The sequence below is a fragment of the Lactuca sativa genome, chromosome 3 (genome assembly GCF_002870075.4).
Source record: "Lactuca sativa cultivar Salinas chromosome 3, Lsat_Salinas_v11, whole genome shotgun sequence".
Classification (NCBI taxonomy): Eukaryota; Viridiplantae; Streptophyta; class Magnoliopsida; order Asterales; family Asteraceae; genus Lactuca; species Lactuca sativa.
Genome location: NC_056625.2, coordinates 68,927,196 through 69,047,311, shown reverse-complemented (window position 1 = coordinate 69,047,311; position 120,116 = coordinate 68,927,196). Strand labels below are relative to the sequence as shown.

Genomic DNA, 120,116 nt, shown 5'->3' with positions numbered 1-120,116 from the left:
TGCAAGGAGTTTGGCAACTAATAAGTTGATATACTTGAATAGGATTTCACATGCTACACTATAGTGTAAGGTTCATTTCATTCTAAATGGGTTTCATTAGCTACACATAATTGGTCAGTTAATATAAAGTATTAAGTATTAGGTTATGGTTAAAAATACATTAGATTGTTGTTGTAAAATTGCTATGAAAATGTATCGTTTTGTGAACAAATTGATATAAAAATGACAAAATCTGATAAAATTGCTCTTAACAAAATGTATCAAGTTTTTGCTGATATTTTTCTTGGCATAAGTTATCCTTATTAAACTGAAAAAAAATTACATATAGTTCTTTAATTAGCCCATAATTGTATGTTTGTCTAAGATGAAATACATAAACAAACCTTCAAACTCTTCCCAAATTCGTGGTATATAGTTGTTATGGGTGATATATGCTGCATAGTCCCAATTAAAATCCATATTTTTCTATAAACAGGATCTGAGAATTTTAAATGACCGACTGCTGGTAAATATGATAAGCGTAAGAAAGGCAAAAGTCTATGCTAAACAGGTAATTTTAAATGACTTTTTCTACAACTTCACCATTTGTGTAACATCCAGGTTCCCAGGTATTATATTTTGTTCTTTTATTTTTGGATATTGTGGGGGTACTCAGCGAGTTGGCGTCTAAACTCGCCGAGTATGGTCGCGGATTCGTATGCGAGTTTACAGCTAGACTCGGTGAGTTCTCGAGTGGACTCGGCGAGTCCACGCTGTTTAATGAAACCCTAATTTCCAGGGTTTGAGACCTATTTAAAGGGCCTTATGGCCTTCATTTGTGGCCACCAACCCCCAGAGAGAAACCCTAAAGAGATCTAGAGCGTTTGTGAGGAAGGAGAGGCCAATCTTGAACTTTTGTGGGTGTTTTTGCAAGAAGGAAGTGTTCAAGCAAAGAGGAGGCTGAAGGAGGTGCGATTTTGGTGCTTTTTGAGATCATAGAGATTGTATTGAGGTATTATTCTCGTACCTTCTTCAGTTTTGATGTTGATCCTTTGTGTTAAGGTTTTCTAACCCTTTTAGAGGTGGATTAAGTAGAGCATTTGGTCCCTTCTCGAGTTTGTGTTCTGGATCTGGACCCAAAGAGGTCCAGAGGCCTTAACCCTTGGAGCTTTATGAGTCCTTTTGGGAGCCATGGACTAGGAATGTCATTTTTAGGGCTAAATCACCATTTTGGACCATTTAGATGTTATATGAGTGCCAAGGTCCGAACTTTACGTGATTATCATGCTTGGGGAGGCCAGATTTATGATTGTATGGAACAGATCTGACCTCAGAAGTTGTTTTGAGTTTGTGCATGGCATGAACTCGCCGAGTCCGAAGAACAGACTCGACGAGTAGTATGAAGGTTGACCGTTAATCACTCAGTGAGTGGACTTGCCGAGTTGGGGGAATGACTCGGTGAGTCAGGGATCTGAGTTCAAGTTGGAACTCGCCGAGTTGTTCTTGAGACTCAGTGAGTTGAGTCGTGGTGGCCCCGCGATTCATGCCAGGTGGAACTCGTCGAGTCCAGGGAAGTACTCGACATGCCAAGAGAGGGTCTAAGAGAGTCAGTAGACACGTGTAGACTCGCCGAGTCGCCCTCGTGCACTCGCCGAGTCGGGTCAAAGTTTGACCGTTGACCTTGTTGACTTTTAGGGTTGAGTACAGTCGTATTTATGGGAGTATTTACTTTATGTGATTAGGCGGAGGCTAGATCACATTTCTTCCGAGTCAGATACTTACCGAGACATCGAGGTGAGTCTTGTCACTATACGTTACCTAGAGTTGTACTATGCGATGACCAGAGGGTCTTATGTGTTATGTATGTGATTATGTGCTATGTGATATTTGTATGTTGTATGATGATATAGACCGGACCGGAAGGTCCAACGAGCTATGACCGGACCAAAGGGTCCAACGAGCTACGTGACTGGAGGGTCCCGCTAAGACACATCGACCGGAGGGTCGTATTATAGCCTCGAGTGGCGTATGTGTTGTGTGTGGTATTTTGGGGAACTCACTAAGCATTTATGCTTACAGTGTTGGATTAGTGTCTAAGCCCGTAACCATATTTGGTAAGTACTTGACCCGGTTGTGCATGGTCCTTTTGGGTTGCCTTCACCAAAGCAACTTGACTGGAGAAATTAAATAGAGAGAGAGGTTATTGTGATTTATTAATATGTTATAAGAATAATATATTAAAGGAAAAATCATATTTGTTTAATTAATATTGGTCAATAATTAATTAGGAATTAATTTTGTGATCAAGTGTAATTAATTAAACTACAGGGCTGAATTGTAATTATAAGATCGTTGCAAGATAGGGCAATATTTATCCTTGTTAAAGGATGGACAAATTCAAGGATAAAGATATCCTTAAAATCGTCCAAGGATAAGAGGATAAGGGTTTTTCAAGGCTTATCTTGTGGTTGCTTGGTGGGCAAGCAACTGGATAAGGATAAGGACTGAAACCCTAATCTAAACCCTATATAAAGACCCCTAGGCCTTTAGAATTCGTGCACATGCTCCTAAGAGGTCCAAAGGATGAATTTCATCTCCTCCCTCCTCTATCTTAATCCTCTCCAATTGCTTGTGGTGTTTGTGAGCCATTAGAGGCACTACACTTGTGGTGCTTGCTTTCAAGACTTAGGATTTGAAGATTTAAGTTGTTATTGCAATATAATAACAAGAGGTATGTAATCCAACCTTATATGTTAATTTCGAAAATAGCAATGCACATTAGGGTTTTATTCTTGTGTTCATAATGTTGTGTATTTAATAGTGAAAACATAGATCCAAACTAGGGTCGCATGCACACTTAGGATTGTTTGTATAAAACCCATCAGTGGTATCAGAGCCTTTGGTTAACTTGTTTTCAATTAGTTTTATTCAATTGTATGAACTTGACAAATTAGGGTTTATAGCCAATAAACCCTAGGAGGCCATAGATTTCGAGATTAGGGTTTCCTAACCCTAATTTGCGAAAATCTTGAAAGGGTTTTTGAATCCTTTCCTTTCAATCCAAGATTTCGAAATCTAGGGTTTGCAAACCCTTAGATTTCGAGATTTGCCTCCTTCCCCAAGATAAGATCCTAAATTTTAGGGATTTGGATAATCTCATATCTTGTAATTATCCTTTGATAGTTAAATATGGTAATTAAAGATCATGAACTATCCCATCCCTATTTTCGAAATTTATAGAGGGATTTAAGGGATTAGGATAACTTAAATGTTTAAATGGCAATTATCTTTTAGATTTAGATAATCCCTTATGATTTGATAATTTAAATTAATACTTTAATTTAAGATAATTATTAAATCAAGAGTTTTAATAATTAAAATTTTAATTTAAGTGACATTAAATTTCGAAAATTTTAATTGAAGATTAAAACCATAGTATTTTTGAAATGTTTAAAATACACCCCTATACTATTATATTATTACAAGCTTAATAAATATATATATATATATATATATATATATATATATATATATATATATATATATGTATAATTAAAATGCTAGTCTTACCGTTAGTAGGTCTCATTCATGAAGTCGGTCTATAAGGTGGGTATAAGGTTGCGGCCTATAAAATGGCGCTTAATGGGTGTACACTCACACCCACCGCTTGCTTGATCGGTGGAGGGTCGTTAGCCGAACGGGTAGGATAGGGCAACCTCATTCTCTCATTAAAAGTATAATAAGAAATACAAAGTAACTACATGTTTTCTAAAAATTTCCCAATCTTAGTTACTTTAGGAAAAGTGAATTTGATGCAATCCCATGAAATTACACTTTGCACCTTGCTAAGAAGTTAGTGGAGCGTGCGTGGTTTACCGGCACACTAATTGGTTCTAAGCGAAAGTGGCAAAGGGTGATTCATTGTTTATCATAGTTCGATGGAGCGTGTGTGGTTTACCGGCACATCGAATAGGTGATCGTTACAACGAAGGCACCATGTGAATTTGCATGGTAATTCACACCCGCTTTGTGATCCTCGGTATCCCAGTCACAAACGAGAGGGGCATATCGAGATTTAAACATGCCATTGAAAAGTTTCAATGAATCTCATCCGAACCTAGGAATTCTCAATACATTTAGAACTTAGAGTTAGGTTTTTCATGATGGAGAATTAGTGAATCGTTATTCACTTACCTTCAAATTATTTGCATTTAGATTACGGCATCCCTTTTCTAAGATGTAATATTGTTGTTGGATCCTAGCCCTAATTTTTCTTATTGGGTGATAATTAGGGATTCATATTCTAATCTATCTTTCTCCTTTTCCTTTGTAGATGTCGAAATCAAACAACGCTGCCGATAGTTCCTTCTCATTGATGAGCCTTTGCCAAAAGGTTACTTTCGATGGAACGAACTTTAGCGAATGGATAAGATACATTCGCACAATTGCTCACTACGAGGACAAGGAGTATGTCCTTGATGAAAAGCTCGAGAAGATCAATCCATAAATCGCTACTCCGGCTGAAATGAGTGCTTTTGAGACTCATGAGCGTGATGCAATGAAGGTTCACTACATCATGATAGCCACAATGAACTCTGAATTCCAAAAGTCCTATGAGGACATGTATCCATACGAGATGCACCAAGACTTATTGGAGAGATACCACCAAAATGCGAGACAAGAGCGTTATGAGATTTTCACTAACATGATTTCCGCTAAGATGGGTCATGGAGAGTCTCTTACCGTGCACCTGCAAAAGATGCAAAGGTATGTCGATCGTCTTCGCAAGTTGAATGTTGACTTTGGGGAAGACTTGGTGATCGACATGGTGCTTCACTCTTTGCCTCCGATGTACAATCAATTTAGGATGACCTACCAGAAGAGGTCACCCTAAGCAAACTCCAAGGTCTCTTGAGGGTCGCTGAGAGAAACTTCAAGGACAAGTCTGTTGCACCAACTCCCAATCCACCCGCTGCTCCTGTCTTGGCTATTGGTCAAGGAAAGGGAAAGAAGAGGAAGGCTTCGTCTAAAAACTATCGCAAGGTTAAAGCCCGAGATGGTGCCTCTTCTAGTGGGACCAAAGTTGATCCCGCTAAGCCCTGCCCTAACCCTAAGGAGGCAGAGTGCCACCACTTCCACAAGATAGGACATTGGAAGAGAAGCTGCCCAGAGTACCTGCAAGCCATCAAAGAAGGAAAGATCAAGCCATCTTTCGCAGGTATATACACAATTAAATCTAACGATTCTAGTCATGCTATTTCTTGGGTTCTTGATACCGGTTGTGGTTACCACATTTGTTCTAATGTGCAGGGACTAAGAAGAAGAAGGGATGTGGAGCAAGGAAGAATCAATCTAATCATGGGGAATAGAAGATCGTCACCTGTGACCAAGATTGGAGTGTATTCTTTAGTGCTTAGGAATAATTTATGTTTAGATTTGAACAATTGTTGCTATTCACCAGAAATGGCTAGAAACATCATTTCATTTCATTGTTTATATAGACAAGGTTTTAGATTTTCTTTTAATAATGAGAAAGGTTCTATTTTAGCTTATCTAAATGGTGTCTTTTACTTTGAAGCTATACCATGTAATGGAATTTATGAAACTGTTATGATTGTTGATAACTTAGGAAATGATGTTTTTGAAGGGTTTTGAGCATTCTAACACTTCCTAAGTGTACATGCAACCCTAATAACCTTGGATCTATGTTTGTCTAATTATCATGCAAAGTTGAATTCCAAGGTTATATTCCTATCTAGCATACATGGGGAACAATTTTAACTTGAATCATAGATAGAATAACTTACCTTGTTGTTGCTTGTGTTCCTTGAAACCTTGTGAGCCTAGCACCCCAAGTGTGATGCCTCAAATGCTTCACACAACACCAAATGCTCTTGGAAAGACTCTTGAGATAACACACACTTCTCAAAATCGGCCAAGCCCTCTAGTTCCTTAGTAGTGCCGATTTTTGGTGGAGAATATGCTTCTTATATAGTGTTGACACATCTAGGGTTACACCATGTAAACCCTAATGTGTCATGACTCTTCATTTCCATGACCCATGGGTTTGTAACTCCCATGGAGCATCCATGGAGTATCCTATGGGTAGAGCCCAACTTGATAATCCATGGAGCCTCTTAGCCCACTATACAAGATATGGATGATTTACATAATCAACCCATATATTTAATTAGTTATCCTTTGATCACTTAATTAATTCCAAATTAATTCTTTGATCAACTAATCAAATAATATTATTAATATATTAGAACTTATAATATATTAATAATCTCCAAGTGTTATTTCTCTCATTTAGTCTATCCAATTGCATGGTGCCATGCAACCCAAATGGACCATGCCGGGTCGGGTCAAGTACAAGCCCGAAATAGTTATGGACTTAGACACCTTATCCAACAGTCTCCCACTTGGATAAGTCTAATAACTATATCTCTAGTACTTCAGGAACCGACCGGCAATCGTAGCTCTTTCAAGGTTTCTCGGAACTGAGAAGATGATAGTACGCCATTTAAGATAAGTGATCATATAATCCTCCGTTCTAGATATCAGCCGGACAAATACATGGAACATTGTCTTGCTTATTGTCCAGCATTTGTTTCCCGATTTCCGATTTGTTTGACATAGAACTTAATTGAACACATCAACTTAGTTCTGACCGGGCCCGGTACATGGGTCAAAACAAAATCATCGAGGGGCCCAGATATCAGCTTCTAATCTAAGAAGGAACAGATAAACTTCGACTCATATGTTTGTTCTACCACTTATTGAATTACACACAAAAGTACGTTTTATAACATCGAGTTACCAATGCGGTTTCGTACAGTCAATGCATAACCAACTCGTAAGTAACAAATCATATCTCTAGGTTTGAAGACTTATATGATATTACCGTCTCACGATCACTCGAGATAGAATTCCATGAAGTGATTCCAGTGAGCGTGGGTTGAGTCCAATGCTCAGAACTTATGAGCACTCATGATTGTTGTAGCCTTGTCCAAGACCTCTACAACCAAACATGACAGTCTTGATTCATATCTACTTCCAACATATGACCGACTGTGGAGGTTTGAATAATATGTTATACCAAACAAAATTATTCTGGAAGTCAAAACATGCAAAAGAAATATAGTAAACGATCGACAAGAGATAGCAACACTTTACTCATAAATAAAACTCCTTTTATTCATCATCTAATGTCAATTACACTTTACAAATTTCTGGGTTATCTAACTACTAAATCTAATATCATCCTTCAGCCCTATGCTCCGAGCATGCTGAAGATGCTTAACCCGAGCCAGTCCCTTCGTGAGGGGATCTGCTGGGTTCTCATCCGATGATACCCTCTTTGCCACAGGAGTCCTTCTTCGATCCGATGTCTGATGAAATGGTATTTTCTGTCGATGTGTCTGGATCTCCCGTGATCCCTTGGTTCCTTAGCTAAGGCAACAGCACTTTCACTATCACAGAAAATTTCCATTGGCTCTTTAATAGCTGGTACAACTCCAAGGTCTCCAATGAAGTTCTTCAGCCATATCGCTTCCTTTGCTGCTTCGCTAGCTGCAATATACTCTGATTCACAAGTAGAATCTGCCACTGTCTCTTGCTTGGAACTCTTCCAAGAAATTGCTCCTCCGTTTAGGGTAAAGACCCAGCCCGACTGAGAGCGGAAATTATCCCTATCAGTCTGGAAGCTAGCATCACTATACCCTACAACTCTCAAGTTATCACTCCCACCGAGGGTAAGAACCCAATCCTTAGTCCTCCGTAGGTACTTGAGAATATTCTTTACCGCAGTCCAGTGTGCCTTGCCAGGGTTCGCCTGATACCTGCTAACCATGCTCAAGGCAAAAGCTACATCGGGTCGAGTACACGTCATAGCATACATGATCGATCCTACAGCCGAAGCGTAAGGTGTTCGACTCATTTCTGCTATCTCAGCCTCAGTGCTAGGGCTTTGTGTCTTACTCAATCTGGTGTTACTCTGGATGGGTAACTCTCCTTTCTTGGAATCCTGCATGCTGAATCGCTTCAGCACTTTATCCAAGTAGGTACTCTGACTAAGTCCAATTAGTCTTTTACTCCGATCTCTCAAGATTCTTATCCCTAGAATATAGGCAGCTTCACCAAGGTCCTTCATAGCGAAACACTTCCCAAGCCAGGACTTTACTTCCTGCAGAGTTGGAATGTCGTTTCCTATGAGTAGTATGTCATCCACATACAAAACCAAAAAGCTAACTATACTCCCACTAGCCTTGACATACACACAAGATTCATCTTCACTCCTAGAAAAGCCAAATTCCTTGACCTTTTCATCAAAGCAAAGATTCCATCTGCGAGGTGCTTGCTTCAATCCATAAATGGATTTCTCAAGCTTACACACTCTATTAGGGTACTCGTTGCTGACAAAACCCTCTGGCTGACTCATGTAGACATCTTCAGCCAAATTTCCATTAAGGAAAGCGGTTTTGACATCCATCTGCCATATTTCATAGTCATGAAATGCAGCTATGGCTAACAGAACCCGAATAGACTTAATCTTGGCTACCGGAGAAAAGGTCTCATCATAATCCACTCCAGGAATTTGAGAGAAGCCCTTTGCAACCAGTCTAGCCTTATAAGTGTGTACTTTACCATCCATGTCAGTCTTCTTCTTGAAGACCCATTTGCACCCTACTGTCTTACGACCTGGTACGTTTTCAACCAAGTTCCAAACTTGATTGTCATACATGGATTGTATCTCGCTATCCATAGCATCTTTCCATTTAGCAGACTCGGGGCCTGCCATGGCTTCCTCGTAGCTGTTAGGGTCATCTTGACTTACTAGTGTCTCATCACTAATAAGTGTCTCACCTTCTGCAGTAATATGGAATCCATAGTAATGCTCAGGTGCACTCCTAACTCTCGTGGAACGTCTCAGAGGTACAGATTTGTCAATTTGCTCAACAGGAGTTTCCTCCTCAAGTTGAGGGCTAGAGTTTGAAGTTCCTTCACCGCTTGATTCTTGAATTTCTTCAAGATCAATTTGCCTCCCACTGTCTCCTTGGCTTATAAACTCTCTTTCTCGAAAGACTCCTCTTCTTGCTACAAAGACCACATTGTCACTAGGTCTGTAGAAGAGGTAACCAAAGGATCGCTGTGGGTAACCGATGAAAATACACCTCTCGCTTCGAGCTTATCATGAGTCTCGCGTCTCACGAAAGCCTCACAACCCCAAATCTTGATGTGGTCTAGTTTAGGTACTTTACCAGTCCACATCTCGTGAGGAGTTTTGGCAACTTTCTTTGTAGGGACTAGATTAAGAATATGGGCGGCAGTCTCTAAGGCATACCCCCAGAATGAGATTGGTAGCGAAGCTCGACTCATCATGGAACGAACCATATCCAACAAGGTTCGATTACGCCTCTCAGCCACACCATTCAACTGTGGTGTCCTGGGAGGTGTCAATTGTGAGACTATCCCACATTCCCTTAGATAGTCGAGGAACTCTGAACTAAGATACTCACCACCACGATCGGATCGAAGCATCTTAATATTCCTGCCCAATTGATTCTCGACTTCCTGTTTAAATTCCTTAAACCTCTCGAAAGTCTCTGACTTATGCTTGATCAAGTAGACATATCCATATCTACTATAATCATCAGTAAAAGTCAAATAATAACGATTAGCATCCCTTGTGGCATGTTTGAATGGTCCACACACATCCGTGTGTATAAGGTCCAACAAACCTTCACCCCTCTCACACGAACCTATGAAGGGTGACTTTGTCATTTTTCCAAGTAAGCATGATTCGCAACTATCATCTGACTTTAGGTCAAACGACTCCAAGACTCCATCCTTTTGGAGTTGGCCTATGCGTTTCTTGCTTATATGTCCAAGACGACAATGCCATAAAGATGCTTTATCCAAGTTATTATTAGTAGAATCAATACACAAAACATTATTTCCCAAGTTATCTACAACAGATACAGCTTCATACACACCATCACAAGGTAATGCTTTAAAATAAAAGACATTATTATAGAAAACATCTATAGAACCAACTTCATTATTAAATGAAAAGGTAAACCCTTGTTTGTACAAAGCATGAAAGGAAATAATATTTCTTGCCATTCCTGGCGAATAACAACACTTATTCAAATCTAAACTAAACCCACTACTTAGCGATAAAGTATAAACTCCAATCTTGGTAACAGGTATAGCTTTCCTATTCCCCATGATCAAGTTTATCCTTCCTTGCTCCACATCCTCACTTCTTCTTAGTCCCTGCAAGTCACAACAAATATGAATACCACAACCGGTGTCAAGGACCCAAGATTTAGAATGGGGTGAGTTATTAGAAATGATAGTGTAAATACCTGCATGGTTGGGTTTAACTTTCCCATCCTTCACATCTTGCTGGTATTTTGGGCAGTTCCGCTTCCAATGAGCTTTTTCATGGCAATAGAAGCATTCAGCCTCTTTTGGGTCAGAAGAAGGAGTAATGAAACCTTTCTTGGTTCCACTTGAAGAAGAGCCATCAAGGGTCCGAACCTTGGTACCCTTAGAAGAGCTCTTTCTCTTCCTCCCTCGACTTTTCCCGATTGCCAAAACCGGAGTAGAGTTTTGAGTAGGAGTGATAGCAACCGACTTCCCCTTAAGACCTGTTTCTGCGGTCTTGAGAAGTCCCTGAAGTTTGCTGAGGGTGACTTCTTCCTTGTTCATGTGATATGTCATGCGGAATTGATCATAGCACGATGGTAAGGAATGCAAAATAATATCTATTGCAAGATCCTCCGGGAAGTTCACATTAAGCTTCAGCAAACGATCCACATACCTTTGCATTTTCTGCATGTGGCTCGTGACGGATTCCCCGTCCTTCATCATGGTTGTTATCATGGAGCAGATGATTTCATACCTCTCTTGTCTTGCACTTTGATGGTATATTTCCATCAAATCTTGGTGCATTTCATAAGGGTAGAAATCCTCGTAAGACTTTTGGAGTTCCGCTGTCATCGTGGCCATCATGATGCAAGCCACTTTCGTAGCATCCCTTTCATGTGCCCGAAATTCAGCGATCTCCTGAGGAGTTGCAGTGGACTCATCAATCTCCTTAAGCTCCTTGTCAAGGACATATTCTTTGTCCTCGTAGCGGGTAATCATCCTGATGTTTCTGATCCACTCATTGAAGTTGGATCCATCAAAGGTGACTTTCCCACACAAGTTCATAAGGGTGAAGGAGCCATTAGGATTAGAGCCAGAAGCATTGTTGGAAGACATCTGAAGAGAAGAGAACAAGATTAGTTTAGATATAAGAGAGTCCTTAATAAAACACCCAAATGTAATATTAAGGCTAGGATCCAATCACAATATAATATAACTTAGAAGAGGTATGCCGTAATCTAAGCTATATCATATTTGAAAGGTAGGTGAATGACGATTCACCAATTTCCACCACGAAAACCGCAATATTTTAGTATTAGGTTTTTTTTTTGAATGGTTCTTAGAAATTCCTAGATTCTTTGAGATTCAATGAACTTTTCAAAGGCATGTTTCAATCTCGAGTGTGCCCTCCAAGTTTTGTGACTGGGATACCGAGGATCACAAAACGAAGTGTGAAGTAACCATGCAAATCACTTGGTACCCTTAAAGTTTATCACTCAATCGATGTGCCGGTTAACCACACACGCTCCATCGATACTATAATAAACCCTAAGTCACCCTTTACCTACCTTGTTAAGTCCAAGTTAGTGTGCCGGTTAACCACACACGCTCCACCAACGACTTAATCAAAGTGTAAAGTGTAATTTCATGGAATAGCACCTTATTCACATTTTTCTAAAGTAACTAAGATTGAGAATTTAATAAAACATTTAGTTACTTTATAATATTCATCATACTTTGAATGAGAATTAATAAGTCCTTGTCTTACCCGTTCGGCTAACGACCCTCCACCGATCAAGCAAGCGGTGGGTGAGAGTGGACACCCATTAAGTCACCATTTTATAGGCAACAACCTTATACCCACCTTATAGACCGGCTTCGTGAATGAGGCGTACTAGCGGTAAGACGACTTTGTTCTTATACATATATATATAATTATTAAATCATAATAATATAAGTATAAGGGTTGAATTTTAACTTTTAAAATTCTAGGGGTTGGAACTAAAGTTTTAACTTAACTTTACTTGTTCCAAAACTTGAGGACAAGTTTTGTAAACTTTCAAAACTTTTCATTTCTTGTAACTTATGAGTTTAATAGAGTAATAAAATGAAGACTCTTCATTTTTCTAACTCTTATGTTCTTTTAATGGTTTTTAATCCAAGAGACTTTTGGTTTTCCATAACTTGAGGACAAGTTATGGACTCCATTAAAACACATTATGATCAAGAATTAAATTACCACATAGGTTACAAATAATTCCTATGATCATCTAAACATCATAAGAACAAGAATATGAATATGAACACTTTCAAGAATCAAAATCACATAAAACTTTGTAATTTTGATAACTAGTTGTTGTAAATGAATTAGCAAAAACATTACTCCATCTAAAACAAGTTTTCAAGTACCAAAACAGTTTAGAATAATGTTTCCAATCCATTTTCCAGCAACGAAAGTCGAAATTCCGTTTTTTTATAATTATTTTCGACTTTCTTCAACTTTTAAGCACAAATAACAAACAAACAAGCCTAGGCTCTGATACCACTGAAGGGTTTTGAGCATTCTAACACTTCCTAAGTGTACATGCAACCCTAATAACCTTGGATCTATGTTTGTCTAATTATCATGCAAAGTTGAATTCCAAGGTTATATTCCTATCTAGCATACATGGGGAACAATTTTAACTTGAATCATAGATAGAATAACTTACCTTGTTGTTGCTTGTGTTCCTTGAAACCTTGTGAGCCTAGCACCCCAAGTGTGATGCCTCAAATGCTTCACACAACACCAAATGCTCTTGGAAAGACTCTTGAGATAACACACACTTCTCAAAATCGGCCAAGCCCTCTAGTTCCTTAGTAGTGCCGATTTTTGGTGGAGAATATGCTTCTTATATAGTGTTGACACATCTAGGGTTACACCATGTAAACCCTAATGTGTCATGACTCTTCATTTCCATGACCCATGGGTTTGTAACTCCCATGGAGCATCCATGGAGTATCCTATGGGTAGAGCCCAACTTGATAATCCATGGAGCCTCTTAGCCCACTATACAAGATATGGATGATTTACATAATCAACCCATATATTTAATTAGTTATCCTTTGATCACTTAATTAATTCCAAATTAATTCTTTGATCAACTAATCAAATAATATTATTAATATATTAGAACTTATAATATATTAATAATCTCCAAGTGTTATTTCTCTCATTTAGTCTATCCAATTGCATGGTGCCATGCAACCCAAATGGACCATGCCGGGTCGGGTCAAGTACAAGCCCGAAATAGTTATGGACTTAGACACCTTATCCAACAGTTTTGAATATAGATTCTTCCAATAGTTTGGATAAAGCATCCTTGTGGCATTGTCGTCTTGGACATGTTAACAAGAAACGCATAGCCCAACTCCAAAAGGATGGAGTGTTGGATTCATTCGACCTTAGGGAGGATGACACGTGCGAGTCTTGTTTGCTTGGAAAGATGACTAAGTCACCCTTCGCTGGTACGTGCGAAAGGGGTGAAGGTTTATTGGACCTAATACATACCGATGTATGTGGACCGTTTAGATCAACCACGAAGGATGGGAACCGCTTCTACGTGACTTTTACCGTTGACTATAGTAGATATGGGTATATCTATTTAATCAAGCAAAAGTCAGAAACTTTTGAAAAGTTCAAAGAGTTTAGAGTAAATTACACGAATGGTCCCTATGGTTTAGGGTAATTTGCGTGTTTGGTCCCTAACTTATTTTTTTAACTCGGAAGGTCCCTACTGTTTGTTTTTGTTACGCGTTTGGTCCCTATCTTAGCTAAAAAGACTATTTTGCCCTTGATTTTCTAATTTATTTAGATAAACACACTCCCAACCTCACCCCCTTCACCTTACCTTACCTACCCCACCATTTTTTCCTATTTAAATAATAGTATTTTTAGGTAAGATAGGGACCAAGCGTGTAACAAAAACAAACAACAGGGACCAAACACATAATAAAGCAAACAATAGGGACCTTCCGAGTTAAAAAAATAAGTTAGGGACCAAACATGCAAATTACCCCAAACTATAGGGACCATTCGTGTAATTTACTCAAGAGTTTAAGAATGAAGTGGAGAATCAATTGGGCAGGAAGATCAAGATGCTTCGATCCGATCGAGGAGGAGAGTACCTAATTCTTGAATTCCATGATTATCTCAAGGAGTGTGGAATATTTTCGCAATTGACGCCACCTAGGACACCACAATTGAATGGTGTGGCAGAAAGGCGTAATCGAAACTTATTGGATATGGTTCGCTCTATGATGAGTCGTGCTTCACTATCAATCTCTTTTTGGGGGTATGCCTTAGAGACTGCCGCCTATATTCTTAACCGAGTCCCTACTAAGAAGGTTGCCAAAACACCTCACAAGATGTGGACGGGGAAAGCTCCTTCGTTGGCACATATCAAGGTTTGGGGTTGCGAGGCTTTTGTAAGACGAGACACTCATGACAAACTTGAACCTCGAAGTGAGCGATGTATTTTCATCGGCTACCCGCAGAAATCCTTTGGATATCTCTTCTATAGAACGAAAGACAATGTTGTCTTTGTTGCGAGGAAAGGAGTTTTCCGAGAGCGAGAACTCATAGGCCAAGAGGACAGTGGGAGGCAAATCGAGCTTGAAGAGATTCAAGAGTCGATAGATGAAGGAACCTCTACCGCTGGCACTCAACCCGAGGAGGAAACTCCGGTTGAACCAATTGACGAGTCCTTGCCTCTTAGACGTTCCGATAGAGTTAGAGTTCAACCCTAGTTTTATGGTTTTCATATTACTACCGAAGGGGACACGTATATTAGTGATGGTACACTAATAAATCTTGATGAACCTAATAGCTATAAGGAAGCCATGGCAGGCCCAGAGTCTGTAAAATGGAAAGAGGCAATAGATAGCGAGATCCAATCCATGTATGATATCCAAGTTTGGAATTTGGTTGATCATGTGCCCGGACGTAAGACCGTTGGGTGTAAGTGAATCTTCGAGAAGAAGACCAACATGGATGGAAAGGTACACACATATAAAGCGCGATTGGTTGCGAAGGGCTTTACTCAAACTCCCGGAGTTGACTATGAAGAGACCTTCTCACCAGTTGCGAAGATAAAATCTATTAGAGTGATGCTACCAATTGCCGCATTTCATGATTATGAGATTTGGCAAATGGATGTCAAGACCGCTTTCCTTAATGGAAAGTTGGTTGAGGATGTTTACATGGCTCAGCCAGAAGGGTTTGTGGATCCGAAGCATCCGAATAGAGTGTGTAAGCTTGAGAAGTCGATTTATGGACTTAAGCAAGTATCTTGCAGATGGAATCTCTGCTTCGATGAGAAAGTCAAAGAGTTTGGATTTGTACGAAGCGAAGATGAGTCGTGTGTATATGTCAAAGCCAGTGGAAGTATAGTAAGCTTTCTAGTTTTATATGTCGATGACATATTACTCATAGGAAACGACATCCCGACTTTGTAGGAGGTTAAGTCCTGGCTCGGGAAGTGCTTCGCTATGAAGGACCTCGGAGAAGCTTCTTACATTTTGGGAATAAGGATAGTAAGAGAAAGAAGTAAGAGACTAATTGGACTTAGTCAGAACACTTACTTAGAGAAAGTACTAAAACGTTTTAGTATGGAAAACTCGAAGAAGGGAGAATTACCGATACAAAGCAATGCCAAATTGAGTAAGACTCAAAGTCCAAGTACCGAAGATGAGATAGCTGAAATGAGCCGAGTTCCATACGCTTTCGCAGTTGGCTCAATCATGTACGCTATGACTTGTACTCGCCCTGATGTAGCCTTTGCTTTGAGCATGGTTAGTAGATATCAAGGGAACCCTGGCAGAGCACATTGGATTGCTGTGAAGAATATCCTTAAGTACCTTTGGAGGACGAAGGATTGGTTTTTAGTCCTCGGAGGGAGTGATGACTTGAAGGTGCGAGGGTACATTGACGCCAACTTCCAAACCGATAGGGACAACTATCGTTCGCAATCGGGCTGGGTCTTTACCCTAAATGGAGGAGCAGTGACTTGGAAGAATTCCAAACAGGAAACAGTAGCTGATTCAACGTGCGAATCAGAGTACATAGCAGCAAGCGAAGCGTCGAAGGAGGCAATATGGCTGAAGAACTTCATTGGTGACCTTGGAGTTGTACCCGCCATAAAGGAGCCCATGGAGATTTTCTGTGATAATGAAGGAGCGGTTGCCTTGACCAAGGAACCGAGGGATCATGGTAGATCTTGACATATCAACAGAAAATATCACTTCATCAGACATCGTGTAGAAGAAGGACAACTCGTAGTGAAGTGGATATCATCAGAAGATAACCCAGCAGATCCGCTTACGAAGGGATTGAGTAGGGTTAAGCACTTGCAGCATGCTAGGAGTATTGGGCTGAAGGATGGTATTAGCATAGATTAGATAGTTTTAGAAACGTGTAATAGATAAATGTAATTGACATTTGATGATTAAATAAAGGAGTTTTATTTATAAGTAAAGCTACTGTCATATGTTAATTGTTTAACTATTGTTTCAATTTTTGCATGTTTTGATTTCCAGAATAATTGAGTTTATTAGGAATAATCGAATTATTCAAATTGTCCACAATCGTTCATGTGTTGGAAGTAGATATGAATGAAGATTGTCATGAATTGGTGCGTAGATTGTCTAAATGGTATTAGACATAGCAAAGGGTTGCTGCGACGTTCATGAGTGCTTATGAACTGGTTTTGAGCATTGGAATAAACCCGCGCTTGCTGGAATCACCGTATGGAATATGATATATAAGAGGTGATCGCAAGACGATAATATCATATAGTCTTAAAACCTAGATATATGGTTTATTATTTGCTAATCGATTGTACATTGATAATGCGAAAACGCATTGGTAACTCAATGTTATAAAACGCATTGTTGTGTATAGTTGATTATTGAATAAGTAAATGCATATAAGTCGAAGTTTATCTGTAAATTTTATCCTAAAAGGGTAGAAGAGATATCTCGGCCGCTCGATGATTTGATTTGACTTATGTGTCGGGCCCGGTCAGAATTAAATTGATGTGTTGGATTAAGTTCTATGTCAAATAAATCGGAGATCGAGAAACCTAAATGCTTGACTATTCATTCCATAGAATTGTCAGCATGATATCTAACAGAGGATTGTACGATCCCTTATCTAGAGGACAGGTTACTGATAAGATCAGAGTTTGACAGCGTCTTTGAGAGCTACGATTGCTAATCGGGTTGCACGTTACATTTGTGGTTACTAGACTTATCCAAGTGGGAGACTGTTGGATTAGTGTCTAAGCCCGTAACCATATTTAGTAAGTACTTGACCCGGTTGTGCATGGTCCTTTTGGGTTGCCTTCACCAAAGCAACTTGACTGGAGAAATTAAATAGAGAGAGAGGTTATTGTGATTTATTAATATGTTATAAGAATAACATATTAAAGGAAAAATCATATTTGTTTAATTAATATTGGTCAATAATTAATTAGGAATTAATTTTGTGATCAAGTGTAATTAATTAAACTACAGGGGCTGAATTGTAATTATAAGATCGTTGCAAGATAGGGCAATATTTATCCTTGTTAAAGGATGGACGAATTCAAGGATAAGGATATCCTTAAAATCGTCCAAGGATAAGAGGATAAGGGTTTTTCAAGGCTTATCTTGTGGTTGCTTGGTGGGCAAGCAACTGGATAAGGATAAGGACTGAAACCCTAATCTAAACCCTATATAAAGACCCCTAGGCCTTTAGAATTCGTGTACATGCTCCTAAGAGGTCCCAAGGACGAATTTCATCTCCTCCCTCCTCTATCTTAAGCCTCTCCAATTTCTTGTGGTGTTTGTGAGCCATTAGAGGCACTACACTTGTGGTGCTTGCTTTCAAGACTTAGGATTTGAAGATTTAAGTTGTTATTGCAATATAATAACAAGAGGTATGTAATCCAACCTTATATGTTAATTTCAAAAATAGAAATGCACATTAGGGTTTTATTCTTGTGTTCATAATGTTGTGTATCTAATAGTGAAAACATAGATCCAAACTAGGGTTGCATGCACACTTAGGATTGTTTGTATAAAACCCATCATACAGTTGTTGTGTTATGTGTTTTAGGTACTTGTGATGAGCGTGGAAAGGCGCCGGTATGATTTGTACACACACGCTTTGGAGTTTTTGTAGAGATTCTGGGAAGATGTTTTGTGACAATAACATTTGATACAATATGTTTGATATTATTTTATGAATGAATGAATGTTTTAAAAATGAAAAATTATTTTGAAAATTTACGTCGTTACAAGTTGGTACCAGAGCCTTGGTTTGAGGGATTCTGATGCATCTTCGGGCATATCTGAACTCAAACTGAGGATTTGAGAAAAAATTTGCTAATGAAGTAAAATTTTTGAAAAGAGTAAAAAGAGTTTTGAGACAAACAGAGCAGAGCCGTGTGTACGATCAGCCAACGCTCGAACGGTGAATCCCCAAAAGTACCCTTACATTATGTGTTATGAGATATGTTATGTTATGCATGCTAGGGTAGGCTAGGTATACATATTAGGACTAGAGTGGCCTGATTTGTGATTCCTTAGCCTAGGAGATTTCTGTTGCTGAGATGCTTTGAGAGCGAGTAGATAACAGTTAGGAGCTCATGAGAGTAGAGTACTTGTAATCCAAGGTCCAACGAGGAAGACTTGGAGTGAATACTGATGCGGTGTGGTCAGTAGTATTGGGCCCATACTACTGAAGACATCGGATCAGTGGGCAATCCAAGTAAGAATCTTTTAGACAACGGAGGACAAGTAGGGTTGTGTCATCGAGTATGTGTATGCTTGATCGAGTCTCTGATAATTTTTGTTGTATTTCAGAGGCATCATGGTTGGGAATCGACACACACCTGAGAGCAGCGGTGTCAACGACGAGGAGATCCGTCGATTGATTCATGAGGAGGTTGCTGCTACCATCCGGGCTGAGATTCCCGAGATGTTTGGGGACATCAAGACCACGTTGATTGAGACCTTTGATGAGCGGTACGCCGCGCTGACTGAGGCTGCTGCAGCTGCAGCTACTACTGCTGTTGCTGCTGCCAGACCTCAGGGAGGTGACTCGTTGTTGTTCCGGGAGTTCAGCAACACGAAGCCATTAGAGTTCGACGGTACGCAGGACCCGATTGCCGCTATGAGGTGGATCTATGACATTGAGGAATGCTTCTATACGTGTTCTTGTCCAGGGCACTTGAGGGTTCGGTTCGCCTTGAACCAGCTCCGCCTGGGAGCGAAGGATTGGTGGAAGTTCGTGACGGAGAACTTCACTTTGGCTGAGATCTCCGAGGTGACCTGGGAGGGGTTCAGAGAGGAGTATGTTCCCTCGATGGAGAGGGAACGGTTGATTCAGGAGTTATTGACCCTCAAGCAGGGTACTGATTCCGTGGCAGTGATCACCAGGAAGTTTCATGAGAAGGCGATGTTTTGCCCTGAGCAGGTGTCATCTGAGCAGGCTCGTATGGGTCGTTATCTGAGCATGTTGAGGAGAGATATTCGGGAGTTCGTGGCGAACTCGACTTACCGGACATTTTCCAAGCTCCAGGCAAATGCCCGGAAGAGGGGGATTGAGTTGGAGACTCAGGCCAGGGAGGAGGCCGAGTCACAGAGGGTGGATCGGCGGCCGGATCAGTCTCAGCCGGTAGCCAAGCGGGCTAGACCCGCTGATTCGAGATCTGGAGGCGCGAAGGGCCGCACTTGTGGGAAGTGCGGTAAGAGTCACGAAGGGTCGTGCAGGGCAAGGGTATGCTACAAGTGTGGGAAGGAGGGGCATACCGCGAGAGATTTCCCCAAGGGATTCTCGGTTTGCTTTCATTGCAACCTGACCGGCCATCGGAAGGCCGAGTGCCCTCAGCTTCTTCAGGGACCAATACAGGGATCTGCGCCTACTGCTAGGACTACCGAGGTTCGGCCGGTGAAGGTCGAGGTCCCGAAGGCTCGTGGGAGAGCATTTCAGTTGACCGCGGAGGAGGTCTGCGCGACGCCCGATGTTGTGGCTGGTATGTACTCTCTTTTCATCTTTTATTTGAGTTGAGTTTTTATGCTTATATGATGTTATGCGTAGGTACTTTTCTTGTGAGTTCTGTGCCTGCGTTGGTATTATTTGACTCGGGTGCGAGTCGGTCGTTTGTTTCCGTAGCATTTAGTTAGCATATTAGTATCCGTCGAGAGGTGTTGGATCGGCCTCTGCGAGTTTCCATAGCTGATGAGCGAGCAGTGTATGCTTCTGATGTGATTCAAGGATGTGTCCTTGAGATCTTCGGTGTGGAGTTTCCGATAGATCTAGTTTCGGTCGCGATGGGGGACGTGTGTGTTATAGTGGGTATGGATTGGTTGAGCCGATATAGAGCTGTGATAGACTGTGAGCATCAGTTGGTGACGATTCGAGACCCTATTCGGGGAGTTCTTATAGTGCACGGCGAGGGTACACGTGCGAGGTCAGCATTTTGTTCGGCCGCTAGAGCGAGACAGAGTTTACAACAGGGCTGTAGAGGATTTGTGGCATATGTGATGGATGCGAGGGTTGTTTCAGAGAGACCAAAGTCAGTTGAGGAAGTTCTGATAGTGCGCGAATTCCCGGATGTGTTTCCAGAGGAATTGCCGAGTGTGCCTCCGGAGAGGCAGGTAGAGTTCGGTATTGAGTTGGTTCCGGGAGTTGCGCCTATCGCTAAGGCGCCTTATCGCCTTGCGCCTCCGGAGATGCAAGAGTTATCCTCGCAGCTCCAGGAGCTGCTGGGGAAGGGGTTTATTAGGCCGAGCAGTTCGCCATGGGGAGCGCCTATTCTTTTTGTCAAGAAGAAGGATGGTTCGCTACGGATGTGCATTGATTATCGTGAGCTGAATAAGCTAATGGTCAAGAACCGTTACCCATTGCTGAGGATCAATGATTTGTTTGATTAGTTGCAGGGAGCATCTTGGTTCTCCAAGACCGATTTGAGGTCTGGGTATCATCAGGCGAGGGTGCAGGAGGAGGACGTCCAGAAGACAACATTCCGGACTCGTTATGGGCATTACGAGTTCGTGGTGATGCCTTTCGGACTCACCAACGCACCGACGGTATTCATGGATCTCATGAACAGGGTGTGCGGACCGATGTTGGATCGCTAAGTGATCGTGTTCATCGACGACATATTGGTGTATTCGAGATCCAGAGAGCAGTATGAGGAGCATTTGAGGGAGATCCTCGGAGTTCTGAGATCGGAGAGGCTTTATGCCAAGTTCTCCAAATGTGAGTTCTGGCTACGAGAGGTTCAGTTTCTGGGACACCTCGTTAACCAGAATGGGATATTGGTCGATCCGGCCAAGATTGAGGCGGTCATGAGGTAAGAGGTGCCGAGGTCACCCACCGAGATCAGGAGTTTTCTGGGTTTGGCCGACTATTATCGGAGATTTATTAAGGATTTCTCCAAGATCGTCGTGCCACTCACCAAGTTGACCCGGAAGGGTGTTGCGTTTTGTTGGGGTCCGGAGCAGCAGACCTTGTTCAAGACACTTCGCCAGAAATTATGCGAAGCACCAATGTTAGCTCTTCCGGAAGGGATGGAAGATTTTGTGGTTTATTGTGATGCATCGATATCCGGATTGGGAGCGGTGCTTATGCAGAGGGGGCATGTGATTGCATATGCATCGAGGCAGCTTAAGCCTCATGAATCGAGATATCCCACTCATGATTTGGAGCTGGGAGCGGTAGTGTTCGCTCTCAAGATCTGGCGACATTATCTGTATGGGGTTCAGTGTATGATATACACGGACCACAAGAGCTTGAAGTATTTGATGGATCAGCCCAACCTAACCTGAATATGCGCCAGAGGAGGTGGTTGGACGTGGTTAAGGATTATGATTATGAGATCCTGTACCACCCGGGCAAGGCTAATGTGGTAGCCGATGTATTGAGCCGCAGGGCCAAGGGCGCCCCAATACGAGATGTCTATTTGAGATTGACAGTGATGACCCCGGTGTTGGATGCTATTCGTGGGGCCCAGGCTGCGGCTGTGAAGCTAGAAAGCCAGATGAGAGAGCGAGTTGTCGGACTGGTATCGGAATTAGTTACCGATAGCCGGGCGCTTATGACATTTCAGGGTCGGATTTGGGTAACGTCCGTGGGCGGCACGCGTACCATTTTGATGGAGGAGGCCCATCCATCGAAATTCACGATCCATCCCGGAGCCACTAAGATGTATTTAGACTTGAAAAAGGATTATTGGTGGCCCTGTATGAAGAGGGATGTCACATGGTTTGTAGAGAGATGCTTGACCTGTCGCAGGGTGAAGGCCGAGCACCAGCGTCCACATGGTAAGCTGCAGCCATTAGAGATTCCCGAATGGAAATGGGAACAGATTACCATGGATTTCATCACCAAATTGCCAAGGACCGCGAGGGGTGTCGATGCAATTTGGGTGATTGTGGACAAGTTGACGAAGAGTGCTCACTTCCTGGCCATCAGTGAGAGCTCTTCCGTGGAGAAGTTGGCGGAGATGTACGTGAGAGAGGTAGTATCGCGGCATGGAGTGCCGATCTCGATTGTCTCGGATCGAGATGTACGTTTCACTTCCAGATTCTGGAAGAAGTTTTCATGAGGAATTGGGTACAAAACTGCATTTTAGTACCGCATACCACCCACAGACTGACGGGCAGAGTGAGCGGACGATTCAGACGCTCGAGGACATGCTCCGGGCACGTATGTTGGATTTCGGCGGGAGTTCGGACACGTATTTGCCCTTGGCGGAGTTTTCTTATAATAACAACCATCATTCGAGCATTGGCATGCCGCCCTTTGAGCTGTTGTATGGGAGGAGGTGTCGAACCCCTATTTGCTGGGGAGAAGTAGGGCAGCGTGTGATGGGCAGCACCGAGATTGTGCTTCAGACGACAGAGCAGATCCAGCAGGTCAGACAGAGGTTGTTGACCGCTCAGAGTCGTCAAAAGAGATATGCGGACAGACGCCGGTCCGAGCTCGAGTTTCAGGTCGACGACTTCGTGCTCCTGAAGGTCTCTCCTTGGAAAGGAGTGATCCGATTCAAGAAGAGGGCCAAGTTGGGGCCCCGATATATTGGTCCTTTCAGGGTGATCGCGAGGGTAGGCAAGGTAGCCTATCGTTTGGAGTTGCCAGCAGAGTTGGGTCAGATTCATGACACTTTCCACGTGTCGCAGTTGCGAAAGTGTAAAGCTGACGAGTCGGCAGTGGTACCATTAGAAGATATTCAAGTGGATGCGAGCCTGAATTATGCTGAGAGACCGGTGGTGATCAGGGATCAGAAGATCAAGGTTTTGAGGAACAAGGAAGTGCCTCTGGTGCAGGTCCAGTGGCAGCATCGGAAAGGGTCAGACTTAACTTGGGAACCGGAGCATAAAATGCGGGAGCAGCATCTAGAGTTGTGTTCATAGTGAGACTTAGAGGGCGAAGTCTGATTCTAGTGGGGGAGAATTGTAACATTCGGGTTCCCAATTATTATATTTTGTTCTTTTATTTTTGGATATTGTGGGGGGACTCGGCGAGTTGGCGTCTAAAGTCGCCGAGTATGGTCGCGGATTCGTATGCGAGTTCACAGCTGGACTCGACGAGTTCTCGAGTGGACTCGGCGAGTCCACGCTGTTTAATGAAACCCTAATTTCCAGGGTTTTAGACCTATTTAAAGGGCCTTATGGCCGTCATTTGCGGCCACCAACCCCCAGAGAGAAACCCTAAAGAGATCTAGAGCGTTTGTGAGGAAGGAGAGGCCAATCTTGAACTTTTGTGGGTGTTTTTGCAAGAAGGAGGTGTTCAAGGAAAGAGGAGGCTGAAGGAGGTGCGATTTTGGTGGTTTTTGAGCTCATAGAGATTGTATTGAGGTATTATTCTCATACCTTCTTCAGTTTTGATGTTGATCCTTTGTGTTAAGGTTTTCTAACCCTTTTAGAGGTGGATTAAGTAAAGCATTTGGTCCCTTCTCAAGTTTGTGTTCTGGATCTGGACTCAAAGAGGTCCAAAGGCCTTAACCCTTGGAGCTTTATGAGTCCTTTTGGGAGCCATGGACTAGGAATGTCATTTTTGGGGCTAAATCACCATTTTGGACCATTTAGATGTTATATGAGTGCCAAGGTCCGAACTTTACGTGATTATCATGCTTGGGGAGGCCAGATTTATGATTGTATGGAACAGATCTGACCTTAGAAGTTGTTTTGAGTTTGTGCATGGCATGAACTCGCCGAGTCCGAAGAACAGACTCGGCGAGTAGTATGAAGGTTGACCGTTAATCACTCAGTGAGTGGACTTGCCGAGTTGGGGGAATGACTCGGTGAGTCAGGGAGAGTCAGGGGTCTGAGTTCAAGTTGGAACTCGCCGAGTTGTTCTTGAGACTCGGCGAGTTGAGTCGGGATGGCCCCGCGATTCATGCCAGGTGGAACTCGTCGAGTCCAGGGAAGTACTCAACGTGCCAAAAGAGGGTCTAAGAGAGTTAGTGGACACGTGTAGACTCACCGAGTCGCCCTAGTGCACTCGCCGAGTCGGGTCAAAGTTTGACCGTTGACCTTGTTGACTTTTAGGGTTGAGTACAGTCGTATTTATGGGAGTATTTACTTTATGTGATTAGTCGGAGGGTAGATCACATTTCTTCCGAGTCAGATACTTACCGAGACATCGAGGTGAGTCTTCTCACTATACGTTACCTAGAGTGGTAGTATGCGATGACCAGAGGGTCTTATGTGTTATGTATATGATTATGTGCTATGTGATATTTGTATGTTGTATGATGATATAGACCGGACCGAAGGGTCCAACGAGCTATGACCGGACCAAAGGGTCCAACGAGCTACAGGACTGGAGGGTCCCGCTGAGACACATCGACCGGAGGGTCGTATTATAGCCTCGAGTGGCGTATGTGCTGTATGTGGTATTTTGGGGAACTCACTAAGCATTTATGCTTACAGTTGTTGTGTTATGTGTTTCAGGTACTAGTGATGAGCACGGGAGGGCGCCGGTATGATTCGTACACACACGCATTGGAGTTTTTGTAGAGATTCTGGGAAGATGTTTTGTGGCAATAACATTTGATACAATATGTTTGATATTATTTTATGAATGAAGAATGTTTTAAAAATGAAAAATTATTTTGAAAATTAACGTTGTTACAATTTGGTGACTTATTGCACATTTCTATTACATAAAAGCATATCTTACTGTGTGTGCAAATGGTTTTGGTCTCTAATATCTAGGTATAATATACATTTTTTTATATTATGCAATTTTAAATCTTTATATCATGAAGATCTTTTCAGTTTTGATATTTGGACTGGTTTGTTATTATATAGAAGGATGGGGCTGATAAGATTAAGGAAGCAACGCAAATCAAATTGAAAAACAACAACAGTGAGTGTTTGTAGGCTGAGTTAAAGATTTTTTTTCTTTGTTTCTAATTTTATTAGGATAATTTGTTTGCATTTGGCTTCTAATTTCTCTATTTTAATTCTTATGAGATTTTTTTGTCATCTTTTAAATTTAGTTTCGCTTGCTACATGTTTAAGTATTTTCGTTCTACCAAACCTTTTTGGCATAGTTTAAAAATCTACGACAAATACATTTCCCACATTATAAGCCAAACTAAAGTACATTGCTATTTATGTAATGATTTTTAAGAAAAATGTGTAACTTGGGAGATTTTCTATGGTGTTTATCATTAGTAATCCACACAAATTTACAATTACAATTGTTGTAGAAGTTTTCAAGAAAATTATACGCAAACTGGTTCGGTAAGAGTTGGGAGTTCATAATAATTAACAAACCCAACAACGACCCTCCACTCCATACCAAGCATGTAAACCTTTCTAGTTTACCATTAAATTGAGATTTGTTATTATTCAAGAAACATTATTTTATGTTTGTTTTTTGGCAGCCTAACATCTATCATTCGGTCATCTTTTCCAGCTAAGACATACAAGAGAAACCTACATAACTTTGACCAATAGGAGTCAAACACAAACACAAAAAAGGTCGACAACATGAAAATGCAGACACATACAATTTTTGGGTTTAATTTCGAATTCTCCATCTCAAGTACATGAACACACATAATTTGCAAATTTGGGTTTCCCTCTCCATCACACTATCAAATCTATAAAACGTTTAGTATCTCAAAAATTGTTTTGATTTCTTTTTTGTTTCTTCTTATTATTATTTTTTCAGATTTAGGTTTCCTTCTCTTTCTAAAATTGTCTTTTTTTCAACTCAAAAACATAGAATAATTAGGTCAAAAACATCAAAAACATCGAATAATTAGGTATGAAATAAATAGATAGAAAGATGAGAAAATAGATAGATAATGGTGTGATAGTATATGATGCATCTAGAGGGACGTAAGGATAGAAACTAAAGCCTATATATATATATATATATATATATATATATATATATATATATATATATATATATATATATATATATATATATATATATATATATATATATATATATATATATATATATATATATATATATATATATATATATATATATATATAGGAGGAAGTGGGGAATAAATTAAATTTATGAGAAATTAAATATCCTCCTATCTTTTGATCCTACCAATCCTCTTACCAATTTAAGTGAAAGTGATGACATGTATCATATTAGTATCCTAAAATATCATTAAATCTCATTAAATGAGCATTAAATGTTACAAATGTCACCATTTCATTGGATATGAAGATATGTAGGAACAAAAAGTAGGAGAATATTTAATTTCTCTTAATTTATACTAAACCACAATCTCAATGGAATGGAATTTTCAAATCTTGGGTGAAGAGAGATTTTGTAAAATTACACAAATAAAGGAAAATTTAATAATATGAGATTTTAGAATATTTTTTAACAAGAAACGGGTTGAAACGAAATTTAATACCAAATACATTTAAATACATTAAAATTCTTCAAACCAAATAATCCCTAAAAAAGTAGATAACCCAAGTAAAAAACGCAGTCGTAGATAACAAGGAAATCGACGACACATACATCAACTCCTTTTTAGAGAGTGTCGTCAGAGAAACCAACACTTACAAGGTTGGATATTCGGTGCATGTTAACAACTTAATTATTATACAATATTGCCTCATCCGTCTTATATATAAACATTTATTTGATTCATTATTCCATCCCATACATATTAATTAACTATCCATTTGGCATCTCTTCATGAAGCACAACTTGGTTCCCAACTTGTCGTCTGATACTTTAATCAAATAAGTGCACATATGTAAGACAAACTTGTTTATCAAGCTACCGGTTAACACGAGACATTCAAATTGATCTTTTACCAATAATGATTGTACAATCATTTACAAATTAATTTCCATGGTATTAATTTGGTAACTTATACAATATTTTCTTTAATTTTGCGACTTATTTTCATACGAATTACATTTTTACTATTTCTTAAATTGACAAATACCTTTTGATAGTTTTTACTTTTTTTACAATACAAACTTTCTTATGCTTCACCAAGATAAACGGAGTGGTAGGTCTGCATATATGAGGTAGCTGTTGTCATTTACTTAAACATTAAAGGGCATTCATGGTTATTGTTTTGTATAAATATAGTAGCTTCTTCTACATGTATGCATCAATCTAATTCAATGGAGGAAAGTAATCAAATAATGCTTCTTGGCACAGCTGCAAGCCCATATGTCAACAGGGTTCAGTTCGTCCTCAACCTTAAATCTATCAAATACGAGTTCATTGAGGAAAATCTTGCACGCAAAAGTGATCTCCTCTTGGCATCAAACCCAGTTCTAAAAAAGGTCCCTGTTCTTTTACAAGCAAACAAACCACCACTTTGTGAATCTCTTATCATAATCGATTACTTAGAGGACATCTACCCCAATGTCCACAAACTCCTCCCATCCGATCCTTTAGATCGAGCTATTATCCGATTTTGGGCCAATTACATGGATAACGAGGTATGTTGTAGATTGGGTGATTTCATTTTCCAAAACATTCCTTAAATTATAACAAAAAAACATTGTACTTAAAAAATGTCTACAATTCTAGAAGTTTTTATAGTTATATTAACGAGTCCTTGAATATAATAAAAAAGATTTGTCCGATAAATGATAGATTTGTAGATCTAAAATAATGTGACTAAATTCTATACTTTGAACATGTTCTTGAATATACTAAAAAAGATATGTAGGATAAATGACAGTTTTGTAGATCTAAAATAATGGGATTATTCTTAGATCAACCCACATATGTTTATACCAACCTCATAAGAACATCATGTCTTACTAAAATACCATGGGCAAAACTAGTTTGTAGCGGGTAACAGTTAACGGTTAGCGGGTAGCGTTTGATTTTGGAGAGTTTTGTCGAAAGCTACTCCATGTAGCTTTTGATTTTTGAGCGTTTTGTTTAGATTAAAAGTTAAATGCTCCTGTCGCTGAATGAATTTTTTTTTACTAGTGTTTTCTTAAAAGCTAGAAGACAGAATCTCTCAAACGTTGCATGCCAAACATGCCATATTTTCACAATGCCCCACCTACACAACTAATTTTAGCAATGGATCTCAAATTTTTAACCATTTATCATCAATACAACCAAATATATAATATTATTCTTTTCCATTTAATTTAATTATCTAGATTTTTATATAAAATTTGATATCTAAAAAATAATAAAATATATACTTTATATGTATATTTTAAGAAAGTAATGTTTATTTTTTCTATTTTATCGTTATAAGTGAAATAAAATGTGAATTCTATTAAAGGAAACAAATGGAAGTATAAAATGATGCAAAAATAGAAAAATTACACATATAAAAGATTCAAATTACATAACTAATTGTCATCATCAACTTTTTGGTGTCTGACAATCTTCAAACATAATTCTACAAATATGGTATAAGGTTTACTCGTTCTGTCCCAAAATTATTATCTACAGACAAATAACATATAAATTACGGAAGCATCAATTATTATTAACTTTATACAATAAAATAACAGTTTTATTCTTATTTTACATTTAATGTTCCATTAAATGTTTAGTTGGTTAAGTAATAATAAATGGTATTTTGGTAAAAAAAATGTTATTTATTTTTTTGGAAATGGACTATTATTTTGGGACAATCCAAAAAAAAAAGATATACTATAATTTTGGGACAGAGAGAGTATTAATTAGGTTTACTAATTGGCTGAGTTTTAGAGAAAACCAAGGTTGTAAAAAACGCTCGACGTTAGCTAGATGGTGGACTAGGGTCAAGGGATTAATCGGCTAGGCGGAGATTTATCGGGGACCATTAATTGCTAATTTATTGAATTTTAAAAAATTAAATATGACTAATATCATATCAAAGTTCGTAAAAACCACTAATATGATAACAAAATAGGTTAATATGATTAATACAATACTAATCATGCCTCAAATAGTTTCCATTGAAATAAAATTTCTTCAAAATGTTAAAATTTCATCATTTTATAATGTTTAACTCATTATGTATGTAGGGTTTAATCGTAGGCGTTCTCTAATCGGTCAAGTAGCGCCTAGAGATTAATCGGAGATTAATCGGGACCTAGTCGAGATTTTTACAACAGTGGAGAAAACTAAGAGTTTTCTTGAAAGAAGATTTTGAAAAATCGTTTGGAACTCGATATATTTATAAATCATCTTTAAAAAGTAGATGGGAGCTATAAATATGTCGAAAATTGTGGGTTGCTTTTATATTAAACATTGAATTGAAGTTTGCTTATAATACGGTATCGTAAAAATATATTATATGTATAATCTGCTTGACTTACATATATATGCCCAAAACGTCTTTGAAGGTTTTACCTTTATATGAAAAGCTGAGGTGTACACCTCACAAAGAAGGAAAAGAAGCAATAATAAAGCAGATTATTGAAGAATCAAGTTTGATAGAAAAAACACATATCAAGTTTAGTAATGGGAAGTCTTATTTCGGTGGAGAAGATGTGGGCTATTTGGATGTTGTTTTTGGAAGTTTCATAGGTTGGACAAGATTTGTTGAGAACCATTACAATTTCAAGATATTCGATCGAATTAGGACACCAAATCTTGTAGAATGGGCAGAACGTATGACATCACATGAAGACATTAAAGACGTGATCCCAAGGGAGGAAACACTCATGAATTTCTATATGATGATTCAAGAACACAAAAAACCAAGAGTTGTTTGAAGCTATATTAGGGACACACTCGTGAACTTATATCTGATGCTTCAAATTCATAGATCAATAAGTGTTTGTTTGTAACTGGATTTTATGTTTATTTCTTATTTAAGTATTATACTACTATATATAAGGTCATTGTATTTCCTTTTAGTTTCACCTATGCATCACGTTATGGTACAAATGTCAACAATCTTACTTTGGTATTGTAAGTTTTGGATTATGACTATCGTAAATGTTTGAATTTCGTGTTTAAATAATTATAATTCTCTAAATTCATCGGTTTTGCTTTACATAAAATATAATTAAAATGTGATAAAGTGGTGTAATTGGTAGCCACATAATTGTTTCAAATTCTTAGAAAAATCAAAATTTGAATTATCTTATTAATACATTATACTTTTGAAAATCTAACATAGATAGACATATAATTTTTTTTTCTATTTAGATTTAATTTGAAAATCTAAACAACTACAACACTACTTTAAAAAACGAACCTATCAAGATATTTTTTTTTTATTTTTTTTATTAACACATTAAATTTTGAAAATATAAAAATATTTGATTGTAGCTACCATTTGTTAATTATATATTTAATTTTCTTTCCTCTATGCAAAATCTAATTAATGTATTAATAAGATAATAATCAAAAGTTAATCAAAATTTTAATTTTGATTATTATTCTATTAACACATTGTATTTTCAAATTTTAACTTATTAGAACTTTGTATTTTGAAAACATAATAATTTGATATTGGTTGTCATTTATAGTTTTTTTCTTTCGTTCTTTTTTTTTCAAAATTACGAGTGTTTAAACATTGTACTGTTAACTCTTTTTCTTGTTAAGAACACTTTGATTATACCTTTTATTTTATTTTAAATATTAAGGCTTTACATTTTGAAAATGTATCATGTTTAGACGTTCGTTTTTTTTTTCAATTCCTACTTAGTGCCTTTCCAAAGTTTCATCATTGTTCCACTTTGATCCTTTTCTTATTGCCTCCAAAGTTTCATCTTTAACAAATTCTAGTATAGGTGTACTTAGAACATGCACCACTTTCAGAGGAGTAAGAAGAAAGTGCATATTTTTCTGCCATCCACTAAAATGTTGCCCTTCAAACTTGTTCAGTTTATCAAACTTGCGTGGTCATGTCCTTCACAGAATCGCCACTTACCATGATCACAAATTAATTCAATCTTAATTACAAATTTAGGGGTAAAAGCACTTGGAAATTCTAAGAATTCAGTAATCACTTTCAAATTAAAGTATTTGGGTGGTACTCTCAATCTTCAAACAGATAATGCTTAGAATCAAAGAACAAGAACAGAGAGCTAGATGTTATAAAATTTGTGAGTACTAGAAAATGAATAACATAAAACAAATTATAAACATCTTTGTCTAAAAATTGTCACAAGACAGTTTTCTTTGTCATAAAACTACCCAAACTATCATAAAACAGTTTTCCAACAGTAAAAAAGTGTCATAAAAGTGGGTTTTAATTAGAGTGCAGATGAAGTCCAAAAACTAGGTCAAATTTCAAGAATTTGAATTTTTGATGCATTTTTATATAGCATTTTTGATGCATTTTCGACCCCAGTCAGGGGCTCTGCCCCTTGGACCCCGTTCCTAGGGGCGCTGCCCCCGGACCCCCGTTTATTTAGGGGTTTCGCCCCTAAATGGCAGTCTATTTTGAATATTGAATAAACTTAAACAATTCATTAGTTGTTTAATATTCATCAATAATGATTTTGTTCAACAACTTATCCCATTACACGTAAATACAATTAGAAAAACAATTCACCAACATTTTTAAATTTAACAAGTTAAGTAATTTTTTGTTATTTTTTTCTCTCTTAAAATATCATACTTTATAACACTACTAGAAAAATAGCCTTTTACGACGCGCGAACCATGACACGCAGTTATTTATGATACGCAAAGGTGAGTGTCTAAAAAATAATGTCATCTCTTCCAAAATTTAAAGGATTTCAGACGCGCATTTTTGCGTGCCCTAAAATTAGTGTCTAAACAAAAAAAAATAAAAACACGGAGGGCACCTGCGTGTCGTCTACGACCGTCGCTTTATAAATTTTAATAGAACGCGCGCGTTCCATCCGGGGAAAATGAAATCCCAAAAACTTAAAATCCCGCCTTCCTTTTTTTTCTCCCTCCACTTTAATTTCCCTAGTAGCTAGGGCTTTTTTATCAAGAACTTGCCCCGATTATGCCCTCGTGTACTGCTCATTCTCTCTTCAACTTCCCTTTCTCTCCTTCTCACTTCGACAAACCCTTTCTCTTCTTCTCGGTTCTCAACGTCGACAACTTCTCTCACCTCCGACGTTTCTCTTGGTGTTGGCGCCTCCCACCTCTGACCTCCATCTAGCCCCGCCCCACCGTCCAACGCTTTCCAGCGTCACCCAGCCGATGGAGCCCCTCATCTTCGGCAATCTCACCTCGCCTGCCCTTGCCAGCAACATTAGGTCTAGTGACCTAGACTGAGAAAACTCAGAGCCTTCGGAGGAGTGGTGGCACTACTCAAATCCCACTGACGGAAGGAAACTCTCTATCACAGCAACAGAAAGTCGGAGACTGGAATGGGAGAAAGAGAAATAGAAATCGAGAAATCGACTTATACAGTAAATGGGGAAGAATCGATGATGCACGCAACATGTTTGATAAAATGCCTCATCCGCCATGGTCTTAATCTACAAGTATCTCTCTCTCTCTCACTCTCTCTCTCTCTCTCTCTCTCTCTCTCTCTCTCTACCCCATACTGCTCGACAACTACCCAGGCACCCACCACCCATTCGTCTTCTCTCTGGTTCACCACACTTCTCCATCCTATGTTTGTTAGATTCGTCATCTGATTGGCGAGTGTTCTGTAAAAAATGATTTTTCTGTTTCATATTTTATGGATACCTCAATCTTCTGTGATAATTATGAATGTAGTCATAGAGTACTCGCTCCACTATCATTTTCAATCATTTTAGGGCATGGAAAGGTAATTTTTCTAGTCAGGGAGGGTTTCAATTATATATCTACTATATCTATTTCTAACTTTTTTACAGAGGATGGTTATGATTTAGTACATTGTTAACCTATTACATTTCTCCATTTCCAGGTATTAGAATGTGAATATGCTGTTCGTGGTGAGATTGTCTCTATAGCTCAGGTAATAAAACAAATCATGTTTTCTAGAGAATCAAATTTATGCATTAAAGCACATATCCACAGCTATCATTAATGGAGATATTGAGACTCGATTTTGAATTCTATCACAGAAATTACAGCAAGACTTGCAAACAAATCCAGGTTCCAAACCTTTTAATGAGGTATCACTTTCTCACACGCCATCTCTTATGATGTTTATAATCACAATGAAAAATTAATACACATTCTATTGCAAGTGATTGTTTCAAATCTGGCAGATTCTTTACTGTAATATTGGAAATCCACAAGCTCTTGGTCAAAAACCTATAACTTTCTTTCGAGAGGTTCTTGCATTATGTGACAATCCTTCCTTATTAGACAAGAGGGAAACAAATGGTTTGTTTAGGTATGGATTAATGATAGCTTTTCTTAAGAAGTAGCTTAACAAATATCTTTACTTAATTACCTTTGACTTATTCCAGTTCGGATTCCATAGCAAGAGCAATAATGGTCTTGGATCAAATGCCTGGAAGAGCTACTGGTGCATATAGTCACAGTCAGGTAACTTAATTTCTGCACATAAATAATAAATTATAACCTGAAAGTGGAGAAATTTTTTTAATTTTTTGTAATGGAATCAGGGTATTAAGGGATTGCGTGACACCATTGCTGCTGGAATTAAAGCTCGTGATGGTTACCCTGCTGATCCAAATGATATCTTCTTGACAGATGGTGCAAGTCCAGGGGTAAAATCGACTTTTTCATGCTCTTAAACTAACCATTTTCATGTCAAACGAATCGGCTTTATTAAATCTTTCATTTCAGGTCCATATGATGATGCAGTTACTTATAAGATCAGAAAAGGATGGAATCTTATGTCCCATTCCTCAGTATCCTCTTTACTCTGCTTCTATTGCCCTTCATGGTGGCACTCTAGTATGTATTTCTTTTTTTTTTTATTTCAAAATAAGACATTTTTTAATATCTAAAAGAAATATAGTAAAATAAATATTATTGATTTTTTCAGGTTCGTTATTATCTTGATGAAGCAACAGGGTGGGGACTTGAGGTGTCTGAACTCAAGAAACAGTTAGAAGCTGCCCGACAAAAGGGTATTACTGTTCGGGCATTGGTTGCAATTAATCCGGGCAACCCAACCGGGCAGGTAAAAAAATAAAAATGCATTCTATTTAAACCATTTTTAGTAAAAATGGTAAAATTACTTTTCACTCTTGTTGATACTTCATAGGTTCTTGCTGAAGAAAACCAACGACAAATTGTGGAATTTTGCAAGAAAGAAGGTTTGGTTCTTTTAGCAGACGAGGTAAAAAAAATAAAAATCTCTTCCATATGTTATTACGCAAGTTGAAAAGGGTAAATTGGACATTTTCGTAAACCAACTTTTGCAGGTATACCAAGAGAATATATATGCAGCTGACAAGAAATTTAACTCATTCAAGAAAATCTGTCGTTCAATGGGATATGGTGATATCCCCTTGGTTTCTTTTCAATCGGTATCTAAAGGTATATATAAATAAATGAAATAACATAAAATTCAAATTGTTGAGTTTATATAAGAGTTTTTTTTTAAAAAAAAGGGTATCATGGTGAATGTGGGAAAAGAGGTGGTTACATGGAGGTAACTGGTTTTAGTACTGAAGTTAGACAACAATTTTACAAGTTGGCATCTGTGAATCTTTGCTCCAATATTTCTGGTCAAATTCTTGCAAGTCTTGTCATGAGTCCCCCAAAAGTTGGAGATGAATCTTATGATTCCTATTTTAGTGAGAGAGATGGAATCTTGAAATCATTGGCTAGACGCGCTAAGGTTAGTCTATTTTTTTTTTCATGATCGCAACATACTTACATTTAAACTGGTTTTGAATAATTATTTTTTTTATAGAAATTGGAAGATGCATTCAACAGCTTAGAGGGTGTGACATGTAATAAACATTCTTTGTCTACTCTATATCAGTTATTCCAAAGAAACATCACTTATCCATTCAAAACAATACTTTAAGAAAAAGAAAGAAACATGCCCTTACATAATATAGCCATGCAGAATAGTTTCTGAATTTTGTTTCTATTTCTGTTTTCTTGTTTGTTGCATCTTTTTTTATTACAGAGTTGTAGGTATCATATATATATATATATATATATATATATATATATATATATATATATATATATATATATATATATATATATATATATATATTATAATATCATGTATAGTATAAATGTAGAACAGTTTGTATTTGCATTGGATTTGATATTCACTCCGGCCGGTCCGGTACCTTTGAATTTCCTAATTCTCCCGATTAAGAACCGAACATTGTTTTCAGGATTTGCTGCATCCTCTTCCACCACCTGAGAAAAGCAAGGATGATATACTTATTTTCTTCAAGCTTTATGATCCCGTGAAGGAAGAACTCAGGTACTTTCAACAAGTTAGTTATATCTTTCAGTAGCCTAATGGGATGGGGTTATTGTGTAATCATATCATATGTTATATTATTTTTGGAGATATGTTGGTAGGTTTTTTGTCAAGAGTTCTGGTAAACCAACTGAAATTACATAAAAATTAAATGAGAGGGCTGGATTTAGTTTGGATGAAGAAATCGAACTCTATGAGGTATGTTTTCTAGTGTTCTTGCATTGCATTGCATGTTTGTTTGTTTGTGAAATCATATTTATGTGTTCATGATTTATCAGGAGATAAAATTTGAGCCATGCATGTGTGATGTGTGAACGTCTTGACAAGAGAAGCCCATTTAGATCTAGCCAGGTATTACTAGTCTCAACCCTCTTCTTCTTCTATAATGAAAAAGTTGCTTGCCTATATATATATATATATATATATATATATATATATATATATATATATATATATATATATATATATATATATATACAGTACAAAGGACTTATCAGGGGGTGCATCAGAAAACAGTACCTTTATTTATGGGGAATGGTTGGAATTTACAGTTATACCCTTTACCCTTTATTCAAATGTCTTTCTGCTTATTGCTTATATAGTTGAAAGTTGAAACACGTAATTCCGTTGTTGTAGGTGCAGCAGTTGATTTGTGGTCCGTTGGGGTATTTGTGGGCAAAACAAAGGGAAGATGAGATACAAGGATTGGAATTGAGATTAAGGTTTCATGAGGCTGCAGTAAAGAGGCTTGAGGGTGTGGACAAAGTGAGAGAAGTTGAAGGAAACCCTGATTTTTCCAACAAGGATGTCGGGTGAACTCAACAACCAACAATGGTTGCAGAAGTGAGTTGAAGAGCTGACATGGATATTAGACTTTGAAAAACATTTGAGGGTATATTTTTTTATATTTCTTGTATCTAGTTAGTTTGTAAATTTTTGTTACAACTTTTATTGATTTGTTTTATCATTCCATGGAACGATTATTTGTATGACATTAAATTTATGCAATGGATTCTATTTTTTGTATATGATATTTTATTTTCTATTATGAAACATTAAATACAAATTTAATTTGAAAATAAGTAAATTTATAAATAATATTTTTTTTAAACATTTAAAATTATGATACGCAAAAATGTGTGTCATCTTCATTTATGACATGGCCTTTCTTGATACGCATTGCGTGTCATTAACACGCGCGTCATAAGGTTACGACACGCGAATGCGTGTCGTCTTCCTTTATGACAGGGCCTTCCTTGATACGCATTGCGTGTCGTAAACGCGCGTCGTAATTGTGCGTCGTAAATGAGCGTCGTAAATGCGCGTCGTCTATAGACGACGCGCAAAAGCGCGTCGTCTCTCTTTATGACAGGGCCTTCCTTGACGCGCATTTGCGCGTCGTCTGAGCCTTTTACGACGCGCAATGAGCGTCGTAAAAGGCTTTTTTTCTAGCAGTGTAAATCCAATCATGGTTATTTTGGTTATCACTTGTAACATTATACTTTCAAATTTTCTTTCATTTTACTTTTGTTAGAATGTATATATTTTATGGTTTTAGTCAAAAAATTGATAAACTAATTTTGTAACCAAATTAGTAAGTATGGTGAATGCTTAAGATCTTAAAATATGCTAATAATATTACTCAAAGTGAATGATCTTAGGAATAAAACAATAGTATTCAGAAAACGATTTGGGAATCTTATTTTGGGGAGTTTCTAGGGTTTTCTCCCAAATCATCTTGTTCCTTTGAGTTATTTGAACATGGTTGAGGTTAGAACCTCAGATATGGACTAGAGAAGGTCTTGAGAGTCCTAAGATTCGAGATTTATTGAGTTGGAGGCAAGCTCATGTGCATTTAACGTTTCTTGGGGCTTGTAATGGCGTTATGGAGCATATATGCCATGCATGAAAGTGAAGATCGAAGCTTTACGTGACATTCAAGCCTAGAGAGTCTAGATCTAGTGTTTGGAGTGATAAATCTACCCAAAAACGTCTGAATGGGAGTATGGACTGGATGGACTTGCCGAGTCCATGTGCAGACTCGACGATTCGATTAGGGTTTTCTCGATAAAGTCTGAATACGCTGTAACTCGACGAGCAGACGGGTCAACTTAGCGAGTAGAGTTTGTTTTCATAAGGCCTCTAAGGGAACGAGGGGACTTGACAAATGCTCCCGGTGCACTCGACGAGTTGAGCCAACATGGACTGTTGACTCAAGTTGACTTCCGTTGACTTTTGGAGTTTAGACCAACTATGAGTAATGGAGACCATGGAGGGGTAGAATAGTCTTTTACCCTTACCAAGAGTTAGAGAGGGGTTAGTAGGAGCTTATTAGAATAACTGGTCTAAATAGAGATAATCACCATATGTATTAGGCGGAGGCTGTTTCGGTGATTCGTGTACGAGGTGTACTAGCTTGCTTACTTCGAGGTGAGTCTTCTCACTATACTTTACCTAGAGTGATAACTATGTGTGACCAGAGGGTCTTATGTGCTTGTTGGAGTTATTCATGCTTGTGTGATATGTATTGTATGCTATATTATTTGTTGCTTAGACCGGACCGGAGGGTCCAACGAACTATGAGGCCGGAGGGTTCTCAATCAGACCGGACCAGAGGGTCCAATGAGCTGTGGGACTGGAGGGTCCCACTGAGACACATCGACCAGAGGGTCTTCCAGAGCTATAGCCTCGAGTGGCTAATTATTTGTACGTGGTATTTTGGGGAACTTACTAAGCTTTATGCTTACCGTGTTATGTGTTATGTGTTTCAAGTACATCTGGGGATCGCGGGAGCGCACCGGCTTGATTGTACACACACCCACCGAGTCGGAGTTATATGTTTTATGGATCCTGGATTGTGATAAATACTTTTGAAAACTATATTGTCGATGGATAATTGGTGTTTTGAGACATGTGATATTTGTTTTTATTATAATTAAAAAGGAAAATTTTGTTTGAAAATTTACGTTGTTACAGTGTTAGTTTTTGAATGATTCTTCTATCAACATTCTTCCGAAAGGATCTCTGTGATATTTCAGCTTCACCATCATAAAAATACAACTGTAAATACCTCAATTTTCCATCCCTTGAAATTAACTGATCGATATTATGATAGAGTATTCCGTGCGCACAAAAAGTGCAAACTCCAGAAGTCATATTGTCCAATTCTTCATCCACCTTTATACCCATTGATGCGAAAGAAAAGTTTGAGTTATACGCCCTTATATTGTACCTGAAGCTTTCTTCTAGCTTCTCTTGCCTTATGAAGAGTTGGTGCAATTCTGTGGGAATAGGGAGGTATGCCAGTTTTGTCTTCCCACTCATGCAACAAAAGGTAGGGAATTCATATTGTAGTCGCTTTGCTCCACAATAAACACAACGGTTTTGAGACTTTAATATACGATGTAAGTTTTGGATTATGACTATCATAAATGTTTGAATTTCGTGTTCAAATAATTATAATTCTCTAAATTCATCGGTTTTGCTTTACATAAAATATAATTAAAATGTGATAAAGTGGTGTAATCGGTAGCCACATAATTGTTTCAAATTCTTAGAAAAATCAAAATTTGGATTATCTTATTAATACATTATATTTTTGAAAATCTAACATAGATAGACATATAATTTTTTTTTTCTATTTAGGTTTAATTTGAAAATCTAAACAACTACAACACTACTTTAAAAAACGAACCTATCAAGATATTTTTTTCTTATTTTTTTTTATTAAGACATTAAATTTTGAAAATATAAAAATATTTGATTGTAGCTACCATTTATTAATTATATATTTAATTTTCTTTCCTCTATGCAAAATCTAATTAATGTATTAATAAGATAATAATCAAAAGTTAATCAAAATTTTAATTTTGATTATTATTCTATTAACACATTGTATTTTCAAATTTTAACTTATTAGAACTTTGTATTTTGAAAACATAATAATTTGACAACAGTGGAATACGATTTGGAAACCGAAAAATATTTATACCCTAAAATTATCAACATCTTTGTCAAATGATCACACATTTGTAATGAGAGTAGATGTTGACAAATGATCAAACCAATATGTCATAAATGTAATACAAAGACAACAAAATGGTTCTTACTAATATGATTGGATCCAATCTTTTATTGAGAAGAAATTGAACAACAACACTGATGATATCATCCTATGTAGTATGAGTGGGAGGAAGACTACTAAGAGCATCCCATCCCTTGTTCACATCAGTTTCCTTTTTCATGAAGTTTAAAATCTGTTGTGCATCAGGACTCAACACTGGAAATATTCCATCCACAAACCCTGATCCATATTTCCATCCCTGTCCCCTTAAAGAACCACCTATACAAAAGCAATACAATATGCATTTCATAAGATCATTAAAGCAATACTTTACATTCTGAGTTAATGAAAAAAGAACTTTTGTACATACCACTTTTCCTTGAAACTTTTTTATGATTGAAGTTTCTTAATTTCCACTGCTTGTCTATGTAAAGACTATCACGTTTGAATTTGTCTCTAGGCTAAGCATCAGAACTTCTGGCTGTCCATCCTTGGTTGCACTTGCAACTTCTTGGGTAGATAAGGAAATAATTTACAGAAAATTTGATAGTCAGCCTACAAACAACAAGTTCAACAGTAAGAAAAAGATAAGGAATTACTTCAGGTTAAGTAAAAAAAAGCCGTCATCAGCCATGTATATGTCCATATTAAATGTTTAATCATTAAGCTCATTAAGTAAATAAGAAACATGTAATATGTACTTTCTGGGTTGTTCCGGCGCTTCCAACCACATAGCATCCATGTAACTTATCGAGTTGACCAACAAGCTGTCCAACAACTGCAAATACACATACACAGAGTTGGAGAGAGAGAGAGAGAGTACAAAAATATATGCCTTGATCGTACCCTTTCCCTTTGAATCGAATCAAAATTTTCTTCATTTCCTACAAGATTTGTATAAACCAAACATGAAAATGATTTTTAGCAGTGAGTGGAAGTAAAATCAAATTAGGGGTGTGTATTTGTTCTCTGGTTTTGGCCTCAGAAGCAGAGCAAACGCCTGAAAAATTGTTAACATCAGTTTCAATTGTTACACAAGATCGACAAGAAATTATGAAAAATGTGATCGATTTTTGCATATCTGAATCGTTCCTACGGCAAAAAGTGCGATTCCGATGTTGCGGTGAGTGTTGTATTCGGTTCTGACGGAGTCGCTGTCGAGTTTCAGTCCGGTGGCCCATCCAGCTACTCCGACGACATAAGCTGAATCTTGGAAGGTGACTTGGATCAGGTATTTGAGCAAAGGAGGTAGTGGTGGGCGCTCGCCACCATATGCTCGGTCAATTGTTGTCTATTTTGGCAAAGGATCTTCTCAATGGCCAACGGGTCACCGTCGTGTGCACTGAAGAGATTTGCTTCTCCGGTGGTCTTGTACCTTAGAAAATGAAATACCTTCGTTATCTCGGTAAACGTATGAACACCAATCCGTCTCATGGTCCCATTCACTTCCATGCTCCTTCAAAGATCTTGTGGTGTACCATTCGAGGTTATGTCACACCCCCAAACCAGAACGGCGGAATCGTTCGGGGGCGGAGGACGTCATATTCAGTATCATAACAGTTCATAGAAAGGAAAGTACACACCACCATAATATAAATATGTTTGAAAAGTTTACATGATTGTAGATGTTACATATTTGCAAAAGAAATCAAATATAAAATGGTGATCCAAAATATGTTACTAACGCCAGTGCGTTAGTCTTCAGAAGTAGTTGCTACCTGGCTAGCGGTTTCCTGTGAATACAAGTTATTTCAAAGAAAAAGTGTCAACATTTAAGTTGGTGAATTCATAAGTGGTGTTTTGAGAAGATGTATGCCATTCGAAAGTGTTTGCATGTTTTCCAGAAAAACCCTTATTTTCCTATAAAAGTATGAAATGCATATGAATGTTCGTGATGTAAATTGCAACTAATTGTACCGAGAAAATCCCTTATTTTCCTATTAGTTGTTTGGTTTGTATACAGGAAAAACCCTTATTTTCCTGACATAACTGGCAGTCTTTAAGACCGAAAATCGCAAGCAAGCGACGTGCTTGTAAGTCGTGTCATAGTTTTACATAGTAAAGCTATACGAAAATCGCACTTATTAGATGAAGAATAGTTTTAATGACTACTTGTTCATAAAAGCATAATACCATAATAATTGTATATCCGATGAGTTTTATAACCATACTAAACATAATATGCCTGTAGCGACGTTCTTCAGGCGTCGTAGCGTTATGACAACTGTCACCCCAAAAGACGGACTGTAGCTAACAGTCAGGGCGCGGGATCATGACTTCCCGTATAGATCTATACACATTTGACACGTTCTCCGAACGGGAGACTCTGGTTATAGACAGGACTTGTAGCATTATTTTCTAATAAAGAAAGTAACGTTTAAAGATATACACGACTCATGGATTCTCAACTAAGTCTGTAATAAGGTAGTAGTTTGTATGCAAAGTTTAACCTCTTTCACAATGTTTGACAAAGCATAAATCATAAGTTCTTTGAATGCATGAAATGACTTAGTAAAGAATGTTACCCTTGATATGATGTGTTTGTATGTAAACGTATAAATAAAACATATTTCTATTTATAAACATATTATATCCCAAAGAGGGTAAAGCTGTGTTGTGAGGGGTTTTGTATCATAATAACTTCACAAGATAGTTAAAACAACAGTATGAAAAGTATATCAAAAGGTTAATGTTTCACACGATTTTAGTCATGTGTTTACTTGTATTCCTCCCCAAAAAGAGTATAAAACATTTAAAATGTATTTAAAGAGTGTTCAAAGGGGATATGAACTCACTTGATAGTTTGAAGATTGCGAGGTGGAAAACCGGGCAGAGTTTCGTCTAGGGAAACTGATTTTTCTCGGGATTCTCGGGAATCTCGGGAGTAGAATCGACCCTCAGGATTTGAGCAAAAAGACCAGAGCTTCGGGTTTGAGCGGACACGTAAAACGAGGCAAGGCTGAGAGAGAGAGAGAGAAGAAATGAGCCCTTTTCTTGGAAACCCTCGCATCCTATTTATAGTAATGCTGGTCTGCCTCGGTACGCGGGGCGTACGCTCGTACGCGCTGCGTACGCGTACGTCATGCATGACCGAAGCCTCGACTGCCTCGGTTCGGATGGGACGGGTTGTTGGGTTCTCGGGTCGGATGGGACGGGTTGCTGGGGAGGTGGGTCGGATGGGACGCCGGGTCGGATGGGACGTCGGATCGGACGGGTCGGACGGGTCGGATGGGTCGGATTCCTCGGATATGGCGACGTGGACGATCCGAGGCCAATCCTCTCGGTTACGCGGGGCGTACAGGAGTACGCAGCGCGTACTTCGGAGAAGGATGCTGACTCCCCTTCGGATAATATCCGAATTTTGAATTAAATAAATAATTAATTTATTTAATAAACTTCAAAAATCCATATCTTCTTCATACGAACTCCGTTTTCGATGGTCTTTATATCCACGCGTAGGTGAGACTACGATCTACAACTTTCGTTTAGACTCCGTTGGCAAATTCCAAAATTATTTTTATTATTTATTTTATAACTAATCGTTTTTAAGGAATTTCTTTGAAAAATCATAACTTCCTCATGCGAAGTCAGATTTGGACGTTCTTTTTGTGTACCCTCACAGTTTAATGTTATCTATGACTTTCATTTAGATACCTAAGGCTAAATGTTATCGTATTGAAACTTTGCATTTTCCGTTTGATCGGTGTTGTCGGTTTTGACAGAAATCTTAGAATGGTCATAGCTTCTTCGCCATAACTCAGATTTTAGTGTTCTTTATATATTTGGAACCTTTAAGACGATATCTACTACATAGCGTACTCCAAATCAGAGCTTTTGAATAATTCATTTATCGATGATATTCCCATTACATTCAAAAGGGGTTACAAGACTCGGTTTATAATGCCCGGAAATAACGGGTTGTTACATCATCCCCCCGTTAGAGGGAATTTCGTCCCAAAATTTAATACAAGGCAAGAGTTTTAGGGGCTGAGGAAGAGATGCGGATACTTCTGTAGCATTTGGTCTTCCCGTTCCCATGTGAATTCGGGTCCTCTCTTAGCATTCCATCGAACTTTTACTATTGGAATGCGACTCTGCTTGGTCCTTTTAACTTCCCTATCCATGATCTCGACGGGTTCTTCCACAAAGTTAAGATTTTCGTTTAACGCGATTTCATCGAGTGGAATTACAAGTGTTTCGTCGGACAAACACTTTTTCAGGTTCGACACGTGGAATACTGGATGCACTTTGTTAAGCTCGATTGGAAGTTGGAGTTTGTAAGCCGCTGGGCCAACTCTCGAAATGATTTCGAAGGGTCCAATGTACCTGGGATTTAGCTTTCCACGCTTCCCAAAGCGTATCACGCCCTTCCAGGGTGAGACCTTCAGTAGCACACGGTCGCCAATCTGGAATTCCAAGGGTTTACGTCTCCTGTCGGCATAGCTCTTTTGCCTATCCCTTGAGGACTTCAGTCGTTCTCGTATTTGCACGATCTTTTCGGTAGTTTCTCTGATGATCTCTGGACCAGTAAGGGTGCTTTTAGTGACTAGACCTTTTGCCAATTGGGTGTCGCCCACTTCCGTCCAGCACAGGGGTGATCTGCACTTACGGCCGTAAAGGGCTTCGAATGGAGCGGTCTTGATACTAGTATGATAACTATTGTTATAAGAGAACTCGACCAAAGGCAAGTGAATATCCCATGCCTTGCCAAAGTCGATTACACATGCTCGCAACATGTCTTCCAAGGTTTGGATCGTCCTCTCACTCTGTCCGTCAGTTTGAGGGTGGTATGCTGTACTCATGTCCAACCTTGTTCCCATGGATTTTTGCAGTGATTGCCAAAATCTGGAAGTGAACCTGCTGTCTCTATCTGAGATGATGGACATTGGTACTCCATGAAGTCGTACGATCTCCCGGATGTAGGTTCTTGATAGTTTTTCCATCCTATCGGTTTCCTTGATAGGTAAGAAATGGGCTGACTTGGTTAATCTGTCGACGATTACCCAAATAGTATCTTGGCCACTCTGAGTTTTGGGCAGTTTGGTTATGAAGTCCATGGAAATCTGCTCCCATTTCCACTCAGGTATTTCAGGTTGTTGGAGTAGGCCTGAGGGTTTTTGGTGTTCTATTTTTATTTTGGCGCAAGTTAAACACTTGCCCACATACGTAGCGATCTCCGCTTTCATGTTTGGCCACCAGTAGAGTTGCTTGAGATCTAGATACATCTTGTCTGACCCTGGGTGTACGGAGTATGGGGTCCTGTGTGCCTCGCTCATAACTACCTCTCTGAATCCCCCAAACTTTGGTGTCCAGATCCGGTTCATGAGGTAGCGTGCTCCGTCACTCTTGATTTCCAAGTTCTTGTCCATTCCCCTAAGGGCCTCACCTGCCACGTTTTCGGGTTTCAAGGCCTCTAATTGAGCTTCCTTGACTTGCGTTGATAGGTGCGAATGGATCGACATAGCTAATGACTTGACTTTGCGACCAGAATATTCCTTCCGACTTAGGGCGTCTGCTACTACGTTGGCTTTACCCGGATGATAACGAATATCGCATTCGTAATCACTGAGTAGCTCGACCCATCGCCGTTGTCACATGTTGAGCTCCTTCTGATCGAAAATGTGTTGTAAGCTCTTGTGGTCGGTAAAGATAGTGCTCTTCGTTCCATACAAGTAATGTCTCCAGATCTTCAGAGCAAACACTACTGCTCCTAGCTCAAGATCGTGGGTCGTGTAGTTAACCTCATGTGTTTTCAACTGTCTCGAGGCGTAGGCGATGACCTTACCTCGCTGCATCAGAACACATCCGAGTCCTTGGTTTGATGCATCGCAATAAACTACGAAGTCTTCTATTCCTTCGGGAAGGGATAGTATTGGTGCGGTGCACAAGGCTCGTTTGAGCGTTTGGAACGCTCTTTCTTGTTTCTCTTCCCAGTCAAAGGCCACACCTTTCTGGGTTAGGGTTGTAAGAGGTTTCGCTATTCGTGAGAAGTTCTGAATGAACCTGCGGTAGTAGCCAGCGAGACCTAGAAATTGACGAATTTCTGTAGGAGTCTTCGGTGCTGACCAGTTCTCAATGGCCTTAATTTTGGCTGGGTCCACGTGGATTCCCTCTTCGCTTACCACGTGTCCTAAGAATTCGACTCTTCGGATCCAAAATTCACATTTCGAGAACTTCGCATAAAGTTTCTCTTTTCGTAATATCCCTAGAACTTGTCGCAGATGATCGCCATGCTCTTTCTTACTTCGGGAGTAGATCAGGATGTCGTCAATGAAAACGATGACGAACTGATCCAAGTAAGGTCGGCATACTCTATTCATCAGATCCATGAAGACTGCGGGCGCATTGGTCAATCCGAATGGCATCACCACGAATTCGTAATGTCCGTAACGAGTTCGGAAGGCGGTCTTCGGCACATCCTCCTCTAGCACTCGTAACTGGTGATACCCGGATCTCAGATCAATCTTAGAAAAATAGTTCGCCCCTTGCAGTTGGTCGAATAGATCATCTATGCGCGGTAGAGGATAACGATTCTTGACCGTCAGTTTGTTGAGTTCTCTGTAGTCGATGCACATTCTGAACGATCCATCTTTCTTTTTCACAAACAACACGGGTGCTCCCCAAGGTGAGAAGCTCGGTCTGATGAATCCTTTTCCCAGTAGTTCATTCAGTTGACTGGATAGCTCCTGCATCTCTGCCGGGGCTAATCGATAGGGTGCTTTGGCTACTGGGGTAGCTCCGGGAATCAGATCGATTCTGAATTCGACTTGTCTTACGGGTGGTATCCCTGGAAGGTCCTCGGGAAACACATCGGGAAAATCGCAAACGTCGGGCACATCCTTGATGTCCCGGACTTCGCGTTTCACGTCTACAACATGTGCAAGAAATGCGTGACACTCCTTTCGTAAGTGCTTCTGAGCTTGGATACTTGAGATGATTCTAAGAGTGGTACTAGGTTTGTCGCCCAAGACAAGGAAGGTTTCGCCGGTTGGCAGATTAAGGCGAACGGCCTTCTCGTAACATAGAATGTCCGCACGATGTGAACTCAGCCAATCCATGCCAATGATGACATCGAAACTCTTAATCGAGACTGGCATGAGGTTGATTTGAAAGAGATTATCGTTTAGAGTTAGGGTGCAGTTTAAGTATATCTCATTAGTGCCTTCGGTTTTCCCGTTGGCCATTTCTACTATGAACGGTTCACTTAATGATTGTGGTATTGGCTTTAGCATGCTTTTAAAGTCGTGACTCACAAAACTCCTTTCCGCTCCACTATCAAACAAAATGCATGCATACGAGTTATTGAGAAGAAACGTACCCGTAACAACAGTAGGGTCCGCAATGGCTTCATCTTGTCCCATTGCGAAAACTCGGCCTCTTCCGCCGGTATTCCTGTTGTTTGCCTTCGGGCAGTCTTTGCGGTAGTGCCCTGTGCTCCCGCACTCAAAGCAAGCACGGCTTACTCCGGTATTAGCAGTGGGGGCGGATTGTTGGGTTGGCTCCTTGCAATAGCGGGCTGTATGACCCTTCTTATTGCACCTGGTGCATTGAAGGTCATGACAGAGACCGCGGTGGTGGAAGTTGCACTGGTTACATTTCGGTAGCTTTCCATTGTATGAACTTGTGGGGGCAGAGTTGGTAGGTACAGTAATAGCGTGGGTCGCTATCACTTGTTGTTTCTTGGGGTTCTCCTGGAGGGTTTGTCCCCTCCTCTTGTTCCAAGGCCTACTCTGTCCCTGAGCCTCCCTAGGTGGATTTGCGGCTGTTGTGATGGTACTCTGTTTCGCTCCGTGATCGATGAGTCGTTGCGCCAGGCGTTTAGCGCTGTTGTAGGTGATAGGGTTGGAGGCTAGGACATGCCCTTGAATCTGGGGTGACAACCCCCAAATGTACCTTTCGACCTTCTTTGATTCTGGGTTGACCATGGTAGGGCACAAAGCAGCGAGATCGTTGAACCTAGCTGTGTAAGCGACTAGGTCAGACCCGACCATTTTCAAATTCCAGAGCTCCTGCTCAAGCTTTTGCACTTCACCCCTTGGGCAGTATTCTTCCAGTAGTAGTACCTTCAGTTCTTCCCAACTCATGGCGTTAGCGACAGTGAGCGTCACTGAGTTCACATGGCTTTTCCACCAAGTGAGGGCTCGATCTATGAAGGTGCAAGCAGCGAACTTAACCTTGCTTGTTTCTTGGCACGAGCAGATCTCGAAGACCGTTTCGGTCTTTTCGAACCATTGCATTAGTGCAATGACTCCGCCACTGCCATTAAAAGTCTTTGGCTTCGAGTTGGAGAACTCCTTGTAAGTACACTCTCTAACATGGCCCTGGCCGGTGCCACGATTGGGATGATTCGTGCTGCTTCCTGTACCTCCATTGGCATTGGAGTTTATCTGAGAGAGGGCTGCTGCTACTGCTGCTGTGATAGCAGCCTGGACCATTGCCGGATCATAAGTTAGTGGTGGAGGTGGTGGTGGGGTTGCGTTGGTACGTGCTGATCTACGAGGAGGCATTGCTCTGTCAAAAGAAAAAAAATGAGATATTATGAGTTTTGGTGGTTGTGAGTTGAATGATATTGAGTTAACTGCCTTAAATAGATTAAGAATTTGGTTTGATCAACAATGGGTTTTGAGCTTGATTTATTAATAACGTTTGAATGGATGCACTTATGAGTTGAACGGAATACACATATTTAAAATCAGAAAAGGGGGGGGGGGGGTATGCCCTATATATATAAAACATATAGTTGTGTTACATCCGAGTTTAGACAAAACTTTTTGACCTTTCTAAAGGTCTCCGATTACAGAAAGTTTTAACGAAAAGAACATTCTTATCCGAAGTCCTAATTTATAACAAAATTTGAAATCCTGGCAGGCACTATTTGCGACGTAGGTTGCGCTTGGAGCTTGACTCCGCATCTGATTGCTTCGATTCCATTAGGCGCCGATCAAAAGCGGCTTGTTGCTCCCTTAACTCGGCTAGGGCTGCAATTATCTGTGCCTGAAATGCCTCAGACTGGAGTTGAACATTATCTTGTATCTTGTCCAGCCTACGGATATCAGAAGTGTGAACCTGCACTTCCACGTTGATATCCCGGAGTCGGCTTGCTTGTACTCCGGACTGATAGGACTGATTGGCTAACTTACCCACCATTACCGGGAGTGCTCGATCAGCCGAACTTCCACCGCGGACATCATAGAAGTCCCGACACATGCCGTAGGGAGGGCGTATGCCTTGTTGTTGGCTCCAATGATGTAGGTGACTTCCCCAGACAGGAGTGGGTCCTTGGAAGTTCCTCACATGGACAGGAGGTTGAATGGGTGGTGGATCGATCACTTCAGGCTCTGATTCAGTACCGAAGTCATCACCCAATTCTATGGGTTCCTCATCCTCTTCGGGATCATCTTCGATCCATCCTCCGTTGCCTTGGTTGGGAAAGTAGGGGTCATTGGGGTGGTGAAATCCAGCCATTTGACTGTACGAGAAATAGGGTCATAAGAATTGAATAAAGTCGGAACATGCAAAACATGTAAATTAGTTTAGATAGCAAATACTCCTATAGTATTTAAATTATTGTGTTTGATTCTAATAACGGTTTGGTAAGTTTTTAAAATTGGTTGTCCACTGCAGACACCCCTCGGCACACGTTAGTCGGCTCTCGGACAAATATAGTTGATCAGGCTATATCCTTCCCAGTTCCGATTACGTGTCCCAAGGCGTACCTGTACTGCACAACTTATTAATAATACCTCTAATATGGTACGATGTGGAACTGTTATTATTACTAAATGAATGCATGCTTACTTTACAAAAAACTAAATAGATTTAATTTCAAAAGTATGACTCTTCTCAGAGTGTTTTTGCCCAGTTGAGTTTATAGTTGTATACAAAAAAAAATGGTTTTGATATACTTAATTCACTATAAACGATGCTCTGATACCAATCTGTCACACCCCCAAACCAGAACGGCGGAATCGTTCGGGGGCGGAGGACGTCATATTCAGTATCATAACAGTTCATAGAATGGAAAGTACACACCACCATAATATAAATATGTTTGAAAAGTTTACATGATTGTAGATGTTACATATTTGCAAAAGAAATCAAATATAAAATGGTGATCCAAAATATGTTACTAACGCCAGTGCGTTAGTCTTCAGAAGTAGTTGCTACCTGGCTAGCGGTTTCCTGTGAATACAAGTTATTTCAAAGAAAAAGTGTCAACATTTAAGTTGGTGAATTGATAAGTGGTGTTTTGAGAAGATGTATGCCATTCGAAAGTGTTTGCATGTTTTCCAGAAAAACCCTTATTTTCCTATAAAAGTATGAAATGCATATGAATGTTCGTGATGTAAATTGCAACTAATTGTACCGAGAAAATCCCTTATTTTCCTATTAGTTGTTTGGTTTGTATACAGGAAAAACCCTTATTTTCCTGACATAACTGGCAGTCTTTAAGACCGAAAATCGCAAGCAAGCGACGTGCTTGTAAGTCGTGTCATAGTTTTACATAGTAAAGCTATACGAAAATCGCACTTATTAGATGAAGAATAGTTTTAATGACTACTTGTTCATAAAAGCATAATACCATAATAATTGTATATCCGATGAGTTTTATAACCATACTAAACATAATATGCCTGTAGCGACGTTCTTCAGGCGTCGTAGCGTTATGACAACTGTCACCCCAAAAGACGGACTGTAGCTAACAGTCAGGGCGCGGGATCATGACTTCCCGTATAGATCTATACACATTTGACACGTTCTCCGAACGGGAGACTCTGGTTATAGACAGGACTTGTAGCATTATTTTCTAATAAAGAAAGTAACGTTTGAAGATATACACGACTCATGGATTCTCAACTATGTCTGTAATAAGGTAGTAGTTTGTATGCAAAGTTTAACCTCTTTCACAATGTTTGACAAAGCATAAATCATAAGTTCTTTGAATGCATGAAATGACTTAGTAAAGAATGTTACCCTTGATATGATGTGTTTGTATGTAAACGTATAAATAAAACATATTTCTATTTATAAACATATTATATCCCAAAGAGGGTAAAGCTGTGTTGTGAGGGGTTTTGTATCATAATAACTTCACAAGATAGTTAAAACAACAGTATGAAAAGTATATCAAAAGGTTAATGTTTCACACGATTTTAGTCATGTGTTTACTTGTATTCCTCCCCAAAAAGAGTATAAAACATTTAAAATGTATTTAAAGAGTGTTCAAAGGGGATATGAACTCACTTGATAGTTTGAAGATTGCGAGGTGGAAAACCGGGCAGAGTTTCGTCTAGGGAAACTGATTTTTCTCGGGATTCTCGGGAATCTCGGGAGTAGAATCGACCCTCAGGATTTGAGCAAAAAGACCAGAGCTTCGGGTTTGAGCGGACACGTAAAACGAGGCAAGGCTGAGAGAGAGAGAGAGAAGAAATGAGCCCTTTTCTTGGAAACCCTCGCATCCTATTTATAGTAAGGCTGGTCTGCCTCGGTACGCGGGGCGTACGCTCGTACGCGCTGCGTACGCGTACGTCATGCATGACCGAAGCCTCGACTGCCTCGGTTCGGATGGGACGGGTTGTTGGGTTCTCGGGTCGGATGGGACGGGTTGCTGGGGAGGTGGGTCGGATAGGACGCCGGGTCGGATGGGACGTCGGATCGGACGGGTCGGACGGGTCGGATGGGTCGGATTCCTCGGATATGGCGACGTGGACGATCCGAGGCCAATCCTCTCGGTTACGCGGGGCGTACAGGAGTACGCAGCGCGTACTTCGGAGAAGGATGCTGACTCCCCTTCGGATAATATCCGAATTTTGAATTAAATAAATAATTAATTTATTTAATAAACTTCAAAAATCCATATCTTCTTCATACGAACTCCGTTTTCGATGGTCTTTATATCCACGCGTAGGTGAGACTACGATCTACAACTTTCGTTTAGACTCCGTTGGCAAATTCCAAAATTATTTTTATTATTTATTTTATAACTAATCGTTTTTAAGGAATTTCTTTGAAAAATCATAACTTCCTCATGCGAAGTCAGATTTGGACGTTCTTTTTGTGTACGCTCACGGTTTAATGTTATCTATGACTTTCATTTAGATACCTAAGGCTAAATGTTATCGTATTGAAACTTTGCATTTTCCGTTTGATCGGTGTTGTCGGTTTTGACAGAAATCTTAGAATGGTCATAGCTTCTTCGCCATAACTCAGATTTTAGTGTTCTTTATATATTTGGAACCTTTAAGACGATATCTACTACATAGCGTACTCCAAATCAGAGCTTTTGAATAATTCATTTATCGATGATATTCCCATTACATTCAAAAGGGGTTACAAGACTCGGTTTATAATGCCCGGAAATAACGGGTTGTTACAGGTTAGGTGGCGACAGTAGAGGCACTAAGACATTCAGCAACGACGCCAAGAGAGAGACGGTAGAGATTTGGTTTGATTAGGTGAGTATCGATCGATTCTGAAGCGATTAGGAAGGATATGGAAAGAAGAGGGCTTCGATTTCCTTCTGATGGCGGTTGTTGTGTGTAGAGAAGATTAGGGTAACATCTTCGATAAGTTAATACCACGTATACCTATACATGTGATTATAAGTTTAATATTATTATACATGAGGTAATAGGTATTGTACCTCTTAATTTTCAAGAAACATGCAATGTGTTTAATAATATAGTAAAGATAACATATATATATATATATATATATATATATATATATATATATATATATATATATACACACACACACACATAGAGGTAGGTTCAAATGTTTCTCACATCTATTATGTGTTAAAATACACCAATGAGAATTAAGTAAAAATTTTATATATATTAAATTATATCCATTCTTAATTTTTTTTATGGAAACTAATTAAATTCATCATTAATGTCAATAATAATATTCTTTTAGAATGAATTCGTATCTAGAAGGATGAGAGTGTATTCTAGTAGAATCTACTCTCATTCTTCATATTCCATGCAACTTTATTGTATTTTAAGTGAGTGAGTCCTAAAATAAAAAACGAATTCATACATTAAAACCTATATGCGAATTCATTTTGAAAGAATGTTGTTGTTGACATTAATGACGAACTTAATTAGTTTCAATAAAAAAAGAATTATGATTATGAATGTCATTTGATACACATATAATTAAATCATTTAATATATATATATATATATATATATATATATATATATATATATATATATATATATATATTTAATTAAATAATTATTTGATTTACTAAATTGTTGTTGGTGTATTCTAGCATACAATAAATCTAAGAAACACATTAAAACAATATAAAATTCTAAACATTTGAAAAGTATGAATTTATAAGAAAAGTGAGAAAATATTGAATTATAAAAATTAAAATGTTTTTTTTCTCTTTTAAATTTAAACAAATAATTTAGATAAATAAATAAAGAAAATTATGAATCTTTAATTTGGTAATTTTGAAATTAGAAGAAAAGTTCATTAATGAAATTGATATGTATTTATTATTGAATAGAAATACTATCTACAATTTAATAAAATGAAAAAACCATAATATGACATGTGAAATAAAAATTAATTTAAAATAACCACAAAATTGCATGTGGCAAAATAAATGAGAATGTGACATGCATTTATTAGGGAGGATATATATATATATATATATATATATATATATATATATATATATATATATATATATATATATATATATATATATATATATATACCAACTAATATATGTCCCCTTGTATATGTAGGAATGACTAAAAGAAAAGAAGTTTCTTCCAACCAATTGCAGAGAATCAAGTTTGTCTTTAGGATCTACTTTCGTATACAAGGTAGTTATTTTATGATTAGTGTCAGTATTTATGCATTCTAATTATAAACTAGAACATTTATAGTCTCACCATCTATGTCTGATTTTATACTTTCTGATTTTGCCTTTGTCCATAAAGAACTAGAATCGGAACAATTTTTGGGTTTTGCTTTGTTGATCTTGAGTTTCCAACAATAAAAGAAAATGATTTTTGTTTGTTACTTCAGTCTAACACATTAGTAGTAATGTTGAATTTGACTAATTTGTTAACTTAGTAATGGGTGCGTGAAGCACACAAATGTGGAACATGGAATATCTGCAATTTGTAAGGTCTGAGAAGAAAGCGTCGAACACTTTTTAGTGTCTGAAGTTTTCAAAATGTGATGTTTAGATAATCTTAATGGGTAATTGCATTCTATATTTCGTTTTGTTGGATTTTTGTGGTGTTTCCAAAATATCGACTCGGATTTTTGTTAAAAAAAAAGGAAGAGCGGAGTTATTGTACACTTTCTCATTTTTTAAACCTGTTTGAATATATCTTTTGGAGAGTTTGCTAACAAATGAACAATCTACATATTTAACATTTTTAGTTTGACTTGCAGGTAACACCCAAAGCAAAAGAGGGAAGAAATTGAACAATACCTCTACACTCCAATATAGAAAGACCTCTTTTATTTGGTGACTTTATTAGATTGATTCATATAGAACCCCCTTGATTTTTCGTTTTTATTTATTCATATTGGTAATGGTTGCTTACAAGTTCAAGGATTTTAAGCTTTATACTTCAGTAGTGGTATATCTTTGTATTTGTTAGGTACAACTTTCTTAATTGAAAAACAAGCATGCCTATTGTAGATATGATGCTTGTAATTTTAGGAAGCAGGAAACTAGGGGGTCAACTGATGAGTAGCTAGACGATTCATCATCTTCCAAATCTTATTCATCATTTCAACTGGACAAAGATCCAGACTTGGTAAGCATAAAGACTTTTGTATTCTTTCAAATTTTTTGTGTATTTCCTTTTCACCATTTGTTGTTTGTTATTATTCTTATAGTTGTCTTTACGTTTGTAAGAAATAATTGGTCACAGAATGCAAAAGCAGAGGCATCCATTCAAAAACTTGAGTTTTGCAAATGAAATTTAATTTTTTTTAATAAATGATTCTTTTTCATTTGGGTAGTATGAAAAATGTGTTTTATTATGTTATCTAGAAAGCTTATTAGAGAATAATGGGCTTCAAGAAGGTAGTGAAAAAGGTGAGAAGCAGCCACAATCAAGTGAGTGCAGGCACAGAGAGTTTGTGTGTGGTGAAGAAGCTATGAGAATATCTCCTATTGAACCTTATTGCTTAAGGCGTCCTATACGTAGAGGAAATTTAATATTTCTCAACATTATTCCATGCAATAGGTATGAGAAGGGTATTGATAAGAATGATGATAACACTAGTCCATGCCCAGCCCGTGACATGCTCAATGCATATCCTCCTAACACGCCCCCGATTTGGAGAGTTTACAAGAGGAGGAATCACAATAAAGGCACTTGATTGGCTACAAGTTGTAGTGGTGTTATGGACTGAAGAAAAAGAATGTTGTTTGTTACTAATTAGTGGAGGGCATCTCCTTTTATCTCGTTTATTTCCATATTAAACCTTTAAATTATGGATGTAGTTATGTTTGGTTGAGTGATGTATGTTTAATGTGCACGTTCCGTATACGAATAAAGTTATACTTTAGTGCTACTAGCCTCCGTAATAAAAGCTATATAGACTATTCATGGTGAGCCAAAAAGCTAAACTTTTATGTATGGTTCAACATCATTGGAGTTTCACTCTATTTACATGATCTTGAATGAAAAAACATCATAGTTCCTGTGGTTTTTCTTAATCTCCATGGTTTAGAAACATCATAGATGGTTCTTGTGGTTTCAAACTTTTGACGATTGATCTTTATTGCTAACTCCATTAAGTTTTGTCTGTTAACTAAAAGGTATGTTCATCATTTCACTACCACAGTGATCATTTATTATGTTTTCTCTTATTTTAAAGAAAACATCATAATTAGTCCCTGTGGGAGTGAAATGACGAAAATATCCTTCAGTTAACGGACAAAACCTAACAAAGTTAGCAATAAAGACTAATTGTCGAAAGTTTTGAAAACACAGGGACCATCTATGATATTTCTAAACCACAGAGACTAAACTTCAGATCTGAAAAAACCACAGGGACCATTTATGATATTTTTCATCTTGATTTTTTTCTAGATTCAAGTTACTTAATTTTTTTTTTTTCGTTTTTTTCGTTTCTCTAGCTAGGCTAACAATGAGCAAGTCTTAGTTACAAGAAATTGAGTTTTAATTTTGCACGTATATTCACATCTACTATGTGATTTATAAGTTTTTATAAGATATTTAGTTTTAATATGACATATTTTATAAAATAAATTAATCAAATTAATCTGTGAATTGAAACTAAATATTGTATGTCGAAAAAAGAAATTAATTGTCAAAACAAACTATTCACCCTCCCCCATTTTGCATGGGTAGACCGCTAGTATGTGTTTGTTTGTGTGTGTGTGTGTGTGTATATATATATATATATATATATATATATATATATATATATATATAGGGAGAGAGAGTTAGGATCTTTTTCGAACTCATATTTTCCCGCGAACTCCGACAATTTTTTTGTGTCAAACTATAAAAAAAAACACTAGTTAAGTCATTAAGTCGGTCATATAGTAGAGTATTTGCAAAGCAATCTTGAAAAAAATGTGCACACAAGAAAAGTGCATATATGCACAAACGTCTAAAGTGCATATGTTCGTCAAAAATAACTTTCATGTGTACATTTTTGAAGTCACTTTTTTATAAACAAAAAAAACATATGAAAAAGTTCGCAGGAACATACGAAAAAGTTTGCAGGGGCGTTTCGGTCCTTTATGAGTCTTAGAGCGGTTATTTGAGAAGGTTTCTGGCCGGGGTGTGTTGCTAGAAGCGTGGGGCTTCTCGCCACCTTTCTGTGGATATAAAGTTCATCGGAAACGGATCTAGAATGAAGGAGTTATGACACTCTGAAGATATTGGCAATAATGGCCCTTATGGAGAAAAGTTCGCATGGAAAGCCATGCATGCAATTTGGAACGCGTGTGGGTACACCTAACGTAAGATGGGTTACGCCCAACATAATGGAGCAAGTGATCGTGGGTGTGGGGAGGCGTACGCCCAGCGTACGGTCAGAGTCTTAGAACCCTATTTTTAGGGTGTGCCACTATATAAAGAACATAATGGCTCCAACCCTAGCCCCCTTATCAGCCTCCCCAACCTCAGAGAAACCCTAGAACGCTCCAACCTTTCATTTTGAGAGATCTTGACCTTGGAAAGCTCATCTTGGTGGTTTTAAGCTTGGAAGAGAAAAGAAGAGATTGGCAAGGAGGAACCTTGGAAGCTGGAGCTCATAGATCTGAGATAGCATCTATAGGAACCCATTTTTCTAACGAACGGTGAATGCGGAAGAAAGATATCTTGATATTAGTCGTGTTTTTGGAAGTATGAACACGAAGAACATATTATGCGTTCATAAGAAAATATTAAGAACAAGAGAGAATAATAATATATTTCATGAAGAACATGGTGGGAGAGAAACTCTCCCTAGGTGGGGAGAACCCACCACTTTCTCTCTCAAGAATTACATTTGAGAAGTGTAACTCTAACTTAGAAAAAGAAATGAGCTAGGTAACTTTTTGAAATAAATGACCAACTCTCCTTTTATATAGGAGGGAGAGTATTTACACCACAAAATACAATAAAGGGAAAATACAACATAATAAACACTCATTATTTGTGGAACATTTACATGCATCAACATTCTGTCCCTAAATGCTTACAAATGATGAGAGATACAATAAGTGATACAAGGCTATAATACAAAAATCCGACTAGCAAGTGTGGTAATAAAATGAAATCAAGTGCTGAAATATCTCTGAAACTCTGAAGTGTTTGTGAAGTCTGAAACTGGCCATGAATCTCTGAAATGAAGGTCTTCGGCTTCAACATAACCAATGAAGCAAAAAAAATAAGATCCAAATCTTCAAACCAGTCATAATCACCCGAAGAAGGAGGTCACCATGAGCAAGTAGAAGATCCAATAAAAGAAACACTTCGGCTTCAAAAGTCTGAAAAACATCTCGAGTTCTCGAATCATAATACACCGAAATTCTTCAAAGAATAACCTGCTAAAAATGTGAAGCATCCAAAAAATGAAGTCTGGATAAACATAATGTGAGTCCAAAAACATGGTCCAGCGATGCCAAAAATTTGATCCAAGGATCAAAAATAAGTGTCACGTCACATCGTTAAAATAATCTTCCTCTTCAACATATCACAAATCCAAACTCGTGAAACCATAAGATCTGAACTAGATGCGAACACAAAATCATCCTGTGGTAGAGTCCGAATAATAAATAATCTGAATCGGAAAACATCGAGTAATGCCAAAAATTTGATCTGTGAAGACCAAAAATAAGTGCCACATCGCATCACTAAATAAATAATCGTCTTCAAAAGTCTTCAAAAATCCAAACTCAAACAATAATGACCAAATCCGGATGATACTCTCTCCCTATTTTTGATAACCAAGGACCGAATATCAAAAATCAACAAATCATCGGATGGAGAGTGTCAGATACCAAGAGCTAAGAGAAGCTCTCCCTAGATGTATGAAGGGTCTCGATAAGAAACGCGAAAGAGTAAAATAAATACTCTTGCGGTCATGAGGAGACGTGTGACATAGTTGCTGAAGCTGTGCTGAGAAAATCTGTTGTGCCAAAAATAATATCCAAATATCCAAACTACGGTGCCGGAACACTTGAAGTGGTCTTCAATAGAGAATAAAGTCCACATGCTCAAGATACATGATTCGTCAACCAAAAATCAAGAGCGCCAAGTCATAATATCTCATAAAGTGAAGAATGCGAAACAACTTTGTTGATCAATCGTCGTTGCAGTGCAAGCATCACAAAAAGATAATATGAAGTCCAACTGAGGTAGGAGTATTCTTCCAACAATAATAACCAGCATTAAGTAAATAACCAATGTGACAATCCATTGGTAGGTGGTGGCAAAAATTTGTATTAAAAAATAATTGGTTTTAATAAAAAAAATTGGTTATAATAAAAAATGGCTAAATAAAAAATTAATGTTAAAAAAAATTGGTTGAAAAAAAAGATAAAGAAAATGAATGTTAAATAAAATAATGGGTTTTAAATAAAAAGCTGAATTTGGTATTAATAAAAATAAAGGAGTGTTAAAAAAACAGGTATTAAAAAAATTAGGGTAAAAGAAATTGGTGTTAATTAAAAAATAAAATAGGTTGCGGTGGGAAAGGGGACCGCAGTTAAAAAGGGCTCACTGTAAAGGGGACCAAAGTTTAGGGGTCAAAAATGAAACTTTGGTATAGGAAGGGAATGTAAAAAAAAAATTAAAAATAAACTGCGGTGGAGAGGGGTTTCCCTGCAGTAGGGTCCAAAGAGCAGGGGTTAAAAGGTGACTACGATATAAGGAGAGCTCTGCAGTATGGACCGAAGTATGGGGGCTAAAGTGAAACTTTGGTATTAAAAAAAATGTAATTGCGATATGAATATGGAAGTAACTGTGGTTGAAAACAGGGGGGTTTTCTGCAGTATGGACTGAAGTGCAAGGGTTGAAATGTGACTGCAGTATTATAATATGCATTACGGCGTATGAAAATGGGATTGATGATCAAGATTGCGGTACGATGGATGGCTGCGGTAGGGAGTCCGAAGGCTAATCCGAGGCTGCGGTTTGCTCAGCGGTCCTCAATCAGATTTTTTTTTTTTTGAGAATAAAATAAACTGGAATAAGGCTTTGGTCAAGGATAAATATGGAGTGTGCAGGTGGGTTTTAGGGACAAAAGGTGATGGGATTGGACAATATCACATGGTTTTTGTTTTTTTGAAGGAGTTAATAATGGAGTACTTTTTACCCAAAAGAGTAACAAGGACAACTGACTTTTTGGAAACAAATTATCACGTCCAAATACACTATCTTGAGGATTCACAACAACAATTTAAAGATGAAAGGTGTAAACACCATACCTTATGTGAAGAACAAAAAGTTGCTGGAAAGAAAAAATCTTCAAAATAAAGTGTTTTTTCTCCACTTTCTTCAAAAATAATAAGCCCATAATCTTGTGTCTTATCATTCACAAATAAAAGAAGCTCCTGGAATACATCTTCAATTTTTTAAGAGACCACAAAATTAATTCTTCTCCCATTTTTTTCTTCATTTCTTCAACAACAACAAAATAATAACTTTTAAGAACATCTTTTTCCAGCATCAAATAGAACGAGCAGCATCAGCAACAATTTATTTTATTGAGTAAGAATCACCTAGAAAATAGAACTAAGAAAGAACTCATAAAAAAATTCCGGTTTGAAACCCGAAAATTTTCTTGCAGAAACACGGAAAAATCACAAGATAATCACCGAACGGGAGTCGTTCCCTTGAACTAATCGTGAGATCTTCAAGGTACTGCTCTGATACCAATTGTAGAGACCCATTTTTATAACGAACGGTGAACGCGGAAGAAAGATATATTGAGATTAGTCGTGTTTTTGGAAGTATGAACACGAAGAACATATTATGAGTTTATAAGAAAATACTAAGAACAAAAGAGAATAATAATATATTTCATGAAGAACATGGTGGGAGAGAAACTCTCCCTAGGTGGGGAGAACCCACCACTTTCTCTCTCAAGAATTACATTTGAGAAGTGTAACTCTAACTTAGAAAAAGAAATGAGCTAGCTAACCTTTTGAAATAAATGACCAACTCTCCCTTTATATAGGAGGAAGAGTATTTACACCACAAAATACAATAAAGGGAAAATACAACCTAATAAACACTCATTATTTGTGGAGCATTTCCATGCATCAACAGCATCATCTTTTGGAACTCTTTGGAGGTATAAAGCTCACAACTTTACTTAAGGGTGCTTAGATCTAGTGTGGTTTAGTGTGGATTAGTTTTGGTCCAAAGGTGGAAGCTTTATAGCATAAATCTGATTCTGAGGCCAAGGGTTGCCACCCTTGGTGCTAAATGACTCCTTAGAACAAAAAGTTAATACCTTGATGGTCTTAATGGAGCCATACAAGAGATGGACCATTTTCATGGAAGTAGGTTGTCACATTTTGGAGTTTGGGTTTATTTGATGAGTTGCAAGCTTTCAAGTAAGCAACTTTATGAATTAAGACATGGAATAAGACTTGGATCTGAGTTTGTAGCCTCTGAATCGGAGTATTAAGCACTTAATAAAATATTGGCTTAACAGTATGCTGAGCGTAACTAGGAGGTACGCACGGTGTACAAGCCATTAACCAGTATGCTGACCGTAACTAGGAGTACGCCCCGCATACTCTGCCAGTTTGGGTTTTGAGTAATTGGGCCTCAGTGTGGGTTGTGTTTTGGACCTTGGGTCTTTGGGCCTTGGTGGGCCATCAGGAGTCAGCGAATATGGGCCAAGTATATGGGTTGGGCTTAGGGTAAGGCCCAATAAAGAGATTGGGCCCAATATAGCAAATTGGGCGATTAATGGGCCACTAGTGGGTTTGGGAAGCTTATATAGTGTTGGGCCTTTTATATTATGATTTGGGCCTTAGTTATGGACCAAATTGGGATAGGGGTAAAATTGTCATTTTACCCTGAGAAGGACTATTGAATTGGGCTAAGTGATTATTTTGATCTTGGTAGCTCGAGGAGCCGAAGGAGCAGCAGTTCGGGTATTGGCAGATAGTAGCGTGCGGGATATCAACAAAGTTTCAGAAGTACGAGGTGAGTTTCCCTTTGTGTGAATGGGTCTACGGCCATAATGCCGGCCCATGTAGTTTATGAGTAGGAAGACTCGGGGGTTAGCCCTTGGCACTGTATGATAGAGTGTGATTCCGGATCAAGGTCCGATGTCGGGCGGGCGCCCGAGGAATGGTTGCATGATAGTTATACTTATTGTTTGTGTGATACTTGTATGTGCCTGGTAGGGAGGTGGGTGTGGGCGAGGTCCCGTATCTCACCATTAGCAGAGTACGGAGGGGGTTCCGTATCTCCTTAGTAGCAGAGCAGGGGCGAGGCCCGAGATAGGAGAGAGGTGAGTGTGGGCAGGGGCCTATATCTCACTAACAGCAGGAGCGTGGACGGGGTTCCATGACTCGTTAGTGGTAGGCCAGGGGCGAGGCCCTAGTTAGGTGATGCCTTAGATCAGGATATTGTAGAGTGTGATAGCTGCTTGTTGTGTGTTGTGTTATATGCTGTATGTGTCTAGTGGGCGAGGCCCATAGACAGGCGGGGCCTAAGAGAAATAGATCTGTGTACCAAACGGGGCTCGATGCCAGGCGGGGCCTGATGCCGGGTGTCACAACTGTAAATTTTGAGCCATGTAATCTATACATTCAAGTTAATGTGAATCCAAAAAAAAAAAAAAACTTCAATCAAATACAACATGCTAGAACTACAAATAGTCATCAAACAATTGGAGACCCTAGAAGTTCTTATTAAGTCTAATTTAGGCTAGAACTTCCTTATTGGATCCAAATGGGCCAATAAGCTTCCAATTAGACTATCATGGGCTTAGAGCCCTAATTGGACTCTAATTGGACCCACACTTATTTATTCTAACATTTTAGGTCATGTTGGGCCTAGAATGAAATGGATTAAGAGCTTTGATACATGAGAAACCTAAAACTAGTTCAAGAAAAACATAAAAATCCTACTACATTCTCTTAAGCTTAAAACACACCCTAATTAACACTAATATTGGGCTTAGGAGCAAAAAGCCCAAAAATCTTTTTTTTCCTTCCCATTCTCGGCCCAAGACCCAAACCCAAGAAGGAGTTGACTTTCAAGTGACACCTCATCTTTACCCATAGGATATCCATGCATTATTCTCATTTCTCCATGCATTTCACTTCAAAGATCACTTCCATTCTTCCCTCTCCCTCCTCATTCTTGTTTTGGCCGAGAGCATCACCACACACACACAAAACACTCACAAACTCTCTCTAAAATTCACTCAAGACTTCTTCCTCTTCCCTCTCCAAAATCTCGAGTTCTAGGAAGCTTTCAAGAGGAAATCTCCACAATATTCTTCATCTAAGGTAAGATTATGCATAGATATATGGTTTAAATTCTTTTGTTATCAAAATCCTTCCCTAATCTATACAAAAATCGTGATCTTACACCCTAGAATCATCTCAAAACTCAAGATCTTCATCAAAGGGAGCCAAGGCCAAAAACACTTCATTTTTCTTCCATCTTTTCTTCCAAAAACCGAAACTACACCCAAGGTGAGCTTCATACCCCCTATTTTCTGTTTTTATGAGTTTTGTGGGGGGGGGGGGGGGGGAATACAAGTGAAAGTGTAGATCTATATGTGTTTGTATGCCTTGTATGATTTCCATGCTTATATGTATGCTTATATGTGTTTTAATGTTGGATCTAGCCATTTAACCCCTCAAAACCGAGATATAATTCATGTTTTATGATTTTAGCTTCAAATATATTCCTACATACAAAGTGATACAAGAAAAATAGCTAAGTGGTTAGCAACAAATTTCTTTAAGCTAAAAACACCCATTTTGGGCCAAAAATGTGAAAAATACAAAATTAAGGGCCCAAATTGACATTTCACAGATTCTGATGGATAAAATGTGCCAAAACAGTTTCCATAAAACTATTTCTGGAATTATATTAAATTAGAGGATTAAAAACATAAATTTCAAGCTTATTGGGCTAAAAATGAAAATTTCGGCCCAAGGAGGCCCATTATGCGAATTTTTCTGTTTTGGAGGGCCAAAACTGTGAATTTCTGTAAAACAGTGGACTATAAGTGTCCCAAATCCTTTTCAAAGGTTTAAAATGCTTTTTAAATTAAAAAAGGACCAAAGTTGCAAAATTTTTCCAATTTGGGCCAAAATTGTCAAAATTGCGAAAAGAAGGGCTAAAACCGAGAAAAACTGCATTTTCAGGGACTTAAACTGTTTTCTACGAAAAATATGCTGGAAAATATTAATTTCAATAATTTTTGGTGTCAAAATGTCAAGAAAAATAGTTTAAGGACCAAACCGGGAAATATTACAATGAAAGGGTTGAAAATGTAATTTTTACAAATAATGAGGGGCTGAAAACAGAAATATTTCAAGGCTAATTCAATATGTACAAATTGATCAAACAATGACACCTCGACTATCGATGAAATACAACTCATTACAATACCAAAAGTCGTTGTTAAACGAATTGGCTCGGTCTCGAGCCAATGGAAATCTACAACTACTAACTCTTCGACACTACGAATCATACAAATAACGTTTGGTAATACATATACATACGAGTGTGCACAGACGTCTACGCACCATCTTCGGGCCCCAAAAGTGTAAAATCTTGCTTGTTGGGCCTAGCTAGCCCAATGACCTGATCTTAAGGCCCGAAGACGCTTATTTTCTACGAAGTGTTGAGTTTCACCGACTTGGCACAACGTAGAGTGACTTTCAATGGCTTGTACCACTGGTCCCCAAGGGTCCTTGGTATTGCTAGAAGAGTCTGCATATTTTACGAGGCGGGTCGGGGACCCCTCGCACGCATATTTTCCCCAACCGGTTAATGGAGTCACCGGGGTCTTCGTGACCTCTTCCTCCTCGGATGTGGGACTACACCTTGTCCGGGCGATTGGATAACGCGATTAGTACTGACGACGCCTTCGGGAATCGTTAGTATATCTACAAACTGGGCGTTTGCGTAACGCGGGTTTGTAGTAAATAATCCTGCTCGAGAACCTTCCAACGTCGCCTGGGACTGACACTGCTATCTTCGTAATGGTTTCAACGCAACTTAATGGATTCCAAAGGAACTAGGGGAACATCGGGTTTCCCTAGGGTTTTCAATACATACCGATTTGAAATGCATACATCTTTAATGAACATTTTTTTACAAGTATAGAAACAAACAAGCATACCTATGGATCTTCACAAACGTTTTCAAAAGCTTTTCTTTTCAGAAAATATCGGATTTTCTGGTGGTTTTTCAAGCAATACAAACATTCGATTTCAAACACTACTTATGAACTCACCAACATTTCATATGTTGACGTTTTTCAAAATACTTGTATTCTCAGGGAACCAGTGAATCAAGGGAAATCATATCCAGTGACGGTTGCAGTTTAATTTTGAATGAATGGAACAAATTAATTTTTGTGAATGTAATGTTTTAAACAATGTATGACATGTAAACACTACTGGTTGTAATATGAAATGAATGGTGACGAATGTTGTTATGTTTCATATATATTCAATGTTATGATATGCAATTGAGTCACGACAGCCCCCGGACGTTTCCGCCGTCTGGTTCGGGGGTGTGACAGGTTGGTATCAGAGCTTTGTTTATAGTGAACTAGCATGTCGAGCCATACATTGATATGCAACTATAAACCAAAAAGAAGGACTAACATAACTCTGAACAAAACAAATAAATAAAATACACTTGCCTGCATTAGGAGTAAGGACCTAACGCTGAATCAAACACCATAATGTTGGTATCTCGGTTAACTCGGGACTGTTCTTAGTGATACCAAGGAGTGAATGTAGCCTGATCAACTACATTCTCTCCAAGGTAAAACTAACACACGTCTTGATGAGATCGGAATAGACAGGGAACCTAAAACTATACCCTTTATCACCCAAAAAGAGAATGTTTGCTTAGTCTGTACAATAGTCATAGTACTCTAGGAATAATGTAGCATAATTACGTACTCGCGCAGACAGCATGGCTGGTTTTCATCACCCTGGAGACCCCTACTTCCCTAATCAGGGAAACAACGGGTGGCTAGAGGAGGAGGAGCCTGAGGAAGAGCCTGAAGAAGAACCTGAGGAGGACCCCGAAGAGGAATCAGACGGGGAACCGGAGGCAGAAGTCGAGGGCGAGCCTGCCGAACCCGAAGAAGACGAAGAACCTTTCGGAGAGGAGCTTGATGACAGCGAAGGGGGTGATTCGGACGCAGAGTCCGAGGTCATCGATCCCCCTTACCCGATCAGGGTGCCTGCTTATCGTGTGGGACCCACTGGACCTACCCCTCCTTGGGGCATGGATCTTTGGAGATGGAGCAGACATCAGGGACAGCGACCCCCGTTTGGCATGTCACGTGAGTTCTTTGACTTGAGGGACGGAGGACCGGCCGACCGAGCCCTACCGGTCATGGTGAGACGATTACGGGACACCGGCGACCTTGCTCAGGACACTGCTGATCAAGTACGCCAGCTGTGGACTAGGGTTGAGCGTGCGGAACAGGAGACGCGTGACGTCCTCCGGGAGTTTCACATGAGGCAGGTAAGGTGGGAATCTCGACTCCAGGATGCAGAACGCCTAGTGGCTCGTCTTCAGGGAGCGTCCACATCTTCGGCACCACCTCCTGACGCAGCTCATCGCGGTTAGGGATAGACCTATCGTGGTAGGATATTAGTAACTATGTTATGTACTCCGGCTCTATGTTTAAGTGACTACACTACTCATGGAGCCGTTATGCTGTCGGATTAGTGTTACTTATGTATGCTCCTACGAGCAAATTTTCTTGTACTAAACACGGATAATATTAATAAACTTTTGTGTGTTTTGCTATGATAATCTCAGTTGTTATATGTTGAGGCGTTATGATTGTATGCTTGATGATAGTAATGCTTAGGTTCGTACCCTACACCTAGTTAGTAGGATCATAACCTCACCGAAACCACGTACACTCAACATCTTTCCGTTTCATGACAGAAAGATGCCTCGCCCAGCTACTCGCGGAAATCCCGAACCAACCCCGCCGGAAGTTGACTCCACTGCTTTCCAGGCAGTTGTGTCTGCTGCGGTCACAGCAGCTATGGCACAACTTCACCGAGGAAACAATGGAGGAGGCAATGGTCAAGGCTCCGGAAGTTCGAACAACGGGACGAACCAAGGGCTCACTAAAACGTGCACCTACAAGGATTTTGCGAACGCTAAACCCCGAACTTTCAACGGCACTGGGGGAGTGATCGCTCTGAAGCGATGGATCGAGAAGGTAGAGTCGGTGTTCGAGATATGCGAGTGCCCCGAGCAGATGAAAGTGAAGTTCGCGGCCTGCACTTTCGTGGACCAAGCACTCACTTGGTGGAATGGTCACATAGAAGCTATGACACTCCCTGTTGCCAACTCTATACCCTGGACGGAAATGAAAGAGATGTTGACGGCTGAGTACTGCCCCCGAGGTGAAATACAAAAGATGGAGCAGGAACTGTGGAATCTCACGGTGCAGAACGGGAACATCGATGCTTACATATCGAGATTCAGTGAACTATCTCTATTGTGCCCGGGAATGATCACATCAGAGGGAAAGAAGATCGAACGATTCATCTGGGGACTGACATCCCCCATTCAAGGGAATGTGATAGCTGCTAACCCTGAAACGTTTGACAGCGCGAAGAGATTGGCAAAGAGGCTATATGATCATAACCACAAAAAGGGCGAAAAACCAGTGGAGACCGAGAAGAAGAAGGAGGGGGATGGTAAGAAGGGATGGAACCACAAGAGGAAGGGGCGTCAGGGCCCCGAGACCTCTAAAAAGCAGCAAACGGTGGCAGTTAACGCTGTCACTGCGCCGGTTCCAGTCACCTCACATGCTCCAGCCTCAGCTGCTTCAAATGCTTCAAGGCCCTATTCTGGTAGCGCTCCCAAGTGCAATAAGTGCAGTTTCCATCATCATGGAGAATGTAAGGAGTTCCATTGCACCAGTTGCAACCGAAGGGGACATACTGCAAGATTCTGCAGGACTTATCCTTCTCAGAACCAGAGTCAGGGGAACAACCAGAACAACAACAACAACAACAACTACCGCAATAACAACAACACCAATGCCGGCGGCAACAACGCAGGGCCTAGCCACACCTGTTTCGGGTGTGGAAGGACGGGACATTTCCGTCGAGATTGCCCTAACAACAACAACAACTCAGGAAACAGAGGAACAGGAAGAATGCTGACTATGGGTCAGAGTGATGCAGTTCAAGATCCCGCAGTTGTGACCGGTACGTTTCTCCTAAACCACACTTATGCATGCATCTTATTTGATACCGGAGCGGAGCGAAGTTTCGTAAGCGAGAAGTTTAAACATTTACTAAAACAACAACCCCAGAAGCTAAATGAAACCTATACGGTGGAAATGGCCAATGGGAAAACCGAATCCACTAGGGAGATCTACATCGGATGTACCCTAACCCTTAACCAGCACGTCTTTCGAATAGACCTAATGCCAGTATCAATTAGGAGTTTCGATGTGATTATCGGCATGGATTGGTTAAGCCCCCACCATGCTGAGATTATGTGCCACGAGAAGGCCGTTCGCCTTCGTCTCCCAAATCACGAAACCTTAGTAATTTACGGAGACAAACCCAGTACGAATCTCCGCCTCATCTCGTGCATCAAAGCGCAAAAACACTTGCGGAAGAACAATTTGGCGTTCTTGGCCCACATAGTGGACAAGACCAAAGAAGAAACTAACATCCAAGACATTCCGGTAGCGTGTGAATTCCCGGACGTGTTTCCCGAAGATCTTCCAGGAGTACCCCCAGAGAGACAGGTTGAATTCCGAATCGACCTCGTTCCAGGAGCAACTCCCCTCGCTAAATCACCATATCGGTTGGCACCTGCTGAAATGCAGGAATTATCCAGCCAACTCAGTGAGCTTCTGGACAAGGGATTTATCCGACCTAGCTACTCGCCATGGGGAGCTCCGGTGCTCTTTGTCAAAAAGAAGGATGGATCTTTCAGAATGTGCATCGATTACAGAGAGTTAAACAAACTCACTGTCAAAAACCGCTACCCACTCCCGCGAATCGATGATCTATTCGACCAGCTCCAAGGAGCTAGCTATTTTTCAAAAATAGACTTACGATCCGGATACCACCAACTCAAAGTCCGAGAAGAGGATATTCCAAAAACCGCTTTTCGAACCCGCTATGGACATTATGAATTCGTCGTAATGCCCTTCGGTCTAACAAATGCACCTGCCGCATTTATGGACCTAATGAATCGAATCTGTCGACCGTTCCTGGACAACTTCGTCATTGTGTTTATCGACGACATCCTCGTCTATTCTCGAAGCAAAGAGGAGCATGGCCGACATCTCCGACAAATTTTAGAGACTCTGCGCACGGAAAAGCTTTACGCCAAACTCTCCAAGTGCGAGTTCTGGCTTCGGAGTGTGAACTTCTTAGGCCACGTAGTTAGCCAAGATGGAATTCATGTGGATCCCTCTAAGGTCAAAGCTGTGGAAGGATGGGCAACTCCGACTACGCCCACAGAAATTCGTCAGTTCTTAGGCCTAGCAGGTTACTATAGGAGATTCATCCAAAACTTCTCTAAGATCGCCAAGCCGCTTACCTTGCTTACGCAAAAGGGCGTGCCATTCAAGTGGACAGACCGACAAGAGATTGCATTTCGAACCCTGAAGCAAGCTCTTTGTAGCGCTCCTGTACTATCTCTACCTGAAGGAACGGAGGATTTTGTAGTTTACTGTGACGCGTCAAATCAAGGCTTAGGTTGCGTTCTCATGCAACGTGGAAGAGTGATAGCATATGCGTCCCGTCAACTAAAGACGCACGAAGTAAATTACACGACCCATGACCTAGAACTGGGAGCCGTGGTCTTCGCCCTAAAAATTTGGAGGCACTACCTGTACGGTACTAAGTGCACCATCTTCACAGACCACAAGAGCCTCCAGCACATCTTGAATCAGAAGGAGCTGAACATGAGACAACGAAGATGGGTGGAATTGTTAAACGACTACGAATGCGAGATCAAGTACCATCCAGGCAAGGCCAACGTGGTAGCTGACGCATTAAGTCGGAAGGAATACACAAATCGCCGTACGAAAACGCACTCGATAACCATTCAGTCTCATCTGACCACTCAAATTGCATCAGTCCAGGCAGAGGCTATGAAAGCGGAAAATAGAACTAGCAAGGCATTGCGCGGAATGGAGAAGAACCTGGAAGTCAAAGAGAATGGGGTATACTACTTCATGAACCGTATTTGGGTTCCAAAAATCGGAGGATTCAGGGAGACCGTTATGAAGGAAGCCCACAAGACACGATACTCCATTCATCCTGGTTCGGACAAGATGTATTTGGACATTAAGCAGCACTATTGGTGGCCTAACATGAAGGCGGAAATCGCAACTTATGTTAGTAAGTGCCTTACGTGTGCCAAAGTAAAAGTGGAATACCAGAATCCTTCCGGATTGTTACAGCAACCGGCAATCCCTGAGTGGAAATGGGAGGGGATTTCTATGGACTTCGTGACCAAACTGCCCAAGACGTCGGACGGATTGGACACCATATGGGTAATAATCGACCGACTGACGAAATCTGCCCATTTCCTGCCAATCAAAGAGTCCTACAAGATGGAGAGGCTGACGCGTTTGTACCTACGAGAGGTTGTAAGACTTCATGGAGTGCCAAAATCTATCATCTCGGATAGGGACAGTAGGTTCACGTCATGCTTTTGGCAGTCGCTCCACAAGGCCATGGGAACTCATCTTGATATGAGCACCGCGTATCACCCACAAACGGACGGTCAAAGCGAACGAACCATTCAGACGCTTGAAGACATGCTTCGTGCATGTGTGATAGACTTCGGAAAGTCTTGGGATACCCACCTACCGCTGATCGAGTTTTCATACAACAATAGTTATCATTCGAGCATTAAGGTGGCCCCTTTCGAAGCACTGTACGGGCGTAAATGTAGATCACCGTTATGTTGGGCTGAAGTAGGTGACACCCAGCTAGCAAGAACACATACGTCGGATAGGGCAATGACAGGACCGGAAATCATTCGCGAGACCACAGAAAAGATTGTCCAGATCAAAGCTCGATTACAAGCATCGCGTGACCGGCAAAAGAGCTACGCTGATAAGTGGCGAAAGCCCTTAGCATTCCAGGTCGGTGATCGAGTATTGTTGAAGGTCTCACCCTGGAAAGGAGTTATACGTTTCGGAAAGCGAGGAAAGCTAAACCCACGGTACATTGGACCTTTCGAAATCGTCGCTCGAATAGGTCCGGTAGCCTACAGACTACAACTACCCACGGAGCTAAACGGTGTACACCCTGTGTTTCATGTTTCTAATCTGAAAAAGTGCCTATCAGATGAAACTCTCGTCATTCCTCTTGACGAAATCGAAATCAATGAGAATCTCCTGTTCGTCGAAGAACCAATCGAAATCATGGACAGGGAGGTGAAGCGTACTAAACAAAGTCGCATCCCGATCGTGAAGGTACGGTGGAACGCAAAGCGTGGGCCAGAATTCACGTGGGAACGCGAAGATCAAATGAAGCAGAAGTACCCGCACCTATTCTAATAATTCTCAAATCTAGCTTTCAAACAGAATTTCGGGACGAAATTCCCTCTAACGGGGGGATGATGTCACAACTGTAAATTTTGAGCCATGTAATCTATACATTCAAGTTAATGTGAATCCAAAAAAAAAAAACTTCAATCAAATACAACATGCTAGAACTACAAATAGTCATCAAACAATTGGAGACCCTAGAAGTTCTTATTAAGTCTAATTTAGGCTAGAACTTCCTTATTGGATCCAAATGGGCCAATAAGCTTCCAATTAGACTATCATGGGCTTAGAGCCCTAATTGGACTCTAATTGGACCCACACTTATTTATTCTAACATTTTAGGTCATGTTGGGCCTAGAATGAAATGGATTAAGAGCTTTGATACATGAGAAACCTAAAACTAGTTCAAGAAAAACATAAAAATCCTACTACATTCTCTTAAGCTTAAAACACACCCTAATTAACACTAATATTGGGCTTAGGAGCAAAAAGCCCAAAAATCTTTTTTTTCCTTCCCATTCTCGGCCCAAGACCCAAACCCAAGAAGGAGTTGACTTTCAAGTGACACCTCATCTTTACCCATAGGATATCCATGCATTATTCTCATTTCTCCATGCATTTCACTTCAAAGATCACTTCCATTCTTCCCTCTCCCTCCCCATTCTTGTTTTGGCCGAGAGCATCACCACACACACACAAAACACTCACAAACTCTCTCTAAAATTCACTCAAGACTTCTTCCTCTTCCCTCTCCAAAATCTCGAGTTCTAGGAAGCTTTCAAGAGGAAATCTCCACAATATTCTTCATCTAAGGTAAGATTATGCATAGATATATGGTTTAAATTCTTTTGTTATCAAAATCCTTCCCTAATCTATACAAAAATCGTGATCTTACACCCTAGAATCATCTCAAAACTCAAGATCTTCATCAAAGGGAGCCAAGGCCAAAAACACTTCATTTTTCTTCCATCTTTTCTTCCAAAAACCGAAACTACACCCAAGGTGAGCTTCATACCCCCTATTTTCTGTTTTTATGAGTTTTGTGGGGGGGGGGGGGGGAATACAAGTGAAAGTGTAGATCTATATGTGTTTGTATGCCTTGTATGATTTCCATGCTTATATGTATGCTTATATGTGTTTTAATGTTGGATCTAGCCATTTAACCCCTCAAAACCGAGATATAATTCATGTTTTATGATTTTAGCTTCAAATATATTCCTACATACAAAGTGATACAAGAAAAATAGCTAAGTGGTTAGCAACAAATTTCTTTAAGCTAAAAACACCCATTTTGGGCCAAAAATGTGAAAAATACAAAATTAAGGGCCCAAATTGACATTTCACAGATTCTGATGGATAAAATGTGCCAAAACAGTTTCCATAAAACTATTTCTGGAATTATATTAAATTAGAGGATTAAAAACATAAATTTCAAGCTTATTGGGCTAAAAATGAAAATTTCGGCCCAAGGAGGCCCATTATGCGAATTTTTCTGTTTTGGAGGGCCAAAACTGTGAATTTCTGTAAAACAGTGGACTATAAGTGTCCCAAATCCTTTTCAAAGGTTTAAAATGCTTTTTAAATTAAAAAAGGACCAAAGTTGCAAAATTTTTCCAATTTGGGCCAAAATTGTCAAAATTGCGAAAAGAAGGGCTAAAACCGAGAAAAACTGCATTTTCAGGGACTTAAACTGTTTTCTACGAAAAATATGCTGGAAAATATTAATTTCAATAATTTTTGGTGTCAAAATGTCAAGAAAAATAGTTTAAGGACCAAACCGGGAAATATTACAATGAAAGGGTTGAAAATGTAATTTTTACAAATAATGAGGGGCTGAAAACAGAAATATTTCAAGGCTAATTCAATATGTACAAATTGATCAAACAATGACACCTCGACTATCGATGAAATACAACTCATTACAATACCAAAAGTCGTTGTTAAACGAATTGGCTCGGTCTCAAGCCAATGGAAATCTACAACTACTAACTCTTCGACACTACGAATCATACAAATAACGTTTGGTAATACATATACATACGAGTGTGCACAGACGTCTACGCACCATCTTCGGGCCCCAAAAGTGTAAAATCTTGCTTGTTGGGCCTAGCTAGCCCAATGACCTGATCTTAAGGCCCGAAGACGCTTATTTTCTACGAAGTGTTGAGTTTCACCGACTTGGCACAACGTAGAGTGACTTTCAATGGCTTGTACCACTGGTCCCCAAGGGTCCTTGGTATTGCTAGAAGAGTCTGCATATTTTACGAGGCGGGTCGGGGACCCCTCGCACGCATATTTTCCCCAACCGGTTAATGGAGTCACCGGGGTCTTCGTGACCTCTTCCTCCTCGGATGTGGGACTACACCTTGTCCGGGCGATTGGATAACGCGATTAGTACTGACGACGCCTTCGGGAATCGTTAGTATATCTACAAACTGGGCGTTTGCGTAACGCGGGTTTGTAGTAAATAATCCTGCTCGAGAACCTTCCAACGTCGCCTGGGACTGACACTGCTATCTTCGTAATGGTTTCAACGCAACTTAATGGATTCCAAAGGAACTAGGGGAACATCGGGTTTCCCTAGGGTTTTCAATACATACAGATTTGAAATGCATACATCTTCAATGAACATTTTTTTACAAGTATAGAAACAAACAAGCATACCTATGGATCTTCACAAACGTTTTCAAAAGCTTTTCTTTTCAGAAAATATCGGATTTTTTGGTGGTTTTTCAAGCAATACAAACATTCGATTTCAAACACTACTTATGAACTCACCAACATTTCATATGTTGACGTTTTTCAAAATACTTGTATTCTCAGGGAACCAGTGAATCAAGGGAAATCATATCCAGTGACGGTTGCAGTTTAATTTTGAATGAATGGAACAAATTAATTTTTGTGAATGTAATGTTTTAAACAATGTATGACATGTAAACACTACTGGTTGTAATATGAAATGAATGGTGACGAATGTTGTTATGTTTCATATATATTCAATGTTATGATATGCAATTGAGTCACGACAGCCCCCGGACGTTTCCGCCGTCTGGTTCGGGGGTGTGACACCGGGCAAGTCCCGATGCAGCGGGCGGGGGCCCAGTATGTGGTTGTATGTGGTAGGTGGTAGGTTGGGGAACTCACTAAGCTTCATGCTTACGGTTTTCAGTTTTGGTTTCAGGTACTTCCGGTAGTGGGGGGAAGAGCTCGTGGTGATTGCATGGCACACACATACCAAAGGAGTTTCAGCCTGGGATGTTTGCTCTGATAAAATAAAATAATGTTTTAGACATGATACTCTGATGTGATATGTTTTGAATGAATGATTGACACTTGTGGTTTATTTATTAAATCAAAAACGAAATTTGTCATGATTTTTAGGTTGTTACAAGTTGCTATCAGAGCCTTGGTTTGAGGGATTCGGGCACACTCTCGGGTGTGACTGAACTCAAACTGAGGGCTTGGGAAGGAAATTTTCAAAAGAAAATCATTTTTATAAAAAGAACTTTGAAAAGAAAAAAGATTTCGAAAAAGGAAAAAGAACCTTGAAAAAGAAGAAAAAGGGTGTGGTGCATGGAATCAGCCGAGCTCAAGTAAGTTCTCCCAAATTACTCATACAAGTTTATGTTATGATATGATTATGTGATCAACATGCTAGAATTAGGGCTAAGGATCTAGGAAATTGCTTTATATGCCTGTTATGTGTGATTGTGAACTGCATGCTAGTATCAACTAGATAGTGGTAGGATAGCCTGTTTAAGTTATACCTGATTATATGAGCTTAGCATCGCATGCTAGTGTAGATTCTTGATGTGTGAATAGAATTGCTTGATTATGTTCTGGTTAGATTCCCCTTTTTGTTTGAATGCTACTTGCTTTGTGCTTTGTGGGACTCCGAGTGATGGGAGTTAGCCATTAGGTGAATGCGTCAAGTCACATGTGACCAGGGTTGAATAATCTCAAAGTGCTGGATTTGGCCCTATTGCGCAACTCTTGTCTGAGTCCACCCGTTGTAGGGAAGAGTCCTTTACTCGAATGATTATCTGAGCCTCGTCACATGTGATGGTATTCAGGTAGCAGCTAATTGGCATTGTGAGGATGCCTTCAGTAGCTAAGGGCTAGGTTCGGGTTGGAGATTACCCTAGGGAAAGCCTACGATGAGAGTAGTGTCGGGGGCTGAGTTAGTAGTGGTGAAAGGGACCTGGTGTAGTCGAGGCAATTCTTGAGGAAAATACGGATAGATGTTGAAGGTAGTAGGGGCCCATACTAATGAAATCAGAGGATCTATACTCGATTCAAGAAGGACCGATATAAAACCATGGAAATCGTAGTGTGTGTGATTCCTCAATAGCGATGTGTATTCTGATGATTGTTACCATATGCTTTTAGTATGGTGACATTGCGCTAGAGACCAGTGGGCGGATCAGGCGCCGGAGAGGGATCAGGATCAGGTTCAGGAGCCGAGCAGCTCGAGGAGTGGATGAGGGAGTTGATATCAGCTGAGGTTACGCGCAATATTCTAGACCAGACTCCTGTGATCTTCGGGTCGGTAAGGGAGGGTATCTTAGAGCTTCTGGATGAGAAGTTGAGGGTTTTTCGCACTGAGATGATGGCTTTGGTAGGGGCGCGTACACTGACATTCAGAGAGTTCCGAGCTTGTGGAGCTCCAGATTACCACGGGGCCAGGGACCCCATTGCTAGCAGTAGATGGTTGGCCGATGTTGCCAACGCTTTCCGTACGAGCCGCTGTCCTGAGGGGGACAAGGTCCGACTGGCCTCCTGTCTTCTGAAGGATCGAGCACGGGACTGGAAGGAGGAGGTTGGACATACTATTGGAGATGATGCCGCATTGGACGCGATGACATGGGCTGATTTCTTGGCTAGGTTCACGGCCGAGTTTGCACCAGTTATTAAGGTGCAACAGTTAGCATGAGAGTTTCAGGATCTACATCAGACTATAGAGACAGTGGCGGAAATCACCACTAAGTTCAAGGAGAGGGCTCTTCTCGTTCCGCAGTATGTCGCGGACGAGGAAATGAAGGAGGTTCGATATCATGACATACTGAGGAGTGACATCTGGGAGTTTGTGAGCAGGTCCAGCTGCAAGATGCTGGAGGATATGATTTCTCGGGACAGGGAAAGGGAGATTGATTTGAAGCTCATCAGAAAGAGGAAGCTGGGGGAGGTGCAGGTAGCCGTAGGTACAGGCAAGAGACCCAAGAGGTCGGATGTGAGATCGAGGAATTATCAGGGCCGCAGTCGTTGTGGCAAGTGTGGCAGGACGCATGAGGGTGCGTGCAGGAGTGGTACTGGGGGTGATTCTGGCTGCTTCAAGTGCAGCCGGACTGGTCATTTCAGCAGGGATTGTACTGCTACCACTACTCAGGGTTCAAACCTGATATGTTTTCATTGCAGTCAAAGGGGCCAAAAGAAGGCCCAGTGTCCGAGTTTGCTTTCAGCAGGATAGGTGATGGCACCTGTCCCTGCAACCTTGAGGATCATGGACGGCCGTTTGGACCGAGCAGAGGCGACTGCGGTGGGGAGCAGGGCTTTCCAGTTGTCTACAGTGGAGGTGCGAGCAGCAGTGGGCGTTGCAAGTGAGTATCTTTTTATTTCATGTCTGTTTTATTGTTGATTATATGGTTATGGTACTAAAATTATGTTAAGTGAATGTATGTTATGATGTATTCTTGTTGTGTTCGGATTATATGTCATTTGCATACCATAGGTTTCGGTCGGTAGTTCATAGTAGTACCCTCTTTTCTAACCGGTTCTTAAGATGCAGTCGCAATAGCAGGTATGAGTGGGGTTTGGGAAGTGTTTTATTAGTTTTTAAGAGTGGTTCGGTATTGGTGTTGGTGGGTTGGAGCGCTAGCAGTGGTAAGTGTTGGATGTCATCAGACTGACCTCTTTTGATAGAGAAAAGGATTGGGAATCCTTTTTAAGTTGGGGAATGTAGGGCCTAGTCGAATCAAGTTGGGGCATAACTATTCCAGAAGACAGGAGCAGGAGTAAGTGCAATTTGGGATGCCTTCAGATTAGTAGTCGGTGGTTGAGACAGCATGGAGAGTGGGGTAAGACTGCGGGATAGCCGCATCATTGTTAGTAGATAGTAGAGGAGTGTGGGCGAGGGTTAATATCTCGTAGTTAGCAGAGTTTGGGCGAGGATCGTGTCTCCTAGTTAGCATGATAGAAACCATGAAAGGATAGTTCATTGAGATTTAGTATGCAGTTGGCCTGCATAGCCCTAGAGAGGTGAGACTTTGGGAGAGGCCACTCCAAGATACAGTTGGGTGAGACCCGTGGGCGAGGCCCGTATATTAGTGGTAGTATAGGTGAGACCTAGGAGCAGAGTAGCTCAGTAGAATGGTCTGGGTGAGACCCGTGGGTGAGGCCTATGCGATTATGGAAATACAGGTGGGACCTGGTAGAGACCGTAGGGTCAGGATAGGGGATCGAGGATCCCAGGACTTGTAGGGCTAGAGTGGCAGAGTAGATAGAGCAGTTGTAGATAGCCGTAGTTTCCTCGGAAATCGCTGGGAGCAACTGAAAGATTGTGCTGGGAGTAGTAACCGGTGGGAGTCCAATAACCCAGTTATCAGCGGATTAGTTGGGACCAGGGTGGTCTCCGTTCATCTGGAGGGTGGATAAAGGACAATAGAATCTTAAGACAAGGACAATGGTGATAAGAGAAGTTTGGTATGGGGCAGCTAGTTGACCGGGGAGTGTTACGCCTCTCACGACAGGTTTAAATAATCTCATAGGGAAGGGGTTTGACCCTGTTGCACAGCTCTTGTATGAGTCTAACCATTGCAGGGATGAATATTTTACTCGAAGGATTATTTGATCCATTCGCTGGGATGGGTGCTCAGCACTAAGTTATAGTAGTAAGAAGTATTCAGTGTGTACCGGTAGTAGTGACCAGTACTGGGAGTGGCTGGAGTAATGGATACCGTGAGGGGTATGTCCTTCACGGCAATAGAGGAGGTGGTTAGTTATGGAACGTTTCCTTAGGAAGGCTAGTAAACGCTCAAGGAAAAAGGCGCGGGGGAACCCCTAGGATGTCCAGCACAAGTACTTGGGGAGTACCGGAAGGATTTTCGGGTGAGTAAGTTGTGTTCTCAGGATTAAAGTGCACTCGTGGTTATTATTTACAAGGACTAGTTTTGGCCGGAATGACCGAAAGAAAGCCATTGGAGGTAGTCCTCCGAGGATTGGATTGTCACACCCCCAAACCAAGGATGGCGGAAACGTCCGGGGTGGCGGACTTCATGTACAGTATCACAACAACGTGTATAATATTGCTCAAAGTAAATACAACCATCATAAATATAATTGAAAAAGTTACACCAAAGTATATGTTTGCATGTTTCAAAATCAATTACATTATGATGACAAAATAGATTGTTTGACGATTTAACGTCCCATCCTCAAAGCGCTGATGTTTTCCTGTTTCACTGATTTCCTGAGAATACAAGTAGTTTTGAAAAAGTGTCAACAATTAAGTTGGTGAGTTCATAAGAGTTTTGCTTTAGGAAGAAACCGTTTCCCTTGTAAAAGCGATAGAGTTTGATTTTCAGAAAATCCAATATTTTCCTCATTATGTATGAAATGAATGCTTCTATGTTATGCGATAATAAATCCTAGAAAGACCCATAGATTCCTTCTATAATCACTCAGCGTATATAAATTATATAAAAATTAAGATAAATAAACCATTGAATATAATGGGTCTGCCCCAGGTCCACAACCAAACAAGGAACAGGAGATAAGGCGGACCCACCAATTCTAAGTCGATTGTGACTAGATTCTTATATAACTCTAGCATATACACTTAGCAATTATAGTTGAAGTCTAACAATTCTAGATGAAGTATAGTTTTAATATCATAATAACTATTTTATGTGAACTTGGTACTTTGTATCTGTACCCCTTTTCGTATAAAAACCTGGTACTTTGTATCTGTACCCATTTTTGTATAAAAACCCTGGTACTTTGTATTTGTACCCCTTTTTGTATAAAACCGGTACTTTGTATTTGTACCCCTTTTCGTATGAAAACCTGGTACTTTGTATTTGTACCCCTTTTTGTATAAAACCGGTACTTTGTATTTGTACCCCTTTTCGTATGAAAACCTGGTACTTTGTATCTGTACCCCTTTTTGTATAAAAGTGGTACTTTGTATTTGTACCCTTTTTGTATGAAAACCTGGTACTTTGTATCTGTACCCCTTTTGTATAAAATCGGTACTTTGTATTTGTACCCCTTTTCGTATGAAAATCTTTTGTAATGTAAATGATCATAAACTACACCTATTATAGTTTATCAAAATGTTTGAAAGGTACATGCAACCTAACTATACCTATTATAGTTTAGTATGTTTATTTTTGGTGTATAAGAACCCTTTTCTATGTAAGTCAAATGTATAGCACAATATAGCTATGTTTATCTTGTTTTGTTTTGTACTAATGGTAATGATGGAGGATTCTTACAAATTCAGTGAGTATTTTCTATTATATAATTATACCACTATAAGAAATACATGTAAAATATGAAGTCATCAAAGATTTAACACTTTGCTCAACATGTTACAAAGTGTGTTGAAAGTTATAAGCTGTTAACTAGTTTTTAACTTTTCTACACTGTTTTAGAAAGATCATAGAAAAATCATACGAGGTCGAAAACTGAATCCGTAAATTCTGAGAGTTCCTTAAATGTGTCTAGTTTACTCATAATTTTTATCATGATTTTTAATAACCTCCAACTTGGGTAAAAAAGTCCATAATCACAGACTGGTCCGGATTGGTGTTTGAAATGATAGGCAGTTTTGTAAAAATCACCATAAATTGTAGAAAAATCGTATGGAGATGTGCAAGTATTCATTTTAAAGCTAAGAGCTGGAGTTACTTACACCTAAAACATTTTTGAAATCAAAAATGTTTAAGTTTCCCAAAACATTCCGTGAATGGAGTCCAACTTTTCTGATGAAAGCTGTTAGAAAATTTTAGTTATGTTCTTGGTGTTTTAACTTGTATTCCCCCACTAAAAACTTGAGAAAACATGAAAATATAGGGGTATGAACTCACCTTGAGTGGTTTCAGTAGATTAGTGTTGAAGAAGATAAGTGTTCAACTCAAGAACACTTGAAGAATCACTTGAAGATTCGAAGATCTAACAAGAATGTGATGATGTTTGTGTAAGGAATCACTGATTTGAGAAAAGGGGGAGAGTAATAATCATAGAGAGAATGATTTATACTTACCAAGTGTGTGAGAAAGCTTGATAATCAGCCTTGAATCTCGAATTTGAGGGAGGAAGTTGGAGAGAAAAGGTTGTTTGGTCTTGGTGAAAATGAGGAAAATGTGTGAAGTGAGGGAAATGAAGAGATATAAGAGTGTTCTCCAACTCTTTTGGACGTGGGTGGCTGGGAAAAGAGAGGGCTAATGCCTTGAAGTGACTAGGAGTAGAGAGGAGTACAAGGATTGGTCAAATGAATGGGCATGGGGTGGTGGTTTGTGTCAAATATTATGGCAAGATCCACACTCCACCTCAAGATCTCACTTAAAAGATTTTATTCTCAAATAAATATTTTCATGAAAATATGCCCAAATTATGATTATTTAGGGTCTTATATGTTAAAATATGATTTCTGGATAAAATCCCGCGTTAAAATAATTAAAAACGGACTTAAAATAGAGAATTAGTCAAAAACTGGGTGAAAAACGTAAAATTCGAAGTCTAGGACCGGAGGTCTCGGTCATCAGCAGCATTAGAGCCGGAAGGAGCCTTGGTCGCTGAAGTGGGTCTGAAGGAAGCTTAGCCGCAGATGAAGAAAGGGGCGTTGCGGTCCGAAGTCTAGAGAACCGGAAGCGAACCTCGGATGCGGGCTGCTCCATGCGGCTGCGGTCGGAGGCTGCGGTCTTGACGACTGTGGCTCTGGGCTTCGGCTCGGTGGTTGCGGCTGGATGGTTGCGGCTAGATAGGAGCCTCGGACTCGGTTTAGGTGACCTCGGATCCAAGAAGACTTGGCCCTTATAAGGAGGCTTCGGTCCTAAAGGGTTATTTTCCAAGGTTTTTCGCTTCTTTGAGTGATTCCTTATCAAGCCAAGTATCAGGATGCCCCAATTGCTTATAAAAATTTCAAGAGAGGTTTCGGGAGAGATTTTAAAATCTTGGAGAGATTTCTCATTCAAAGAGAGATTTGGGATAGATTTCACATATGGAGAGAGATTTGGGAGAGATTCCACATTCTTGGAGAGATTTCTCATACAAAGAGAGATTTGGGAGAGATTTCACATTCTTGGAGAGGTTTCTCATACAAAGAGAGATTTGGGAGAGATTTCACATTCTTGGAGAGATTTCTCATACAAAGAGAGATTTGGGAGAGATTTCATAATCTTGGAGAGATTCTCGATAAAGAGAGATAGAGTGAAAACGATTGAGAGAGGTTTTGTGAGTGACATTTGTGACATTTGTAAGCCCCATTAAGCCATGTTTAAGGATCTTACACACTCCCAATGAGTATGCAACATTGTTTTATTGGTTTGGTTCGTTACTTACCATAGTTTTTGGTTAAGGAAATCTAGATGTACGAACTTTTCAATTTATGATCTCTCATTAGAATAGCGAGTTGTTTAGTAATTACATAATGTAAACCCCAGTATAAAAGGGTTAACTGAGGTGACCAGTCTGACTTGTTGACTTTATTTGACTTTGACTTGACCAGAATTTGACGGTTGTCACATGGATTGTGTGACATCCCCAAAATCTCGACCTGAAAAGACCGATTTCATTTATGCTTTTTAAAATAATTTCAGAGTAAATCCTTTAGATTTAAAAGAGTTGCGGAATTTGTTCCCAAAACAAAATATGATAAAATAATATTTATCAAAGCATTTCATCAAGAGATGAATTTTCATTATATAATCAAAACTCGGGATGTCATGTTCCGATACAGACCATAAAGCATAAACGATAACATTACAAGTCATTCAACAAATATATACATATACAGACTTGTACACAAAACAACTCGATGATTCATCCATCTTATGCCCTTGCGCCACTTCCTGTAATACAAATAAAACTGAGTGGTTCAGGCTTGAGAGCCTGGTGAGCATATAGGGTTTTCAACCCACAATAAATAAATTATATTTAATTTCACCAACCAACAATAACCCGATTACCCATTCCCGTTATCCTCACTTTACGTCCCTAAAACAACATCTATCTTAAGGGACCTAATCTAGGATTTTCATCGGAACGGACATTATTGCTAAGGGGTTTCCTCAACAATAGATATCCTAAAGGCAACCATGATGGGGATAGAGTACACCGGTGAACACATCGTTCACAACACCTACAGGTTATGAACCTACTAGCGTTCCACAAGATTGTCTAGAAAGAGTCTGTGGTCGTTATCCATACTCCGCTGAATAACTAGATCAACAATAACAACATCGAGGCCTCTCATCTATTTATCACACATCAAGTATCTACCCATGTTCTACCCAACATATTAGTAGATAAAAATATATATTTTTATACATAGTTTAAAACCTGTATAGCATTCTCATTCAATACATTTTCCACATAACAGATGAGGCTCACCCACATAACACATATTTCATAGAGAATAAATCGGATCTATGAGATAGAAGAAAGTGAATATACATTCACACATATAATCAACAAAATATACACATAACACGTATTTCGTACCAAATACTTCATAATTATGTGTTAGAAGAAAGTAACTACACACTCATTTGATCAGAAGATGATCGGACGGCACTACGACTTGCAGAAGTAGTATTCTTCAGTAGATCTAGAAGATCTTCACAAAAACCGGGCTTCTCGCGAGTAGAGCTTCGGCTCGGGAATTGCACTTCTCGGGATCTTCGGGGCTTCGGAATTTGCTTCGGGGCTCGAGATTGATACTGGGGCTTCGGGATACTTTTGGCATGCAAAACGAGGCAAAATAGGAGAAAAAGAAGAGAATTTGGCAAATGGAGTCGGCTTCCCTCGCAACCCTTTTTATAGAGGCTGAGCCTCGCACGTACGCTGGGCGTAATGCCCTTACGCGGGGTGTACTCCTCGGATCGTCACTGCATGCGTCATCGGTGCACTCGAGTCCGAGGCGGTGCATGCATCGGGGTACGCTGGGCGTACTCAACTACCTTGGGTGTAGTTCGGATCAGATCGATGAATCCCCCCCCCCCCCTTCCTTCGGATAATATTGGAATTTAATAATTAAATTTTAATTTTAATTATTTAATAAACTTCGAAAATTCATATCTTCTTCATACGAACTCCGTTTTCGACGTTCTTTATATCCACGCGTAGGTGAGACTACACTCTACAACTTTCGTTTAGACTCCGTCGGCTAATTTTGATTTATTTTTATTATTTATTTTTAGTAGGCCGGGACAAGAAAACTCCGTTATAAATTCATAACTTCTTCATCCGACGTCCGTTTTCGTCTATCTTTTTATCGATTTACTACTATTAACGAGATCTTCGATTCTCGTTTAGATTGTTTCAACCAACAATCACTCGATCTCGAATCGAGTATTCGAGCTGCATACTGCTAAGTCGAAACTTAGAAAAATCATAACTTCCTCATACGATGTCAGATTTGGGCGTTCTTTTTATGCACGCTCTTAGTTTAACAAACTCTACGACTTTCGTTTAGATCACTAAGGCTAAATATCGCTCTAACGTAAATTTCACTTTTTACGTCATTCAATGTTGTCAGTTCTGTCACGAAACTTCGACAGGTCATAACTTCTTCGTTATAACTTAGATTTTGGCATTCTTTATATATTCGGAAACCTCATTTCAACTACTACAACATTATACATAGATATCAGCTTTATCTAACATTTTATTTTTATTCTCAATTACATTAAGACACACAATTAAGCACAAAACACATAATACTCAAATAATACACTTTTATTATTTCAAAACGGGTTACAAAGGTTAACCTAGACTATTATATCAACATAAATGACAAGCCCAGAAACATAGGCGTTACAGATTGAGCAGGTGAAGCGAGTATCGGGTAGGAAGGTTGTGAGCAGACTGCAGGATAGTTGGCCATAGCGGACTTCGAGGACGAAGTCTAGATTAAGTGGGGGAGAGTTGTAACGCCTTGTTCTAAATTATTCATTTATGGAATTTCAGAGGCCAAGGCTAGGGGCGTGTTGGTCCTTTATGAGTCTTAGAGCGGTTATTTTAGAAAGTTTCGGGTCGGGGTGTGTTACCAAATGTGTGGGGCTTCTCGCCACCTTTCCGTGGATATAAAGTTCATAGGAAACGGATCTATAATGAAGGATTATGACACTTTGAAGATATTGGCAACAATGGCCCTTATGGAGAAAAGTTCGCATGGAAGGCCATGCATTCAATTTGGAAGGTGCGTGGGTTACCCAGCGTAAGCTGGGTTATGACCAACAAAATGGAGCAAGTGATCGCGTGTGCAGGGAGGTGTACGCTCAGAGTCATCAAACCCTATTTTTAGGGTGTGCCACTATATAAGGAACATCATGGATCCAACCCTAGCCCCCTTATTAGCCTCCCAACCTCATAGAAACCCTAGAACGCCCCAACCTTTCATTTTGAGAGATCTTGACCTTGGAAAGCTCATCTTTGTGGTTTTAAGCTTGGAAGAGAAAAGAAAAGATTGGCAAGGAGGAACCTTGGAAGCTGGAGCTCATAGATCTGAGATAGCATCATCTTTTGGAACTCTTTGGAGGTATAAAGCTCACAGCTTTAGTTAAGGGTGCTTAGATCTAGTGTGGTTTAGTATGGATTAGTTTTGGTCCAAAGGTGGAAGCTTTATAGCTTAAATCTGATTTCCATGCCAAAGGTTGCCACCCTTGGTGCTAAATGACTCCCTAGAACAGAAAGTTGATACCTTGATGGTCTTAATGGAGCCATACAAGAGATGGACCATTTTCATGGAAGTAGGTTGTCATATTTTGGAGTTTGGGTTTATTTGAGGAGTTACGAGCCATCACTAAGCAACTTTATGAATTAAGACATGGAATAAGACTTGGATATGAGTTTGTAGCCTCTGAATCGGAGTATTAAGCACTTAATAAAATATTGGCTTAACAGGGCTGTACGCTGGGTGTACAAGGAGGTACGCACGGTGTACAAGCCATCAACCAATACGCTGAGCATAACTAGGAGTACGCCCCACGTAATCTGCCAGTTTGGGTTTTGAGTAATTGGGCCTCGGTGTGGGCTGTGTTTTGGACCTTGGGTCTTTGGGCCTTGGTGGGCCATCAGGAGTCAGCGGATATGGACCAAGTATATGGGTTAGGCTTAGGGTAATGCCTAATAAAGATATTTGGCCCAATATAGCAAATTGGGCCATTAATGGGACACCAGTGGGTTTGGGAAGCTTAGCTAGTGTTGGGCCTTTTATATTATGCTTTGGGCCTTAGTTATGGACCAAATTGGGATAGGGGTAAAATTGTCATTTTACCCTGAGAAGGACTATTGAATTGGGCTAAGTGATTATTTTGATCTTGGTAGCTCGAAGATCCGAAGGAGCAGCAGTACGAGTATTGGCAGATAATAGCGTGAGGGATATCAGCAAAGTTTCAGCAGTACGGGGTGAGTTTCCCTTTGTGTGAATGGGTCTATGGCCACAATGCCGGCCCATGTAGTTTATGAGTGGGAAGACCCGGGGGTTAGCCCTAGGCACTGTATGCTAGAGTGTGATTCCAGATCAAGGTCCGATATCGTGCAGGCACTTAAGGAATGTTTGCATGATAGTTTATACTTGTTGTCTTTGTGATACTTGTATGTGCCTGGTAGGGAGGTGAGTGTGGGCGAGGTCCTGTATCTCACCTTTAGCAGAGTATGAATGGGGTTTTGTATCTCCTTAGTAGTAGAGCAGGGGCGAGGCTCGAGATAGGAGAGAGGTGAGTATGGGCAGGGGCCCGTATCTTAATAACAGTAGGAGCATGGACGGGGTTCCATGACTCATTAGTGGTAGGCCAGGGGCGAGGCCCTAGTTAGGCGAGGCCTTAGATCAGGAATACTGTAGAGTGTGATAGGTGCTTGTTGTGTGTTATGTTATATGCTGGATGTGTCTAGTGGGCGAGGCCCAAAGACAGGCGATGCCTAAGAGAAACAAATATGTATACTGAACGGGGCTCGATGCCGAAGTTAGTCCGATGCCGGTCAATTCCCGATGCAGCGGGCGAGGGCCCAGTATGTGGTTGTAAGTGGTATTTGGCAGGTTGGGGAACTCACTAATTTTCGTGCTTACGGTTTTCAGTTTTGGTTTCAGGTACTTCTGGTAGCGGAGGGAAGAGCTCGGGATGATCGCATGGCACACACACACCATAGAGTTTCAGCCTGGGATGTTTACTCTGATAAAATAAAATAATATTTTAGACATGATAATCTGATGTGATATGTTTTGAATGAATGATTGACACTTGTGGTTTATTTATTAAATAAAAAACGAAATTTTTGGTCATGATTTTTGGTTCGTTATATATATATATATATATATATATATATATATATATATATATATATATATATATATATATATATGTGTGTGTGTGTGTGTGTGTGTGTGTGTGTGTTCAATTGAAAAAAACGTTGAGAATTGGGGGCTCATTCTCAGTCAATCATATATTTTTGCCACAAAATGTTTCGTCGTACCGACACGATTGGAGAGGGATAATATTCATATTTGACTATAAATGTAAGTATATACATATATGAATCCACCACCCACCATCCTCTGTCACCACTTCTACTATCTCTATACCACCACCTCCGCCACCAACGCTCATAGTTTCTTATTCATCCAAAATACTTTTGTTGCGTTATAACAAACAAAAGGGCATAAAGCTAGTGCAAAAAATAAAACCATACACACATATACATAATATAGGTATTGGTATTTAGATAAATAGGGGGTTATGCCCAGTAGTTGTAACACCCCAATTTTTTTCATACTTTTTCAAAATTATCGTTATAAAATCTTTTCGGGTATTAAACAACATTTTACAAAAAACCGGTCCCACAAAAACATTTAAATATTAAAACATTGGATGTTACAATTAAGTATCAATACATAAATAATAAGGAAATATGAATTACATCAATACCATTAAAAATAAACTTGACAAAATCCACTCAATTCTCTATCTCTTAACTTGTAACTTCCATCTATCACATTTTCTCCTTAAGTAAAACCTGGGATAAATGACATTATAAAGAGATACGTAAGACAATAATGTCTTGCATATTATGTGGGTTTGTGACCCAAAATGTCACACCCCCAAACCAGAATGGCGGAAACATTCGGGGGTGGATGACTTCACGTAGTATCACAACCATTGAATATTGTAAAGAAAGTAACACAACCATCACATATATAATGAAAACGTATGTTGTTGCGTTATACATATTAGCAAAAGAATATTACAATGAGATGATAAATGTTTAATAATAAAACATCCTTAGTGTTCCCTTCTCCAAAAGCTGGTGGTTACCTGTATTACTGATTCCCTGAGAAATACAAGTGGTTTCGAAAAAGTGTCAACAATTCAGTTGGTGAGTTCATAAGTGTTTTGCATTGAAAAGTATGTCCTTTTTGATAGTAAATCGATGAACGAGGTTTTCAGAAAATCCAATATTTTCTATAAATGATTTGAACAGTTTCCTGTGTTGGAGTGCGTTTGTGTTTTCCATACTTGAATAATAGTGATACAATTTTAACGATAAAATGGAAAACTGAAATGCATATATGAATCTCGTAAATCAAACTTGTTTTTATACTTTTATGTGAGTTTTATAACCATACTATTGACACTGACGGCCTGTAACAACATTCTTCAGGTGTTGTAGTGTTATGACATTTGTCACCCTAGACCTGCCGGTCTAACTATAGCTAATAGTTTAGGTGCGGGGTTGTCAATCCCGTATAGATCTATACACAAGTATCACGCTCTCTCTCCAAGAGATTATGGTATATAATACAGGACTTGAAATGCATACATACGAGTACATTGAAGTTTAAATGTCTCACATTACTTGGTATAAACAGATTTACGATAATAAAGACCTTACTTCTTTTGAAAGCATTTCATTTGTCGAGATGTATATATGTAAAATGTATGAATCACTTGAATACTAGACTCATTATAATTTCTCAAAAGTATGTTCCCATTTGGTAATAACAACTTGGTGATATAATAGCCCTTTAAACATAAAGTTATTTTTGTATCAAAACCCTATAAGAACGATATTATAAAAATGATACTTTGATTTGTAATGTACTTGTATTCCCCCCCTAAAACGTGAAAAGAATTGAAAAGTAGGGGTATGAACTCACTCGTTAAGTTTGAAGAGAGAGGCTAGGGTTGAGCAGAACTTCGACCGCGGATGGTTGCGTCGTCGGGCTCTTCGGGGATCTCTGCAGCGTAAATCTTTCGTCGGGGGCTCGAGTGTGGAAACCAAGGTCGTCGGGACAGCTTCTTGTGCTTGGAAGGGTGTGAGAGTATCTGGAGATTTGTGAATGTGTGCTTAAACTCGCAGCTGATGCCATCTATTTATAGTGCTGGAAGAGTGAGTACGCGGGGCGTAATTTTGGAGTACGCTGGGCGTACTCACGTACGCGGCGCGTACGTCGTTACGCTGGGCGTAATATGACGTCATGGATTACGACTCCTGGCTAGCTAAACGTAGCTTGGGCGGGCCGATGGGACTCGACTCTGGGTCTAGTACGCGGGGCGTACTCCCAGAGAACGCGGGGCGTAACCCGACCTGTCCTCTTCTAAATTCCGTAACTTTCGCGTACGAGCTCCGTTTTTCGTGTTCTTTATATCCACGCGTAGGTGAGATTATGTTCTACAACTTTCATTTAGACTCCGTCGGCTAGTTTTGACTTTATTTTTAATGATATATTTTTAATAGACCGGGCCTTCTAAAGTTCGTTAAAAATTCATGGTTTCTTTATTCGACGTCGGTTTTCGTTTGTCTTTTTATTGTTTTATTACCACTGAGGAGATCTTCAACTTCCGTTTAGGTGGCGATACCTAAATAACACTCGATCTTCAATCCGAGTTTTTAGCCCTCTACTACTGTTACGAAACTTTAAAAATCCGTAACTTCTTCATACGAGGTCCAATTTGGGCGATCTTTTTATGCACGCTCACCTTTCAACGAGATCTACGACTCTTGTTTAGATACTTAAGGCTAAAATGTATTTTATTGAGATTTTTCTTTTTATGTCAAATAATGTTTTAACGTCGTGTCGTAAATATATGAGTGGTTATAATTTCTTCAATATATCCCGGTTTTGAGCGTTCTTTATGTTTTTGGAAACCTTGGCATGATATCTAATATTTGATGCATCCCAACTTAGATACTTGAACACTTTATTTTCGAGGTTAATTTCGTTGTTTTTAGCTTTCGAGTGTTTACAATGCTTTTGGAAAATATAGGGTTGTCACATCATCCCCCTGTTAAGGGAATTTCGTCCCGAAATTTAATCTAACATAGTGTTTACAATTTTAGGAAAAAGATGCGGGTACTTTTGTTTCATCTGATCCTCGTGTTCCCAGGTGTATTTAGGTCCTCGCTTGGCGTTCCAGCGGACCTTTACAATGGGTATTCGGCTTTGTTTAGTCCTTTTGATTTCCCGATTCATGATCTCTACTGGTTCCTCCACAAACTGGAGGTTTTCATTTATTGCAATTTCGTCTAGAGGGACGACAAGGGTCTCGTCGGATAAGCACTTCTTTAGATTTGATACGTGAAAGGTAGGGTGTACGTTGTGGAGCTCCTGAGGTAGTCTAAGTTTGTAAGCCACTGGACCGATCCTGGCAAGGATCTCGAATGGTCCGATGTATCTAGGGTTCAGTTTTCCATGTTTTCCGAAGCGTATTAAACCTTTCCAAGGTGAGACTTTGAGTAGGACATGGTCTCCAACTTGGAATTCCAAGGGTTTGCGTCTCTTATCAGCATAACTCTTTTGTCTATCCCTTGATGCTTTTAGACGTTCTCGGATTTGAACAATCTTCTCCGTAGTCTCCCTTATGATTTCTGGCCCAGTGAGCGTGTTGTCAGTTGCTTGCGCTTTTGCTAGTTGTGTGTCCCCCACTTTGGCCCAGCACAAAGGTGACCTGCATTTGCGGCCATAGAGGGCTTCGAACGGGGCAGCTTTGATACTGGTGTGGTAGCTATTGTTGTACGAGAACTCGACCAATGGTAGATGTGTGTCCCATGCTTTTCCAAAATCGATTACGCAAGCTCTCAGCATGTCTTCTAGGGTTTGTATAGTTCTCTCGCTCTGGCCGTCGGTTTGTGGGTGATAAGCGGTACTCATGTCTAGTCTTGTCCCCAAAGCTTTTTGTAGCGACTGCCAGAACCTTGAGGTGAATCTACTATCTTGGTCCGAGATAATGGATATGGGCACACCATGCAGTCGTACAATTTCTCTGAGGTATGTCCTTGTTAACTTTTCCAATTTATCCGTCTCTTTGATTGGTAGGAAATACGCTGACTTAGTTAACCTGTCGACAACTACCCAAATGGTGTCGAGTCCGCTTGCTGTTTTGGGTAATTTTGTTATGAAATCCATGGTTATCCGCTCCCACTTCCATTCGGGTATTTCTGGTTGTTGTAATAAACCCGAAGGCTTCTGGTATTCCACCTTGACTTTGGCACATGTCAGGCATTTGCTCACGTAGGTAGCAATATCGGCTTTCATGTTCTGCCACCAGTATAACTTCTTGAGGTCTAGATACATCTTATCGGAGCCGGGATGTATGGAGTATCGTGTTTTATGGGCTTCGTCCATAACGATTTCTCTGAATCCACCAAACTTCGGTATCCAAATTCGATCCATGAAATAACGAATCCCGTTGCTCTTAGTCTCAAGGTTTTTATCCATTCCCCTTAGGGCTTCTCCTGTCACATTTTCGGATTTCAAGGCTTCTATTTGGGCTTCCTTGATTTGTGTGAACAGGTGTGATTGGATCGTCATAGTTAGGGACTTCACTCGGCGACCTGAGTACTCCTTCCAACTGAGTGCATCAACCACTACATTAGCCTTTCCAGGGTGATATCGAATTTCGCACTCGTAATCACTTAGTAGTTCTACCCATCGTCTTTGTCTCATGTTGAGTTCCTTCTGATTGAGGATATGTTGGAGGCTTTTATGATCAGTGAAGATGGTACATTTTGTGCTGTAGAGATAGTGTCTCCATATCTTCAGAGCGAAGACGACTGCTCCTAGCTCAAGATCATGCATTGTGTAGTTTACTTCATGCGTCTTTAGTTGCCTTGAGGCGTAGGTGATGACCTTCCCTCTTTGCATTAAGACACACCCAAGTCCTTGGTTTGATGCATCACAATAGACCACGAAGTCCTCCGTTCCCTCTGGCAAGGTTAGGATGGGCGCACTACATAAGGCTCGCTTTAGTGTCTGAAATGCACTGTCTTGTTTTTCTCCCCAGTCGAAGGTCACATTTTTCTGGGTTAGGGTGGTAAGTGGCTTGGCAATCTTTGAAAAGTTCGGTATGAATCTTCGGTAATACCCGGCGAGTCCCAAAAATTGCCGGATTTCTGTAGGGGTTCTTGGAGTAGTCCAACTATCTATTGCCTTTATCTTGGAGGGGTCCACGTGTATTCCTTCTTTGCTTACAACATGTCCTAGGAAATCCACTTCCCGAATCCAAAATTCACATTTGGAAAATTTTGCGTAAAGTTTCTCTGCCCTTAGTGTTTCCAGTACTTGGCTGAGATGTTTGCTGTGTTCTTCCTGGCTTCTTGAATAGATGAGTATATCATCTATGAATACGATAACGAATTTATCCAGGAAGGGACGACATACTCGGTTCATCAAATCCATGAACACTGCTGGAGCATTCGTCAATCCGAAGGGCATTACTACAAATTCGTAGTGACCATAACGTGTTCGGAAAGCCGTTTTGGGGATGTCTCCCTCCAGCACTCGCAGTTGGTGATAACCAGATCTTAGATCGATCTTTGAGAAGTAGCTTGCTCCCTGTAGTTGGTCGAATAGATCGTCTATGCGCGGTAAGGGATATCGGTTCTTGATCGTCAGTTTGTTTAATTCTCGATAATCGATGCACATGCGAAAGGATCCGTCCTTCTTTTTCACGAACAGGACTGGCGCTCCCCATGGTGAGAAGCTCGGTCTGATGAATCCCTTGCTCAGCAGCTCGTTTAATTGACTGGATAGTTCCTGCATCTCGGTTGGGGCTAAACGGTAAGGTGACTTTGCTACAGGGGTAGCTCCGGGGATTAAGTCGATTCTGAATTCGATTTGACGTTCCAGTGGGATTCCTGGAAGATCTTCTGGGAAAATATCCGGGAAGTTGCAGACTTCCGGAATATCTTTAATGTTTTTCGATTCTCGTTTCTTGTCTACTACGTGGGCTAGAAAGGCATGATATTCCTTACGAAGATACTTTTGTGCTTTAATACAGGAAATGATTTGTAAACTTGAACTAGGTTTGTCGCCATAAATGACAAGAGTTTCGCCGTTTGGCAGATTTAAGCGAACAACCCTTTCGTGGCAAAGGATATCGGCATGGTGAAGGCTCAACCAGTCCATACCGATGATGACATCGAAACTTCTTATGGAAATGGGCATAAGATCGACTTGAAACAAACGCTCGTTTAAATTTAGTGTGCACCCTACGTACAAATCGTTTGCGTGTTCTGTTTTACTGTTTGCCATTTCTACAGTGAATATTTTATTGAGTGGTTGGGGTCTTTGATTAAGTAGGTGTTTGAATTTATGACTCACAAAACTTCTCTCCGCACCGCAGTCAAAAAGTATGCATGCATAAGTGTTGTTGAGTAGGAACGTACCCGTAACCACCGTCGGGTCTGCTATTGCTTCATTTTGTCCTACTGCCAACACTCTCCCCACACCGCCAATATTCCTTTCCTTGGGACAATCCCTCCTGAAGTGTCCAGTCTCTCCGCACCCATAACACACCCGGCTTACTCCAGTGCCAGAAACTTGAGTGATTGGTCGTGCCGGTGCTTTACAGAAATGGGCTGTGTGCCCTTTCCTGTCACAGTTCTTGCAGTGCATCTCGTGACAAATACCACGGTGATGGTAGTTGCACTTGCTGCACTTGGGCAGATTCCCCGCATATGGTTTTGTTGGTGCAGAGGTAGCAGGAGTTATGGTGGGGGTAGTAGCAGCATGAACCGCAACCATTTGCTTCTTTGAAGGTTCTTGCGAAGTTTGCCCCTTCCTTTTGTTCCAAAATTTCTTCTTGTTGTTGCTGTTGGCATTGATTTCATTGTTGCTGTTCCCTTTGGTTGGTTCAGCCATAATCGCCGCGACTCCTTGACAGACACCATGATCAACAAGAGATTGCGCTAGTTCCTTGGCGCTGGCGAAAGTCAAGGGTTTGGAGGCTAATACACTTCCTCGAAGTTGGGGTGATAGTCCCTAGATGTATCTCTCGACCTTTTGGCTCTCCAGGGTTAACATTCCTGGGCAAAGTGTTATTAAGTCACTGAACCTGTTGGTGTAACCTGCTATGTCCGAACCTACCATCGAAAGGTTCCACAGTTCCTGTTCAAGTTTCTGAATCTTGCCTCTTGGGCAGTATTCTCGAAGGAGCATTCTTTTCAGGTTTTCCCAACCCATGGAGTTTGCCACCACCAGGGTTAGTGTCTGGACGTGGCCGTTCCACCATGTCAGGGCGCGTTCAGAGAAAGTAAAAGCGGCGAACTTTACTTTGCTTTCTTCAGGACATGCACAGATTTCGAATACAGCTTCCGTTTTCTCTATCCATTGAGATAGAGCCAATACTCCCCCAGTCCCGTAAAAGGGAATAGGTTTTCCGTTAGTGAAGTCTTTGTAAGTGCATACCCCTGAACGGCTTTGACCTTGGCCATTTGTAAAACTGTTTGTTCCTCCCCTCGATCCGTTGTTGCTCATTTGTGCCATTGCTGCAGTTACAGCAGTCTGGAACATAACGGTGTCCATAATTGGAGGAGGTGGTGGAGGTGGTGTTGAAGTTGAGTTTCTGCGTGTTGATCTACGAGGAGGCATGTTCTGGTAGAAAAAGAAAATAAGAATGAATACTATGAGTTTCTAATGTTTTGACAATCGTGTGTTTAGTTGTATCTTGTAATTTATTTTGACTTTAGTTTATGGTTTCAAGGTAGGCATAGAAATTTAAAACTCGTAATTTTTGAGAGGTATAAAATAAGAAATACTTCATATTCATACATATAGGTCACAGCTGAAGTGTGTTACATTACATGTTTTGTTTGGAAAATTTGACCCTCCTAGGGGTCTCCGAAGACACAAAAGGGAAATAAGGAAAAACTTTTATCCGAAATCCTAATTTATAACAAAATTGTTGGGGCTCGAATAAGTCCTACTTGCGGCGTTTGGAGCTAGATTCGGCATCCGACCGTTTGACTCCCATTAGTCGCCTCTCGAGATCTGCTTGTTGTTCCTTCATTTCTCTTATTTCTGCCAGAGCCGTTATCATTTGGTTCTGAAGTGTTCCCGTGTAGATTTGGGTATTCTCATGTAGTCCTTCCAAACGGCGGATGTCAGCGGCGTTACCTTGGGTAGCAGCGTTGACCTCGCGAACTCTGGCTGCTTGCCTGTCCGTCTCGTAGTTCTGGGTAGCTATAACGTTCACAATAACAGGAAGTGCTCGATCAGCTGAGCTTCCCCCACTGACATTGTAAAAATCTCGGCACATGCCGAAAGGAGGGCGTACACCTTGTTGGCAGCTCCAGTAGTAGAGGTGACTTCCCCACATAGGAATGGGTCCCAGTTGATATGGTCTGATTATGGGAGGATGAGGGATGGGAGGGTCGTACACTTCTGGCTCGGAGTCTGTTCCGCTAGAAATCTCCTCGATCTCTTCATCGACTTCGAATTCCTCTCCGACTTCGACTTCGAATTCTTCCTCGATACCCCCTTCGGGTTCTTCCTCGACCTCTTCTTCGATTTCCTCTGGGTCTTCCTCCGGGTCTTCTTCTATCCAACCGCCGTTGCCTTGGTTTGGGTAGTAGGGATCTCCTGGTAAATGGAATCCGGCCATTTGTCTGTACTAGGATAGATATATGAGAACTTTATAAGAAAAGAAATTTCTATTTAACGACTTACTATTCTTAACTATAATTTTTATTTTACAACTATTTTTAATAATACTCCTATACTGTTTCAACTTGGCGAAACTAAAATAATTTTGTATTTGGGTAAGTTTTCGGCTTGTTGTCCACTACGACCATTCCTCGACATACGTTAGTCAAATCCAGGATAAATATAGTTGATCAGGCTATATTTATTCTCGACCTGATTACATACCCCGAGGCTCAATCGTAGTGTCGTAACTTGCCTTAATACTTTTTAGTAAAACTTGTTATGATACGAGATTAATGCATGCTTGTAAAAATGTATATCTTTAAAAGAAAGTATTTTGTTCATGAAAATGTTTCATCAGAGGGTTTTTGGTCCCCTTTGCATTTATAGTTTGTATATCGTATGTGGTTCGATATACTTAGTTCACTATAAACAATGCTCTGATACCAATCTGTCACACCCCCAAACCAGAATGGCGGAAACATTCGGGGGTGGATGACTTCACGTAGTATCACAACCATTGAATATTGTAAAGAAAGTAACACAACCATCACATATATAATGAGAACGTATGTTGTTGCGTTATACATATTAGCAAAAGAATATTACAATGAGATGATAAATGTTTAATAATAAAACATCCTTAGTGTTCCCTTCTCCAAAAGCTGGTGGTTACCTGTATTACTGATTCCCTGAGAAATACAAGTGGTTTCGAAAAAGTGTCAACAATTAAGTTGGTGAGTTCATAAGTGTTTTGCATTGAAAAGTATGTCCTTTTTGATAGTAAATCGATGAACGAGGTTTTCAGAAAATCCAATATTTTCTATAAATGATTTGAACAGTTTCCTGTGTTGGAGTGCGTTTGTGTTTTCCATACTTGAATAATAGTGATACAATTTTAACGATAAAATGGAAAACTGAAATGCATATATGAATCTCGTAAATCAAACTTGTTTTTATACTTTTATGTGAGTTTTATAACCATACTATTGACACTGACGGCCTGTAACAACATTCTTCAGGTGTTGTAGTGTTATGACATTTGTCACCCTAGACCTGCCGGTCTAACTATAGCTAATAGTTTAGGTGCGGGGTTGTCAATCCCGTACAGATCTATACACAAGTATCACGCTCTCTCTCCAAGAGATTATGGTATATAATACAGGACTTGAAATGCATACATACGAGTACGTTGAAGTTTAAATGTCTCACATTACTTGGTATAAACAGATTTACGATAATAAAGACCTTACTTCTTTTGAAAGCATTTCATTTGTCGAGATGTATATATGTAAAATGTATGAATCACTTGAATACTAGACTCATTATAATTTCTCAAAAGTATGTTCCCATTTGGTAATAACAACTTGGTGATATAATAGCCCTTTAAACATAAAGTTATTTTTGTATCAAAACCCTATAAGAACGATATTATAAAAATGATACTTTGATTTGTAATGTACTTGTATTCCCCCCCTAAAACGTGAAAAGAATTGAAAAGTAGGGGTATGAACTCACTCGTTAAGTTTGAAGAGAGAGGCTAGGGTTGAGCAGAACTTCAACCGCGGATGGTTGCGTCGTCGGGCTCTTCGGGGATCTCTGCAGCGTAAATCTTTCGTCGGGGGCTCGAGTGTGGAAACCAAGGTCGTCGGGACAGCTTCTTGTGCTTGGAAGGGTGTGAGAGTATCTGGAGATTTGTGAATGTGTGCTTAAACTCGCAGCTGATGCCATCTATTTATAGTGCTGGAAGAGTGAGTACGCGGGGCGTAATTTTGGAGTACGCTGGGCGTACTCACGTACGCGGCGCGTACGTCGTTACGCTGGGCGTAATATGGCGTCATGGCTTACGACTCCTGGCTAGCTAAACATAGCTTGGGCGGGCCGAAGGGACTCGACTCTGGGTCTAGTACGCGGGGCGTACTCCCAGAGAACGCGGGGCGTAACCCGGCCTGTCCTCTTCTAAATTCCGTAACTTTCGCGTACGAGCTCCGTTTTTCGTGTTCTTTATATCCACGCGTAGGTGAGATTATGTTCTACAACTTTCATTTAGACTCCGTCGGCTAGTTTTGACTTTATTTTTAATGATATATTTTTAATAGACTGGGCCTTCTAAAGTTCGTTAAAAATTCATAGTTTCTTTATTCGACGTCGGTTTTCGTTTGTCTTTTTATTGTTTTATTACCATTGAGGAGATCTTCAACTTCCGTTTAGGTGGCGATAGCTAAATAACACTCGATATTCAATCCGAGTTTTTAGCCCTCTACTACTGTTACGAAACTTTGAAAATCCATAACTTCTTCATACGAGGTCCAATTTGGGCGATCTTTTTATGCACGCTCACCTTTCAACGAGATCTACGACTCTTGTTTAGATACTTAAGGCTAAAATGTATTTTATTGAGATTTTTCTTTTTATGTCAAATAATGTTTTAACGTCGTGTCGTAAATATATGAGCGGTTATAATTTCTTCAATATAACCCGGTTTTGAGCATTCTTTATGTTTTTGGAAACCTTGGCATGATATCTAATATTTGATGCATCCCAACTTAGATACTTGAACACTTTATTTTCGAGGTTAATTTCGTTGTTTTTAGCTTTCGAGTGTTTACAATGCTTTTGGAAAATATAGGGTTGTCACACAAAACATTTATCATATTTTAATAAAAAAAACATTCCACCTTTGCAAAACATATTTCAAAAAGACATTTTCCACATTCCATTCTATATACATTTCATTAGTCATAACATAATTCAAAAGACATTTCTTTTCACATTCCATACCTTTTTTTTCATTAGGGGCTAACACCGGTGTTGAACCGTTGACATTTTTATACTTACGGCCTAGTGATATGCCTAAGTCTATACCAAGGTGGAAAGAACAAAATCAGTCCACCAATGTATCATTTCTTTTAGGACATCTATCTCGTGAATGGGAGGCATCACCCCGATAGATTGCTTTATATCTTGTTATGGGGACATCATGGCTCAATCAACATATATTGTTTTCAATACTTTACATTTCTCGTTATTACTTTCCATGATTTACACATTCATACGTTAGTATCCAAATACTTATTTCAAAAGTAAAACATTTATATTTCAAACACATTATCAAAACATTCGTTTTGCTTTCAAAAACATTTTTGCCTTCAACGCATTCTTTCAAAACATTTTTTCCAAGAGCATTTAACACTTTCATTTCAAAATGCTTCATATATCAAAACATTAGTATTTCATTATAATAAAAATCATTTTTCCATGTATCCCAAAGTGGGAAAATGCCAACACGTACTCACCTCAACCACGAGAATGTTAGTTAGTCATCTTCTAGTTTCTTTCCTTAGAGCATCACTCCCAGTCACCCCCAACATAACATGTAGGTGATAGTAAATAAAAATGACCAAAATACCCCTCATAGGTTCCAGTTGGATTTATCGTCATCAAACAACATCTAGGTCATTGAATCCATTCCATAATGAATTATAGGTACAAAATCCCCAAATTGGACTTCTAGGGTTCATGGATATTTTTACCCAAATCATCAAATCCATCATACAAACACTTAATTATTCAATAATCGAATCTAAATTTACAACTATTGGCTATAGTATAACCCATCATTGTACAAAGTACAACCCAAACATGAGGTTAAGTTTTAATCACTCGTTTCCACCAATTGTGGTAGATTGAAATCATTGAAGGATGAATTGACAACACAATGGTGATCTAAAATGTACTTTAACCATCTAAATCTCATTCATACCATTAGATAGATAATTTGAACATTAATGGAGCTTAAAGCTCAAAACCTTAACCAATTCTCCATCAAACCGATTACAATTTGGTTCAATGAAGAAGAGGAGTTCAAATACCAAATAATTCATGAATTTAACATCAAATCACCATAATGAGCATCATCGTCAGATTTTGGGCTTCATCCCAAACCCTAGGTTTGAATTTAACATAAGAAACACTTAAATTATACCTCTCAAGCTTGATGTTGCTTCATATCTTCAATTCATATCTTGATTCCTCAACAACCACTCTAAATCTTCCTTTGCCTCATAGAAATATTCATTTCCCTCTCATTTTCTCTCAATCACGTTTTCCTAAGCAACTAGAAGAGAAGATCCATTAACTAGCTTTGAACTTTCCTAACTTTCCACTTTTGGTCCCTCCTAGAAAAAGCTCTTTCAAAATAACTTCAAACTAACTTAGAAGCTACAATTAAGTTCCAAAATGGTCCCTCTCCATTCTAATATCCACAACCTTAGTCCAAGTTATTAAATTAGTCAAACCTAAGTTTCACTTGATTATCGCAAATGTCCCTTTAACTTAAGATGTTATAATTTTCACTTCTAACCTTCAAAATTTCATATCAACTAATTATATGTTTATCCTTTGATTCTTTAACTATACAAATCATCTTTCTTTTATTCACTTTATTAATTTAAGAACCCAATTCTAAACTAACATTTTAAAGTCTCTGCCTATATATATATATATATATATATATATATATATATATATATATATATATATATATATATATATATATATATATATATATATATATATCACTACTAGAAAAACAGCCTTTTACGACGCTCATTGCGTGTCGTAAAAGGCTCAGACGACGCACACATGCGCGTCAAGGAAGGCCCTGTCATAAAGAGAGACGACGCACTTTTGCGCGTCGTCTATAGACGGCGCTCATTTACGACGCGTAATTACGACGATCGTTTACGACACACAGTACGTATCAAGGAAGGCCTTGTCATAAAGGAAGACGACACGCATTCGCGTGTCGCAACCTTACGACGCGCGTGTTAATAACACACAATGCATATCAAGAAAGCCCCTGTCAAGAAAGGTCATGTCATAAATGAAGACGACACACATTTTTGCGTATCATAATTTTAAATGTTTAAAAAAATATTATTAATAGATTTACTTATTTTCAAATTAAATTTGTATTTAATGTTTCAAAATAGAAAATAAAATATCATATACAAAAAATAGAATCCATTGCATAAATTTAATGTCATACAAATAATCGTTCCATGGAAAGATAAAACAAATCAATAGAAGTTGTAACAAAAATTTACAAACGAATTAGATACAAAAAATACAATCCACTGCCCCTTTACTTATTCATGATCAACCTGCAAGTAGCTAACTAATCTGTACATATTCACCCTTGTTTCTAATCATTTTCTTAAATACTTTACAAACATAATTCATCCATAGTACCTAACTATAGTTGCAACCCTGTTTCTTCTTCTTTTGAACTCATCTCTTGCAACCGTTGCTCTAAGCCTAGTCTGAATATATACAACAGCTCCTTCTCAATTATGTGAAAAATACAATCGGAGAGTGGCCTACCTTCATAATAGCAACAACTAACGAAGCAGGAATGAAAGAGAAGGCAATACTCACAACAAACTTCGATAAATAAATTGTATAAAGAGAAAAATTAATGAAAATGTAATATATCATTGTATTGAATGGTAGAATGGAATTTGGGAAGGAATGGAATGGAATGGTTCATTCCATTCCATCCAACGAAACAAAACCTAAGCATAAACACAAGGAATCATACCTCTGCAAGTTTGTGCCCACTCTTTACAAGTTTCCACCTTTCCTTATCCAAACATAGCACTTTAATATCTCCATCATCATATAACAAAATTAGTTAAAAAAACAGGGTCAACAGGAAAAACAAGTCAAAAGTTGACAAAGTGTATTCAAATGAATACAACCTCCTAAATAGTTATTATTAATAAAATTAGATAGCTATTTTGATCATATGTAGTCATGTCTAAGTTTCAAAATTTTTAAGAGGGAGTAGTGGATTGCACCTGAAGTAGATTGCAGATTTGCAGTGGTAGCGGGATTTCTCCGGGTTGGCTTCAACGGTGGTCTTCTGGTGGTGGCTGGTGGTCACTGAAAAACAACACATCAGTAAAAAAAACCAAATCAAAGCATCCTTACCTGTTCTGTGGGAAGTGGCCACCGGATTTTGGGGGTGTTCAACGGTGGCCACCGCAAGAATGTCAACCAGAAATTAGCCACCACAAAAATATTAATTTATCCAATAATATTAAAATCTTAATTAATCAGGTTTTTATGATATAATCCTGGAAAGAAGAGAAATTTTATGATATTCTTGCCTTAAATGCACTTAGTAATTTTATGATATTCTTGCCTTAAATGCCTGGAATCTGACTGCACGGATTCTTTAAACTCCTGGAACAAATGAATTATACTTTCTACTTTCAGTACAATATACAAACATAACCCAAAACATGATAATGATAATGATAATAGAAGAAAAGATACCATACCTGTAGCTTTGGGTAGATTTGTGACATGGAAATTCATCCCCACAACATCAAGCCCTGATGATCCCTATTATTTCCAAATGAAGCAATTTAATGCACTTTGAAAGAGTATAATAACTAGTGGTAAGTTATTAAACTTTAGATTTCTGACTTGATGGGCACATCCAACAGGTATTAAGACAGCATCTCCAAGCTTTTGGATAAAACTCCATGCTTCAATCCCTGATCACAACCAAAAAAATAAAGCACATTCAGAGATTTTATATCAGTGAGAAAGGTGATACATAACACGCCTTGTAAATGCATACTAACCAAAATCTTCCTTGAGCTTCCTTTTATGGTCCATGGTTAAGTAAAATGTTTGATCATGAATTGGGTGTATAACCTGGACCAAAGAAAATACAATTGAACAATTTAAAAAATTACTATGTAGGATTGTGATGCTACACATAAAAGAATTTCAACTAAAAGTAAGGATTAATACCTGCTGCAGTGGAAGACAGAAGGAATGTCTAAACTCTCTGAAATGTTTTTTGAGATATTCTTCGAGTTTAGGAGTATCTTCCCTCCTAAATATGTCCAACAAAGCACCTCCATCTCCTAAATCAGATCCATCCACACAAGTACTTGAAGTATCATCCTAGTTATCACCTTCTTCACTATCAGAAGATATCACATGTTTCTTGCGCTTCTTTTTCTTTCGTTTATTTCCATCTGGTCCCTCAACTCTTTGATTTGAACCCTTTCTCTTCCTCTTATCTTTTTTATCAATGTCAAACTCAACTCCTTCACAGCTTTCCTTCTTCAATAAATATGGTTCTGATTGATTACTAGTAGTTTATGCCCTTCTTGTTTCTTCGACCCAACAACTTGCTCAGAAGTAGCATCTTTCGTGTTATCAACATAAAGTTCCTTCTGATCCTGAGCATTGTGCAACTTTTTTTAATTCATTTATCCTTTTACAATGTTCAGAGTCGAGGGTCACAGTTGCAGTATGAGTCAGCACATTCACCTGCATGTCACTAGAAAAAATATTAACGAATGAAAATATATAAAACCCAGAACAGATTGGGTGTGAAAAACAGAGAATATATCTCTTTGAAATATCTCTTCACAAGAAAAGCTAACATGACAGGTTCAATTTTTGCAAAATGGTTTTATTTTGAAATACCAAAATGTTTAGATCGGGGTTTTGTCTTCTTTAAATAAAGCTAGAGATGATTTTATATTGCAAATCAAAAACAGGCATTGCAAATTTATGTTTAACTCGGATAGTAAATATACAGCTACTTCATAAAGTTCACTTCACTTTACTTTTCTAATTAGTGGTTCTTTTTTCCATGGTGAGTCCAAGAAGTACTTCATAAAGTTCACTTCACTTTACTATACTAGGAGAGAAGTTCATATCAATAGAAATAGAAAATGTTCTCCCAAGCTTGTATGAACTATATACATCCACCAATCACCTCAGAACACTAGATGACTAGAAAAATAAATAAAATATGTAAAATATAAAAGTACTTATCCAAGCTCACACCAATCCAAATAGTTAATAGCAGCCTCATCTGAGAGTTGTTTTGTTTGGAATTTGAAGCCCAACGAAAAGCACACCACATGACCATGGGTTCCCAGCTCAACCCAAGTGTAGTTTCAAGAACATTACTGATAATCACAGGCTCCCCTTTTGACCAATGCCACTGGAAATGCTTTAAATCTCCATGTTGAATGTCTATTGCACGTGGACAATACAAGTAATTTTCTCTAGAATTTTCACGGGAAGCAGCTTTTCGTAATTGCTGATCACCACCATCTAAAGAACATGTGCACCATTTCTCAGGCATATCCCTCATATCTTCCTCCAGTTTGTGCATATTTAAGAGCTTTTGTGCTTTTTCTAGCAATTCTGAAACACTGTCAAGTGACTTTATGTGCATCAACTCTAAAATCCCACGACCACAACCACCCATGCTTTTTGGAGGGCAAAGAATTCTGCCATCAACCAAAGAATTCCAGTCGTGAGTTTGCTTTTCCTTCGGTGCAGGATGTTCAACAGCCTTCTCAACATAACATGTCTTTTTCCATGCCTTCCTTAATCCCTTAGGGTTGCCATGTAAGTACTCAGGCCCTGGATCTTTAGGTTCAATGATAACTTCTTCTTTGTTACCTTGAGGGTTGCCATCTCGCAATTCCCAGCAACATTGAAGGCAAAGGTTATAATGACAAGAAGGGCAGCTTCTATGCAAGTCAAAAATTGATGTTTTACAGCAGTCACTGCATATATCAGGGAACAATCAAAACAGGAATACATCAGCCAAGAAACAAAATCCTCAAAGACTTGTACAATCATTGAAATGACATACCAGTGAATTTGCTTATCCAAGCTGCACTCTACCTTCTTCAATTGTACCTCCAATATAGAAGATCCTGCCCAAGTAATAAAGTCAGGAAAACCTACATAAAGTATGGCTGATTACCATTTATCCATTCATATTGAGTTCAAGGTCAAAGATTCAAGTTCGTGTCATCCATTATGAGATCATCTATAGAAATTAAGTTAAAATGATGAACCCATAAGAATGAAATAGGCATCATCATTAATCAAGAATCATATATATGGCATCAATGATTTAGATTAGCTACAATGTGAACTAGAAGGTCTACATTTTAAATAAAGAAAGAAAAATGAGATAAACAACAAAAAATACCTTGAATTCTAGACTCTATTGCTATCTCTTTCATGTGCTGCTCATTTACATGCTTCAAGAACGGAAAAAGCACATGTAGGATGTAAATAGAATATTGAACTTTCTGATCATCATTAGGTTTGAAATCAATCTCTCTTTGACCTAAAACCAACAACAAATTCAGTATTAAATTTCTTATCTGGTTGAGAGTAAGAACATCAACAAAAGATGAGCTACAGGAACCAACTATATTGTACACATTTCGCAAGCAATTTATAGAGTTGTTGTTGCCTTGGCAAACAGGGCAACACTTAGCAAACATTTCCTCTGTCATGTTAGGGTACCTATAGAACAGAATAAACAAAGAGAGAAAGATGAAAACTGCCAGTGATTTAACTACAGTCTGCTTAAAAGACAATTTTCTACAATTGGGCATCAAGTTAGTAAGTTACGGAAGCATGCTTCTACAAAGGTCGATAATGGCTACTTGTTGCACCAACAAAAAAAATGTAGCAACGCTGAAGTTTAGTTACAGAGTCTCCACGTCCTAATTCTTTAGAAACTCCATAACCTATATATGTTTTAGGACCCATGTATGGCTTCAAAGATTTTTCAGGCACCTTGACAGCAAGATTAAGGTAGCCATCACAAGGATGTGTATATTCTTTGAAGGGCAAGGAAGTGATGAATTCAACACCATGACATGGCAACCGTTCTTCAAATGAATTTGATGGAGGCCAGTCTTTCAGCTTTAGGATCTGAGGCCACCCTTCAGTGTCATATATACCGTCCGTATACCAAGTAAAAAACTTTTGAAGATTAACATCAACCTGCATGTCATGAGAAAAGTTGATTAGGCATGTACTATATCTCAATGTAGTATTAACTTAAAGGCAAACAACAAGTAAACCCAAATCCTATATAAATGGGGTAAGAGGGAGGTAAGATGTATACAGTCCTATTTTCACCCAAGGGTAGATAGAATGCTTTCACAGATGACCTCTGGCATATGAAACGTGAGCTCACAAGGATGAATAGAGGGTAGAAAGAAAAAAGCACATACAAAGAAATAAAGTTGAATGAAAATAACGAGACAACAATAATGAGGAAAATCACTCCCTAATTTTTTTTTGTATTATTGCATTCAGTATCTTGTCCCACACAGCATGTCCACCACACTATCCTTATTTCCAAAACTTCAATCTTTCTCTCATGTTCCTTCTTAATCAGACAAAGTCAACACATTTAGCCTAACTGTTATACCTCTAGATCCCAAATTCCCTGTATGTTGAAGTGACTTAATTTTTTCAACTTTAATCGCTACAGACTAGGGTTTTTTTTAGTAATTCAACATATATTACATTTACAACTATGTACGCGTATAGAAATGACGCGGCATTGAAGAACCCTAGCTAGGATAGAAAAGAAAAAGTCATAGAAGAAGGTCTGGATGAGCATTAAATGTTGGATGATTGATTGAAGATTTAGGGTTCGGTTTACCTGGCAGCGGGGGTGGGAGGACGAGGAGATGAATTGCGGAAGAGTAATGGGAAATATCAAATGTTTTTCTATTTCTCAGACAAACTTGGGGTAGCTTATGGAATCAATGGGCACTGATTGAAGATTTATGGTTCGTCCCATCTTTTTCTTGAAACCTATCATCATATTTCTTGGAAATAAGATTGACTTCTAGTGAACCTCTAATTTATGGAATCATTTGAAGTTTTCTCAACAGAGAAACGTTATTCAACAGAAAAGGGAGAATGGGGATGAAATATCGAGAGAGAGAGAGAGAGAGAGAGAGAGAATACAAATGGTAGAGAATGAGCGACCATCAACTTACCTGATGGGAGGAGCAACGAAGACAACTTGCACGTTGATTTGTGGAGGAGGAAAGGCTACCTATACCTTAAACGATGCTTGAGTCGGACCTAGATAGGGCTTCACTAGTTCATAGATGGCGACATGGATAACTCGTAAAGCCCTTAATCTCCTTGTAAGTTTGACATAGGCATAATGTAACGATCCCTAAATCATATTATTGTCAGCGTGAGGAGTCGTAAATGGTTGGCTTTTAAACGAAGGCTTTTAAAATTGATCAGTCGTCGCAGTCTCGGTGAGGTGAGATTAGCTCGAGGTCGCCAGTGGGAAGAGTTGAGCGGAGGTCTCCGGAGGTAAGAGGTGAGCGGAAGTGAGCAGATATAACGAACTTTGCAGAGAGCATCCTTTTGAAAAAACCCTTGATCCCTTACGATTTTGTTATAAGATGAACAGTACGCATAGTCTGAGGCTAGAGGATGCAACGATAATTGGAGGCGACGGATGTGGGTGAGGGCCGGGGTGGAGGCGAGGGAAAAGAAGGCGCGGGTTTAAAAAATTTGGGATTTCATTTTCCCTTCAAAGAGAACCATGTTTCATAAAAAAAATATAAAACGACATTCACAGAGGACGCACTTGTGCCCTCCGTGTTTTTTATTTTTTACATTAGACACTAATTTAAGGGCGCGTATAATGCGTGACCTAAATCCTTAAATGTTTTGAAGAGATGACACTTTTTTAATGTCACTCTCTTTTGTGTAACATAAATCAACGAGTGTCATTGTTTGCGCGTCGTAAAAGGCTCTTTTTCTTGTAGTGTATATATATTGAGTATGAGTAGCTGAATTTAGTAACTCCTATTTAGCTAGATGAAACTTTGACTTATAGTTTAGCTAATTTATTATGGATTTGATTAGTTGGTATTGTGCTTGTGTATGATTCTTAATACCTAGCATCCTAAGATTTGATTCTTTAGTTACTTGAATTCATGTTCTGTGTAGCTTAGTGATAATTAAATTACATGAGCTTGAAATGGTGGACGGTGACCCGGTAATAGGTTGTAGCAACGACGACCAGATGGTGGTTGAACGTGATGTTGGTGTGTAATGTTGTCAGAGTCAAGTGGCGACGGTGGAGGCGCTGAGACAGTCAAAAATGATGCCAAGAGAGAGAAGGTAGAGATTTGGTTTGATGGCGGCTGTTGTGTAGAGGAGATTAGGGTAACTGCGTGTAATACTGTAAAATACATGTAGGTATTTAGGTTGTGAATGGTTGGTGGACTTCTAGGGCGTCAATTGAGAAAAGGAGACACTGTGATTTTTTTGGTGAGTATCGATCGATTCTGAAGCGATTAGGAAGGAGACGCAAAGAAAAGGGGTTCGATTTCCTTCTGATAGCGGCTGTTGTGTCTAGTGTTGTGTGCTAGAGAAGATTAGGGTAACATCGAAGATAAGGTAATACCGTGTATGTATACAACGATGTGATTATAAGCTTAATATTATTGTACATGAGCTAATATGTATTGTATCTCTTAATATTCAAGAAACATGCAATATGTTTAATAATATATATATATATATATATATATATATATATATATATATATATATATATATATATATATATATATATATATATATAAAATGTGAATTTCAAGTATTGATGTGTGACCAAATTATAACCATTACAATTAGAGAAAGAAAGTATCTTGAAGTACATGTTATTAATATGGACTAAGATTCGCTATATTATTACACTGAATTAATTATAAGGACAATATGATATTTTATTGATTGAGAGAGAGAGAGAGAGAGAGAGAGAGAGAGAGAGAGAGAGAGAGAGAGAGAGAGAGAGGAGAGAGAGAGAGAGAGAGAGAGAGAGAGAGAGAGAGAGAGAGAAGAGAGAGAGAGAGAGAGAGAGAGAGAGCGAGAGAGAGAGAGAGAGAGGAGATGAAAATTATTTACATTTTAGGCAAATAAATCAAACTAGTTTATAAAAATCAATCAAATTTCGTATTTTATTCCACATATTCAAATATAATCAAATGTTTTTAGAATACGAAGTCATTAAACATATGAAATTTTCATTTTTAAATAATTTAATTTCATTCAAAACAAAGAAAAAATAATTAACATTTTAAAGAATACTTGTTCATATATTAGACATTAGCAACTTATTCTTTAAGAAAATATATTACAATATAACTATGAATATAAAAAATAAAAGTCGTTCTTATAGCATAAAACAATAATTTTATAATATAAAATACAAATATATACAATATTTTAAAGTATTTACACAACTTTTGATACTACATTCTTTAATAATCGGTTGTTATATATATATATATATATATAATATATTATATATATAGATATATATATATATATATATATATATATATATATATATATATATATATATATATATTATATATATATATATATATATATATACATTCTTTATATAGCACTCTATAACATTCTTGATGAATATAAAAAAAATTACACTAAATTCTTTAATAATTTGTTTGATCAAATTGAAATAAGAAAAAATTATATTAGTCATCACTATTCATTGTTTTGTAACACCTCTCTTCATCCTTGAATAACAAACACTACCTGCAATAATATAAATAAAAAGTGAAACACTTGAAAAAAATACAACAATTATTAACAATTAGGTATAACTTATGTAATTTATTATTTGACAATCATTTAAAAATTAGATTTGTAAACTGTTTAAAAAAATATCAAAATGTCTATTTAGCAGCGGCATAGCTACATTATGTGAAGGTGGGTCGCAGGCCTTTTTTTTTTTTTTTTTTTTTTTTCTTTTTAATACAATAATTCTATATAAAAAACATAAGGAACTACTTTATTTTTACCGAAAGACCTATATTTTCATACTTTTTTCCATATCATTTATATAAGGAACCACGTCGATTTTGATCTAGATTTGTCATTGCTATTTAGTACGACCTAATGTGAGAAATATTATATAAATATATTGTTATCGTAACACTATACATTAAAATTAAAACCACAATTCCATATTTTATTGATAAATTCTTATCTACTCTAATAAATAAATGTTTTTTTGCTACGTGTCCTCTTCTCTTTCATTTGGACACATGATATTTTCTAGAATTTTAAAATTTTCTATTTTCCACTTCTTATTTTATTGTATTTTTCATTTTATTATATTAAAATTTCACATTTAATATGTAAGGTATATATGTAAGGTATTTATTAGAAAATGATTTATATATATGTAATGTATTCAATACATTAAAGTCTTATTAATTTTAATACTTCATAAATTTTCTCATTTTTTATATAAATTCAAACTTTTCAAATTGTTAAAATTTCATATTTAATTTTTTTTAAAATAAACTCATGTAATACATGGGTCTCACACCTAGTGAAATAATAATTAAAAGAAAAATAGACATTTACATTAAATATAAACAAGCGAAACAAAAAATTAACTTGCACCCATTTTCTTCAAATAAACAACGTCAATCTTATTTTGCATTTTAACGACTTTGCCCTTATTTTAAGATTATTATAGCATATTTCATTTTGATGAAAATATGGAAACCGTTTATATATTCAAACAAAAATCTAATTCATTGCAAATATATAACGTATATAGTTAATAGAAATTGGTTATTTCTAATTCTCTCTATCTATCTCTGTCTCTCTCTCTCTTTCTTTCTTTTTCTCTCTCTCTCTCTCTCTCTCTCTCTCTCTCTCTATATATATATATATATATATATATATATATATATATATATATATATATATATATATATATATATATATATATATATACTAGACGAATATTCATGCGTTGTGCAGAATACAATAATATATTTGAAATATTAAGAAATATATGTTTTTTAAATATATCAATGAAATTGTTGTTAGCTCTTATATAATAAATCTTATAATAAGTTGGTATAAATATTTTTTAATTATATGAAAATATTGACATCTTTCAAAATTCTATAATATCAGTTGTCTCAATTGCCTCTACCTGCGGGTTACTCATTAATAAAATTAAATATAATATATAGTTTAATGATATTTATAATTGTTGTTATGATTAATTAATTTTTGAAAGTTTATTTATTTAACATTTTAATTTCTATCATTGTAAATATTTAAAATATCAAACATGATTTTTGTTTTTAAAGGTAACAATATATTTTTTGTATATAATGTTACTTTTAATTATTGTTGTTGTACGTTATTTAAAATAATGTATTTGAAAACTCTTAATTATTTTAAACTGGTTTCAAAAACTTAACTTTTCTAAAATTTAACTTATGAATATTGTTAGTTTCATTAATTGTAATTATTTAAAAAAAACAAACACTGTTTTTGTTTTTAAAGATAACGTTATATTTTTTTTTATATAATGTTACTTTTAACTATTCTTATTGTAAGTTATTTTTAAGCTACTTATTTGAAAATTCTTAATAATATAAAAAAATAGTTTCATAGTCATTTTTGTTATTTTAGGATTACAGTTTAGGTTTAATATTATAATTTATAACTTGTAACTATTTATAAAATAGTCTCTCGATTTTTTCAAGTTTAACTGAAATTTTGATCTAAGTTATTCGTTAACATTACATTGAAATTAATAATTTAACTATTTTGCATAAAATTTTAATTTTAAAGGTAACAATATTGCTTTGAACTATTATCATTGTAAGTTATTTAAAACATCAAACATTATTTTTGTATTTAAAGGTAACAATATTGCTTTGAACTATTATCATTGTAAGTTATTTGTAGGATACCTAATTAGAAATCATTAATGTTTATGAAAATAGTTTTAGGAAATATTTTAATTGATTTGGGATTACAATTTAGTTTTTACATATAACACTATGATTTATAACTTATAACTATTTACAAAATAGTTAATGGATTTTCTTTAAGTTTTATTGAAATTTACATGTAAGTTAAGATTTTAACACTGTATTTAAATTTTCACTTTAAGTATTTTATACATATTCAAAAGTTATAACTTTAACTTGACAATTTAACAAATAACATATCAAAACAAAGTAAAAGTAAAATATGTTAATTTAATATTCAGGTTTAGTTAATTTTAGGATTACAGTTAGTGTTCTACACCTATTTAACATTATTAATCAATGTATAATTATTAATAGTAATAAATTGAAAAGTAATGAGAGTTTCAAATACATGTGGTAAAAAGAAAAATACACCTTTCAGATTTACATAGAAAATTTAAAATACTCACGACTTTTAGTTAGTTACTTTTTTGAAGTGATACAAAACAAACGATAATATTTAGCATATCTAATTATATATTATCCACATCATGGTATATAACATATGATCGTTAACATTTATAAGATCTAATATATATATATATATATATATATATATATATATATATATATATATATATATATATATATATATATATATATATATATATATATATATTAACGATTAAAGTACAACTTACAACAATTGTATTAAAAGAATCCAAAATCAAGAAAAATATAAAAATAATTAGTATTCTATTATATATATATATATATATATATATATATATATATATATATATATATATATATATATATATATGAGAAAAGTTAATAGGTGGTTGTTATGTATCTAATATTAGGTATAGAATCATCAAAAACTAAATAGTTTTAACTAAATACAATCAATTCTCTCTACCAACTTTTTTGTATCCTCTATTAGACGATATGATAAGATTTGTACATATTTTTATGGGGTTTTAAATATTTAATTTTGCACAACAAACCATGTAAAAGAATACATTATCAACTACCTATAACCTTCATATTCAAATTTAATATAGAAAACTACAGTGAAAGATTGAAATTGTTCATTAAAACATAATAAACTTCTTCCCATAACACATCAAAAAGAACCATGCAAGTATACATATGGTAGGTGTCAAAGAAAGTTATGAAGCCTACTAGAGGTCTAATATAAACAACACATTCAAAATACATAGATGTTGGGAATAAATTATTAAATCAGAAATAATATAAGCTCAAAAGCAAAAGAAAGAAACTAACAATGAAAAAAAATGTGTTTTTTAATCAAAAAATGAAGTCATTTTTTATGGTTCTATACCTAATATTATATACATGACAACCACATATTCATATGAGAACACTTTTTAATGTGAGAACACTACTTTATGTTACTATTCTACTATGAATTTTGTATATACAACGATATGACATTGTTCATTCACAAATATATGAACAATCACACATTAATATTCACATTAAAATTTTGTATGTACAACTTTATGATATTATTTATCACCGAATATATGAACAATCACATATTTAACATTCACATTAGAATTTATTAAATTACTACATATATTTATAAATTTTATAGTAGAATAGCAATATAAAATTGAATATATTCATATTATAATAACTACAATACAATACATATTAAATTCATAGTAGAATAGTAACATAAAGTAGTGTTCTCACGTTCTCACATTAAATAGTGTTCTCATTTGAACTTAACCATATATATATATATATATATATATATATATATATATATATATATATATATATATATATATATATATATATATATATATATATATATATATATATATATATATATATATATATATATATATATATATATATATATATATTGAAAACTTCTTGGAAGCTTTTACTTTTATATGAAAAGTTGAGGCGTACAAGGGACAAATATGGAAAAAAGCAAAAATAAAGCACATCATTGAAGAATCGCCATTTGATAGAAAAAATACAAGGAGTTTAGTAATGGAAAAGTCTTATTTTGATCGAGAAGATATGGGCTATTTGGATGTTGTTTTTGGAAGTTTTATAGCTTGGACAAGATTTGTTGAAAATCATTACAATTTCAAGATATTCGATGATGTTAGGACGCCAAATTTTGTAGAATGGGCACAACATATGACATCATATCAAGACATAAAAGTTGTGATCTTGCGGAGAAAACACTCATGAATTTCAATATGATAATTCAACAAAACAAGTAACCAAGAGCCGTTTTAAGCTATATTGATAACATACTCGTGGACTTCTATATGAGGCTTCAAATTCATAGATCACCAAGTCTTGTTTGTAATTAGACTTTATATTTATTTCTTGTTTAAACATTATAGAAGGTTATTGTTCATGTATTTCCTTTTATATTGAAATATATATATATATATATATATATATATATATATATATATATATATATATATATATATATATATATGTTCAAATGTTTCTAACATCTATTATATCCTAGAATTCCTTAATAAGAATTTAATAAAATTAAATTATTATTTAATCAAATAAAGATAGATATTAAATGATTTTCATAATTATATGTGTTTAAAATGATATCCATAATTATAATTTCTTTTTTATAGAAACTAATTAAATTCGTCGTTAATGTCAGCAATAATATTCTTTCATAATGAATTTGTATCTAGAAGAATGAGATTATATTCAAGTAGAATAAGAATGTATTCTAGTAGAATACACTTTCGTTCTTCATATTGCATTCAACATTATTATATTTTAAGTAAGTGTGTCCTGAAACAAAACATTAATCCATACATAAAAACCTAGATGCGAATTTATTCTGAAAGAATGTGATTGCTGACATTAATGATGAATTTAATTAATTTTCATAAGATGAGGAGTATAATTATGGATATCATTTAATATACATACAAATATAGAAATAATTTAATATTTATCTTTATTTAATTAAATAATTATTTTATTTTACTAAATTCCTATTGGTGCATTCTAGCACACAATATTTTGAAACTTATATATATATATATATATATATATATATATATATATATATATATATATATATATATATATATATATATAAACTTTTCGTTACCAAATTCATAAGAAAGATTTACATAGACGTTGCGGGTAACCGAGCAACAAGCTGTGTCGCAACCCCTTTTTCGATGACATATACTAGTTGTGTATCCATGCAATGCGAAGAGACACAAATCATTGTTGAAAACCAAAATCTAAACCGGTGCATTAGACCAAATGGAGAATATGTATACCGATATTGGTAAGTAAATTCATTAGTGGTCTATCAAAATACAGTTTTATTGGAAGTTGAATATACATTTGAAAGTTCAAAGTTGATTTTACAATATACAAATTACAACAAGATGCAATCATGTAATTTTGTTCATATAGAACATGGACACAGAAGAGATACAATCACATACACACACTCACATACATATACACAACTACATATATGTACAACTTCAAAATTAGAATTGATAGAAATTATACCAAGTATGATCAGAAATACATATACATCATATAAAGGACACAACTTCAGAACTGATACAAAAAATATGTTTGTATATACGATCATAACTACATATATATACAACTTCAAAATTAGAATTGATAGAAATTTATAAACATAAAACAATATATCTCTTTTAGATAGAACCATATATTTCTTATAGACAAAATCATATAATTCATACTATTAAAAAGGTTATTACATGAGACATAAAAAGTTAAAAGAACCTGGAGTCGTCCCACAATCTCAACGAATGAAGTACTATCGAAATCCAAACAATTGAGGCACTTCTTCGAAAATCATTTATGTGGGATCTTAGGAGTAATAGATGAACAATTAATAGGTGGAATACATTATTATATAGTAAGATATCGATGATTTTGGAAGATTGATCATCCTTCTAAAGTTAAACATTTAAAAATTATACCAAAAAAACTAATGAACATAAAAAAAGAAAAGCTATGTAAAATCATACCATTAATATTTAAAAATAATAACAAAATTAATCTTCTTAAAATCATAATTTCAATTGAATAAAATCATACTAAAAATAAAAATAAAAAAACAAATTAAAAGTTGGTATTATGGAACTTTCCATCACATAACTATATTTTTTTTAATTGTTCGTACTAACAATTGATAAATACAAAAAAAAAAACCTGATTTAAACCTGTAATTTTTTGTTGCAATCTAACAACTCCTCTGATATGACCATCTTACCCACAGTGTATAGGACATTATCCTTCAAAAAGTATACCTTATAGCAATGAAAGTTTCTTTTTATATAAAAGACATTGCTATAATTCAGTAAAGTTTTCAAAATCCAATATTGTAAAAGAAAAAAATTGTAAAATGTTATGATTTATCAAAAACATATGAGTTGAAGTATGTTGCTACTTCTTGAGTTTAAATCTTTCCTCGATCGACCAACTTTATTGATAGAGGAACAAGAACTTATGAATTAAAAACAATGCAAAGCATGATCTATCCACTCACAAGTCCTCAAATCTCCTGGGGTCGAACTCCCATTATCATCAAATATAGAAATTTTGTTTACAGTAATGTGACACATTTTGCATACTTTCTCAAAGTTTTTACCTGGTGAAAAATGAAGCATTTATCATAAATATTGTTATGATTATCATAAAATAGGATTAGAGAGCTCATTTTAAGAATCTTTACCAGTAAATCCAAGATTTCTAAGATCCCAAAGTACCAAATGATTATCAGTCCTTCTTGTAACCATCTAGCAATTTCTTTTTAGTAAAGTATATGCCAAAGCATGAGATTTTTTCTTAACTTATTGCATATATGCTGTAACAACGTAATTTTTCAAACAAATTTTTCATTTCAAAATAAAGTATTTTCATTCAAAACAAGGCATAAACATTCTAAGTGTCATGTCAGAATACAAATCATATGAATCCCAAGATCACAAAACATCTATCAGTGTGTACAGATCACGCCGGCGCCTTCCCACGGTCCTCGCTAGTACCTGGAACACATACACAACAACTGTAAGCATAAATGCTTAGTGAGTTCCCCAAAATACAACTTAAGCACATACGCCTTTCCAGGCCCTGACCTTCCGGTCCATGTGTCTCAGGGGACTTCCGTCCCTGCTGGGTAAACCTTCCGGTCCTACCCACGCCAACCTTACGGTCCACATTACACGCCTTCCGGCCCATAACATAATGCTTTCCGGCCCACATAACATACATAGCACGTATAACAATTAACTATCACATATAGCACATATATCACATATCATATCCGACCTTCCGGTCACACGGTCAAACCCTTCCGGGTACAGTATAGTGAGAAGACTCACCTCGTAAATATCGAAAGCTAGCAAATCCCGAAGTCACTCGTGCTCGATCCGCCGAGCTACAATCTCCCTATAACATCATACATCTCTTATTAACACTTTTATCTTCTAAGTTTGACTATCCCTAAGAAGTCAAACATAGGTCAACTCTGGTTAACGGTCAACGGTCAACGGTCAACTTGACCGGACTCGGCGAGTGCACAAGGGCAACTCGACGAGTCTAGACGCATCCGCCAACTCCATAGGATTCCCTTCTTACTCGTCGAGTACTTCCCCTGACTCGACGAGTTCCACCTGGGAGAGTCGCGGGGCCACCCCGACTCAACTCGCCGAGTCTCAAGAACAACTCGGCGAGTCCCAACTCGACTCAGACCACCTGTCGACCCTCTCTAACTCGTCCTGACTCACTGAGTCAACCCGTGACTCGACTGGATCACTCACTGGCCGATCCAAGGCAATCTTCAAGCTACTCGCCGAGTCTGCTCATCGGACTCGACGAGTCTATGCCATGCAATTACTCTAACTCGCTTCTAAGGTCAGATCCGTTCCATCAATTCATAGATCTAGCCTTTCAAGACTGATTCACCACGTAAAGTCCCTATCTTGGTGTCCATAACACACCCCATGGCTTATAATGAACATTTTGGTCTAAAGCATAAGGGTTCTAACCCAAAACTTCCATTGATTCCCAAAAAGCTTGGGCAAAGGGACACTCTAGACCTTTAGGGGTCCAGATCTATAGTCTAAATCTCTTAGGGGTCCAAGGGAGCACAAGATCTAGCCACAAAAGGGTTCAATAAACCCTAAATCAATGAAAACACCAACATAGAAGAGAATAGCTCGAAACATTACCCCAATAGAGATGCTCTGGACTCCAAATCCTTAGAAGATGGCTCCTCTTGCTTTCCCCTTGGCTGATTTCCTCTTTCCTTGGAAAATGACACCTCCAAGATCAATAATAGCCTCCTCCTATGCTCCAAACGCTCACACTCGATTAGGGTTTCACTCAAGGGACTGGTGAGCACAAATGACGGCCATAAGGCCCTTTAAATAGGTCCCAAACCCGAGAAATTAGGGTTTCATTAAACAGCGCAAACTCGCCGAGTCCATATCCTGGACTCGCCGAGTCTAACCGAATCCCGCGTCCAGAATCGCGACCCTACTCGGCGAGTCTGAGCTCCAACTCGCCGAGTCCCCCCTCAAAACACAAAATAATCAAATCAATAAAGATACCTGGAATTCCGGGCTGTTACATATGCCTAGTAAGTAGGGGCAGCCAATTGTTTGTGTGTAATTTCAAGGGAATTAATATGATTATTATATGGCTCACCTTGATGAAAAACTGCCCAATAAATTTGACATTTGTGCAATCTGGTGGTCATGGTGACGTCAGGTTATGATCTAGGTGATCGATATGTTTAGAGTAGTGTAGGATAGAGTGGCAAAGTATGACATCGAGTTGGTAAACATGAAGTTGATGCGTGAAAAGAAAACCAAAAATAGGCAATCAGGTAAAAAGCCAAGCCCGTATTAGAAACACAGTGTAATAATATGTATTGAGTCTAAGTTTTAAAAAGAAATTCATTTTCATGTTACAACAAATACCCTCGTTCCCTATGAGATCAAAGACATTGAATGGAAAGATACAATAATAACATATGACTAGATGCAACTTCTTTCTTCCTGAACTTATAGTAATAAAATTTTCTTCTTACCTGATGTCTTTTACTTCTACTAAAAGTGCCAAAGGGATTCACAAGTCACCGCTTTTCATCAATATTACATCAAACAACTCAATGTAATTAATTCAAAACTTGTAAATCCAAATGAATTTCCAATTACCACACTCACCGCCTGTCACACAATACACGATTTCAACCAAAAACGCAAATGATGGAAACATCATTCTGCCAAAAAAGAAAGTACAACTTCACTTGAAAAAAAGATATTTTTAACAACTTCACCTGAAAAAAAGATATTTTTATAGGGATAAATTAATACCTTCAATTTGTGAGCATTGAATCAAAGAGTGTTCATTCTTTAAAGATATTACATTACTCCATATCTATGTGAAACTATATATTACCTGATGCTGAAAGATTTTCCATATTGATCATAAAGAATCAAATATACCATCCAATATGTAAGTCGATTGAACATTCATTAATGTCCATGCTAAATAAGCTTATGCTTACAACAAAAACAAAAAAAAAAGTGAAAAGGAGGGAAGTAGTCAAGAAATTAGATTACCAAATTGTGGGTTACAATACAGTTATTAACTATGACTTCATATTTGTGAAAAGAAAGAATGCATACATTCCCTTTGAGTATGACAAATACTAGTATGGTGTAATTACCTAATTAGGTTAACAGGAGATGTGTTTTTGTGTTTTTAGGTTACCAATGGTAGATGTGTGTGTGTGTGTGTGAGAGAGAGAGAGAGAGAAAAGAGAGAAAAGAGATGGAGGAGTTTGGAACAGAGGGTGAGGGTAATGATATTGGACATGGGAAGGCGGGGCTGGAAAGGGGGTGAAGGATACCGGTGGAGGTAGGGGTGCACTTCTAATGCGTTGGTCATCGAGTAGAGAGGGAAGAACATTTAGGTGATCACATAAGGGTTTATGGGGTCAGGGATAGCTGGTGACCCTCTTCCAGGCTGTAGCGGCGACGTAGATGGCAGAAACATTTGAAGATGGTGGTTGACAGAGGAGATTTAAGTAGAGCTGGCGGTCAATAGTGCGAGGGGGAGAGGGGGTGGTGGTGGTATTGGAGAAAAAAAATGGGGAGCACCGGTTCATGGTGGTAATTTGTTGTTAGAGAAGTTGGAAGAGAAGATACATGGTTTAAAGAAGAATAGGGGCTTCAAGATGAGGAGCATGTTTTGGTTTTTCTTTTCTATATCCGGGACCTTGGATGTTAAGCCTAAAAGGGTTATATAGAATGTAGAAATATTTGTACCTCTTAATTTTCAAGAAATGTTGAATATGGTCTATAATATAATATAGATGTATATCCCGTTTTATGGTAATAAATGTTCACAATCTTACCTCTTTATTATAAGTTTTAAATTATCACTGCTTGAATTTTGTACTCAAGAAATTATAATCCTCTAAACTTATAGGTTTGTTATACATAAAATGTACTTAAAATGTGATAAATGAGCATAGTTGGTAAAAATCAAAGTAATTTCACAAATGTCCCTTGTGGTTTGCTAAATCTTGCAATTTTAGTCCAAACTTTCAATTTGTATCAATTTCTTTCTTGTGGTGTTTAATGTTTGAACAATAAGTCCACCCCGCCATTTTATTAGATTTTTCTGTTAAGTATAGGTGAAATGACCATTTTACCCTTCAACCAAATTGCAATTATATTGTTTTATTTTACAAGATAATGACTTAAAAGGGTAATATATTTTTCGGTTTGTACACATTTGGTCACTAAGTTTTTTTCGTCCACATTTACCCCTTTAACTTGTTTAACTGTACACATTCAATCCTTATCACCGGCTACTCCAGGTTAGCTGGTAAAAATGACTTAATAGGGTAATATATTTCTCACTTTGTACACATTTAGTCCTTAATATTATTTTGTTTCAAAATAAGTCATTTTTGTTTTTGTACTCATTCAATACTTATAAATGATTTCTTTAGGTTTTTC

General features: G+C 38.1%; 2 protein-coding genes and 1 pseudogene across 2 annotated transcripts; 2 read left to right on the top strand and 1 right to left on the bottom strand.

Annotated features, from left to right (window-relative positions):
* The first annotated feature begins 27,756 nt into the window (after window positions 1-27,756).
* On the top strand, window positions 27,757-30,623 carry LOC111888385 (glutathione S-transferase U17). Its single transcript, XM_023884572.3, has 2 exons — window positions 27,757-28,122; window positions 29,986-30,623. Exons 1-2 carry the CDS (start codon window positions 27,781-27,783, stop codon window positions 30,355-30,357), a joined length of 714 nt encoding a protein of 237 aa, XP_023740340.1. The 5' UTR covers window positions 27,757-27,780; the 3' UTR covers window positions 30,358-30,623.
* A 2,838-nt stretch (window positions 30,624-33,461) lies between these two features.
* LOC128132624 (alanine aminotransferase 2, mitochondrial-like) lies at window positions 33,462-35,591 on the top strand (the record flags this gene model as incomplete). Its single annotated transcript, XM_052769298.1, has 11 exons — window positions 33,462-33,521; window positions 33,631-33,681; window positions 33,778-33,905; window positions 33,982-34,060; window positions 34,141-34,245; window positions 34,325-34,435; window positions 34,527-34,664; window positions 34,749-34,823; window positions 34,909-35,023; window positions 35,098-35,327; window positions 35,403-35,591. Coding segments are annotated over 11 exons (1,209 nt in total), but the record flags the coding sequence as incomplete, so codon positions are not given.
* A 4,517-nt stretch (window positions 35,592-40,108) lies between these two features.
* Window positions 40,109-105,241, bottom strand: LOC111888348 (lysine-specific demethylase JMJ29-like; annotated as a pseudogene).
* Window positions 105,242-120,116: the final 14,875 nt, after the last annotated feature.

Bases quoted from the DNA above. Each gene is read 5' to 3' on its own strand.
- LOC111888385 (XM_023884572.3), top strand. From the start codon at position 27,781: ATGCATCAATCTAATTCAATGGAGGAAAGTAATCAAATAATGCTTCTT. The intron at 28,123-29,985 runs GTATGTTGTAGA...ACGTCTTTGAAG, and splicing joins CCAATTACATGGATAACGAG to GTTTTACCTTTATATGAAAA.